Source organism: Tyto alba, unplaced genomic scaffold (genome assembly GCF_018691265.1).
Source record: "Tyto alba isolate M040663 unplaced genomic scaffold, T.alba_DEE_v4.0 Super-Scaffold_28, whole genome shotgun sequence".
NCBI lineage: Eukaryota > Metazoa > Chordata > Aves > Strigiformes > Tytonidae > Tyto > Tyto alba.
This window is the reverse complement of record NW_024881302.1, coordinates 7,544,768-7,688,946: the sequence shown is the minus strand read 5'-3', so window position 1 is coordinate 7,688,946 and position 144,179 is coordinate 7,544,768. Positions and strand designations below refer to the sequence as shown.

The window sequence follows — 144,179 nt, the reverse complement described above, 5'->3', positions numbered from 1 at the left end:
TTAATTGTTATAAAGACTTCTATGTATTTTCTTAAAAATAAATGATAAAAATATAGAATGCTCTACTTCACAGTGCCCTTGTAAAATATAACGTATTTGAGTGGAAAACCTGCCCTTAGTTTTCCATAACACACCAAATTAAATATGAGCTCTGTTTGGAAAAAACTTACAGTGTGCCTAAGGCTGTTTTTAGTACTGCTCATATGGAAACATCACACCATGCAAGTCTCCATTGTAACCCATGCAAAACTGATATTGTTCCCCAGGAATGCAGTTTCATGGCCTGTTCTGGTGTAGCAATGGATGTCAGTCTGCACAGATAATTGGGAGATTCCTGGGTTTTTAGCCCTCTGGAGTAATGTTAGCCTCAAGTTGAGTATAGAAGAGACTCTAGTAATTCACTGTCTCTTTGACTATGGCAGAACTACAGAAGTCTATACACAAGAGATGACTTTTGGAGACTAGTGTTGCTAATGCATATATATCACACATATCTGTCTTGAAGTTTTAGGTGAAAAGCTTCTCCCACCTGATTTTATCCCTATGATAAGAAGTAGAGCTAAAGTAATTGTTCAATCATGACAGAAAATCCCAAAGGTGATAATATCTGCCAATTTAAATTTACCATGACTTAGAGAAATTCCTGGGTGACATAGTGCTGTGATGGCAGTTCCCCCTCACAACACTTAATAGGTAAGCTATTGACACTGAAGAGGAAGGATACAGAGAATACTAGTCATACTAAGTGTCTGGGCCATGAAGATTGAACCTATTGAAATTAGTTTTTAATAAATATGCTAACACAAAGGAAATATCTGAACACTGGATGATAGCCAGTGTGGTGCCAAGAGTCAAAAGTGGAGCTGAAGTGTGGCCAGCATCAATTCTAGGCAAGGCAATGGAAAGTTGATAAAAACTTCAATTAATAAAGATAATTGAAATAATAAAGCATAGAAATATAATTAACATCAATAATCATGGTTTTATGGAAAACAAGCCTCATCATATAAATCTGATGTCATTCCTTGATGAGATTACAAGTTTGGTTGATAAAGATAACTGCACAGATGCAACACAAAGTTTGGTGAGTCATAAAACTCAGAAGAACACAACATGCTGATTAGAAAAACGTTATCAAACATCTGTAGAAGAGAGGTTGTTTGCAGCATGATATAGGTGCAAGACAGCCACAGTCAATGGTTGCAAAGCTTCTGCAATCTGACATGCAGGAATCAACATCAGGAAACAAGAGGTTAATCATGTAAAGCACTTAAAACAATATGCATTTTAATCCAGCCAAATGCAAAGTTTCACATGTATCAATGAGGTATAGGCCATACTTGCAGTGAGGAGGACTACATGGAAAGTAGTAAGTTGGGGAAGAGTTAAGCAACTGAATATGAACCCTCATTATAAGAAAAGAAAACAAAAAAGGCAAATAAGTAAATTTGACCTCTGGATACACCAAAAGAAGAGAATTAGGAGGTGGATTTTTACCTCTGAACACAACACCAGCAAAACTATCCTGGTTTAGCACTTACATTTGTTAAGGCTGCTGAAAATTGGAGTAAAGAAAGAGTCTAAAATAATTTAGCAAAATTTTTTACATATTTTTCTATGTATTTCAATCAGTTTCATTAACCAACAAGACAATGGAAAGGTGACTTCATTGCAGTGTGTTTCTACACACACAGGACGACACTGGGTACCAAAGGACCCTTTAATCCAAAGGAGCAAAGCTTAACCAGAAGCGAGGTTTAAAATGTGAAGACATACAATTTTAAGTGAGCAATGAAGAACACATTTTAATAGAGAAAGTTATATATCACTTGTAGAAAATACTGAGGAAATGGTGGCTTCTGCAGTTCTCAGCATATACACATCAAAACTAGATGCTAGCTGCTTTTCTGGAAAAAAAAAATAACCAAATATAAGTTTTCAGGCTAAATATAGGCTAATTGGCCTTCATTAAACAAAATGTCAAAGTAAATGATCTAATGGTCCTTTCTGGCCTTAAACCAAATTAATCTCTGAAGAAACAGAGACTGCTTTTTCTTTAAAAATTCTCATGATGATTTCTGGTTTTCAGCCAGTTACAAACATGCTTTAAATTTTTCAGACTTTTGAATGGTTTTCCCATTCTGCTTTGAGTGTTTCAAGCAGATCAGTATAAATATTGATAAAACATAATTCCCACCAAAAAGGAGATTTTTTCAGTCAATAATTTCCATTGGCATTCATATATTTTTATATGTTTATGATGGGCTTTACAAAGTGCTGGATTCCTCTCAGCATTTACTGGCGAAAATCAGAACACTTTGTCATTGAAACATCCATACAATTTTGTTTTGTATTTTTTCTTATCTGTATTTAATATTTTGTGAGTAATCAATGAAGTGAATGAAGTTGACACAAGAAGTTGTTGTTTATTCCCATCTTTGCAGCCAGAAAGAGTTACATTGATGCCATCTGCTAAAGTTTTCAATTTCTGTAGCACATGATGGGATCATATTAATGTTGAGCATTTTCTGACTGCAGAACCATATGTGGTGCCACTTTTTTGCATACCTTTATTGCTATATTATACATCATCTTAACAGACAACTATGTGGATTTGTGCAAACTTTGGACTCAAAGCTCATGAAAGAAAATGGAGAAAATTCAATTGATCTAATGGGATGGGACCTCCAGCACCATTTTTTCCCAGCATTTTTTATGGCACATCTTAGACCTTTCCATCATTTTCATACCATGATGGGGTGGTACAGTGATGCTGGACCACGTGGCGCTACTTCACATGGTGTAACCACTTGACATAGCTCACACGCACGTAACAAAAACTAAAGAAACAACATCTTTTCGTTTCACCAGGAAGGTTAAGGCTGGAGTTTTTTGGTGATACGACCAAATACGAGTTGTTTTATCTCACTGGGGAATTCCACTTTGGGAAAACAAAGGATGAAGTAGTATTTCCTAATGAAAAGCATACACTCTGCTGCGACCTACAGGCCACAGCCGGTATGCGTCTGCCAAGAAATTAGTTTTCTTAAGTAAGATTTTTCACTCGGTTTTCCACAGTGCTCTACTGATAGTAACAGAATTATCTCTGATTTGTTCAGTATCAGTGAAAGGAGAATTAGGTGCACTCTTTTCTAACAAGTTTCAATATGTTATCCTCCATCCATCTCCCATCCATACTGGGCATTTACAGCTACTATCTATCTTCCTAGCACTATATTCAAAAATTAAAACAAAACAAAACAAAAAAACAAACAAAAAAAAAAACACCAAAACCCAACACATTTGCTTAAGGTATATTTGAAACAAATACACAGCAGAGCTACATGCTTCATACTAACTTTCCTCCAAATTAAGTGAAGGACTCAGGGGGCCAAATTACATCCGAGGTGTGAGTTTGGAGTAATGTTGGCCACTTTCACTAGATTTTCCCCATCTACCAACTTTGAGAAGACAATTTGTCAAATAGAAAAGTCTGTATTTCAACTCCTTTACTACAGACATGTGAAGAAGTCCTTATAATGCTTGGAAACATCTCCTCTTCCACCCTTGAGGAGCTCACAGCCCCTTGGTTTTGCTGATGACAGTCAAAACTCATTCCACAATCCGGGCCTGAGCATCAATTGTAATTATGGGGAAAATCTATCTGGGACCTCAAGGAGCAAGCCACAGGCTTTGCCCAGCTGGTAATGGTCTGATTCACCATATGTTCTTCCGTTCATATCATTTTCAAGTTGGGGGCTGGCTGCAACCATCAAATTACAAAGTAAAAGACATCATGGATGATTACACTCCACAAATAATAAATAATCAAATCACCTAGAAGATAGTAAGCATAGGACATGGAAGCTGTGCTGTTCCGGTCTTTCTAGGTTTGTTTGTCACTCACATATCCTTTGTGGTTTTGAATATCTCCCTTTGTACATGAACACTTCATATGCTGTCAGTGAATTGCTTGAATCATACACCTTTACAAATAACTACATGGCCCAGCACCTAACGGTAAATTCAGAATCCAAAAGCAGTTTGTAAATCATTCACAGATCAACCAGAGAACAGATCCTTGGAAAATACTATTTGAACTGCTATAATATACTTAATAATATTGCAATAAAACGTTGATACTTGGAAATCAATAGGGTCTGACAGACTAAGTATAACTCTGTGTTCACAAACATGAGTTTAACTACAGAAATATTAGCTAGGCTGTATGAAGATTAAAATTGGCCTTTTCCTTTATTAAAAGAAGAAAATAATTTCCTGCACTGTGGTCATGTAGAGATTTCACCTCCCTGCTGCCACGCTGCTGTCCTGATAAAAACATGTTTAATGTCCCTGACCCAGGGAACACTGATTCTCTGAAGGAAGTCAAGACATGCAACATGCCTTCATCTCAGATGTGTCCAGAGCCCTGAAAGCAGCAGCATGATAGGACATGCACTAGAGCTGCAGCGAGGCATGAGTCAACCTTCTCTGGCCATCAATCTAAGTCATTGCAAAACTCCCTTCCATTTATTCCATCAGATCCTCTCCCCTGATTAATTTTGCAATAGTGTAATTTTAAAAGAACAGTTACGCTCTCTGAAGGAGGTACAGGATCTCTTGGGGAGTCTTGGAACAGTGTTGCCAACTCACATGATTTTTATCTCAAGTCTTATGATTTCTGAGCGTTCTTTAGCTTTGGCTGCCAGAAGCGTGCAGTGACATGAGAAACTCAGCTAGCTTCTCTCTTGATTTTTATTAATAGCAATTTTCTAGACTTTATGATTGTACCCTAAAGACCCAGAAATCAGAACATAAAGGAAAAAGGGGCCAATTTAGTAATTTTAACTGTGATTTTTAAGATTACTGTGTAATTCATGAAAACCTGACTCAAGATATTTGTCTATTAAAGTTGGCAGCACTGTTTGCTTTTCATCCTCACTAAACTGCCCCTTAATATTATTCTAATTTAACTAAGTTATTAAAGAAACAGGGAATACAAACTCTCTGTATCTGGAGGCAGAACAGCAAGCTGAGTCATCTTTTTCAGGTGTTTTGCAAAGGGCTTGTTGGTACTGGATGAGGAATGGGGCCACTGGGATGCTGGGGAGGGGAAGGGAATGAGATCAGTCCTAACTGGAAAGGCAAAGATTAAAAATGAGAAAATTAATTTGCCCTCACTTAAGGCAATGCCCTTCTGTGGAGACTCCTGGAGGCAGGACAGCCTCTTTGGCTACTTCCTCCAGGATAAGATGAAATGGACTGGTGAGAAGCAAAGGCACCTTCTGCAAAGGAGATCCCCATACACATGGCTGACTGCTTTTCCTCTGGTTTCCACAAGACTGAAAACAGACCTAGCTCACAGCCAAGGAAATAATCTTCTTTGGGCAAAGAAGCGTCCATATTTAAACAGCTTTGAACCCAGAGGGTCAAATTATACATATTCTTGCAGTTACCCAGCTTCCAAGCTGGGTTTCTCCTTAGCCTTTCCAGATGCAAGGGACTGTACACACAGTGGGTGCCTCCACAGTGTCACTGCTCTTCAAAACAAAGTCTTGCAAATAAATATATGTATGTGTGTGTGTGTGTGTGTGTGTGTTAATTCTCTTCTTGGGCATTCAGAAAGGGTTTTGCTGAAGTCTGTTGTGGCCAAACCATGTTGCTGACAGGGTCAAAATCTTTATGTTGTTAATATAGCAGCCAAGCTCCCATAAAGAAGAGCCTTGTTAGACACAACCAGTTTTGACGCTGAAGAGGCATATGACTATCAGAGACACTGTGTTTTTCAGGGGTAAACAGGAGGTTGTGCACAAGTTGCCTTTTCCTCTCTAAGAGCTGCTTTGACACCAGAGTTAGGCAATGGAGACCGTTGCTCATAAAGGAAGTGCCTCTGCCCAAAAACATCGTGGGAGAATATTCTGTGGGTTTATGTTCCCTTGCTGAGCTGTAACATGGTCACTAGCTAGTGGCCACAACATGAGTCCTGTTATAGTTGGCATCTTTCTGAAAGTGTTACCTACTGAAAGTATTTAATTAACTGATAATTTTAACCTTCAGAACAAATAAAACAAAAGGCAACTGTTTATCTCTGATGACTTTGGAGAAAACCTCAAAAACATAACCCAGGTATCCCCTGTAGGCACTAAAGGCAAGTGGAAAGGTTTCCAGATTTCATATTTGTTTTTAGATACTGTGGTTGTAAAGTCAACCACCTACTTTTAGAGCATCTGACATCATTTTTGCATGGGAGGAGGCATTAATGGCTTATCTGGGCATTATCCTTGAGAGAAAAATCATTTAGCAGATATTAGATATCTCTATATAGTAATGGGCCAGTGAAGAAAAACGTGTTTTGCTTAAGTGTTCATTACCATTGCAAGTCTCACTTGCTTTAAAACAACTTGCATATTAAGTAGCAATAATGTAAGCCTCATTAGGGGCTGCCCATATGTCTGGCAGTGAAAGGATACATAGCTCTGGTACTGTGAGAAAAATACAGACTTGCAATGGTAAACTATTCCCAACCTTTTCCTCTGGCAATTCTACCGCGCCAAGCTACTCATCCAGGTGGAGGCTCCCACTTCTGCTACTGGGTTGACCTGCAGTCACTCCTTTTCTCCTTTATGAATAACTACTCACAATTCTTTCCCTCTGTCAAGTGGCATATTACTCTGTAAGTGCAAAATAGATTACTGGCATGCCCAATACTAGATTGGACTACTAGTGAAATAAAGTGATACTCAAGGAAGATGAGTAAATGTATCAAAATGCAGCACTAAGAAAGCATTCATCCTAGTACAATATTCAGCTGTACTGAGCTTTGCCCCAGAGGAGAGAGACCTGGAGAGCTAAGCCTTATAGCTTGATAATATATGTCATATTACTGGGAGAAGAGTTTTGACAAGCTGTACATGTAAATTTGTACACAAAGATGTAGATTTCTAAATGTTGTGAATAATCTGAGAATCTGGAGGTTTGTCTCTGAGTGGAAAAAAAATGAAGGTTTGCTGTATTAATAGCCAGATCCAAACCAATAATGGAAGAATTTCACCCAAAACTGTAAGATGTATTCAATTTTTCATGCCTCTAAGCAGTGAATATTGATTGGTATTTCCTGCAATCTATAATACAAAATAACTGTAATTTATTCCAAGCATGCATTTTTATGAAGTTAGAGGAATAAAAATTCTGACCTTGAAACAGTCATACTAATAGTAATAAACTACAAAATATGTACAATCTGATTTATCATTATGCCTCAGTTAGATGAGATTAGCTAATCATGCAGCTTATTTTCCAAATATCTATATGCTGCCATTGTTTGGTTGTAGTTCTGGCAGACAAGCCTCAAAAGGATGAAAAACATGATTAAGGATTTATTTACATTTTCTTTAAATATCAGCAGCATTTTATTATGGACAACACTTTTAATTACCTACCCAGTTCTGTGTGTATGTTGCCCATAAATTCTGAGCACTGATTTCTTTTCTGACAAAGCATTGCTGGTTTTATGTGCAAACCTACAGAGCCTGATCTAACCCTCATTAGAGACAAGAATCAGTGGTTCTTATGGACATCTGGGCATTCAACTAGGTCCCGTTGGTGTCTTTTCAATCACTAGCAATCACACAAGAGCAACAAACAACTTGCAGCTTCATCTCAAAATCTAAAGTCATGTTAAATCTAGTTTTAAAGCCAGTCCTTGGAGAGGCAGAGGTATATGCGCTTGTTTTTACAAAGAGCAGACCTACTCTTGTGGGTGGCTTTTCAGCAGTAGCTCTGAAATCAGTGTACAGAGGAAGCATCTTTATCCCTAAATTTCAGATAGACAAACTAAGCATGAAGTTATACGGCACACCTGAGCAGATCCATCAGTTCACCATTGCTAAAGGTGGGAATCCTGCTCCCTTTGCCATCACTGCTTCTCCCTCCCCCCACCCCCTGCTCCTGCCTGTTCAGCTCCAGCCTCCTCCTTGCGCAGCCTGTCTCATGATACACTCCACTGGGCCAATTCAACCCACTAATTCAGCAGAAATCTGTCCACTTTTTCCACTCAGTTAGCAAGTTTGCAGCAGTTGCCTTAAACCCACACTTTTGCACCTCCAAGGCCAACTTATTGCAGAGGACTGCCATGATATTATCACAACATTATATAAAATTATCAGCATCAAAATCTTTAAGCCTGATTTTACTCCCACTCATACAAATCAAGAGGAACCACACTAGCACATAAAAGAGCCGTAAGTGAGGGGAGATTCAGGACTTTGAGATCCTTGGATACCTCAAATTGCTCCTGCCTTTGTGGGCTGGACACAGGCTGCCTGCTTAGCACCTTGGATGCTGCCTCTCAGAGGGAAGGGGAAAAAAAAAAAAGGAAAAAAAAAATCAAAGGCAGAGAACAAAGAAGGTCATTCAGCAGTTGTTTCAATCCTATCTTTAACTATAGCCCCCAGGAAGTAAGAGCTGGAAAGATTTATTGGGTCATCCTAGTCAACTGCCTGACAAAGCAGGAATATACACTCTGTAGTATTTTCTTGAGGGCTTTTATTCAGCTTATATTTGAGTCAAGTAATGGAGATTCCATAGTTGACCAGACTTTGCCATTTGGAAAAACACATTGAAAGCCAGCTTACATTTCCTTCTGCTCATTTTCATGCCATTCCTATTTACTGTGTCTCCTTCTACCAACCAACACAACTTTTCCTGTGCTTTTGGAGCAGCTTCCCTAACCCTTCTGTGCTGCACTTGGGATGGGATGGATTGAGGGGAAAAGTTGACTCGTGAAATGCAGCTTTAAGCATAAATTTATCTCCAAGACCTATGGAATATTTTCTCCTTGGCTGTTGGCATAAAACACAGCAGTTTTGGGAAAATCCTGAGAGATTTACAGCACAAACTAGTGATCTTAAACTAGATACCCTGCCCTGCTGGGTGTCTTCAATGTCGCTATTGACAGTTGAATTATACCCCTCCCTTGAGTTTTTATTTAAGCCATTCAGGCTTCTTTTAAGCATCCCTCCATTTACAGCCCCCTGCCCTAACTGACATCCTTCCAATCTGTCCAAGGGAGCCTTTGTTCCCCCAGCCCACTCCGGAGAAACAAAGCCCTTTGCAAATTGCAGACCATCCTTTCAATTATATTTCTATAGTAATGCTGGCACATTAGTTCCACTTATCCTTGGTTAATAGTTCAGCTTATATTCAAACAGCCATTAACATAAAATCAACACAGCAATTTTGTATGAATTCTCATATCATTAATCCATTTAAAGTGGATACACAGTTCACACTCCAAATTCACTTAATTATTGACTTAATAACATTTAAAGAGGCCATGGTCTTTGGCTCCATTGAAATGCATTTTATTTTTTTTTTCCTCTCCCTACTTTTATAGGTTTTCTGCAGAAGTTAATTTTGCAAGGTTTGGGTAATGCTTGGAGGTGTGTCAACTCTGTGAGAAACCTCCAATTAATTATAGGTTCAATCTCACGAGGAATAACTTTACAGAACCCCTTGGCTGGTTGGTTGTCTCAGTTGTGGGAAAGGGGGCAATGTCCATGATGGGCAGCATAAAATAGACCCCATTTGCCAAAATCCCTCTGTGAGAGGCAGCCCCAAGCATTCCCAGCTAAAGGGGGGTGGGGCATAGGGCATACGACCCTTTCAGCCTCCTCCATTGCCATGGGCTGCAGGAAGCCCTCATGTTGGCCTGCTCTGGTGACAGCCATAAGCCCTGCTGAGGAAGGAGAGATAATTATATCTTCCTCTGTATCTGATATAATTAGCTCTCTAGCTCTAGCACGGACAGTGGATCTATCATGATAATTTCTAAGCACTACACACAAAATTAATAGTTTAATCAAAACTGTCTATGGAGAAGCTTGTTTTCCTCCATAATTTAATTCAATATTGCTTTTTTCTCACTCCTACCCCATCCCTCTCTCTTCATTCCTTGGTGTCATCCCTGGCGAATGATGTTGTTTGCGCTTCGGCTGCTGTTACAGCGCAAAAGCAATCAGCAAGCAGCAGGTCTTGTATTTCACTTTGAAAAATGTCAGGTTAGGACTTGTCTAAATCCTTGCACAATTTGTGCTGCTGTTGGAGGCCTTTCCCAGAGACTCATCTTCCTCCAGTGGCTCCAGTAGGATTTGTGAGCACAAAGATCTGGGGAGGATCAGAAAATCTGAGAGCCATGGGGAAACATGTGCATGGTTACCAGACCACTGTCCCTTCCAACCTTCCGTGTGGTCTGGGTGCTTCCCTGAGGGCCCCTGGGGACAGCAGAGGAGGGTGCCCAACACCAAACAGTGCCCCAGGCTGGATTCCACCTCACTGTTGTGCAAGGCAGGGCTATCAGACTCAAGCAATAGGTAAATCCATGCTGGACATGCTGTTTGCCAAAAGTCCTTGAAAACTACTTTGAGCCATCCCTGTGATTATGGTAGCTCATTCCATTACCTTAAAGCCACTTCTGTTTGCCTTGGCTATCTGGCAAGCCACATCTCAGAGCACAGACATATCCTAAACACCCTTTCTCCTCTCCAAGATATCAGGGCAAGCCAGGCATCCCCCCTGCCCCCCCCCCCAATACATTCATAGTACTATACTGGCAATAAAACTTCACTATAATGGACACAACTGGAGACTAACTGCATTAAGCTTTCTGCTGGAGAAGGGTCATTGAAGCCTATGAGATTACTCTGCTTTTCCTGCCTTTCACAAAGAAGTGAATGCTTGGAGGATTATATCAATGGAGAGGAGCCAAATTTTATTAATGCATTCTTGCCACAGACATCAGCAAAAGCAGAATCAGATGTACAGTGCTTCAGGTTGTAAGCAAAGGTTTTAATTTGGATACTGTAGTAAAGAAAACATCCCAGAACAGACAATAACCAGTGTGGTGGTTTCTTCTCAGTTGGGCCTTAGGGCATTTCCCACATCATCACCACACAACACCATTCCGTCTTAATTCAGGCACATGAGAATTCCCAGGTAGTGCTTCCTTGGGACTGCCTTTAGAAAAAGAGGTAGGTACTTGATCAAATTAAGTGCAACTTTGCACCTGATTTATTGCTTGCTTGGTTACTGCTCTGAGAATAAATGTTGTTTCCTATCTGAGATTCAGGACTTATCTGCATCAGTAAAAGCAGTCCTTTTTTGTTTAAAGTCTACTGATGCATCTACTTATTGTATAAGGTAACACTGTAATGGTGCTTTTACTACAAAAAAAAATAAAAACATTGAAAGGAATCATTAAAACTGCCCCTGAAACTGTGACATTTCACAAATACTGGCAAACATCTCCATGTTCTTCCTAAGTTTGCCACAGATTTTCCTGAATGTTATATTTAGAAAACAGTACTCAAAGAACACAGTATCTAGAGTCTGGTTTCAGGCATCAAGCAGATCAGTGCCATCATTGCAGGCATTTACCTGTTCTTTGGGACTATGGGCCCTCTTGCAATTGCGGGGGAGATGTAGGAATAGAGCTCTTGCCTGTCTCTACCTGTGCATGCAGCAGCAATCATGACTCTTCACAATTTGAAGGATACAACAGGAGAAGGTCTACTGAAAAACATAGACAGCTCCTAACCAGCCAGATTCACTCCAGGATATTCATCACATTGCCTAGGTAGTGCAGTGTGCAGCACCCAGGGCAGTGTGACTACAGCAAGGGCTGGACCTTGCAATGCCCTTACACCTCAGCCCTGCAGCTAAGCTTGCTACTGTATGGCACAGGCATCATACAGAAAACCTGAGTGCAACAGGCTTTTTAACCAAAACAGCTGTATTTCTACAGAACATTTTTAAGAAGAAAAAAAAAAAAAAAATCAAACTGTTTGAGTACAGCACATGAACAGATCAGGGTGCAGCACACACCCACAGTCTGCCCAGCAAATCTGCATCATACAAATCCCTTGTGCTCAGACAGCATGTCCCCTGGGCTGTGGGTCAGTGCCTGTGCTGCTGGCACAGACAAGCTTTCCAGGCAGGCAGCCCTGCCAGTGCTAATGGTCTCACTGTGCTGCTGCTCATCCTCAAACACCCAACCTGGGATGTGTCTGGGCAAACAGAGCTGCTGAGCTCTAGCCTCGAGCCAGAATGGACTCAGCAGCAGGAGTGGAAAAATACTTCTTTCCCATGCATATCCATTCACTCCTGCCAGATGTTCCTCCTTCCTCCACGTTTCTCTTCATACTATACATGAGTTAATATAAACTAACTTGGAGGGCTGCCCTGCTTTGGAGATTCACGTCATGCTTCCTGTTGGGCCCCTCGCCATCCTCATAAATATGTACTAAATTATGGTTGCTATTCCCAGAATAGATCACATAATATGGTTAAATATTTTCTCCATCTTACTGGGTCCAGCTATTTGCTGTGGAAAAACACCATTGGAAGGGACAATTTAAGGTTAAGAGATCCCAAATTTAACACACACCCCCCTTTTTATGAAGACACTTAAAGGAATTGAGTCACAGCCTGGCTCCTCTGGGGCATCTGCCAGTGATACTCAGCCAGAGGGATGTACCTGTGGACACCCCAACTATAACCAAGTCCTGCATACAGCCTTCCCCTTCCAAGGTGCTGCCCAAGAAGAACACTGAGATGCTCAGAAATAAAAGTAATTTCCAGCAAGCCAGCTGTCTATATTCCCATTGACTTTGGTGAGATGAAGATTCACTGTAGTTGTAGGCCTGGAGACTACAAGAAGGTCCAGTGATGCACAGTTGTAAATCAGAGAACAAACATCAAGACTTGTCTTCATCTGTGGAAGGTGGAAGTCATGCAGACACATTCATACACACCCCAATGGCATTTGCACATATCGGGTATTACAAGGAGGACACTACACCACAACCTGCTTTGTCTTTCTTGCAGAAACAGAACAAAGAGCAGCAATACTTTAATTTCCATATTTATATGAAAACAACATAATCCTGATTACTGTATACACTTCTGGAAAGGTAGAAAGACACATCTATGTTTACATCTTTTTTTAATACAGATGAAAAAAAATGAGAAAATTAATTCATACCAATCAACAAAACAGTTTAGGATTTTATCCAGTGTATGTTTTAGACAGACTGGCCTTTCTTAATGCTTTGAATTTTCTTTGCCCTCAATTTTGCAGTTAAAATAAAGATGCCCAGCCAACTATTGAGTCTTTTTCTGTCTGTGTTGAACCAGGCCCACTCCCCAGAAAAAAAAAAAAAAAACAAAAACACCCAGAACTTTATGTCCACCCTTGCCTCCAAGAACTGAGAATTCACTCTACTTTTTCTAGAATTGTGTCTCTTTGGTAATTCAGCTCTACCTGAAATCTTTAGATCCTTTCATAATTTTTGTCTACAGCTCTATGACCTACCTAGTCCTGATCATTTCCTCACAGATAAATGAAATGCAAAAAGACTGAACTACTTGAATATAGGAAAGTGTGTTAATGAAAGGGCTTAAAGCCATAGCCACTAAATCTTTGATGGTGCTCACACCACTGGAATTTTATCTGTAAGAACATTTTATTGCAGCCCTGGGTCACAACTGGACATCTTGTTTCATAGAGGTTATGTCCAGATTAATTTCTTTTCTGCATCAGACCAAAACACAACATTTCAAATTTCCTTGGAATAGAAATTTTGGAGGAAAGCATTACTTTGGATTTATCAAAACAGTTGGTTTCTGCATGAATTGCTTATTTTTATTTTTGACAGTTTCTATAACAGTAGGAAAAATATAATTTTAAATTCTCCAAAGGGGAATTGAAGTTTCTTGTTTTACTACTGCAGACCATCGCAATGCTGCTGTAATTTTCTTATCCTTTTTCCCCTCTCCCTCTACAACAACAATTACTGAACAACATGATTTCAAAGCATTTTGATTCTAGTAGAAGTCTGTCCATGATAGAAAGATAATCAGTGAACATCCCCATGAACAGTTCTGTCTTGTCATCAGAAGTACCAAGCCATCAAACAAGCAGATTTTGCTCTGCCTTTTTTGCTTGCATAGCTGCATGTACTGCCCAAGCACAAAATTGGTGTAGTACTGCTGCCACTCCCCCACATTTCCCACCCCCCCTTTCCTCTGCTCCATCAACACATTTTTTCTGCAGCAGAGTGGGATGTAGGGTTTGAGTCAAGGTGCAGTTCACAGCAGGATCCTAAAAGTGCTGGGTTTCTCAGATTGTGAACAAGGATTTCAAATGAGGTATTTGCTGTAACACGAAGCTGATAGTTTAAATTGACTTTTCGGAGATTAGCAGGAATCTCAGCTGCTCTTTACAGAGAAAGAGCCATCTAAATTGTTACATCAGTTCTGCAATGGGGTTTCACAATACTCATGAACTACCTTGGGGATTTGGGTGGATTTTTTTTCCTTCTTTTTATTGTGCATCAAGTATGAAGTGCTGTCCATGTAGAGTTTTGCTGCCACATATTTTGCTATTGTTTCTTCCTTCCCCCAAAGCAACTGAAAATTCCTTCACCTCACTTTATTTACAAGTTTGTGTGGTTTTGTGTTTTATCACTGAGTGAGCAGGGTAAACACAGTTTTACAGATTTTCTTGCAGAGAACAGCTCTCAAAAATCTCACGACAATGGTTTACAATTTGTCAAGAACTACCCTGCTTTATGGAAGGCAGAATACACGTTCCTCTGGTTTGGGTCCTGCACTGAAACAAACTTCCCTCTGGGCAGGCTGCAATAGCAAGTGCTCAAGTCTGAACACCAGATGAAAAAAAAAAGCCAGCACTGCACTTCTGGTCATGCAGTAATCTGTGGCTGACAGCTAGTTTTCACTGTAATTACTGGATCAGGGTAAAGCTCCTCCTTTGTTACGCAGGAGTCAAAGATGGGAGGCAGATTTATATCCTCAGATTATCAGAGTCCAATGAAACAGCAAATGGAAAAAGACAACACCTACATAAAAAAAAAAATCTGTATGAAGACCTTAGAAAATATGGTGGTGTGCAGCACTGTTTTCTTGTGTAAAGGTTATACAATGATTATTTCCTTTTCTGGTCCAATCTGTTTTAGCAGAGACCACAGCTCCACCTCAGAATGTGGCACATCAGGTGGCGGGTTGGACCGACCCACCTCTGAGTGATTCTTCCAAGATCAGTGCATTGAACAATCCTCCTCAGCCAACACACAAGAAAAACCAGCTGTCACACAAGAAAAACCAGAAACATTTGCCTCTTGGAGTTAGCAAGGGGAAGAGGTCTGCAAGAAATATTCTGTTTGTGCAGGTGAGAAAATGCCTTGCTCTAGCTGAGAAGCCACCCATATTTTTTCAGCTGTGTTCAGTATAATTTTATATTTGCATTTAAATCAGCACCCTTGGAACAGGGTGGAGTCCAGGTTTGAAAGCCAAGAGTCTTTTGGAAACATCTTTCTCTGTGAGCCAAACTTTTTTTTTTTGATGCAGACAGAAATATAGGAAGTGCTTTAAGGGGGCTTTTGCAAGATGCTCACCATGAAGCATCCTCTGAGCCTGTGTTCACACAACAGCTATACACTGCTCACAACACCGACTGCCTGGTGTGTGTGCCCTTACACCAGCAGAAGAGTGCATGTCCCAGTGAAGTTTATTCCTCCAAGCCTAGGACTGGCTTGCATTAGGAAAGATGTGCTGGTAAAACTTGACCACACACACCCCTAAGGGAAATACAGCTCACACCCATAAAAATTCATTTATCAGGATAGCTTCAGCTGGTTCTCTGAGCAAACAAGATATTGCAGCAAAAGGATATTGTCGCTCTGTGTGTCTGCTAATGCTTTTTTCCAAAAGTAAAAAAAAAGTAGAAAAAAAAAAATACAGTACTGTGAAGTAGTAAAGTAAAGGTCAGTCTTTGAGAAAATTTTTTTTTTTAAGGAAATATAATCCTGATCATTTTTCACTTAATTGAAAGAAATAGCGGGTAGATACTGTTATGAAACAGTTTTGAACAGAGGTCACAAAAAGGTGGTGAAAATTGTCTATTTAGAATTAGAAAGTCAAGTACAGTGCAATTTTACTCAAGCAACTATGAAAGATAGGTGATAAATCTTAAATAACTCATAATACTATTATTTTATTATTTATAATGCTTACTACAAACACAGGACATTTTAAATAGGAAATCAAGCCTTTTTTTTTAATTACTAGTGATAAAATACTTTAAACTCTGCATTAGCTGCAACCAATACAGTGCCTGATTTCACTAATTGATGTTAATTGATTAAATGAATGCACTTCATCTTTGGATTTTATTGCTAGCATATTCTGCCACTTCATTACAATCCATTTTGGAAAATACCTGAAGATCATACCTGAATACCCTTTTATTTAATTCTCACTTCTATCCTCTTATTAAGTATCTGGTTTCAGCAAACCCACAGCGTGCGTGTCCCATTTCTCAAGAAAAGATGGCCCCATTGGTTGCCAGCCAACTGCTGACAAACCAGATTTCTTGAAGTGAAGGACTCCAGCACACAGACACATCTAAAACATGGCACATCCAACCTGACCAAGAGCAAATACCTTTTCTACTCAGATCTCTGCCTCAGTCAAGTGTTGCACTGCATAGAAGACCCCTTCAGTTCATGTATTCCTTTCCATTAAAGGATCTTTGGGTATTTTTAAATGAGGTCTCAATATACAGCTGTTTAACAGTTTTGTGTGTGTTTCAAAATTCTGCTTAAGTCTAGTTAATATTAAAGATGCTTTTCCTCTGAAATTTACTCTAGTTTTAGGGTGAAATTCTCATTCTCTAGGGAATCTGCAGAGTGTCTATATGAAGGCAAGGGTGGTGGAGAAAAGCCCAAGAATTTGGATAATGTGAAAACTGTAACTGCATTATTCAAGTTAAAGAGATTTTATTCACCTAGAAGGGAAATATTCCCCGAGACAGCAGACAGTGGAACACCTAAATTATATTTTACATAACATTAATCATGAAAACATATGTACTCAAGCACTCACATAATGAGCACTGTATTACAACCAAGTTACTAGAGGAATACAGACCTGTATTTGGGTTATTTGTCCCTAAGGACTTCAGTCATAGCTCATCATGCAAACTCGGAATACTATCTGACCCATATATGCTATTAGAATATTGCACATAGCACCAGCTAGATTTCTGAATGCAAGGGAAAATGTGTTACCACAATCCCTAGGATCTATATTCATGAGGGCAAGTGAGGCAGATAATATGCAGAGACCAGCGGTGCAGATAACTAAGAGGGAAACGAAAATAAGTTCTGCAAGGGAGAAAAATGGACGCTCTCTCTTGCTTTGTCACTGTTTTGAAGAGGGAGTGTTCCAAGAAAACACTCCTGGTTTGGTTTTGAGTTATCCTAATAACCGGAGATGCTGTCATTATAGTGATTAGGTAAGGTTGAAAATAATAAACCTGCAAAAGGTCTTTTTGTCCTCACAACAAAACAGAAATTCAATAAATACTCATCCACTTAAGATAAGCCTTTCAGCCTGCCAGGGTCAGCAATTTTTGCAAATGATTTCCTTGCATGTTAACATGGCATGAAGGCTATCTCAGAGCAAACAACTAAACTTCCCCAGCCTCCAAAAGCTCTGGAGGGGAGAATTCAACCTGCAGATGATGCCTTTATTACAATCCAGTCTCCAACAGAAAGTACATCTGAAGCCAGCAACTGGGATTTGCTTTTACTACCAGAAACATAATTCATCTATAACCCAGAATAAATCAATGTCTGTTTTCCTTTTCCAAACTGATGCCTACTAAGGTTTGTCTCCTAGAAAATGGCTCTTCCAAGTTCCTGCTGCATTTACGTTTTATACATATAGATCTTTATCTTATCTACTGCATGAGTCAAGTAGGGGAGGAGGCTTTCTTATCTTTCTTAGCCAACAGGGAAGCACTTAATGAAAAAAATCCCATTGTTCTTCTGCAACAATCTGCTTGCAGCTCCTGTCAAGGCTCTGATACCTGATGGAGATACACCAATACCCACCACACTACTATGAACATTTCTTTAGATCCAAATCACACACCTGAATTATTCTACAAGAGCCTTGATAACATTTCACTATGTTTTTCCTCTACCTTCTGGACTTCTGAGCATGCAGATATTACTATATTGTAGTCCTTAGCCAGAAAGTTTCTTCATTAAAGATTAAGTGTGATAAAGTTAACCATGTTTACACATGAAAAGTGATTCAGATTAAGACAGTCTTCATACTGTCAGTGCTGTTTCTCACCCTCTCCAGAGCAGAACTTCACTTGGGACATTTGTTGAGTTCAGTAGTTAATATCTCTGCTACCACAGTTTCAGAACTTGAAGACAATTTAATCTTTCTAAAGCAATGCATTAATAAGTTTAACACCTAAAGGAGAACCACCAAAAGACTATTCCTGCTGAAGTGCTAGGAAGCATTTTGACTTTGCTAATTTATTCCTGCAAGGGAAGGCAAATAAAAGCTAACATATGCTGGGATAGCTTATGTTTTTAAAAGTTTCACACAGGGATTCATGCAGATCAGTTTTTCTTACTCTTTCTGAATTAGGAACACCAGAGAATCGATTCATCAGGTGTACTGAGGGCCACAGCCCTGACTGGCATTGTTTTCCTTTATCAAAATGCAATTAAAATACTAATTCCATCTTCTTGAATCGAATTTGTGAGAAGCCATTTTCTTGCAATGAATTCCAGAAGATTTCATGACACGAGCAGCAGAGCATAGTAGAAGTGCATAATAAATCAGTCCAAATTCTAGCTGTGTCTAAAGGGTTTATAGAAAGCTCTCTATCCATTTTTCACACTCCAAAATCTGAATTATAATTAATTTTAGGAATCAACCAACCTACCCTTACTTTAAAAATGTCAAGCTGAGGAGTGCATTATGCGAGATTACAATTAATCAGAAGTGCAGGCGCGCACACACACATCTTCCCACTTAAATTCTTTGGCCAAAAAAAATATTACAGCAGCCTTGACAGATACTAAATGATCTTTTCAAATAATACTCACTGGCAATAAATGTTACAGTTTTGCAGCCTCATGCTAATACAGAGCTTTTCAGCAGCAAGTGGGCACCATTTGACAACTCCTGTATTAACTCTAATGAGATGTTGATGGCCATGACAGCTTTCTTTCTCTTGTGTTCACTATCCCATCTGGAAAGAACTCCAGGGATGGAAGAGCCCAGCATGCTAAATTATGTAAGAAGAATTATCAATGTTCACAAAACATTAATGAAACATTAAACATAACTATTTCTTAAGACAATATTATTTACTCATTTTCTTGCACGATTAAAGAAGTTATGAATAACTGCTGCTGTCTTTGGCCCCAGTCGTGCTTTCTAGTCTTACATTGTCCTGATGAGAGGCAATAGGGCTTTCTCTTCCTGGATCAAATACTCCTTAAAATGAGACTGCAGCCAAGGCTACCCAAACGTCCTCACAAAAAGCAGCTTCAGGTTTAGGGCAGAGCACTGACATTTTTACATATATGACAGGAGTGAATGCAAAGGACAAGGCTGTGTTGGCACCAGCAGGCTTTCTCCCCTCTGGGCAGGGTCTTTTCCATGCCCTACCTGCTCCCCATCTCTGCCCTTCCATGGCTAACAATCCCTACTTGCTGGAAGGGAGAAGATCCAGGTCCAGAACACCACCCATAGTAAAGCAGGCCAAAAATATATGTTCATGAGCTTTCCCTCCCCTTCTCTGCAGCAATGCCTGACCTTCCCCCACCTTCCGCTTAGGCATTGCCCCAAATCTTCCTGACTGGCAATCACACCAAGGAAAGGCATCTCCTTTCCCCTGCCTCAGCTCCCAAGAAGCTAATGAAAGGGCTAGACATTGTCTGTACAAGGCAATAGTTCCAGAAATATCATTTTGGTTCACTGTCACCTGCAAGGGATGAGGAACAAAAATAACTGCTCCCTAATTTAATTCTGACTTCAAAAAAAAAAAAAGCATCTCTTCCATTTATCTACCCATGGACCTGGTTTTGTCCAGTTCACTAGGAGAATTATTACATTCTGTTATGCCTAAAATATTTTGCTGCTTTAATCACTGCACAAGAATCCTACCTGCAGTAAATGAACTGAGCCTACAAGATAAACTTATTACAGTCACTAGCCAGAGATCAAATTCTTCTCTCATCAATTATTTGGGCCACTATTGTTTCTAGCAGTTTCTCCTCTTAATAAAACTGATCACAGCTGAATGTTTGGCTGCTTCTGTAGGAAATGTCAAGACTCGTTATTTCATTATACATGTATTCTCCTTACTTGTATATTCTCTGGAAGGGTTTTATATATAAGTGATGAGCATTGTCTGGTTGACAAAGTATGACTAAAGTACAAGTCGAAGAGCTGGAAGATAAATTTGTCCTCACAGTGCTGCCACTGATTTTCTATGCAACAATTAATAAAAAGCACTTTTCTTTTGCTCTCTTTCAGAGACAGAGCTGGCAGTTTGGGTTTTTTCAGGAGAGGAAAAAAGAATAAAGGAGAAAGTCTGGGTAAATCCCATCCCCCCAGTCCAGCACTGAAAAGAGTATGACCGCTGTACAACCCTCCAGGGAAGGGCTGATATAGCACAGGACAATCTTGTCTCTAAAATAGCTCTTCCATATACTGGGAACCAAATGCAGGGATCAAGTAATAGTCTACATTGCTTTTTCCTTCTCTCGTAGGGCAGTTAGGATGCCTTCTTCCAAGAAATCCCTTTGCAATTCCCACCCCACCTCTAGAGCAGCTCCAGTGGCCTGTGGATGGGAAAGCAGAGTCAGCCATTGCAGAAGCTAGGAGCAAAACAGGAGAGCCGAGTGTGATATTGGTCTGGCAGGGAAGATGCAGCAGCACTAACCTGGGAAGGACAGAGAGGAAACACAGGGGGAACTTCTCTCAACTCAGGAGGGGTAGAAAACCAGATCAGGAGTCACAGCTCTGTAGTGACGTGATCATGAGGTGAGAACAGGAAGCTGGAGACAAATGCATCCCCAGCCCCTCTGTTGGGAGCTCTGGCACAGGTCATTACGCAGAGAGGGTCTTTGTCAGCTCAAGGACCAGCCAGCTTGCTTCCAAGACCCAGCAGTTGCCAGGAAGTGAAGCTAGATTGTAGATTTTATCACTGGAAACAGGTGATTAATTGGAGGACTCATCCTGACAGCTTCACAGAAACAGGAGATCAGTGGCATGTGGGGCAATGAGCAAGGTCTCCTTACCACTGTGGACTTGGCACCAGTGAAAGTGCTGCTGGGAACAGTCCTGTTTCCATATGTATTTGAGCATGGCATCACCTCAGGAGGAATTAGTGTGAGAAGTTGTGGCTCTTCCCCAGGCCAACAGGAGTTCAGCATTTCATAAGAGATGCTGGCAGCTCTGGGGATCCTCAGCACAGAGGTCCAAAGCAGAATGCCACAGTAAAGACACTTGCTTGTCCTTGAATAAAGGGCTTTAGTATATTGTGTGCTGTGCACACATACAGTATACTCCTGTTGGAGGACTAAACCATGCTCTCACCTCCCCAGAATGAGGAGAGAAACTAATGAGAAGGAACTGAGAGCCCATAAAAGCACTGAAATACAGAGCATGTTCTTAAGCGTGGAACATGTCTTTGTTTTGGTGGAAGTGCCATGACAAATCCTTGTCAGGGATAGGCACAGAGCAAGTTAAAGCAGCACAGAAGTAGGGGGGCCTGGTTGTATCTCAAGGACTTTCTTCATTCAGCTTAAAAGCAGCTTTTACAGCAGTTTTCCTAATGGCATTAAGGCAAACATCTCACAGCTACACTAGCTCAAACTTGCTTCATATATTTGCCCTGAAGTCTAATTCAGCAGCCTTAACAAAAGATCACTCCAGCGATCTCTAAAAGAACAAGTTTCCATAATTCATATTTTTCCAGCCCTTTCCAATGTCTCTACAACATATACTCCAAGGCAATTGAGAAACCAATTGAGAAACATCAGTCAAAAAAGCAGGTGCTATAAAACTTCTTTTGCCCTGTGCTTGCAAGCCTCATCACCCAAGCAGCCAGGAGGAAAGACAAAGCAGAGAAGGTGCTGAGGGCAATTACTCTGACAGCAGTAGGAAGATTCCAGGCTAACCCATTAGGACCCTTGGTGCTACATTGCTGTGTAAGGGCATGTGAGCTCTCAGAAAAACAGGATTCAAAAAGCCAGGAGATTTAACATCTCTACCACTTAGTGAACTGAAATTTTATTCCCATAAAATGATTTTCAGGTCCCATTCATGTTTCTGAAGACAATTCAGAAGTATAGCTCCCCTAACAGCATAGATGCAACTAACTGTGATAGTAAATGCCATGATGTGACAATATGCTAGCAGTCATCCATGTCACTAGTGCTGTAGCACAAGATATTCTTAATACTGGTTTCATGGACTGTAGGGCTCCACAACAATGAAAACATCTTATTTTAGACTTCTTGTTTGTAGAACCAGATTTCACAGTTGCCTTGTGACACGAAGTGGAGAGAGAGGTTAGAGTCACATACATGCCTGACACCTGACAAATCATTTTTACATCTTTTTGAAAAAATGTAATTCTGTAGCCCCAATCCAGGATTTCACTGAAGTCAGTTAAAAGTCCAATTTCAAGAAACTGTCATGCACTTGATCACCTGAATTTTCCTCCTGTGTTTCTTAAAATCATAACTCTTATTCCCTCATTTTCAGCTATGGTTCATTAAATCAGTTGTTTCAAAGGTCAAAACCCAGAACACCTCAAAGCTCCAGGTTTCTTTTAATCCTGTTTCTATTCAACCAGAAAAGTAGTAAAAGGCAAGACCCAGATCTCATTAACCCAGAATATAGAAGGTTGGTCTCGCCTTTGAGAAAGCCCACCTGGCCTGACTGAGTACATGCATGCACGTAAGCAGTGCTAAAAGCAGTCAAATTAAACTAGAGAAAAGTGTTTGTACACATTGTTCACTGGCTCTGAAGATATATCCACTGAGTCTCATTTGCCCTGATTTGAAAGACTAGCTTCAAAACCACAGAAATGAATGGGGTCTTGCCATTCATGGTGAGGACTTATAAATTACCTTTGTTATCTAGCACAAGCCATTTCACCTCCCTTTTGTTCACTTTATCACTTTGGAAAGTGAGAATAAACGTGTTCCTCTACCTGACTGAATTACCTGTAAGATCCCTCAGCTTACCCTTGGGGCTTCCAGTGGAAATTGCCAGTCTGTCTTATTACAGTTAGATCAGTCTAAGACCAGCGTTGTCAAAGTACATCAGAAGACCTCAATATTGGAGGTCTATTTATAAGTCAAGGTGCTGGAGAGACTAAAATGCTTAATCTAGAATATGAAGAAATTGTCTTGAATCTACTGTATAAATTGATTTAAGAGAAATGAAAAATTAAATGGTATAATTACGAAGGTTAGCAAACTCGAGGGAGTCAGACAAACTGAAAAGATCATCAGTTTTTAAAAAGAACAGAATCAAAGACAATGGAATTCAACTATTTCAACTCAGTTTTCCTCAGCTAAGAAAACATTATAAGCCCATGTCAAACAAAAGTGTTAAACGGTAATTTCTACAACATTTATTGTTGAGTATTAGGTTTAAATGATGCTTTATAAGGTAAAGGCTGGTGACTATTTAACCTGCTGTAGTGGAAAAGTATTTAAGGTACTAAACATGATTTCAAACTATTGTTATAACCCGTCATTCTTTAATCCCTTAACTCTTAGGGGAGATTTAAAATAAATTATATAACCTTTAGTAAACAGATAAATATACCCTATAGGAAATTAAAAATTAGGCAGTCTACCCAAGAAGGAAACATACATATTGCAAGTGAGGTTTAAGGGAGAGTTTTCCCAAGTACCTTGATGAATTAAAAACCTAATTCTCATTTATGGTAACACTTAGGAGCCATGATAAAAGGAAAGATTTTCTCCAGGAAAATTTTTAACTGAAGTTACATGACAAAAGTACTTATTTTGTGATTTTTATGACAACAAAAATACACAGTGCAAAAATGCTCCTGGAGGTCCTGATTGTTTCCATTTCACTTCTCACCACAAAAGTGAAACAGGAAAATGAAAGGAAGGTTATATTTCCAGGTTTCTCCTTATTAATGTCAAAGGAAAGAGTTGCCTTAATGCATATGATTACATCTTAATCACAGTCACCCAGTTCCTTTTTAAATATGCCAAATTCTTTAACAGAAAAATATCTTTACACTGACCACGAACTGTTCAGTCCTGACCACTGACAAGTTGTGACAACTGCACTGAGCCTTCTGGGAGAGTGTAAATATAACCGGCTTTGCAGCCCCGTGAGTATCATCTGTCAACACGAGCACATTATCAAAGCTGCAAGGAAGGTAGGGACATGCACTGCAGAAGTTTCCTGAGGTGCTTTGGGAATAATAAAAAGAGCAGTGTGCACGCATATGTAAGAAATGGTTGCTCAGTAAAAGCGTGCAATGCAAGAGCTGCCCTCTGAATTCCTGATGTTCCCAGGCTGTCCTCAGGGATATTCCTGGAAAAAAGTTTTTTAATAGTGGTAGAGCTGGTTGAGAACTCTGCACCTAAAGTGTGACCAAATGCTGAGATAGGGCTATCAAGTGTGCCAAGCTGTTATAAAACTGATCTTTAAAAGAAAAATAAAGATCAGTCACTGGAATGTAACTGAAACATCCCAAGCCTGAAATGGTTTTTCTTGGATTTGAGCTAAAGCAGCGCAAAGGACTTTCAGGAGCTGCTTCCCTTCTCCTCTTTATCTTATACCTCTTCTCAAGCTTTCAGCTCTCTCCTGGAGGGCTGACCAGGCAAGGCTTGCAGAAATTTCAGCATGGCTTGGAAGCTGCAACAGGCTTAGCCTTTTGTCTGCTGCCCAACAGAACCAAAATTCAGCATCAAAACTGAGACTCCTGTGTGAGGAGAGAGTCAGCAGTAACACAGAAAGAGCAAGAATGCAAATCCAATCCACCCCACCCAGCTTCCCAGGGAAAACACAGACCTTTCAGCAAGAGCTGAGTCTGACCACAGCTTTGTCTCCTCTATCATTTACTATTAAGTAAAAGAAATTAGCAGTTTGAGAATTAAATGTTTCTTTAGTAAAAAATCCATCTTAAAGCCACATGCACAGGATTGTATACTGGGACTTGACACTGATACCCTTTGATGAGATATGGCAAGGCAAACACAGAATTTCTTCTACCCACCAGACCTTCTTGTTGCCTAAACCCTAAGAGCGTAGTCTCATCTCCCTTCTTAATGCCTCACAGGTGGCTGTCCAGAGCAAGATCCTAGAGAGATGGAAATGAGGGAAGTGTGACCATCCGCAGAAAATATGCAGTAAGGTAGATGCACGTGGAAGAACAGTAGCTCAGCACTACCCTGAGACTGCTGTAAAAGAATGCTGCAGATGGGAAGGGAATAATCTGTTCTTTATGTGCTTGGTAGGTTAGACAATAAATAATGAGATAAAATTACAGCTAGGGAAATTCAATTTGGACATCAGGAAATACTTTCTAATGGTAAAGACTTATGCCCTGGAACAGACAGCTTAGGGAGACTGGGGAATGTATAGTGCTGGTGGTTTAAAGAGACAGATGAACTAAATGACCTCCTGAGGTTCCTTACAAGCCCATTTCATTTAGGGTAAATAATTTCAAATTTCTCCATAGATTCTTGCACCTACATGATGTCTAACTTTGCAGACTTAGTGGATGTGCTTAGTTCTGAATTAGCAGTGCCTTTCAGTTTAAGAATAGTATATAAACCAAGTAATAATAATTATAGTATTTTATTAGTTTTACCACAATTATAGACAGTCTATAGCTCCATTTAATCCAAGAACGTCATCAGGCATCTGGCTATGTGGCCTTTATTCAGTCAAGAACATCAGCCATTTCAAATAATATTCTTCAACTGCTCCCAAATAACATTCATGGGTTACAAGGCATCAGTCTGTGTTTAACAGCCTCAAACACTTTAGTGTTGTTAACGGGAATGGCTCAGTTTGGCATTACTCTAGCTGAACAGTTTCTGATAGTGTACACTGTAAAAATTCTGTGAGAGAAGCACTTTTTGGGGGTGATTTAGTGTCACCACTTATTTTTGATAAAAATCACAACTTGAAGAGCAGGCCTAAACAGGCAATAAATGAAACCATACAGACCTCCTGCATGTAAAAACCAAAGTAAGACTCTGGTGATCACTACCAATCTGATCTTGCTACCCTTTGCACACACTGGCATCAACCCAGAAAAGCACTTAAGTGCATGCTTAATTTTAAGCATACAGGTAGTGCCATTTAAGCTAATGGAATCACGTAAGTGCTTTGTTGGATCAGGGCCAATCTCCTCAGCATCTTGCAGTGTCAAGTACACAGAGCAAGGGCTTCATCTAATTGCATCAGACTTTAATTGACAAAAATCAAAGTAATGCAGCATTCAGACTGAACTCATCCCTCTAAGGCAGCTATTACAACTACAGTAAGTAGGACAGGGCTTGTTCATGTTGTCCCAGTGCCTGAAGTGTCCTGATGGATTTGATCCACCATGACTCATCTCTGGTATAAGACCTCTCTCAGCAACTCTTGTCCAAGTTTTCCATCCAACACACTCTCATTGAAACAATTGATTTGTTCACCTGCCCCAAATGATTATACTACCTTCTCACATTATTACGTGGTCTTTCATACCTAGTATGTTCTATCATTTGCTGTTACCTCCTCTTGATATCCACTCATGCTCAGGCTGTGGACTATTTCAGAAAGCGTTTTCACTTGTGCTTTGAAACTCTTCATACATCCGTGGAACTATAGAATAGTTAATCAGGAAAAACACTATTGATGCTGTGGCAACTGAGGAGAACAGATTACGTAATGGACAAGCCTAATGTCTCCATAACCTGAAAAATACTCCTTAGATATGTAACTTATTATTCAACTTCCAAGCAAAGAAATAGTGTGTCCATAACCCATTACCTTAGGTAGTCTCACCTCTAAGTTTCTACAACATCACATTGCAGTTCTGAAACAATCCATTTCAGCAAAAAAAACACTAAGACATCTAATTCAGTATGTATATAGCATTAACTCCTGATCACAAAGTATTCCTATAAACAGTTATGAAAGGGAAAGAAATGATACTTCTAGGAATTTGTCAGACTGTTAAGTTTAGTTAATGCAATTACTGAAAAATGGTAGCTGAGAGCTTTGTTAGTAGTCTGGGTAGAGCAGGGTGACAGTGAAGTGCAAGTGTTCCTGCATGTGTACGAAACCACTCACATGAGCAAGCCCTCTGCTTTAATTGCCTTTATCCAAGCATGAAATAAGTGCAGGGCTGAGCCACAATCCAGAATATCAAGATATAGCAACCAAAACAGTAATTGGGAAAGAGGGGAAGAAGTTTCCAGAAATGCAAGGAGAGTTTGTAACTTCTTTTGTCATTGTATTTTTCTGTGGTCACAGTTAGAAAATAATCATCTTTCACCTATAGCTGCTAAATAGACTTATGTCCAAAAGCCACATTTCTCTATCAAATAGGGAAATAGTAAGTTTGGGATGGTAATATAATTGGACATTGCAATGGCAGTATTTCTGTAGTTGTTCTCTGAAGTGTTAACTGTGGTTTCAGAAATGCAATCACATTTTCCTGTGCCTTCTGCAGGAAGTAAATTCATGCATTTAAGAGCTCAGGAAGCAGTTTTTCGTAACAAATAGCAACGATATGCCATTGAACATTGACCATCCTTGCAGCAGCTGAAGGAAGTGAAATCCTGCAGATCTGTAGCACCTCAACTCTTTATGCTCTGGTAGTACCTGTGCTGCAATCATCCCATAACAGACAGGGAGGCAAGAATAATTCAAATACAGAGGTAATAGTTAAACATTTAAGTTAGCATGTTTGCAAACAATTCATATTCTTGCACAGTCTGAAGAAACAGGTCTCCCCTGTATCAGGGAAGTGTTGAATTTTTAATGTCTTACCCACACCAGACTCCTGTTGAACGTAAGTCATATGCAGCAAACTGGAAGATATGAAATCTCAAACACAACTTGATACAGATCCTTCTAAAGAAAGACTTCACTTGTTAGCAACTTTATAACGATTTTTTTTCTTTTGTAATGACCTTTTAGACTTTGATCTCTTGAACACACTTATAAAACAGGTAAAAACTAGTGATTCTCGATGAATGCACTTAAATGCACGTGAATTTGGATACAGTAGCAATTTTGAAACTCCAGATTGCAGGTGCCCCTTCACATCTCACTGATAATACACAGTCATTGGGACCCTTCTGCAGTTGAGTTATTTATGGGGTCAGACCCTGAATGAATGCATGAGCTTTCCAATTGCCCTTCACAACTATCTCATATATAAGGATCACTTAAATGCACGGGCAAGACACACATGAGGATATAAAATTGTTTTTTTCCCTTGAACTGATTTTTAAGATGTCAACAAGACTACCACTCAGCATTCAGATCTCATAACAAATCCTATAATTCTACAGTGACTGTCTCTACCAGGGTTTTTCCCCTAAAAAACACATTCTAGCTGCAAAAACAATCCAAATGTTTTTTTCTTTTGTGTCTGTCCCACAGAAAAGGACTTCTAGTTATTTTAACTCAAAAACTTATATTTTATTAACTAAAAACTTAGCTTTTAATCATATCTACTCAGAACAGAGTTGAAGCTGTGATGCAATGCGCAGCTTTCCTGCAAAGCATATGGTATTTGAAAAGCGAGTAAAAGGGAAAAACGACAGACAGGAAAAGGTTCAGACTTCTGTAGCCTCGGTTTTGCACTGCGTGGTAATTATACTGAAGAATTCATGACTCACTTTGGTACACTACTGTGCACTGCTAAATTAGAAGTTTGGCAAGGACACCAGACAAATGATGAAAGATATAATATTGGTTTCTCCAGCATAACTCATCCCTATAGTCTCATGGTGTTTCAAAGGTCTTTTTTTTAGCACTCCAAGAAAACAAGTTTTTTTTTTAAACAAGAGCAACATATTGAATCAAAAATGTACTGTATGGAAGTTGGCAGAAATAGGTAAAATTCCTCTTAAAAAAAAAAAATCAGCCTTTCAGGTAGTCTGGTTAACTGCTCTCAAACTTATTTCTGAGTCTACATGGAGACTAGTTAAAACTGCCACACATTAAAGTGTGATGTGGAAATGAAACTCTACCATTATATAATATTCATAAAGGAAGAAAAAGTTTTCTTTACACCAGCTTACAAATGTTTATTGTCAAAATAATTTACATAAAGCCTCCCTAGTCATTTGACAGCTACAATGAGGCCAGGCACACTGGAAGATGTACGCATTGGGATAGCACTTTAACTCTTAAAGACAAATCTTCCTCACAAGGATCACAGTCAGTCTGGAGTTATGCAGCACACTGGAATTAATCCAGTTTTGCCAGATGCAGCCAATCCTCTATGTAATGCTGAACTAGTTATTCTGATTTGTAATGAGAAAGAATTGGTACCACTCATAAGAGGCACCAGCATTAAGAAACATTTGCTGCATGACCCAGAAATGACTTCCCAATTTACCAAGATACAAACCAAATAAAAATACCCAGGTCCCCAACAGGGCAGGGGTGGGAACTAACTTCCATCAGGCATTTGCACATCTTTTCACAAAGGTTACTGTAACATGCAAGTGGTCATAAAGATTTTCACAGCTCATAGCAGTCTGAGGGTTTGAATGTGGAGAGAGTGCTTAAAACATTAGCAGAAATCCTGTCTATGAAACTTGTCATTAACTTCAATGCCCCCTTGCATAAGCCTGGAAAACTCTCATAAAGAGTGGAGGCAATTATTAATGTTAAAGTCTCCATATGCTGAACAACCACTGCTCTGTATATTATGTATTTTGTTTAAAGGCAAGCATAGAGATGGCAAACAGTTATTTTTAACTCTTTTCAGTACATAGTACATCTGCTGTGGTTTTGATTCCCATTAAAAAATCAGTCATTCACTGATCTGGCTGTCATCCAGATTTCTACATGAAACACATGGACTAAGCACAAAATAATGCTGTTTTATGTGCATGGGTGCATGTACTGTATTTATTATCTGCTACAATAATTAGAAACGCAGTTAAAAATGCCAGGGGGGCTTTGAAGGAACAGACTATCATACTTATTTTCTCATTTCCTCTAAGTTCCTGGGCTTAAAACATTAAGAACAAGGCCATGAAACCTTTCTTCATGTTTACATGCTGCTGTTATGACATGAAATCCCATTGACTTCACTTACTTGAGAAGAAGATGCTGAAGCTGGCTGTAAAAAGGACACAGATCAGGGTGTACCAGATACCTTGAACATAGCTTTGAAGAACACACATTGATAAAAGCCTCCAACAATAATGAGCTACCATAATATCTGCCAACATGGATCTCAGCCAGTAAGTCAAGCAAATTAAAAGCTGCAATCACTTCTCTGACAATTCTCCAGCAAAACTTGTCCTGAGTTTTGCTTCCCTGCTGAAAAACAGAAGATGATCAGCATGCACTAAAGGTCATTAGGTTCAGACTATCTGAGACCAGCAAAGAGAGGAAATTAAAACGCTGCAAGGACACTGCAGAGTGCCTTGCCAGCAGCCTTTTACAATCTCGCTCCAAAGCCTGCTGAAGTTGACTGGATTCTTTTTGTAGATGCCACCAGCTTCAGGTCACATCCTTGTTCATTGCAGGACCCCAATGCCATCCTCTCTGCTGATTTCAAAGGTGGCAATGCATCATTAGATAAGAGGGTCCCTTTCAAATAAGCGCTGAATTAGGTCTAGAGGGGTCAACACATCACAACACTGCTCTTACTGAAACTTTGAACTGACCAGAGGAAAAGATAGTCACTTGAATTTGAAAATTAATTCCAAGGCCATTGTCTTGGCAAAGTTTCAGCATTTGTTTTCCATGCCTGCATGTGCAGAGACCTATTTCTAACCAGGACTCAATATCAGCAGAGCTAAAACACAAACAGCCAGATGTTCAGAAAAAGGTAAAGTCCAAATTGTATATTTGATTTCTGATGCGATTATATAACCTGTCCAGGAAAAGACGATCTGTTACCCTGTGGCTTATGCAAGCAACCCAGATGGAGCTTTGCTCATAAAGCAATTCCTGTTATTATTAGCAAAGACACATCTGGCTGGCCAGGCCATTGCAGCTGCAGCCAGCCCCTAGCACATGTAGGTCCCAGCCCATTGCTATTAGGGGACAGTTCCCAACAGGGTGAGTTACAAGGCTCATCTACCTTCTGTGGCAGATCAGGACACAGAGATACTATTGTGTTCCCTCACCCCAAGCAGGGAAAGCACTCACCATGTGCCCACTCACCCACAAGGAAGATGAGAAAGGATAGTTGTTTCAGATGTGATCAGTCTCAAATTTTTCCACTTTTAGGACAATGTGATCTTCTCTCACTATGATTTATTCCCCTGGCCTTTATATGCTGGCTGCATATGGTACTAATTTCACACCCATTTTCAGATGATGCAATGAAATTAAATGACATGGCCATAGTCACATAGGGATAGCAGCATTAATGCAGACTCTGGGAAGAGCTCCTTGGTTTTTGCTCTAAATATGGGTGTACCATTTCTTTCATATTGTGTTACTACTCCATGGCTGTCAGACTTACCAGACTGACAATACCATCTTATGTTACAAAACCTACAGTTCAATTTAACTTTAGTGTTCTCCAGAGGTTAAACTTCCATGGGAAATTATTGTTGGAGAAATATGGCTTGCATATGTTTGTGCCAGAAAGCAGTTTCTGTTGCTTTTCTCCACAAATGTGATTCCTGCCTTTTTTTTTTTTTTTTTTTTGAATCATGACTCAGAAAGACTAAAAAGTTCATCCTGGGTTTCAAGAATGCAAATGTGCATATTCAGCACCCAGGGTAAGTTTTCCCACTACTGGCATTAGCCTGCCCAAGTCAAAAGAATAGCACTTCTGGAGGATCCAGCTGACAGCAATCGGAGTTGCTGCCTGCCCTTTGAAAGCTGGGGTCTGGGGAGCAAAGAAAAGGAGAAAATAATTTTCCACAGACCTTTCTATTAAAAGACTTCAGAAGCAATTGCCACTGCTGTGTCTCACCTCTAAGCCTCAGTCTTTTTCTCTCCTTGCTCTTTTTCTGCTGTTTCTCAGCCCTTCTGGCCATCAGGTGCCAGTAAGCAAAGAACTAAATTACTTTAGATGGCACTTACTGTGGGGTACAAACCAGAGCACATTCTTGCTGCCACTGCAATGAAGGAGCAGATGAGAAAGTGCTGCTGCATTGGAACACAGCCTCTATAAATTTAATGGCAGAAAAGAGGCTACAGGGGCATACAAACCGCCAATATTTCCCTCTGGGGTAATGTTACTTGTATTTCAGTGCTTTCCAGCATCCTTACCCCTCCTGAACTGTTTTTCAGCAATGCTGATGTCTGCCTTCTGAGAATAAACCAAAATGCCAGACTGAGTATGGAGCAGGAGGTTTAGCTGGTTTCCTCTTATGTCCTTTACGAGGAAAACAGTTCAGCTCTGGCTGGACTCACAAGATCCATTGGCCATTTCGTTACCATTTTGCCACAGGTTTATAACACCAAAACAGGTGGAAAATAGAGTGATTAAGCTCTGTGACTTTTGTGCTGCCTTTGTAATGGGTTCACCCTGGAGTGTGCTTGGGCATCTGTTGCACACAATACACCCACAGCACGCCTTGTCCCTTACCCCAGCTCTGCTGTCCCCATGTCCTGAGCATTGGTGCAGGGGGAACACATTTGGAACAGCAGCAGAGCAGGACCTTTTAGCCCTAATTTAAATGCTGATCTCTGCATCAAGCTTTCAGGTAACAGCTACATGCCAAGAGTCTGGGAAACAGCATGTTCCTTAGTGCATACAGTAGCCTTACAGGCTTTATTGGCAGTGGTACTTCACATGTTCTTCTGCACATCTCTGTAGGTGGCAGACAGGACAAGTCACACATTCTCAGACCTTTACTGAAGACTGCCTAAGGAAAGCAGCCTCTTCTCCACCCTCACACAGCCTTCACCCTACCATTATGCACACCCCCAAGTCCTACTCAAACTCAACCATAGTTGTGCTCTCTGCTTTGCTATCTGCAACCCCACTGCCCACTTCTGCCACTGCTGCCGGTACAAAGCATCCAGGCAGTTCTTGACTTCCCACAGTGCTATTACTGTGTTATTCCTAGAGACTAGAGGTACAAGTCACAGCCTACCTGTAGTTATTATTAGAAGGAACCTATAATTATATTCTCTGGATTTAAAGAATAATAAAGTGAAATAAAACAGGAAGTATAAAGCAAATGTTCATATTGGACTGTGAGCACCAACGTAAATAATACTCAAAGCTGTATCATACTCTTTGCTATTCCCCCATTTCATTATTTCATGCCCTTCATTTTCAGTCCTTCTATAGAAGACATTTTGTTCTTTTGCTGCATAATTTCATTATTTTATTTGTCCCTATTTTCTTTTGTTCTTCCTTTGATGTTTATCCTTTTAATGTTTCCTTCCAAAAGCTTTTTTTTTTTTTTTTAAACCCTACCAGTTTCAATGTGTTGTCTTTGAAGCATTTTTGGATTTGCTGCTACTTTGCTTTTCATGCAATTTTTATTTTTCTTAATGGCTTACTTGTTATATGTGGCACAGAAGCAGTCAGAAACTAGAAACCTTATTGCATCACTCCACATCTTAACTAAATACAAACATGACGTTCGATTTTCATTGTATTACCCCTAGCACTTACCTACCTCATTTCCATTTGTAGACTGAAATTCTAAAGCAGACTTTATAGATAAAAAGTAAAAAAAAAAATCTTTGTGCCATTAAACTATATGAAGGTCTCCAGTATTATGAACTTTAGTCTTGAATAACTTAATACATTGTGTTGACCATTAGCGAGTTGAACAGGACCTCTACTCACATTGATGATGTTACATACAAGGTCTCTTCCATGAGCTGAGCAGGACCTCTAGTCCTGGTGATGGCATTATGTGCCAGGGCTTCACCAGCCTTTCAATTCATTCTGTTCAGTCCTTGAATATCAAACTGCCAAGCTGAAGACCCATGATCAGAGCTTCTGTTGACTTCAGTGAGCAATAAAGGAGGCCAGCCAGGTTTTGCTGCCACCTCAAGATGAAGGGAACTGATCCAACTGCAACAGCCTCTTCTCCATGACATCAAGGCAAGGAGCCCCAGAGCATGGCATTACCCCTTTGGGGATCTCATGCATTAACCCTTTTTCAGAGTCTTCTGGCTACATTAGTACTAAAAGGACTAACACTTATGCAAAAGGCAGAGAAGTCCAGTCCCTATGCCCTGACTAACCTGCCAGAAGGGCACAACCTATATTTGAAGACAACTGGAAAGTAGAGAGGGAGATTCATACCTTCACACAGCAAAATGTGAGCATAGCAGATCTTTCCAGCCACTGTTACTACAAACCTCTTGTGCTCTTGAAACTATTAGCTCCAGCAGAAGTAGCAGATATGCCATTTGAAGAAGAATTCATATTTATGAGTCACCATACTAGCATTTGTATGTATGATAGTCATGTCTAAAGGGACTCCGGCTGAGATCTGGGCCACACTAGCCCTGCTGTACTTTGCTTTACTCAAGTTTCTGAAATATTTTACAAGACAACAGCCATTGCACTGGCTTGTACTTATTCTACATTTTTTCCTACAAGAAAAGACAGAAATCAGAGTAGACAACCATGTAAAGAACACTAATCTAAAAGATAACAGGAAAAGATCTGCAAGGAGAGAATTCAATTCTTTTTAACAAGAAAATGTTCATTTCCACAGTGAGACCCAAAACGGTCAATGCTTGGTTCCTGCAGGCTCAGCATACAAAGGTCATGATATTTTGTCAGCAAAGAAAAAGGTGCTGAGATGGACTAGTCAATAATTGACTGAGCCTTGCTACTCACTGCAATCTCTATCTTGTCACCATGTCCCTGTATCAAGGTTTCACTTAAAACTAACAAATCACTTCACTGAAAGAGACTTTAGCCTGAAGAAAAAAAAAAAAAAAGAAATCACCATCACTGACAACAACAAAGACTATCTGGTTTTGTCAAAGGTCACTCAGCAGTTAGGTCCACTTACACCGTGACTTCTATCAGCTGTGAAGAACACAGAACAAAGCACACACTAATATTCACACCTTTGGTTTCAAAAATTTCCATGGAAACCTTTTTTTCTTTTTAAATTACTTCAATCTTCAAAGAGCCAGAGAAGGAAAAAGCCTGCACTTGAAACCACTTTCACTTTGCATGTCTGACATTCATGTTTGCAGCCCACCAGAGAGTTATAACCTTGACACATTTCTTGGCAACTGCCCAAAGTTTTTATCTTCCAGCAGAGAAGGTAAGTGAGCAACTGCTTTCACCATTGGCTTACAGGCACTGTGCATATATATTTTATCCCCATCCTTCTTTTAACCTGTATACCACCCAAGAACCCTGCTCTCTTGCTGTAGGTACTGTACAAACACAGAATAAAGGATAGGCCCTGCCTCAAAGCATATCCCTTCCAAAAAGACAGAGCAGATAAATCTTATTACTCCATCCTATATATGGAAATCTGTGTTGGTGTCTCTCAACCAAATGACAACCCCAAAGGCAATTAGGTCTGACTTACACAGGAGTTTGTGGAAATTATGCTTCCCGTTTGGGCATCTAAGCTGTCTCAAGTGTTTGAAACCATCCCTTGGAAAAGCCCAAGGCCTGACAAGAAATAAGAGAGCCAGAAAACAAACCTGCCTTCAAGCACTGTGACACACTCCTGTACTCATAGATCATCCCTCCCTCATAACAGCACAGCTGCTTTACCACGAGGGCTACACACATCCTCCCACCTTCAACAGCAAATGCAAAATAACCATATTTAATCACTAGAATTTACTATTGCAACATATCAATAAAACAACCCAAGAAAGTGAGACAGTGTGAAAAAACCCTTAGGGAAACAAAGACAAATTTAGGATCAAAAAAAAGTAGAAATCACTGACAACAAAATTGTTGCAGGAAACCCTGTCCTGCTGATGGGAAGGGAGGGAGACAGACGCCAGAGACCCTAACCACCTCCCCTGGCAAGCCAACAGCAGACTCCCCACATTATATCATCAAGGGAAAGGCCAGGCCTGCTCTGGGCCCATTTTAACTCAGGCTAGAATGGTTTAATTCAGATCTCAAGGGTGTGTAGTAGGACCTGTCCAGGCTGGGATTAGAGCTGCTGCCTTAGCAGGATTACAGCAGCACCAGGATGCCCTGGCAGAATTGGGCAAGGAGAAGCTGGAACCACAGGGCAAGTGGCAATTCATTAGAAAGGAATCTCACACCAAGCTAATAAACTTCTTAAAAATACATATTTGTTAGGGACTAGGAACAGAGGATACATTTTTAAATCTATTTTTTTTACTAAATTATGCCTTCACTATGACCTACTAAGCAACAATTCATGAAGTGGGAAAGAAAAAAGGGCTGCTGGAAACTCAAGCACCCGCTTTTGCACGTCTGTAAGCTCACTGAGTTTTATGTCAAGGCTTGATTACACAACAAAAAATATCAACTGTTGGAAAAAAAAACCTAATATTTTTAAAGTGACAACTATTACACAAATCCTCCATGGTCAAAGTTTTCAGTGTCTTTAATATCAGATCACTAGAAGTGTATCTGTGATTGTGTCTGAACAGCGTTCAGGAGATCACATTAAGGACAAGATGCAGAAAAAAAAAACCCCAAACATGGGGGAGCAGAAAAACAGAGGGGACAGGGAAAAGTCATGTGAGAACACCCTTGCACCTCCTTCTTGGAGAGACTCACTGTGCATTGCACTTCCAGTCACACCATGCTGTTCTCGGGGATACATGGTTGCTTAGATACATAAGGACACTAAGTTTAAGGGGTTTTATGACTCAAGGACTCACCCAAAGTCCCAGTATTTCAGACCTTCATGTATAGAATATTCTTAGTAGTTTTAGTTTCTTGTGGGGTTAAAGTCAGAAATATGACTTATTCTCCAAAGTAGTGAGACTTAACATATAATCATTGTCTCTCCTGTAGTGGCTTTTATTAATAGATCTCAAATGCTCTGGGGTATCAGATGAGGAAATGGAACTGAAGCAACTTTCCAGCATCACATAGCCAGGGAGCATCCAGGTTGGAGAGAGTCCTGGTGTCTCCTGGGGAAAGTAATTCACAGCCTGTTAGGTTACACTGCATAGTTGTAACACTCACCCAAGAGGGTTTTTTATTAGTATTTTAATTTCTATTTCAGGCTGTGGCATGCTTAAAGTGTCTTTGTGGTTTGCTCTTGCTTCCTCAGGTTTTTTAAAATTATCTCATTGAAAATATAGCCAGCCAAGAGGAAAAATGCTCAAGTTAAGAAGTCAAAACATCCATACAAAACAAAATTAGACAGCAACAAAAAAAGAATTCCCAGAAGAGTTTCCAGTATACAATTAAACTGCTCATGTGTGCATGCATTCATGTCTTTGTATGTACTCAGATGGGTCTATGTGAGACTACACACTGCAGCAACTTCCTGTGTGCGTGTGTAACTACATCTTGTTTTAGCATCAGGAAACATTTTCTCCAGGCATAAATCAGGTGCTCCATCAATTTCAATGAATCTGCAAAATTATATTATGTGTAATCTAGCAAGCCATGTTTTATACACTTTAAAAAGATTCATGCACTTTTACCTGAATTCAGGGAGTCCGCAAGGAATACAGGTTATTTGATCACAATTCTTTTTAAAGGAACCAGTTGTTATAGGAAGATGAAATTATGTTAACTCAAGTAGTGCATGCTCTTATGTCATGCACATCAAGATAATTTGTTTTGACTTAGTTTAAATAATCATTGTTAGATAAGAACACAACCTCCTAACAGCTAATTTTCTTTATGACATACTACCACTTCAGAAGGTAATTTTTCAGCTCCTCTGTAATGTAGCTACATGCAAGATTACTACTCCCCTTGAATGACCAGAGCAAATGTGATCCCTCCACAAGCCAATCGCATTGCTCTAGCAACAATAACAGGTTTTGTTCTTGCATTGCCAGGCAGCTCTTTGTTCCAGCCAGTGGAAGAATTAAGCATTGTGGACCAGATCCTCAGCTGATATAATCAGATGGCATTTAATTGAAATCAAGGCCAGCTGACACCAGCTGAGGAGCTAACCCTTGATCTGCAGCAGCAACAGCTGAGGAGTAACAAACAGGCAGGGAAAAAGCCTTGTTTCATTGCCTTAATACAAGTTCTCTACATTCAACAGGTTTATCAAACTAACCCTGGGTTTTCAGTTCATCCAGAATATTGTATCCTAAATTAAAGAATGGGACCACAAAGCAAACAGCTGAAACTGGAAGCTCTGGTTTTCTGAAATCAGTTGAGTCTGGTCATGCGTTTTCAGGATGCACTACCCTTCACCCAGCCCTGATGACTTGACAGTACCAGCCAGTTCTGTTGGTAACAGGGGAAGCCAATCACATGTCCCTCCTTTCATCTCTATTTAGTTCCAGCTTACAGTGAAATGCCCCTCCAGTCAACCTTAGCAAAACCATTACAGGAAGGAATGGCTTGCCACACTGCCTGTTTGATTTGGGGAAGATATGGTCAAGATTTGTTAAAAAAAATATCACATAGCTAACAATAACATGGGCTGCAAGGCAACCAAGACATCATTAGTTTGCTCTATTTTAAAAAAATACTAGCACACCACTTCAAACAAGTAGCACTGATTCTTCATACACCAACAAGCTGGCTATGAAACCAAGCTGATGGAATTGTCTTCTTTTCAGTATCAAGAATATTCCTCAGCAGTAAAGGCTATTTTCACAGTGTGGGAGGTTAATATGCAATACCCATTAGGTTGTCAGTGCTATCTGTGTTTATAAGGCAAAGCACCAATAAATTGGGTCAGCACATGGATCTTCAGAGGGAGAGTCGAAAAAGCACCCTAGACAGCATCACTACAGGGGCCAGGCAGGGCATGTGATGCCCTCAGGACTTCCAGCCATCACAGGTAGAGGTTTTCAGAAAGGAAAATCCATTTTTCCATTAGAAGTAACAATAAAAATATTACTTTGATTGAAAATGTGCAATCAGGCCTGACTTAGTTTGCCCTGCTGCATTCAGGCTTTACATCAGAAGGCTGTAAACTGTTATAATGGAAAATAATAGCTGGATATGTTTACTCACCCAAGACCATGCTTCATTTATTTACCTGAATACATTATCACATACACTGACCATTGTCACTGCTCAGCAAGGCAAGACGACAAAAATGGGGAAAACAAACATCTACACAGATTTTACCAGCAGATAAGCTATTAATTCATGCACAAAACAATGAAGAAATACCAGTATATATGACAATAACCACTCCTGAATTCTTGATCATATTATTATATAAAAGCAATGGTAGACCATGCAAAAAACCCTGCCTACTGTTAATTTGTAATATCCAATCAAAAAGCCTGTTAGATCCAAAGCAATCTTGGCTTGTGATTGTAGTAATTCAATATAAAATTTGCAATAACATTCAAATACTTCCAAGAAAACAGAGGAAAGATATTTTAATTCAGTAGCCAAAAAAAGAAAATAAAGAGTTGATGCAAGGGACTTGTTTTCATTGAAATTATTGAAATGAGCTGTATGCAATAACTTATTAGTGTCATAATATTCCATTAAGAACTTATTATTTCCTTGTTTACATAATACTAACAATTATAGGGGTAATGCCGGTCCAACACACAGCACAGCAGAAATGAAAAGCTATTTGCCACATACTGGAATTCCATGTGAAGGGATATAGTTTAGATAGGGAACAACATTTATGTTTTTCTTATTGAGCCCAAGACCTTGGAAACTACAATAACTTCTGAAAGTACCCAAATCAGGCATTATTACAAAGACCTCAAGGCTCTATGCAGAAGAGTTCTGCAGTTCAGAGCATATTTGAGGAAAAATTTGAACAGCAGTTAGCAGTTACAGAAAATTTTTGCTTTCCCATCAACCCCAATCTTTGAAGGCAAATGTTTGAAACCAGGGGGAAGTAACTTGCATGCAAGCACTGCATTTGCACTGAAAGCAAAGGGGCCAGGGCATCAGGGTACATCAGCTGGCCAGACACAAATCCATTTCTTCCCTTTCAGCAAGGAAATTGAACCATTCCTTACTAGTGGTGGGTCACACACATTCCAGATCCCAGCACAAGCACAAAAGCTCTTTTGTACCAAGCTCACACTTGCCCAGAGTCAGCAATGAGGTTATCCTAGGAAGCTGCATCAGCCTTGGTAGCCCTTAAACCTGGTCCCAGGGCCTGCTTGCCCTGCCTGCTCCTTATCTTGTACCTGCTGCCCAATTTCCAGGCTATCCTGACCTGCAGCCCAGCTCCTGACTTATCTCAGTGGCTTCACACATCTACAATCTGTGGCTTCCTAGCCACAAGCCACCGCAGCCCTCCCACCCTAGCAGATATTCAGGTTCCCATCTCCAGCCTAGCCCAAACACCAGGCTGCCTGCCAGCTCCACGAGGCCACCAACAGGAATGCAAATGTGAGATTGTTACTTACTCTGTATTCCCAAATAGATTATTAGAGAGGCAGGAGGAACCCCTTCACTCATACCCAAGGCACAGTAGCTCCATAACAGGAGCAAGGTTGTATTCTTGCACCTATTCATTGGAAAGCAGGGAGGCTGGTATCCCCCTTGTGTTGATATGTGCTAGAGATGGAGCCCATACAGGAGAGGGAAGAGCTAGACATGTCTTGGCTTCATTCCCTTGCTTTACCAATCAGCACACCCTAGACACACAGAGGGGCTGTAATATGCCACAGGTGCTGATTGTTAACAGTCTCCAGGATGGAGAAAGAAAGGCTCAGGAAACAGAATTACACATTGCCCCTTAGTCCAAAGTCAATCCACAAGGTCACTCTCTGCTAGTGTTTGCCAACTAGTCAGTGCATTTTATTTCACAGATGACCACCTCAATGGGTAAAGGCATTTGTAGATACTGAAGTTGAGAAACAAAGAATTATCTAATGTTATTTTAATTTAAAGCTTGATTTATTGCATTGACTAAGGTGACAAAAGAAAAATCTGATCAGGTAACAGCATCTGCTCATCCCTGCTGGGAAAGACATCAGGCAATTTAAGGAAAAACATACCTGCAGACTGTCAACAGGAACCAAGAACTTCATACCGAAGGCAGCCTAAGTTAACCAGTCTGTAAGATACTTCCCAAGACTTTGAGGAGGCTGGGAAGGCTGTGACCAGAGACAAAAGACATCCTCTTGTCCATGTAAGAATGGCACCAGCCCAAGGGACCCACAGGAGGTACAAGAGAGGATCACAGCAGGAGTTGCCCTCCTTTGCCACCCATATTTGGTTTACCAGCACTCTTCAGCCTAAGTCACTGGAGAATGAGGAGCACTTCAGAATAGTATACTGAAAGATCCCATGTGTCTTTTTTAAATCAGTCTTGTTAAAAGCAGGTGTTACTGATTATTTAGCAAACTGGGGTGAGGTGGCCCTTGCTGGGCACCTGAAACCAGTTAGCTGCAGGCCAATAGAGCCATTGCAGATCATCAGAGGAGAGAGTCTCCAGCTGGTGACACTTGCTGTTTCAACAGTTTGACTTCACTACCATATGAGTGCTATTTACACTATAGAAAAACTCCCCTCAAAAGTAGCAAGTATAATCTCACAAAAGCAAGACACAGTTGTTCTGAATCCCATAAAAAAAAAAAAAAGGAGGATGAGGGACAAAATGCAGAGATAAGATGCTCTCCTTTATTCAGATCTCTAGGGAACTTTGGTCCTGGCAAAAGTTGCCCACAACGGTCAGTTACAGAGGGGAATAGGGTACATCCACCAGTCCCCCATCTTCAGATAAAACTCAGATGTTTAAATGGCAAAAGGAATAAAAAGCTCATGGGGAAGAGTTAGGGAGAATCAGTTCACAGGCAGACACTATTTGAATAAAACCATTTTTAACTAGATAACCAACATGCACCAAAGGTCATACTGATGAGAACAAAAGAAAATATAGTTTCAAGGAATCAGTTACTTGTTCACAATACTGCTATTTCACTTTTTGAAAACCATGTAATTAATTACATTTAGTTGTTTATGTTATATTTCAAAGCTAATCTCACTTTCATTATACAACTCTTGCATGTGGAGTTACAACATATTTGACATAATGTTATGTTACTACAAAGTAATGGATGTATTCAAACTTTAAGAACTCATTTAAGTAATTTGCAACTTTCTCTTTGTCATACCTGTTAAGGCTCACCCCCCATCTAACACCAAAGCCTTCAGCTTTAGTAGGTCAAACAATAAGAAAAAAAAAATCACATAGCTAGAACCCATAACCTACAAGCCCCATTGCACCACACTAAAGTAGATAGTGTGTCATATCATCTGTCCTTACATGAAGTGCTACAAGCAGCACACCTACAATCCTTGAAAAAAAGTTACAAGCAATATGTATAAAACCACATACCCCACACTCACCCCTCCTGGAGCACTAGCTTTGGCTGCTCTCCTCCATCTCTCCACTCCCTGATGCCCAGATTTAGGTGTCCACCTGCCTCCTTTTGTCTGCTTGGCCTTGATTGATAATCCAGCTCAGCTGACTTCCCTAAGAGACAGCACCAGAAGCTTGGCAGGTGAAAGGCTGCAGCCACAAGCAGGCCAATTAAAACAACCCTCCCCGCCCCCCCCCCCCCCCCCAAAAAAAACACACCCCCCCCCAAAAAAAAAAAAAAAAAAAAAAAAACAAAGAAACAAACAAAACAAACAAAACAAACACCCAAACCCCAAACAGGTAGTGTTCTACATGCCATTCATGCTGCACCCCCATCACATATCACATCCCCTTACAGCAGTGGTGGGTTCCCCAGCTGAACCAAACCTGCAAGGCTCTTTCTGATGAAACTAAAATTCCAACTTGCTAAATGAGGTTGAAATAAACTGAACTTTAGCTCACTGCATAGAGAGGTAGTTAACTTGTGAACCAAGATCAATTTCCCAAGCAGCACTGTACAGACTGGCTATTGAGCAGTAGTGGGTGGCAATGGCACACAAGGAACCAGTGTCACTGTTCTGTCAACCAACCAGACGCCCTTTGACTGAGCTGCTCTTGGTGAAAAAGCAGAAAAAGATGGAAAGCTTTGCTTCTGGCTCCATAGCAAAATGTTTTGTAATGATTAAGTATACCTTATGTCAAGGATCCAGGGTGATGTAATGGCTTCCATGGGAATCAAAGTGCTGCATCTACAGGGAGCTGTACCTCTGAACCCTGGTATTAAGAGGTGCCCCTAGGGCAGCAAGTCTTGCACCTCCATAAAGGTACAGAGTAGTCCATAGGATTATGGCCCTGTCAGCTTTTTCTTTTTACCAATCCTTTTTTTCCTGTTGGAAAAGCAGTGACTTCTCTTGTGCAAGACATGGTGCCACTGTAACAGTGCACGGATGTGCTTCAGGGGATTGAAGAGCATAATGCTCTGCAGAAGTGCCCACTGAGGGAACAGTGCTGGATGGAGCCTGGGAAGGGGGGAAATACTTTTTTAGGGAAAGAAATACTTAAGTGTTGCTTAATCCAGGAAAAAATGGGTCAGCACAATCAGCATCGAGATGATTCTGTGGAAAGGTGGTGGTGGGTAGGCAGAAGCACATGACCTTTCTCATTCCTGCCTGCAGCCCCACTCAATGACTGTTTGAGCCCTGCTTGAGGACCATAGAATCCAGAGGACTCCCCCTTCCAACGAGAAAATCAGAGCACCCCTGCCTGATCACCTGAAGACTACTGGAGTGGCTTCTCCCTTCCTCCAGCCTGCCCTCAACCTTAGACAACCATCAACAGCACTCGCTGGGCTCCAGAGGCTGCCCTGGACCTGGGACCACCAGCTCCATTAGCCATTAGTCCACCCAGCCGACTGCGCAGCTAACGGTAGCAGGAGAGAGGGCAGATTACCCTGCAGCATGCTCACGGATTATCACAGTCCAGAGGCTCTTGGATTAAAAATAAAGACTGTTCCTCCGGAAGAAGTGGAGCAGACAGCTTTCTGTGTTGACCTTGCTCTGGCGAGGGGCTGGGCGTGAGGGGGAGCAGGCGGCCGGCCGCTCTTCAGCCCAGACAATGACAGAGCAGAATCACTGCTGCCAGCTCTCCGCTACCACTTTTATTTTTTTTTTTTTTATTTTTTTTATTTTGCAAACCTTTGTGGAACAGACGCCCTCTCCTTGCCCCAGTTGGAGCTGCAGTAGAATGAAAAGGGGGGGTGGGAAGGAGGGAGGAGAGGAAGGAAAAAAAAAAAAAAAAAAACAAAAAAAAAACCAAACCCGCTTTTGGTTGAGGTTTTCCTGTTACTATCACTGTAGCGTTTATTTAGCCAATCTCCTAACTATGACGTGAGGAAGGCAGGAATCATGGCTCACTCATAATATTTAACACACCCACTGAAAGCTGGAGCTGCAGAGCTACTAGTCCAACCAGTCTCCAGAATTCAGTGTAGCTGAAAGAGGTTTTCACTCTGCACCTGCCAAAGATCTCTCCCCCCTCTTCCCTTCTCTCCCCCCCTTCTCTCTTCCTTTCTCTCTCTAAAAGGCAGATCTGTAAGACCCAGCAGAGATCAAAGACGGGACCTCTTTACTAAAAAGAACCTCTACTGATTTATATTAGTTTCTTTCCTCTAATCCTTCCATCCCACCCCACCCCCCCCTTTTTTTTTTCTGTGCCATATTTAACCTTTATGTTGCAGTTGTGCCATCAGACAGTTTTGCAGCCAAAAAAAACCAACCCAAGCCAAAGCAAAAGCCCAGCTCGGATACAGCAGCCACCCAGACTTGATCTCAGTTGAACATATTAATCTCTCCCAAGCACTGGACGCAATGGATGAAGAAACTGGAACCGCTCTAAGAAAATTATTTTTCAGCCAATGTTCTTAAACAGTCTCAGAGAAGAGAGGGAGCGAGAGCGGGCGGGAGAGCACTTCTGCTGCATCACTGGCCAAATTCAAAGGAAGGGAGTCAGCGTTTCCAGCACAGCCAAATATTATGGATGATTTTTTTTCTTCTGTCGGCTTTCCGTACAGGTTTTCTTAATATTATTCTTTCCCCCTCCTCCTCCCCGTCTGTTTTTTGTTTTGTTTTGTTCTGTTAATTTTATTTAATCAGAGCTAGTGTCTGATGCCGGTTTCTCTTCCAGAACCAGTTTTCCCTATTTGCTGTGATCCCTGTAATAAAAAGAGAGAGAAATCGTGAACAGATGACTTTATATATTGCAGTGCCGTTGGCATTGTTTTCCTATTGATTTTAAAGACTCGGTCCGGTGCTCCTTTTTTAATTTTTTTCCTTTTTTTTTTTTTTTTTTTTTTTTTTCTTTTCCCTCCCCCTCCAAAGTTCTTGATGCTACTGAGAAATGAGGACCTATTGTTTTTAGCCTGTTTATTTCTCGGCGCCTATGGAGATAACTTTATTGACTTGATCGCTCGCTTCCCGATCCGAAAGGAGAAAGCCAAAGCCCCGGGGGGGGGCTGGAAGACCCACGCCCGCCCGGGCTTTTTCCGCGAAAGCGCTCCCGACCGACCCCGCCGCCACCCCTCCCTCCCCCTCCCCCGGTAATTTATTAGCCGCCCCGGCCATGAAAATGCTCCTGGTCCGCAAGTTCCGGGTGCTGATCCTCATGGTGTTCCTCGTCGCCTGCACCATGCACATCATGATCGACCTGCTGCCGCGGCTGGAGCGGCGGGGGCCCGAGGGCCGCCCCGGCTGCTCCTGCCCGCCGCCCGCCGCCGCGCCGCCCCGCGCCGCTCCGCGCTGGCCCAGCAAGCACACGCTGCGGATCCTGCAGGACTTCAGCGCGGAGCCGGGCTCCAACCTCTCCTCGCAGTCGCGGGAAGCGGCGGAGCGGGCGGCGGGCGGCGGCGGAGCTGCGGGGGGCGGCGGCGGCGGCGGCGGCGGCGGCGGCGGGGGGGGCGCGGCGGTGCGGGCGCGGCGGTTGATCGCCCCCGGGGCGCCGCGCCCGCCGCCCCCCGCCGCCGCCGCCCCGCTGGCCGCCCTCTTCCAGCACCCGCTCTACCGCGCCGCCCTGCCCCCGCTCGCCGACGGCGACCTCCTCTTCAATGTCAACAGCGACATCAGGTTCAACCCCCGGGCGGCCGAGCAGCCCGAGTGGTGAGTACCGGGGGGGGGGTGGGGGGGGGGATGTGCCCGGTTTGGCTCGGTTTGGCCCGGGCAGGGGTGCCCCCGGGGTGTGGGGGGGACACACCGGTGGTCGGTGTGGGAACGTGGCGCGCCGCTTCCCCGGGTAGCTGCCTTCGGCTTTAGCGTGTGGGTTTTAACCCGGGCGTTCACGAGAACCGATGTAATGGCTGGTTTGCAGCAGGCAAGGGGTTAAACAGAGTGATTCTGTATCACCAGGAAAAAGAAAACGTACACAGGCTTGACCGGTTATGTTCCTTCAAAAAAAAAAAAAAAAAAAAAAAAAAAAGTCATGAATTACCGAATAAACACAGGAGCTGGAGAAGGCTGGAGCACTGAAGCCAAAGGGTCCGTATGCCCCAAGATCCCAGCTCCAGCTGTAGCCAGAGGCAGATGCTACCAGAAAAGCAGTGCAAGAAAGGGGGCGAGCACACAGTGAGCCTCCCACTCCAGTCGCTTCCTGGTCTCCCACTCAGAGGTGTAGAGGCTAAGCAGCAAGACCAGGCTGTAATGCATTAACTTTTCTCAAAAGCCAGGTCTAGCATGACAAAGGCGTTAATCCTAGCAGGTATTTCTGCCTTCAGAATCTGATCTGTGCTACATTTTTCATCCTCTATTAATTCCAAGTGTCCTAGCACCTCTGCTGCTCTCCAGCCTTCAAAGCAGTTAGCTGCCTCTGTGAATTGTATGCCTTCTTGGCTTGTAAGAAATGCTGAGAAATTTCAATGACTGAAAAATCAAAAGGCTTGTCTAATACAACAGCACCCTCTTCCAAACACACTGACATTGTAATGTTTAAACAGCTGCATTGTACCATGCAAAAGCTCTGTCAAGCCACAGAGCAGCTAGCATGATCTAAACCTTTAGAAAGAGAGGAAAAATATTTCTAATTTCCACCCCATGAGCATGTGAATTGTCCAGGCCCCTTCCATCTAATAAACAAAACTGACTGTGAAGTGAAATATCCTGAAAAAGTTCTGGTTTCTCTGAGAGGAAGGAAAAAAAAAAAAAAAAAAAAAAGCAGCCACCAATGTATGAACATCTGGAGGTGACTAAAAACAGAGAGGACTTCTGGGCTGAAGATACATGATAATGTGTTCAGATGCAGAGTGAAATTATCATTGATGTCCACAATGCAGCTGCCTGTTGTACATATTTTCCTCACTGGCTGCAACAAAGTTCACAGAACTAACATGAAATTTAGGAGTTAAAAGCAATTTCAACAATTCTTTTCTGTAACAGTATCCTACTGCTAGGGAAGAGGCAAAACCATCCAGACTAACTTTCTAGCAACCAGTTCAGAGTGATCCAGTTTCTTCTCATTCTCTCTGTTTAAAAAAGAGCAGAAGAGAGAGTGGGAGCATTTGGTACAGCAGGTCAGGTCACTGCTGCACTCTCAGTTTCCAGACCGAGGTCCCTGTTAAATAAAGGTTCAGGGTGATGCTGTCATTTGGGTCAAACTTGTAAAAGATGTGTGCAACATAATACAACCTAAACACAGTATAAAACTTGCAGCTCCGTGCTTCTGCTATATAAGGGCCTCTGCTAACGCTCAGTGATGTCACCCTGAGTTTTGCTCCCGACTTTCATGGGCTTTAAATCAGGCATGATGAGTGGAGGTGAGAATCCATCTCCCCCTTGGCCCCAGGTGGGAGCAGGCTCCTGGCGTGTAGCTGCTGCAGGGACAAACTGTGGACTTCTCCCACCTCTGTAGTGCTTTCCCTTTCCAAGTTGTCACATTTTGAAGCCCTGTTTCTTGATGCCTGTTACAAACTGTAACATTATTTCTTTCTCCTCATTTCTGGGTTTTTGTTGTGTTTTTCTTTTTTTTTCTTTTTTGGTGGTAGGCAAAACGAAGATAATGAAGAATTTTTACCAACTGGAGAAACCTCCATAGATTCCTACCCAAACTGGTTAAAATTCCACATTGGCATTAATCGGTACGAGTTGTATTCCAGACATAATCCTGCAATTGAGGCTTTACTACAAGACCTGGTCTCCCAAAAGATAACCAGTGTTGGTATGTTCAGATATATATATATTTTTATCATTATTTGCGCGTTGTTCAGGATCTCATTGATGTTTGAATATTAATATTTTGCATGGCTTCTCTCTGGCATGTCTACAACATTGCTTCCTGACTTCTGTGCTTGTTTCCCCTGTTAAACATGAAGAGGTATTGCCAGCTCTGTATTACCTGAATAATTGCAAAGTCTGCCAGCAAAGCAAACGTGATTCATTTTGGAGATCTTTTAGTCCCAGTCAGGCTGAAAATGCCCTATTCTGTTATTTAGAATAAATATAATAAAAATAATAATGATGATAATAAAAAGGATGCCAAAAAGCACATAGCATCTTGCACGAGCTGGATTTGTGTTAGCTGGTTATTCTTTAAAAGGCTGTGCCTGGCAGTGCTTGTCTTCCCAAGGAAGGAGAGAAGCTGCTGACCTGCAGCCCTGCAGCGATGGCTGCAGGAGCATCCGGTGCCGCGGGGCTCTGCAGAGCTGCAGCTTCCCGGGGCATTGTGCAGGGAGCTCCGGGCAAGCCAGCTTCCCACTGAGCAGAGTTCAACTCTGTTTATTCTGCTTGTAAATCCACGATGGGGATGTACCCATGTCAACCTTCGGCTCTGGTTAAACAAGGTGACGCAGTTTGGGGCTTTTCTCCAGGGCTGTTTAATGACAACGTGTGTCTCCTTGAATTTAGCTGCGGTGCTGTGCAGGGAAAAAGAAAAACAAAAAAACAAAAACCAAACCCACAACCCCAAGTGAAAGCCCTGGGATACTAAACAAATGCACACCCCATGGTTTCCAGAGGTAGAGAGCTGCAGCACAGGCAGTGGTTTCTGTTGGCCACGCAGAAAATTAAGTTGCTTGTGCTGACCGCAAAGCTACTAAGTCTGTTACAGAGGGATGAAATAGCAGGAGCTCTGTAAAAGTGCTGATGGTGTGTTGGCGCCAAGGGATGAGGTCAGCAGGTCTTTAACCCTGCAAGGCAAGAATTCCCCTAGCTTCAGCAGGAAATGGTCTGGGGAAGAATAGCATGAGCAGTCCTAAGCTGTACATTTTCCACTGTGTGAATCACAGCGGCTGCTGAGCAGGAGTAAGGGAGATCCTTGGTCATCACGAGTGGGCTGATTTAGCTGATCTGGGTGGCGTAGGTGTAAAAGGCAGGATGCCACAGGAGAGCTTTGCCTCCATGAGTCGAGCTGCCCGCAGGCTGTACCCAGCACACAGCTCTGCTCTGCGCTCTGCTGGGGCACGGCTTTGAATAAAGCAGTTTGTGGTACCCAGGTGCCATCCCACATGTTGGATTCAGGGGTCCAGTGGACACCTAGCTCATGAAAGATGACAAACACAGGCTTCTTTATTAGCCTGTTGTCTGTCCCCCAAACTCTGAATCGGAGAGATTCATTAAGGAGCTCAGGTTTGACAATTAAGCCATGTATTTTGCCTTCTCTAGCTCAGGGGTGACACTGCAGACTCTGCCCATGCTTCTCCGGTCTGTGCTGGAGGGTGACGAGGGCACTGTACAGACATGGCCTGGGTGATTTTCTCCTTGACACAGCCCTCACCTTTCCTGATCTCTCCCCTCAATACCAACTGATTTCTGGAATAGTAGTGTCTTGTGCGAATGGGGATTGAGCCAGCACTACATAACACGTGTTAATGTTGCTCTTTGAGTACATCCATCAAGAAGGAGAAGATGCAGGCTGTGCCCTTCCCTGTGCCCTGCAGAGAGCATCAGTACCCCAGGCAGTGGCCAGGCTGTCCTCAGCTCTGTGCAGAGGTGATGCTCAACTAAACCATCTCCTGGCTCATCTGCTGAGGTTTACACAGAATGCATTGGCCGTAGCGGTGTTCTGAACTGCATGGCTGCAAAGTGTATCGATCTCTATTTACCTCTTCAGTGCTTTAGAGCTCAGCCGTGTTGCCTGTGCGGGAGAGCAGTGTTTGCGGCAAATTTGGCAGCGTTCAAGCCATGAAGTTTGTCACTTCTGCAGAGCAATGGGATGGTTAAGGTTCATGTAGGACCATAGAAGCTAGTGGGAGAAAAAGGGAGGTGGGAATGAGAAATAATAATTTAGTACCCACTCTTCACTTGGTCTTCTGGGCTTGATCTTCACTTGTGCTTCTGGGCATGTTACTTAACCTCTGTGCTTTAGTTAAACTAGCAGCAAAATGGTTATCATAAAAAATAGGAGTGAAATCCTGACCTTGGTGACGTAAGTGGAAGTTTTGCCTTATAATTCCCTGGGGCCATGATTTCACCTAATGTATCATACAGATGTGTCATGAGGTTTCCATTAATTATGATTCTGATAGAGCTTTCAGATCAATGGGGGAAAGGCCCACAGGACCACAGAAGATTTATGATTGTTATTAGCAATTTCCTATGGGACTGTCTTTCTGTTAAAGTTTGAACAAGTTTGACTGTCTTTCTGTTAAAGTTTGATTCCTATATGTAAATCCCAGTCTAAAATCAGGCGAATGGAAATGGAAGGGGACTTTTGCCAATGTGGAGATGCCAGGATCTGGATTTTGTTGGTAGCATCCACTGCCTGCCTCTGTGGGGATTCAGGAGCTTTGTCAGGTTGCAAAGCAAGAAAGAGCATATTGTTAATATTTTTTTTTTTTAATTACACAGTGCATCATCTATTATTTTACGTTGTAAATTCTTTGGGTGTTTCAAATAATACCTGCCAGTTTTCAGCTTTACTGCAGAGCAGCAGCAGAGATTAGAAAACATGTAAGGTGATTAATAAAGAGTAATATATTTGACCAAAGGACATTTATAGGGCTGTTTCAATCTTTTGAATATTCCTGCATATCTTCTAATTCATCTGGTTTTTTTCCTTATAGTCAATTTTTGTTGTTTTGCTTTTTGTTTTCTTTTTGTTAAGGCAGCTGCAAAGATACCAGGTTAGAAGAATAAAATAAATGGAAACCTTCATAATGCCAAATATTCAGGTTTTTTTTTTTTTGCAAGCAGGACAATTAAATATACAATCTTGCACACATTGGATGAAATGGGATATTGCTTTATTTGTTTTCTTCCGAGTGTTCTGATCTGCTTTGGTTCTCATAGATTTAGGTGATTTGCTGTGGGAGTTCTTGATACCTACAGTAATTAGATCCAAACTGCAGCTAAACAGCTTTCTTAGCCACACTGTAATTTCTCTGCTCCACTTGCATTATTTATGGAGGAGAGTGGTGACCAGATTGATCCCCTGCCATCTATCAGAACTGCTCACACGACTCTGTAACGTGCAGTGTTATTTTAAAATGAAAATGGTGACAGAAGCAATTCCCAAGAGCAGGGAGCACCAAGGTGACATTTTCTTGATGTTAAAGTTTAAATGGAACAAATCCATGGATGGGAAGGAGCATCTCATTCAGCTCCCACAGTGACACCTAGAGTTGGCCTTGAAAAGGACAGGGTTACCCAGAGCTTTCAAGCTGAGGATGTATTCTGTGCCCTGCATCAATATATTTATTTACTATTCGTTTTGTTCAGCATAAAGGGATAGCTCTTAATTTGATTTAATTCACTGAAAATTTCCTCTTGCCATAAATAGGAGCCTAGAGAGAATTGTTTTTTTCACTGAGCACCGAAACCCAGTTTTCAGAAGCAGCACATGCACAGGCAATTACACATTTCCTTCGCCTTTCATAACTGTTTTTTGCATGCATAAATAACCATAGTTAGCTATTTTTTTTGCATATTTACAATATATCTGTGCATAATTGTGGCAGCACTGTCAGCAGTTTAACAACAAATACGGCCTGGTGCATTGTAGAGGCAGTGTGGGCTTGATCTTGCTTGCCCTGCTGTCCAGTGGAGCTGTGCTGTGGGATCGCCTATGAGCAGAATAGGCTTTTGTAATTCCTGTGTCTAGCTGGGTTTTATTTTTCAATTCTTTAAATTCTCTGGTTGGAAAGGTTTGGAAACATTACCTGACTGAGTTCATTTCTGAATCTGCAATGCCTTCAGTTTGTACAGCCAGTAATTAGAAAGCAAGCACGCAAGATTACTCACGCAGTGAATAAATGCTGCAATTAACAAAGGTGGACTCTACTTCAAGTCAGGAAAAAAAAAAAAAAAAGAAAAAGGCAAGACGCTGAATATTGAACATAAATTCTGGTGCTAAAAGAAATTATACAAGTCTCATCCAAAGGAAAGGAAAAAGTGCTGTTGAGAACGCATGAAAAACATAATGAAATGTAGAACCATTGATTCACTGTATAAGAAAACAATGAATCTGCCAAGAGTCAACAGATTGATTTAATGTAGAGTTCCAGATGAAAGGAGGGGACTTAAAATGTACAACAAAGCCTCTGAATGATTTCACAGATCTCTCCCCCTCCAGAAGTCTTTTACTCTCTTGACTAAACCAAGAAAGGCCTTTAAAAACAAGTTAGCAGAATTGGCTGAACAAGAACAAATTAAGAGCTGATGAGGGCTTGAATTTGTTTTGAAATATGTTCTTTACTGCTTGTACAGGGCCATGTCTCTAGCCCGGGGCAGAGTATTACTTGTTAAAGCCAATCAACACTTTCATGTTAGATTTAAGCTCGATCTATAAATAGGCATCCAAAATGGGTCTGAACATCCTCTGTTTCAGATGTTTATTGCATCTTATTTGACTGGATCTCATTTCTCAGGCATTAGCATTGCATAATTAAATATATTTTTAAATGTTTGTTGGATTCTGACCAAAAGCCGGGTTCAGAGGTCCTGTTGGGACTCTCACTCTCCATCAGAAGACCATCCGGTCTAGACAGGCCGGTAGGATGAGGGCGATATATCATGCAGCAAAACAGAGGAGTTGGAAAGCCAGACCAATTCAGATTCCAAATCCTTTTTGGTCAGATCCCTTTGGGCAACACTCTGTCTCTCCTAGGAGTTAGTACCAGATGCTTGCCAGAAACCCTGTGGCATACAGTTGTAAAAAGGTGATTGAGAGATGATAGGTAGTACATCTTTTATATTGGATGGTGTCTGTGGATCGGGTCTTCTGTTGGTGAGGGGACAAAGTGGGGAAGTAGCAGACATGGCATGTGGCTGTGACATTTACATCATAGATGTAAATGGAGTGGGGATTGTTGGAGGCTTGATCCAAAGTCTATCAGAGAAAACAGAAGGAATCCCACCAATTTCACTAGTCTTTGGACAAGATTCTAATCCCACAGATACTCAAGCAAAGAGATATTTTAGGGAATTTTTTACAAAGCCTCCTAAAGTTAGGAAGATTTCTGATCACAGCTGAAAGCCCTTGCACTAGGTTAACAGGAAAGGTTAATGTTGCTTTCCATTTCCTTTTAGTTTTGGGGGAAAAGAGAGGCTCTAGGCTTCTGTAAGATAAAAGGTAATGTTGGTATTGGGATTTGTTTTTAACACTGTACCAGTATGTCCAAGAGCTGTATGAGACTTGATTTGAAGGTACCTGCTGGGAGGTTCATAAAGTCTTTTACAGATCTGTTCATGACCTGTGATGTTACAGTATATTCAGAAACCTTAAAAAAAAATGAATTTGAACTGTGACTAGTGGTTCCCTTGGAGTCAGTACAGCCTTATGTTGCAAGGCCTTCTTAAAAATACCTAAGGCTGCTGATCACAAACATGACAGATTGCAATGGTGTAGCATCCTCCAGTTTTCTGGAAAATTGTATATACTGCTTCTGGGTATTATAAATTCTTCAGAAATGCTCCTATGGGCAGTAGGTAAAGGCACAAGGACATCTTCAGATAAGCAAAGAATGTTTGTTTGGGATAAGCTCCTGGAAGCTGACAGGGCTTCCCCCGTTTGGCCATAATGGCCGGAGGGACATGTTTAACTGAGGTCTGATTAGGAAAGGGAGTTCCTGAAGGAATGCAGCTCAGAAAATGGGAGGGAAGCCAGTACACAGATGTAATGCTAAGTTAGGACAGGGAAAGTAATCTGACCTAGAGGTCTGAGTGAATGATCTTCAGTGAGATCTGCTCTTTTCTGGCATTTCCACCCCTGGGATTTGGGCACCCTGGACTGCTCCCAAGTCTACTTAGTTTAGACGTGCATGAAGGGCCTTGCTGAGTTCAAAAGGACAGTCTAAGCTTAGGTACTTCCCTCTCTCCAAGGGTTACAATATTAGACTCTAGCTAGCCTGGACTTGAAGGGTGGCTTTGAATCACCTCCAGCCTGGCCAGCACGTCTGTGGCACTGAATGAGCAGCCAAAGTGTGAATATCTGCACGCGAGTCTGGATGATATGGGGGGAAGCCATAACATGGTTTGTTATCCAGGATGCATGTGTCTTCCAGCATGCCTTGCTGTAAGGCACAGTGGGACACTGTTCCCACCAATGTCACCCTCTGTTTTGGGGAGGTCCAATGTTTACTCCTAGCAGCAGTGGAGGGACAACATGCCAGCAAAACTTGTGCTCAGCCGAGGCTACTATTGCATCCAATTAAAGCAATACAATAAGATGGATCTGAAAAGACCAGGGAGATGCTTTTGTCTTACTTCAGCTCAATTCCTTATGACAGGAAACTAGGCCTTTGTGTCTCATGGAAGAATTATTCTGAATTGTTAATCTTCTTCATACATTTGCCTACTTGGTGATGACACACTCGTTGAGTTCGGCTGCTAACAAAATCATTATCTGTCAAGTGGCTTCAATTTGCTGAGAAAACCAGTCTTCTTAGTGTATCTGAAACTTTGTGCTTAGAAAAGGACATGCTGGATTTGATCTTCAGTTGGTGTGAGCAGTCTGCAGGCAGCTGTGTTGAGGTCTGTGGGCTGGGGAGTTACGTCTGACAGACAGGAGGCAATTCAGCTCTTCAGTGCTGAGGCTGATATTGCTGACCTACATGGAGATAGCCCACGCAAACAGGGGTGCAAATATGGGCTGTGCCTTAATGAGCCGGGCAAATCCCGCTGGTCCTGGGGATGGCTGCGCGTTCCTGTGGGCTTGAGGCAGGGGCAGCTCCAGCCTGAATGCTCCAGGCTAGATATGAAAAGGCCTAATGCTCCTTCTTCCCTCAGGTGCAGATAAACTGACCTGTTCTGAACAAGAGATGGAAAAAAATGCCACATGTTTCTGCTTTACCTGTTCAGTGCAAATTATTTAATGCCCTTTAGTTTCTAATTATTTATTTGTTCCTTTGGGATAAACTGGAAATGTAAGAGAAGTCTGGGGTCAGCAAAACAGCAAGGCAGGAGGGATGTTATTCTAGGAGAATTATAATTACACTGACCAGATTTGCATAGCATTTTGTTGCAAAAATGTAGATTACAAGTGCTGAAAGAGAGCTGGTGACCTATCAGTAATAAGGCATAGAGATGAGTAATTAAAAGGATATTCAACTAATGTCATTGGTTAGAGAGAAAAAAATGTACAAGCTATATAGGTGGAACAAGGGCAGCTCTAAGCCAAAATTTACAGAGCAAGGTAACATGACATTTATGTAGTTCTCCAGATGACACGGGTTTTGTCAGAACTGTAAAGAAGGGCTTGGTTATCTGATCATTTGTAGGAAGCATTTTTAAAGGACTGACTCATCCACATAGACACTACTGCCATGGCCTGCCTCCAAACACAGAAGTGAGTTAAGGAGTCAGGGTATAGGTCATTTAATTTATTCAAAGCAGTTTTGATTGAGATGGTAAAAAAGCAGATGGTTTGCCAAAGTATGTATTTATCTTTTTTAGGTAGCCTTATCAACGAGTAAGATGCATTTTTCTGAATTCTTATATACATTAAAAAAAATATCTCTGACTTTAGAAACACTATAATCTGGCTGTTAACATGATATTGTCCAAACTGTTCAGACTGGTATGAATAAATGCCAGTGTTAAATTTCCATTAGCTCTCAGCTGGGAAGTGAGAGCATTTAATGTCTGAGTGAAGATGGCCCTTGGTGTGCAGTGTAGACCACAGTCCTTGGTGCCTCCACGTGCCCTCTCCTACCCTCCCAGCAGAGCCAGCGACCTGCTCTGCACAGCTCTGCTCTCCTATACAAACCACCTTGGGATCCCTTGAAGTTAGGGTCCAGTTAGGGTCAACCTGTTTGGTGCTCAGATACTGCAGTGCTGAATCTAATACAGAGCAAAACATACATGATTTTGTTTCAAGGAAGCTGAATGTAAGTAGATTCACATGTAGGTTTTTAAAGTGGTTTTGTTTTTTTCCCCACAGCGATGAAATCAGGAGGCACCCAGCTGAAGCTGATCATGACGTTCCAGAACTATGGACAAGCATTGTTCAAACCAATGAAGTAAGTAAAAAAATTCCGTGTTCTAAAGTGAAATTGTGGTGGAATAACCTGCTGCTATTTTCTAAGCCATTATAAGTTTGCTGTAGTATCTCTCAAGGATAACGTGTCTGTTTCCCTAGGCTTGCTGCTGATTGTAGAGTTTCAGGGTCTGTTGAAACCTTGGCCTGCTAGACTGGTCTTTGGAAAAGATACTGAGAAGCCTTCAGATACTTTACAGTCTTCTCAGGAATGTTACTGACTGATCTCTGTGAAATCTCCCATCATAAATACAAAATGTTTTCATAATTTCTTTATGTAAACTTACTCTGCAGGTCTGAGCTTTATCTAGAGTCAGTGCTCCTCTGGAATATGGCCAGACAAGAGAGATGGTTCAGAACGGCTTTGGGAATAGCTAAATAGTATTTTTCTGATAAATTATAATTTAATCTGTTGATTTATTATTGTTTGTATTAAAGGGTTATGTTAGTCATTTGGCTGTGGCTATGCTGACTCTGAAAATAAGTTTATCTGAGAGTGGTATTGCAAGGTAATGAATCTAGAGAGAAAGGGAAGGACTAGGATGATGCAGCCTTGATTTGTGCCTGCCCAGATCCCACTGAGATGAGGGAAGTTATTCAGATATAAAGCAGATGTAAATGAGTTCTGAATCCTGACTTGTATGTTTGTGTTGTAATAAGGAAAATGACTCTGTGCTTACTGTAGAGGGTTTAGCAAAGACACTTGGGGCTGTGAAATGTTTAATGAAGCTACTCAGTATCTGTGTCAAGGGTACTACTGGAATAATAAATTCATTTCCATCTTTTGTTCCCACTGTAAGGAAGTTCAGTTAATTTCCTCTAAGGTGGTTCATAAAAGACTAAAGTAGATGAGAATGAGTGGTTTGGAATATGTTTTGGCATTGTGTTACAGCTGTAGCAGGGAGCACAGCTCAGGGGGTAAGCTGCTGGCTGGAGACTGAGAAATTCCATGTCCCACTATAGATTTTGCTGTAGGCTGACCTCGGACAAGTACAGATTTGACTTGATCTTATTTGACTGTGAGAAGGCCCAAATAATCGGTCCCCCTTTCTTTCAACCCAAGTTGAAGCAGGAACCCTCCTTATGTGCATTCGTCCTAGCAATCACAAGGAAATCTTGTGAACTTCAAGGCAGCACAAGGCATTTGTGCAAAGGCTAAATGCCTCTGTTATTTCCCAGATTGCACACAAATGTTGCCATGTTTCTAGTGGATCACTGATTGCCTGGGATAGGTCAGAGGACACACAGGTAACACTGACAAGTCAGAGGGAAGGTGCTATCAGAGAGCATCTACTCCAGCAACTTCCCTACCACTCTCTGCCCTGTACCCGAATGCTCAGATCATCGTTGCATGGGTCCATCCTCTATATCTGCAAGTTTGATGTATACAGGCACAATTCTTAATTGTGTCTTGTCCCACATATGAAATCAAGAACCAGGCGAGTTCAAACAGCCTTTAAGTATTTGGCATAATTGTGGTTGCGCTGGTGGCTTTTTACATAGTGTGTGATTTGTTTCTTCTCCATTTGCTCAGAGGCAGATAATCTCAATCTTTATCACTGGTACGACATTGTAATTCTGGAAATGCTAATGAGGTCAAATCAAAAGTTAACCATTTCTATTGTACTATACACAGCCTCAGCAAGATGATGGATGACAATAGAGGTATAGCCACATTCCTGTGTAGAAGCAATTACTGCCATCCACTAGAACAATAACAGAAAATTATGTTATCTTAATCATTCCCTTTGCTTGATTTGAAAGGCAGAAACACCCTACTTTCTCACTGCTTTTTGCATTATATACACCACCGGAAAAAGCAGCTTTAGAGCATTCAGCAGCTGTGTTCCCAGGCACCACACCTTACAGTAGCAACACTGCTGCGTTTGTGCTGAGCATCGCTGAACACATTAGTGATTTTGAATAAGGATGTTTGCAAGCATTCGTCTTCATTCTGGTAACAGTGAGCAGGGAGCCAGATGCTCGGTTAGTGTAAATCTTTCTAGCTCCTTTGGCATCTGGTCCCACTGGCCTCTTTCACCAGCTTATGGACTGCTGTTGATGAAGTTCTTGGGGAGGTTTGAAGCATCATTTCTTTATACAGAAATAAGCAGCCTAGAGCTACCAAAAAAAAAAAAAAAATCAGGCTTTAAAGCTATGAGACTTCTTGTAGGACCTTCTTCAGGCCCTAAACACCTTCTAGGCTGTTCCTGGTGCTTCCTCTTTTCTGCAGGGTACCCTTCTGATCCAGGCTTCGCAAAGCTGGCTATGCCTTCCCAGTATAGGAGGCTATAAGGACCTCACAGATCAGGGCCAGATAACTCTGGTCATCAGGACTCAGGGGGGTAAAGGACATTTTTTTCTAAATAGTTAAATTTGAGGACCATAAAATATGATCTTGATGGCTACTTCTGAGATCAGCTCATTGAAGAAATCCTCTGGTGGATAGTCAAGATGTCTTCATGTGGTGCATCCTACATGCTTCAGATGTTACTCAGTTCTCAGCTCCATTGCTTTTCAAAGCAGCAGAAATTATGCTTTTCTTTCTCCTGAGTTGATAAGCCTCTTCATACAAGCAACCTTATTCATGAACCTCACGTAGCACAATAATTAAATAGTACTGAGTGTCCAGCCGCAAATGAAAACTGGGGCCTCAGTTTATTTCTTAGTGCTGGAGGTGGCAATATGAGTTGCATCTGTATGTTAAAATGAACTGAGCCATTGTTTTTTAGAGAATAGAGTTGACATCAGTAGGATTTCAGGCTTGATCCCAAGGAAAATGGATAATTCAGAGTTTCCCACCATGTCTACGATCCAACGTACTGAAAGCTGAATGATGTGAGGTACATATAGGGTAATATGTAGACATGAGGCCAGCCTCTACCTGGATTTGATTAATTCGAACTACCTGGAAAACTGTTTTTGCTATACGTAGCTGTAGTCAGTGTCTTCCAAACTGAATTAATACCTGTCCGAGATGGACCCTTCCCTGACACAGCTGGCCATCTGCTAGCAGAAGGAGGGGTCTCCAGACCTTTGGCAGTGACTTCTGCAGGGGAGTCACAGCAAAATGTATCTGCTGGCAAATTGCTTGAAACTCTACAGACCTCATCCGACTTGCTGTGCCCTTTCTCAGCCTCTCAATTCCATGTTGAATTTATCCAGGGAGCAAGCCAGCTCCAGAAAGGCCCAGGCAGGATTTGGAAATGGAGAAATCAGAATCTGCCTTTGGCACCTTTTGAGCTCAGTGTTTGACATTAACTGACAGCTCTTCGTCTGGTCATTGATTCAAGCTAGTGGAGCAAATACGAGGACAGAAGCTTAACAGTCAGGGAAATGTGATAGTGATAAATAAAGGCTGATCAGCTGCAATTATTTTATTTATTTGTGATTCTGTATCTTCATTTTTGAAATAGTTGCCCATAAAGTATTGCAGAGGAAGCCAAATCTTTTTATAAATCCTATGGCCTGGTGTAGATTCCTCTGCTAATTCCAAATACATCATAGAAAAAGCAAGTATTTGCTAAAATCCAGGGAAGATTTAATGTATTTGCAATGTATCTTACAGTTAATGTGTAGTTTTATTTAGCTCATAACAGTTCAATCATACAGAATTATTACCATATGGGAAAGAAAAAAAATAGCAACCTCCCCTTCTCCCATGATTAGTGTGTCTAACTGTACTAGAATTGTACAGCATAATAAAATTTATTTACGTGATCGCTGATATCTGCAGCTGCAGCTTTCTATATGACTTATCAGGTAGGGATGGTGTAGAGCCATAAATTTCAAAGGTTTTTGTCTTATTTGTCCAAAAGGAACATACACTTTATAGTTTTATTTGGTTTCCCTTTGTTTCTGCCAGCTGGTGGAGTTAAATAGCTGGCTCAGCAACAAAACCAACACACTATTTTTTTTTCTTCTGAAGGCTTTATTCTTGAAGGGGGGAGATTCTGCTCCAGCAGAGTCAATGTTAGGATTCCTATTGCATATGCTGGTGCCAGGATTTTGAGAGAGATTTTCACAGTTCCTTATGGAAAAGCCAAATAGGATCTAATAGAAAATGATAGCTGGTTATTGTAGTTGTGAGAAAAGTAGTGTCCTGTGGTATGTGTTTAAGAATGACATCTCTCATTCCCAGTTTTATAGACTGCTTTGTAGAAATGTGTAGAAAGGGTATTCATTATAAAATCTTTGAGGTTTCTTTGTTCCATTCAAAGAAATACTACTGTATCTAGTGAACTCTTGACTGAAACAGATAAAAGCCATTTCTGTTCCAACTTTAGATTTTGCTTGATATTTTTAACATCTTTTTTCTTCTGTTTTTACAAGTCACAGTACAGGATTGCTGAAGTTAGCAGTTAAAGTCTTTAATAAAGTAGAACCAACTAGCATCAGGGTGATATCAGGTCAGAAGAGACTTTTGGGGTCACAAAATCCAGTCTCCTTGAGTTGCAGGTGATCATCTCAGGAAATCCCATTATTTAACTGATCAAACACTGCTGACCACGTTGTTTGTAACTTTTGCCCCTGCTATACCTCCTGAAACTCACTGCTGTAGAAATAATGCTAGCCCCCGGGAGCATCTCCTGGTTCCTACAACCTTCAGAGACATTATCCATCCCAGTGCCAGCCACAGAATAAACTGGTAGTCATGGTCTAGTGCAAAGCTAGTGCTCTACAGAAATAAAACAAGAACACTCACCTTTCAGCTTCTGTAATGTTCCTAAAGCATATCTTTTGGCTCAGACATAGGAGCTGCTAGCTGGGCTGAAATCTAGCAGCCAAGGTCATGGGGAAGATAGTATTTTTGTTTTGATTGGCAAAGCACAGCTTTTTACTGGCTTTTAAATGTCATACTTATAGCAACAAAAGATTAGCAACATTCTTTAAGCTCCTCTTTGATTTCCTTTTAGGATTGCTCAACAAATATTGCATCTTTTGATAGGGATATCAAATAGGCCAAACAATCCCTGTAATACAAACAACTGTTAATCACCTTCATTTCCTACAGTAATATGCCCTTTCTGAAGCTGTGGTGTGGCTGTTGTACCTGCAAAATGCAGCCTCCAGGCCTGATTATCATATCAATTAAGCTGGTGTAATTCCTCTGAATTGGTAGCATTCCTTCCAAGTCAGAGGAGTTGAAACGATCTTCAGAATCGGGGCCACTGGAAGATTGCTTTCCTTATTACATTGCATATCATGCTGTTTTGAGGAAATATATTTTGCAAACCTGTTGCATTCTAGCTGGCAGGCATCCAGTATAAACATACTGTTATAAGTCAACATAGCAATTAAATCAAATTGCAATGTTTTCTCTGAGCAGCTAGAGAAGTGAGATATGCATACAGTAGCTGCTATGCTAGAAGCCTTCCAGGATTAACACTTCCACACACTGGAATGCTGGAATGTGCTGCACGAAACCCAACTGAGCAGTTGCTGGTCAAAGTACGAACCCAGCCACTCTGTTTTGTCACTCGGCTTAAGCTGTGTTACTGTACTGGTCACTGGAGAACACTGGTTCTGCGCCAGGTGTGTTACTGGAGACCTAAGGTTGAATAAACTGCTTGGAAAGATTGAAGCTAGTAATCCTAGTATTCAGTTTATATAGGTGTATTTTAAAATTGCAAGGAGTGCCATGTTGTTGCATCATGAAGAAGAAATGCTTTCTTTGCTGCTGGACATAACAATCAATAATCAGATATTCTGTAGACCTCATCCATGAGATTTTGGGCTTTTTAAGGGCATTCAAATCCTTACCTACTAAATCCCTGCTGAAATGTTTACCAGGGTGAGACTGGCAGGAAATTTTGATTGTGCTTACATCAGGAATAATCTAGAGTAAACTGCATTAATTGTATCAGTAAAGTACATGAGATCTGAATGTGGTCCTAAATAAGGACAGTAAAGGTTGCTGTGTATTATTTTAGCTCTTTAGCTTTCAGTATATTGTGCATTAACTAGTTTTCCCTTTTATAACTAACCCTGTTCATCAGATCAGGTTTCAGTATTTCAATGCAAATTGTGTTTTAGGACTCAGCAGTGCTTCTGGTCCAGATCTCATTTATGCAGATTGGAAAATTTGCAGTAACTTCAAGGGGAGCTGGTTCAGGATTGAGGCTGACTGATGGCCCTGGACAGCAATGAAATCCAGTCTTCTGCCTGTCATGTTCACTGCATTTCCCCTTGCCACAGCTCAGCAACTGCTGGCTGAAATATTGATCAATCCCATCCAACCCAGGAGAAAATTGTTCTCAAATCTTCAAGCATGTTTATGAAATGACCCCAGAGTCAAAGTCTGCAAAGTCCAGGTAGCTCAAAGGTTGTCCATTTAGACTAGGATCTGTAGGGATCTGTGACAGCAGTGTTTCACGATGCTGCCAGCCAGGAAGAGGAAAACAAAGCTCCTTCTCTCTCTTTTGGCACCAGCTCTGTTGTGCTGTCCCAAGCCGAGCTGCCCTGTGTTATCCCCTGGAGCCGGGCAGGAGCTGCTCTGAGCTGGGACTGGACAACGTGGGTCCCAGTGGTGGAAGGGAGCAGAGATTTCTGCAGCAAACAAGGGCTATTTTGCCAGCCATCACCATGTCCATGGAGCTCAGCCCCATCCCACTTCCCAGCACTGGGAAGCTACCATCCACCGCTGCTGGTGAATTCTCCCCAAAGTCCCTCATGGCATCTTCAGCTCCTGGCAGAAGACTTCACTCTGCAACTCACAGAAACATCAGCCCTATGGTCTTTGTGACTGGAGTTTTTTGGACAAATAATTCAAGCCTTGCATTTTTCTTCAACTCATTTGTTGGGGTTTCTCCAGCAGATGATAACACAATGCTCAATATATATTTTTGTTCTTGTCTTACACAGACACAAATGGCCACAGGTACAGACTGTACCTGCCCCTTATAGCTGTTTTAAGGGAGAGCTGAGTGGGCTGTCATATTTTACAGTAGTGAAGTTTCTCTGCTTGATTAGCCACCTTCTATCTAAGTGCTTATAGAATCTTGCTAATTAGTCTTTGGGAACAAAGACATGCTGGTGTTTATTTTTTTCTTTAAAAGCCAGTTATTACAGCAGATAACTTTTTTTTTTAACCTGTTACCACAGTGTATTAGGAAAAAAGCATTTTCAATGTCTGTTTTTAATCAAGCTACTTCTTCATTTTAATTTTCTACATACCAAGAAATGCAGTCCTGTTTATTTGTCTTTTAATCAGAGACCCACTTTCAGTTCCTCAGTTTCTTATTTCACACATTTTGCCCTGTATTAGCAGGGCAGAAAAGCAGCAAACATTATCGAGTGAAGAGCTGGCTTGAAATGCATAACCTATAATTTACTGCTAAGTAACAGGGCTTGGCACATGAGGGACTCATTGGTGTAGCAGTGAGGTAAGATGTCCTTAGTAAATCTAAGCAAAAAAATGTGTCCAAAATGTTTTCAGTGGGATATGGAGATATCGCTACCGTGGAATATATCATGGGAATTTGTCTGTTTCTCTACAATTTATAATCCTTGAACTAGGCTCAAGAGACTGAAATTCAGGGAGGTAGAATGATTTGTGCAAGACTTGTGGTGTAAACCAGAGGCTGAAGCTGGTTGCTCTCTGAAGCAGCATGCATAGCTTTATCCTGGAGACGAGTTGCACCATGCTCATCTCCCCCCAGACAGCACCCCCCCACACACCTCGGGAGGAGTTATTTTTGGATATTTTATGAAACTAAATGGCTCCCCTTCTGCCCCTGGTCCTTATCTCACACAGGGATAGCTCTGGGAATCCCCACTGCTTTGGAGGCTGCAGGTGGAGATTTGACCACTTGCACTGAGATTTGTTTGAAGTTTGTTTGCTCTTATAACATATCCAGCTCCTTAGGGGGCTCAACATTTCTACAGGTTTCTTGAGTTAGGGCTGCTGGCTATGGGAAGGGGCAAGAGATAAGCAACAGTGAAATGGATCTGATGAAACAGTGTGTCTAGTGGCTGAGGACCCAGGTCCAACTTTGCTGGAGGTCACTGGTTTAGGTGACACAGTCTGGTGGTCAGCAATGATGAGAAAGCTGGATGGCATTTGGGAGAGACCCACAGCTGAAGTAACAGTGCCTTGCAAGTCAAGACAGGAAGGTTTTGGCAAAGCTTAGGAGAAAGCGCACAGCACATGTCCAAATTATGTCCTTGGTGTGGTACTATTGGTGACTCACTCCTGTAAACAAACAAAAAAAGTGTGTTTAAAATAGCTGTTAATAACAAAGCTTTAGGACACACTGAACATTTCTGACTTTTTATTTTTTCATTGTCAGTGTCTGCTTCAATAACGTTAGTACTTTTGTTGTTAACTTACAATTTACCACCCTGCTGTAACGTTTTGCATGTGGGTAAATAAAAGCGAGAAAGCCTGAAAAAGTCATTTGCATGTGAAGAAGTAGCAGAAACCCAGACTATATAGCGTCTGCAAATGTGTGGGGGCTGGAGAGTAGAGGGGGACAGCAAAACTGTTGTAAATAGAAGCAGTTTAAAGTGCTGGATTATGTGCTGTGGATAATAAAATACCCCAAGCCAGCATGTAAACCAGATACTGTTCTCAGCATCAGCAGCCAACCGATCCTGTTAGCACTTCAAGCCCCTTTTGTAAACCTTGCTAATCGGCGGTCTAAATTCTTCATGCAGGGGTGGTGACCTGGCCAGAGGACAAACAAGGCCATGGCTGTGCTTGGAGAGCTATAAGAGCAGAGATACTGCACACCGACTTCAGATACATGCAATCTGTATATGGATTTTAAACTGCTTTGATTAGCTGGCATGAAACAGTAAAAGAAATTAAGGTGTTAAATTAATCTGTAGATTTAAGGGGAAATCTAGCAATGAATGGTATTATCTTCCTTTAGTTTTCAGTATGACTGACTTGTATTTTGTTTGATTCTATCTCATGATACACAAGAAGAGAATGTTGACCCAGCGTATTTGTGTTTCCCTGTGTTTTGTGCCTATGTGAATCACCATGATACAATAATCCAGCCAAAATTTTCAAACAGACTTCTTTTGCATCTGATTCCTTAGGGGTTTATTAAGCAGAAAATCTGATTCCCAGGGCATAAAACCCAGAGGTTTTCCAGCCTTTCATGTTGCAAGCCCAGGTTTTGTGTCAGGGCCCTGAGTGAGCCTCAGTCGGGAGGAGGGGAGAGCGAAGCTGTGGTTCAAATGCCGGCTCTGCCTCCTGGGACTGACAATGCCAGGGACAGCTTAAAGCAAAATCTTTTTTTTCTCCATAGGACTGAGATGTGGGACCAGGGCTTGTTGCTGGCAGAAGGATGGGGTGCAGCAAGGAGGGTTTGTGCCAGCCCTGGGCAAGGTGGGGACAGCAGTTGACCCATTTGGCATGCACCTAGTGGCACCACAAGCCTCCATGTCACCCCCCACTCACAGCAGCAGCCGATCTGACATCTCAGGGCTCTGACACCAGCAAAATAGTGTGCCCAAGGAGGGCAGAGCCTGCTTTCCCCATTGCCTGCCTAGTTTTCCTATTCCTGGAGCCAGCTCCAAGTTGAAACCATCTTTTTTTTTTGCAGCATCCTGACCCCAGATACAAGAGCTGGGTAACTGGGAATTTAGCCCAAAACATGCCCTTTTTTGCTCTGCCTGACCTACTTGTCGCTGCCTGTGGGGAGCCGGAGGGGTTTCTGCTCCTTTTGTGCCTTTGCTTCAGAGAGTCAAGCTTTTGTGCTGCTGATTGTATCACAGTGCCTTGAAGTTATCTTGGCGTGCACTGGATATTTTGGTACAGAAGCTGCTTTTTATGTGCTTCTGTAGCACTCAGGGCACTAATGCTTCGCCCGAAGCCATGGCGAAGCCTCTGCTTTTGTGCTGCGGTACCACGAGGCAGTGCCAATCCGGAGCAAGTCCACGGCTCCGGGCAGTGTGAGCACAGCTGGGGTCCTGCTCCGTTAGCTGTTGGCGAGGCCATGCAGAAGAGACGGGTTTTGCAGCATATCCAGGCCACCTATTCAAATCCAGGCTCTTTTGGCACCCGTGAAATTGTCTGACAACTTGTGAGTGGGCACCATGCCATGCAAGCAGATGGGCATGAATGTCCCAGCAGCCAAGAGCCTGGGATGTTCAGCTGGCAGAGGGGAGTGGGAGCAGAGCTCCTCGATGCTCATGTCCAAATGCCCGTCCCTCCTGAAGTTACCATGGGAAGAGAGGGCATGGCTATGCGGTGCCTGATTTGGGCACGGTGTGTTTTACAGCAGTTGATACCCCCTACATTCTCCCCCTGGTTCCTTCTGCTCCATCACTGAGGACAGGGTAGTTGCTGAGATGCTTTCAGCCACAGCTCCCCGTTTTGTTGGGGCCAGCCAGCACCCAGCACTGTCCTCTGTCCTCCAGAGTCTCACCTTGAAGGCAACAGCAACAGCACAGCAATTCTTTTTTAAACTACCTCTGCTAGGTGGTTTCCTATGGGAAGCCGGGTCTTGACAGAAGTGAATCCTGAGATAAAAGGATTAAAACATCCTCTTTGAGGCTTCACAGAAATTGCCACAAGGGTTTACTTTAAAATGTAACTCCAGGGAAGGCCTTAATGCTTATTGCCCCAAGGGGCAGATTTTCTCACACAGGCATGCATTTCATAATGATTGACACATCATTAATTAGCTGTTATTAATTAACCCCATAATCTGAAGGGATGGGGGGAGGAATTCCTTGCAGGCCTGGATCCTGTAATTTCTTTGAACACACGAGTCCCCTGTTCTGCTGAACTCCCAAACTCATCTGTCTTTGGGACCAAAGAAGCTCATAAAGAAGGCAGGACTAATGAACAACATTTTATAGCCCCCCCCTTCAACCACCTTCATTTCCTGACAGCCGTAGTTAAAACATGATTTTCAGGAGCAAGACTACTTGTATCTATTACTCTGAGTTTAGCAAAAGAGAAACATGAAAAAAAATAAAAAATCAGTTGTTGCCTTTCAGCTTTCCCTTGTTCCCTGCTGCGTAGGATATGATGCTGTGAAGGATACGGGATCCATCTGTAATATAACACTGGCTCTGAATGTGCATGGTCACATATCTCCTTTTAGGCTGGCCATGCTACAAAAGCCCATTGGGCAGAAAACCATTCTTGCCTCTTCATTTTACCTCCAGCATGATGACCTCCCCACTGCACTCCACAGCCCAAGCTGTGCTAAAGTACCAAGCTGTGCCCAGAACAGCAGCAAAAGGGACAAATTCTTCCTGTGCTGACTTCAGCTGGGCTTTGCTCATGTCCTTGAAGACTTTAATTTGCTCTAATCATTTTGAGCCAGCCCATATCTTCTGCCAGTTCTGCCTGGTGGCCTCTAACAATCTCATATGTCAGGCAGCAGCATGATTATAGCTTTATTTAACTTAGTCTGCATTTGCCTTTCAAGGAGCAACAATGCAGCAATTCTGTAGACTAAATGTGGCTTAAGAAAAGAAATTGTCCTGTTTATCCACAAACACCAGATTCTTGGGGTGATGCCAATCTCAATAAGACATCGGTGGTGCTGAGAAGCCAATAGTCATAATCACTAATCAGTGTTTTGCTGATGTTTTGGCAAGGTTTTGTGTCCAATATTGTTGACCCTATGCTTTTCCTATTATGTACTGCATCCTTTGGCAGGAGAAAGACCTTCTCAGGGATCAGAATGGTACCTGTATTGCAGGAGGTGCCTAAAACCCGTTGTGTTTGGCATGGCTTGTTCCTTTTATTCAGGGTTGTATATCAGGGTTCATCCCTCCTATGCAATTTCAGGCACAGCAGTATTAATCCTGCCATCTTGCATCTCTGCAATTGGGAACAGCCTCTCATTGCTGACATCTGAATTACATTTTTAACAACTATTTCCTTTGTTATATAAAACAAAGCCAAAACAAACACTGGTATTGGAGGCTCACTTTCTGGTTTAAATAGCACAGACCTTTAAATGGATGAGGGCTATGAATCATTTTTGTGTAGATACTGGTTTTGGGTTGTTTACTTGCTTGTTTGTGAAGGATTTTGTTCTTTTTTTTTTTTTTTTTTCCCTGGCAATGTAAGTCTATCACTATTGATGCAGTAGGACAGTTTGGAAAAGCTCCCTGGTCCCTCTTATCTAACTGTACTGTTATTAGATTATTGGATTCTTTCTCCTCTCTCTTCCCCTAAAAATTCACTCACTAAAAGGGTGAAATTGCAGTGTATTGAATTGCCCGATATTGCACCAATTCTGTAGTGCAATATCATCTAGATTTTAATAGCTACAGGCCTTGAAACTATTTTGGTGTTACCAAAGACATTTAATATCTGTGAATTTATGGAAGGTATTTTCTGGCACTCAGCAATGACTCCAAAGCCCCAAAGAATTACACTCAACAGCCCTGAATTTCAAAGCTTGACATCACTGCAAGCAAGGAATACAAATCCATCAACAGGAGCAGGATTTTAATTGCTTTTGAATGATTCTATAGAAATCTAAAATTGCTTTGTGGGACGAAAAAAAAATCCCTACTTTTATCAGTGAAGAGGTTTTAATTCTGGTGAATAAAATAAGTGGCTGCTGTAATAATACAAGATTTTTTCTCTCTGACTGTGTAGCTGTTCCTTCAGCCCCTGCCTGCTGGGATTTTATCCTTGAGCAGTGAGACATCGGAGTTCATCAGATATTATACGTGGCAATTGCCAAACCAGGAGAGGCTTTTTGGTGGCTGGAAGATTTGTGCTTCTATTATGTTAGCTGTTAAAAAATGAGACCACCTGCATACTTTTGCAATGTGACCTTCTCTAGCTGGTCATATTCTGTGTTTTCTCTGTGATCTGATCTGATTTTAAGAGTAATCAAAAGTCCAATTTAAAGTCCAACAGTGCTTTAAAACCCAGTAATACCTTAACTCTTGCTTTACAGTTTTCTTTCCTTTTTTTTTTTTTTTTTTTTTCATCTTTTTTTTTAATGAAAGGAACAAAAACCTCTGCAGACGTTTCTACATCTGGCTTAGCTTCTGGTTAAATTCATCCTAAGGGAGTGCTGGAAAATATTACTTCTGTTGTTTAGAAGAGGAGTAAATGAGTCATATTTTCCAAAATAGTTTTCAAGAAAAGGGATATCAGAAGTTGTTTATATTTTCCTGTTTAATAGGTCTGGTGAATACTTTAAAATGGTCTGCATCGCAAGAGAAACACCGCCAGAGTGTGAATATTTCCTTTGCCTTGGCAAACGGCAAATGACTTTATGGCTGGCACGTATGGAAGGAGCACGCATCACGGTGCCGGCTGTGATGGTCCCTGCCCTGTCCCACCCCGCTGTCCTGTGTGGGGTCAAACACTGTGGCTGCCCCTTGGTCTGCTGTGGGGACAGAGCCAGGCATCCTCCTTGTGTGAAAGGTGGAGGAGAGCAGCCTGTCTCCTACCCTGGGCAGGTTTGCAGGCAGAGCCGGGGGTTTTTCCCCCTCCTCCACCCCCTGGGTGGGCTGTAAGAGGGGTCACGTTGTTCTCTGGGGGTTTGGGGCTGTCGGGTCTTTGGGGGCGCAGTGGAAGGACTCTCCTGGCTTTCAGAGGGAACCAGATCTGGCCTCTTGTCTTATCTCAGTATTTCTGTTTGTGAATCAGCTGGAGGAATCCACTTCCCTTGATTTAAAATATTCAGGATGTCTGAGGGAGGAATCACAGAAAAGGAGATATTCAGGGCCCTTGAACTGGATACCACAGTGAAGATGGGAGCCTGTCCTATCTCCTGCCTCTCCACATGGCTCCTCACCAGACAAACCCCTTCTTAAACCCTGAACAAGCCTCAGCCCAGGCCAGGGCACTAAAAAGGTACTGTATCCCCCCATCTCCACCCAAACCAACATCACCAATGTAGCTAAACCTTTCCAAAGGCTCTCAAGGACACTAGCAGGCATCTCTCAAGTGGAACCATAATAGCATCTAATACTGGTCTGCAATAACATTTCCTTAACCAGGTATTTAAATTATTATTGAGCTTGTTTTAGGAAAAAAAAAAAAAAAAAAGACAGTCTAATATTTTATATTTCAACTAGCATTAAACTTACAAAAAGGAGATTGGTTTCAACATCTGAAATTCTGCATTGGTATTTTTCCTGTCATTTGAAGCATGTTGATACTAACATGTATTAAAGTACAGAAAACTTTCCTATTGAGGGCTTTAAAATATTTTTAATCCTTTTCAGAAATAAACCTAGCCATTACTATATTTTTGAAGGACAATTATTTTGTCCTTTCTTGCATAACTACGCATTTAAAAATACATTTTTAAATAATTATTTTAAAATCATTTTTCTCCAAATCAACCATAACAAACCAGACAAATCTCTTCAGAATTAATTTTCCACCTAGGTGAAGAAATTAGCTATTGCTTTCTCCCTCCCACCTCGAAGCCGTGCTAGAATGGTTACCTGGATACCCTGCCTGTAAAGGATGTATGTGCTGAAGCAATTTAAATAGCCTGATTTGTCATCTAACTGCAGACATCATTAACAAAGCATTATTTGGCTGGAACTTGTAGGCTGAACATGGATAACTCCTCTGTGTTGAGGGGAGATTTAATTTAACCACCTTGTGACCAAATATTACCTGTCATGAATGTGGAGCTGCAGCAAGTCTAGTGTGAGGAATACGAGTTGTATCTGGGTGGGAGGTTATTTTCCTGTGGTGTATAGCTATTGAAATATTTTCTGCATCAGGATGAAAATAGGCTCCTTCAAATATGTTATTTCAGAATCTACTGATTTGTTTATTTTGGAAAAAGGAGATAATTTTTGTATGATGGTGAAGAGGGGAGGAAATATAAGCCTGGCTTTTGCTTTTTTCCCTGTAATTTCTCTCCTTGTCACAGTCCCCGTCTCAATTTATTCCTCTGGTTATCGTCTCTATTTTTAAAAAGGCAATTCCATCAGGATGGAAGGACCCTTATAAGAAGGTTTTTAAAAAGAAGCTGGTGAAATTACAATGATAACTTGAAATGAATTTTACTGCATATGATAGCGTGTAAAGCAGAAAATAGTGGCGTCCTCTAATAAATACTGCATGTCAGAAGGCAGAAATAGTAATTTCCCTGGAATGTGACTAGTGAGCAGAGTCAGGGAGGTAGTCTGTGCTTAACAATAAGGAACACATAAAAACAAATCTAAGCTTTAAAAAGAGGATTTTGTTAGTTCTCAGACTACTTTTTTGGTCTGGAACAAACCTAACATACCATTTAAAAAGTTTAACCAAAATCAGGTTATTTATTATTGATTACAGTATGATTTGGAAAACAGCTAGAACCTGGAGATTTGTCAGGTAGGTTCAATAGATCTGCATCCTCCCATTTAAGCTAATTCTGCAGCTACATCTGAATTGCAGGAACACCACAATTACATAGCTGCCAATTACATATTCTTGAACATCCTTCTTGGCAAATCAACTCCCAGATCATGTTCAGGAATCATAGTCTTAAATGAAGCATGGTTGCAAAATATTCTCCTGATCTGTGGTGCAAGTCCTTTTCCTTTAGTTGTAATTGATGTTACAAAATATTTTATGGCTTCTGTCATTAGTACTCCCAATGGGCTCAATCTACAATTTATTTCATGCTATAAAAATGCTAGGAATTTTCTGCTGATTAGCAGCAACAGTAGGTCATGTTTCTAGATTTATCAACATGGGATATATTCAGGTGGGTAAGGAGTCTTTTGTATTTGAATTAAAGTGTGTCTAGACACTCTTTTTTTTTGTTACAAATCTAGCAAAATGAAGATACTTTTGAGGTAGTAATTAAATTCTTTCAGTGACATAGAGTCTAGTATGCACAAGGCTTCACTTTAATTAATATATTTATTTCCAGGAAATCTACAGTATTTTCCTTGCCATTTGTAGGACTCAGCATATAAATAATGCAGACCACACTGTGCTTTTTTTCAGTTCATCCCAGGAAATTATGCCATTAAAAATGCCACAGTTCTTTCAGGCACACACAGGCACAGCAGGTAAAGAGAATATTCATGTGATGAACAGTGACAGAAGCAGCATCAGCTAATACATAACCCTGCAAAGAACACCTCAGGTGATGAAATTGTTTGCAGTAATTATAGCATGGAATGAGACTGCTGTTTAACTTAACATCATGGCAGTCAAACTATGATCCATTGAAGTGGGCTCTGAATTTGTAATCCAGGGTTAGGACTCGGAGGTACAAAATAAGGTGGAGTGAAATGACAAGCTCTGGAGCCTCCCTTGCCACTCCAAACACACACAGTCGATAATGTAATGAAAATTAAAGTTAATCTGAGCAGGTTTGGAAATAAAAGGACCCCATAAATTCCTCACAAATGAGGTTTTTTGTGAGTACATGTTTCTGTTTGAAATCTGCAATTCAGATGTTAAAATATCTCCTCTGCAGAAACAGCAGTTGCTCTTGCAGTGTTCAGACAGCAAAGATCGTCCAGTGTATAAAAGTACAGTTCTGTCCCTTTGGTTAGTAATGTAAGAGTGTTTTGTCTGTTTAAGAAGGAAAATTTGCCATATACCATTCATAGGCATTAATTATGTATAAGCAGAGCATTGGTACGTGTTGCAAATGGAAATAAAGTACATGATGTGCCTGGGAGGAGTTTATCTAACTATTTATGGGCTGATCACATTTTAAACTAGAACTGAGTTGGTTAATTTTAGTTAAATAACATTACAGTAGTAGTTGCATTTGTAAAAAAGCAAGAAAATTCTCCTGCAATCCACAGACCTTTCTTGCTGGGTCTCATTTCAAACCTTAATGTCCCCATGCTCAGTGTCCCTGGAGGAGATGCTGAATCCCTAATGCCATGAGGCTGCTCGTCTAGTTGTGGATTAATGAGTTGCAGCTCAGAGAGACTTTTAAACTCCTACAAAGCAGCTTTGTGTGTCTGTGTGCCTTTCCTTCTTCCCTCCCAGCTGTGTGCAGAGCACTTGAATGGGTTTTGCCAACTTGGAGCCACCTGCTCTGGTTTGGAAGTGGACCGTGTCTGCTCTCTAACAATCCAGGTTAAGTTTTCCCATCCCTCAAAGGTGTTACCTACATGGAGTGCATGTGTTTGCCCAGTGGCTTTGGAAGAGATTAGTTTTCAGAGTTGGAGTTAGGTGTAGCTGGTACAAAAAGACTTTGTAGAGGAGTTAATTCAGCTGAGCATGAGGCTCATATGTGAAAAGTTTTTGCTGGATCTCTCAGAATAGTTCAGAAAGCTAAAAAATCTCACTGTCTTTGAAAAAAAAAAAAAGCCTCAATCTGCTTTCTCGTCTTTATTTTAATGATAAAAATCAACAATTTCAGACAGTTTCTCTTTGATATGCCTTTAGAAGGAAGTTCCAATAACTTTAGAGATGCAGATGTAAAACATAGCTACAGCACATCATTAGCATGAGTGACTATCCCTTCTTTCTAATAAAAAAGGAATGGAAAACCATTAAAACTCATGAGATAATAAGGCAGAAGCATGTAATTTAATATGGTCATCTATTTGGAAATGCACATTGTGTATAAATAATCAGATGTATCAGCAGGGAATCCACAGCCATCTAACAAGTAAGTTGTTTTGCAATTGCCATCTGACCTGTAGCTAAGTGGAAACAATGTTTTCATTAAAATTACAAAACTGAATATTAATCATTAGCAAAACCAGCACTGCAAGATGCAAGGGAAGTCTTGCCATGTCCCGGTGAGCTGTGTGCATGTACCTAATGGCAGGATTTAACTATCAAGGTCATATCAAAATTAGATCTGCTATTTGGCCACAGTGCTTACTGGCCTGTTACAGAGTCAGTCGGATTTAGGATGTAGTGTAAAGACATATTGTATGTTGGGGGAGGAAAAGGTGTATTTGGAAATATGTCCTAAGAGACTTGACTTCATAAGCAGTATCCAATAAAGAGTCTTTAGCAGGGTTGAACTGGGTTTTCAGTGGGGTTGAACATTGTACTGAATGCACTTTCTTAGAGGCTGACTTGCTCCATCGCTCCCCCATCCTTTCCAGCAAGCTATGAAGCAACATGGACTAGTGCAGAGATTTTGGAAAGTGTGTTTTCCAACCCTGCCTAAGACTGCTTTAGCCTGGTCTGGTCTGTACAGGTTTCCCCAGTGCCTTCCTATAGCACTGAGCCAGGAGACTAATATCTGCCAGGTGTGGTTTATTCTCTTTTCCTCTTATTTTCTCCTCTGGGTGTAAAATACTAAGAACAATTGACTGTTTAATTTTTATAGGACTTTACAGAAGGTGGTTTTTTTGATTTTCAGTGTTCACACCCTCTGTCCTCTGCTCCCTGTTAGAGGAGGTAGACAAGAACTGGGTGGTGGGAGTGGGAGGAAGCGATGCCCTGAGGTTCCCAGGGCAGTCCATCTCACACTCTCCGACTGCACAGTAGTTATGTAGGTGAAATCCACAATTTAAAGAATGTGATTGATGTGATGGTGTGACAACGGCGTATACGATGCTGGAAGTCAAAGGGTGAAGCTAATATTTTAAAAGATGTGACTAAAAAGATCTATATATGGGTAGAAAATGGAGTGGCAAATATGATCCATTATATGGTGGATATGCTTTGCACCTTTGTGTCTTGTTTCAGGTATTCCTGTAGGCAGGCAATGAACCCCCTTTATTTTGTTTCCTTTGTTTTCCTCTTCTACCTGTTTCTACCAGTAAGCTGATGCAGTCAGAAAGTCTGTCTGGCTGTAACTAATCCTGTAATACTTTCTTGACATTTATATAGCTGTTGAGCATTTCTGTCAATACAATCATTGCCTGTGAACTGCGTGGAAAACAGCGCCCGGGAGAAAAAAAAACAAACCAGGTTTCATTCTTACCAATATTTGTGATAAAATGAAGATCTTCACTCAACTTCATTGGAATTTACTCAGGCATTTGGTAATAGCAGCCTACTGGAGATTGCTAAGGAGGGAGCTTGAGAGACCTGTAATAAAACACAAGAAGATGACTTGTGTATTCATTTTTATCCAAGATCTAAGTCCTGACAGTGTCAGACAGACAGTGTGCTTTGGACAGAGTTGAAATTCCAGTATTAGTTTAAGACTGTTTTCCTCCAGTTCTTGCTTAATCCTGCAATATCCACCTTGATATTAGCAAGAGCCGTGGAAGATGTCATGGACGTATTTTAATTAAGCACAAAAAACAGAGGTTATGTCTTCTATCCCCCACATCCAGGCATGGACCAGAATGGGGTGTTTGCTCTCACAGATGGCTCATTTAATTATTCACTTTAATCTACATCTGCTCCACACTATACTGAAGTCAACGGGAGGCTTTTCCCATGACTTTGCTGCCTTTTAAATTTAAGTATGGGCAGGTAGGGTCCAGTTTATGAACTGGCTCTGTCCTTTCTGATCCAGTTCACCTTGAACCCAGTGAGAGACCTTTCACTGAGTAGAAGGAAAGTTGGATCAGACCCAGAAAAAACAGTACGAGATGATGAAATCAAATGATTAAATCATGTGATTACTTTGCTCCCCCATATACTTACCCTCACAGTTCATATTAAAAGGTAGGAAAACTGAAATACAAGTGACCTTGGCTTTAGGAACAACATAGTCCTCTCTGAAACTAGACTCCCACAAAACTCCTGTGGGCTATGCACACACATACCTATCTCACTGTACAGTAGATAAGCTTCATATTTTGTAGACATTTAAATGCAGTTAAAAATTAAAGAAGAGGTAACCAGGCATGCACGATTAGAGAAAAGCAGCTGCATGTCATAAATCAGCTCCATAAAAAAAAAATTTGGCAACAATGTCATTTCACTAAAGATTTTACTGCACATCCTTTTCCTCCCTTCTCTTGTCCTCTAATCTTGTCTCTTTTTTCTTGTGCTGTTTTACCTAAGTTCTGCTTTTGTTATCAACCCTTGCATACTTTATCGTAATCTCCCCTTATTTTACCACGCAACCTCAACATAGGTAGGCTTTTAAGCTTAAATTAGCCAAAACTAATTTCTAAGTCTTCTGAAGGGGAGGACACCTGTTTCACTTTGAACATGAACTCAGCTGAGCCTTGTCAGTGGAGAGTGTTCCCCTCTGTATGCCTGTACACACACACACACACATGAACACCCTCCTTTATCTTCACTCCAGGTTTGAGTGGATGCATTTTTGCAATCCACCAAGTGTAAGTATTTCTCTGCACCTTGAGCACAGGAGTTCACCAAACACATTGCACTTGATGGGAGATGTTTATATAAAACAATCGCCCAGAGCAGCCAAGCCAGCAAGAGTCTTTTTTTCCCTTCTAGTGCCACAGAGCAGTTCCCCTAACATCCTTCTGCTCTGTATATTTTCATATGGGATATTTTTTGGAGATTTCAATGTCTTTTCCTACTTAAGAGGAGAAGTTTAGGCCAATACTGAGCCCTTTTGAAATCCTGCATCTACGGTCCTGTGAAGTGATGCTCCTCAAAACCTCCACATCTATTTTTTTTCCTAAAATGTTGTGTCTATAACTAAGATTAAAGGAGGAGAAGGGTAATGCTCTGTGAAGAGTGGAGACTGCTCTTGCTGCCCCCAGCAGCACAGCCTGTGTGGAGCCTGGGAGGTTAAAATCCTTTTTCTCAGTGGAGATGCAGAATGTGGGGGAAAAGATGTTAATATGGCTTGATTTTCCCCTGGGAGTAATGCAGTGACTTCCCCGTGGGCTGTGGAGCGTTAACACACCCTTCATCCAGACAGTCGCAAGCTAAAATGACCCTGATGTGTAATTTCTAATGTAGTTTGTGACTCATGTGGTACCCTTAATATAAAACGTGGATTAGCAGTGGGGGTTTCCAGCCTGGAAGAAGAGAAGTTTAGAGAGAAAGTAAAGGTTTTTTTTAGTTTTGTAAAGCAGCACAATTAATCTGTGAAATGGCTACAAAAAAGGGCTACCAACCAAGTACTCTTACTCATGCAATAAATGAACAACCAAGGATGAGAAAGATAGTTAATTCAAATTTAGCTAGGGAGTGAAACATTTCAGTTAATACAAAGATGGCCCATGGATTACTTCTTCTTGAAAAGTTAGGGCATCCTCTGACCAAGGCTGAGAAACGCTGTTCCCAAGTACTCAAGAGGTTTATGGAGCACCCTGGAGTAGTTGTACCTGTAAATCATCTTGGCAGCCGCTGGTCAGAAAGTAGCTACCTGAGAAATGCTCAAAACAGCAAAGTGATAATGTCAGCACATTCCCAAACATGTAAAACTTTGCAGACAGGAATAACCCAGGTGAGACGTGTCTATTAGGGGAAATCAGCCTCAGAGATGTCTTGATCAGCCACTGTTTTTTGCGGCTGGATGGGGCCAGTGCCCATGCACAGCTGGGGAACGGTGAGCAACAAAGTGCTGTTCTGTATTCCTTGTTTAGGCAAAATTCTGGTTGGGAAGAAAACACACTAAAAACTGGAATTTTACCCACAAACTGCAGAATGAATTTAGGGCAAAGAATAAGTTAGGCACCCTTCATAGAGGTTGTGTTAGCTGACAGGAGGAGTAGTAATAAGACAGGAGTAAAAATAAATTAAAAAAGGGAGAGGTTGCATAGTTTGTTTTATTAGAGCAATGAAATACCACACCATATCAAAGCAATTCCCATTTCTTTTGTAACCACAAAGTAGTCTGAAACAGGCAATTACACCTTCTTTCCAGCTCAGAGAGGCACATCACCCTTTGCCACAGGTTAAGGAATGTTATTAGCAGCGGTAAGGCGAGTTCAAGGGTGTGTGTGCTTTATTGGGAAATCACACCTCTGAGGAATTAGATACACTCAGCCCTGGGGAGCCATTAGCTTGAAGTAACCACATGCTGCTGTCCTCATTGGCATAATTACTGAAGATTCTCAGGATTTGGGACTGAAACAAGCTTGAAAAGCAAAACTTGGAGTTCTCCTGGCAAATGTGCCCCTCTGACCAGCAGAAGGATAGAGCACCAGTACATCCCCTGGACCCTTATGCCGTGCAGTCCGGGAGGCAACTGATGTGCAGTGGTTTAAGATGAGCCCTCCTCTGGCACTCAGAAGATCTGGAGTTTGCAGGAGGAAATTGCACAAGATACTTTGCTGTTCTGATCCCCTGTTTCTCATTTTGTACTGGATGTAAGAACAGTGTCCAGACTTGGAGATCCATAGCTGGCAAAAGCAGCTCACTGTACAAATGAGGATTTCATGCTCTTCTTTTATGTATTGGTCTACACATACACACCATGTAGGGTCTGTCCTATGAATGATTTCGACAGTAATTAATTATCTGTAAAATCTTGGGCACTTAACTCAGTACAGTTCAATATCCAGTAGCTCTTGAATGGTAAACTGTAAATAAAAAGCCAAAAGTGTTTGACTTCTGCATAGGTAGATGGGAAGGGAGGAGGGAGCATACCATAAGTTAGCATGGTTACTCCTCTGGGGTCCTTGGGAAAGTGAAGCTCCCCTATACAAATGCAGATATATAGGTCACCGATGACACAAAACTGAAATTTCCAATCATTTTTCACTTCCATAGGCTGGAGCCTGAGCATCCTTTTATTTATTCTGCCAAGCCACAATAAAATGACAGCCTCATTGTATGGCTAATAGAGAGGAGTGCGTGTATTATGTTTTATCCCTATTATACAATCTTAAGAACTGCAAACATTTCATTTGAGAGAGAGAGAGGAGAAATTCAAACTCTGAACTACAAGCTGAAACAGTGGCCTGTACCAAATGGTCTGAATATAGCAGGCAAACAGTGTGGTGCTTCTAGTTGTGTCAATATTCGGTCCAAACAGCTTCTCCATGTGCTGGAGAGGAAAATGATGAGTCTGTATTGCTCATACCTACTGCCTGTGGCCCTTCAGCCCATTCCTGTACCTGACACACTTCAAACGGTGTTTCTGGAATATGAGAGCTCTTAAAAGTTGTCTGAGCTTTTCTAGATGTCTTTGCATTTCCCAGTGCGGGGCAGGAGACACATAGAAAGCCAGGATTTGAATCTTATTTCTGGTTAGTCTAGCAATATAAGTAAGAAAAGTTTTGTTTGTTTGTTTGTTTGGTTTTTTTGTTTTGTTTTGTTTTGTTTTTTTGTTGTTGTTGTTTAGAGAAGTTGCAGTGCCTTGCGTGGTGCAGTTATTCAGGTACAAGGAGTCTTGAGCCCATCTAGGACCTGAAGGCCTCAGTGTAAACCTGAAAGGTGACATCTGAGATCTACCAAAGCCCATGGCCAAAATGACATGTACTTTTAGCAGAATGACACATTTTTTCCCAAAGTGGTTGTTGTCATAGGTGGAAGAAGAAGGAAGAAGAAAAAAACAACTGTGAGTCTGGAAGTGGATGGGGTGAGTGGCCAGAGCTGCTGCGGGGATCTGGTGCTTATCACTGGTTTGTTCTTGTGAAGTGCTGAGTACAAAAGAGCTCAAAGGAGGTATTAAGTCTATGCTTGACTGTCAAGGACACACATAGTTCACTGGCTATATGTGTGCCCAAAGTTAAGCATGTGCTTAATGAGGCTAGAGTGCTTCGCTTAGGGCAGAGCTGAATCCTTAATAGCTCCATGTTTTGCAGCTTTTGCTGAAAAACAGGGCTAATATTTTCCTGCTTCCTGGGAGATTTTGAGGACAAGCTTACTAGCATTCATGGTTCTCATAATGATGGTAAGGAAACTCATGAATAAAAAGGAAGAAGTTATGTATCAGTACATCAGATTCACAGTAATTACTTTTTCCAACCTATTTTGAACTGGAACCTATTGTGAACCCTGGAATTTCAATGGCACATACATCATGTACAGCAAAAAGAAAAAACCTAACAAGCGGAAAGAAATTTGAGCTCTGCTATGCTTCTAACATGTTTAATGTTATTGTTCCGTTAAATCCCTACCCTTAATGACCCCAGACATATTAAATAGCATTCTCAGGGCTGAAGAAATGCTTCAGACTTAATTTTACACATATTTTTCCTCCTGCATTTGCAGAGCTCTACAAATGTTATATATTGAAAAACCTCTCTAGCAAATATTCTTCAGTCTTTTTCTTGAAGAAAGGGTGAAGGTACCAGGACTCACACTGAGCTCTGTTTGCACTGCCTGTTTTTCAAAAATAGTTTTTGCAGCTGTATCATTTTTCATGTTTGCAATTTATGGCTAGCAGACAATGTACAACAGAGCCTCAAAGGGATAAATGAAGGGAGAAGATGACAGATATCATGGTCTTGGCATGGCAAAAATGCTCACAACACTTGTTTAAGAGCACAAAGTAATCCAAGCCATACAGGGGCAGAAAATATCAATAGTGATATAGTTTATTAATGAAGACACCTTAAAGAAAGGCACAAAATATCATTGTAACATGTCATTAGTGTTGTCTTCTGCTTATTTGTTGTGAGGCTTTTTCCTCCCTGCTGTGGCAACAGAATTGACCCTATTAATGTTGGCACTGAGAACTCTTTTGTTGTGCTGTCAAGTACCTCTTAATCTTTCAACTTCTGTCAGCCAAGTCAGGTTTCTATCTCACAGATGAATCAAACCTTATTTCTGGGTTAAGAATTTTTGTTATCTGCAAAGTAAATTAGTGACAAGAGCTTCCCAGAGCTTGCCTTTCTCATCATACCATGACTCATCTGTTTTTCTGTACAAGCCCTGCTTTATCAGGGTGTAGAAGAAAATTTCTAGCCAACAGACACTGCCATCTAGCCACCATGGCATCAGCGTTCATCTATTCTCCATCCCAAATTCCCTTTTCCCACCAGCACCCCAAAAGAGGGAGAGGAAGATGAATTTGCAGCAAGTCCCACACACTTGCACGTTTGCAATTCCGCATGCATGTGCTGCCTCCTGAGCAATCAGCTTATCAGTATGGACTACATACCTCCCGCTGAGCTCCCTGTGCAGAAGGTAGGCTTCTTTAAATGGAGGTATGAAGACCTGAGCTTCTAATTTTGAAAATACACACTTCAATCCCCACTACTGGCCAAAAAGCAGCTGTGTGTGTCATTACTTACAACAGAAGCAGCCCTGTACACAGCTTGCAAAAGCGGTCATGAAAAGCATCTTTATTTCACTTACCGCAGCATTCAGTGATGCTGCAGTTTGGTAATAAGTGAGATCAGCCTCTATCCCATAATGCTGGAAAAACTCACCTCACTCAAGTATTTTAAACTTGCTTGCTCTCTAACACTGTGCCTGCCTCTTAAATTTGAGATGATTGTGGGATGCAGGGGAAATGCAGGCAAATATTATAAAGAATGATCCTACTTGTCACATCATGTTCAGTACCACAGCAAGCAGTATTAGAGATTGATGTATGTGTTGGATTATGCATTAAGTGCACCTATGTACATCTATCTAGAGCTTGGTAGCACTGGAGCTTATCTCTCTGGTTTTGTATGGGTTACCTGCTTTATAGCAGCATTTCATTTTGCTTTCTTTTCAGTTATCTTCTAAATAATAACAATAAAAATAACAATATAATAATAACAAAATAATAATAATAATAATAATAATAACAACAACAACAACAACAAGAACAACAACAACAACAACAACAATTAAAAATACTAAATAATTATTAATAAACATCAACAACCTGTGAATCTGAGATCTGACCAGGCTGAGAGTGCCGCCCCAGCACAGGGACCCCCTCTCTTTAGCCACATTCCCTTGCAGCAGGAAGGAGACTGCTGGCTGTCGCGCCGAAAAATGCGGGTGGGGAAGATGTCCTGTCAAATGTGCTTACGCTAATATTTTTTTGCCATTTGCTTTTCACATGGTGACAGGCAGCTACATACTAGGCAGAGCTGGAAGTAATATTCTGAATTGCTGAAGGAAATTTTCCCATTTGATCAAACTCTTACGTGTTTTGTGCTGATCAAAGATTCTCTTCATGTCTTATGTATCTGAAAGCACAAAAGAATGAATGAAAAAAAGAGATATTCTTCTGTGCTGGTAGACAATGAAATGATGATTGGTGAGATTATGCCTTGACTTTACTGTCAGCACAATGTCAGTGAAGGCAACAGTATAGAGAGGGTACGTGTAGATCACTAGAAGGAACAGAAAAGCCCCCAAAAAGAGGAAAATGTCAGGGTTTGTTATTATTTTTATATTTCATTGGAGAATAAAATGAATCTTTCATATTCTTAGATCATATTAGTTACCCTGATTATTCATCCCTTCGTATCATACCTGCTTGTGTAGTCAGGAGTGGTAGCTCTTATTTTGCTCAGGTGAAAATCTGCTTTTATTTTTTTTTTATATATATATGTATAAATACATCTCGTGCATGGGACAGCAGGAACCTTTCACTGGTGCTGCTCTGAGCAAGGGACTGGTTTTGTACAACCTTTCCGCAAATACTCTCTGATCTATGTAGAGGAACAGTGGTTGCTTCATTGTCTTTTGGATACTGCGCTGATTTTAAGGGGAAAGCCTAAAGCAGGATTTCAAGGCTTTGGGTTGTTTGGATTTTTAATGAATTAAAAATAAGTGAATTGTGCTTAGTCAAGAAGGGGCCTCTGAGCTGAGGAATCTGCAGTCTAAGGGCATTAAGGCTTAATTCCTAGCTCTTGGCTCAGGGATGTGAGACAGTTGTTCTGGCATGTCTATCACTTGTATTCCTTCCTCGGAAAGGCAATCAGATCAGCTGCAGAAAGTCTTAATGTGGTGGTTTTGTCTTGATCATGGTGTGAGGAGGGAAAGTGGGACTGGAAATTAGCAGAAGAGTAAGGCCAGCACATGGGGACAAGGAGGAGAGGGCTGTAGCCATGGGACTGTGCAAGGGCATTTTGAAGATCACGTTATTGCGACATTTGTCAAGAATGCTTTAGGTCTAGCTGATCTTGCCTTGGGGCCAGGGGATGGGTTAGGTGACCTCCTGAGCCTTTTTTTCTTTGACTCTGCAACTGGAAATGAAAAGAAAACCCACCCTAATATACTGTTTCCCTGTGGATTTTCATTCCTGCTTTTCCCCACTATCCTCCTATGCCAGGTAGCAAGATAGTTCTATATACAAATGCTCCTTTGGGAGTTTATTGTCATTCTCTGCATAAGAAGTTTATGATTTATATTAATCTAACTGGTCCTTGAGCATGTGTTGTTGTCAAGCTCTCTTCATCTGCTCTGGAGAAAAGCACTCCAGGGCTGGCATGCAATAGCATGGTCTCAGTATTTATTCTTTTGGCAGTTTGCTAATTATTCCTATTGCTATCACATCCCTGTGTGAATTTCTGTCTTTTTGCCACAGTAAATATTCTCTCATTTTTTCTAGCTGCAGAACTGCTAGTTAAATGGGAGAAGCCTGAATATCCTGCAGAGGCCCATATTGTCATTTGGATGATAGCGATGAAACAGGCCAAACATCCTTTCTGTACCATTAAATTGCATGTCTTTGCATTCCTGGTTTGGCCGCTCATTTTCTGGACTGTATTCTACTCTTGTAAACAGCTCGTATCATTCCTGAGAGTGCTCTTTGTAGCAGAACGCTTTGATAAAGCCAAAGCCATCAGCTGCCAAGACTCCATAAGGAGTCAGAAATACCACCAAATATCTTTGCTACTGTAGATGTTGCTGCATTAGCAATATCATTTATCTTCCTAAGGACTTACTAAGCTACTAAAATGTATTATAAAATTAAGTGTCATTTTTTCCACCTGTTGTAACTTGTGCCAAATGCGTAGAAAACCCTCCCGGATGATAGGACTCGGCATGCAAAATCTAAGTACCCTCCTAAGGACTGCAGCTGCCTCAAAGACATAATTTTTTTTTCCACAGGCTGCCTCTTTCACTTAGAATAATAAGCTTTAGATTATCTCAGGGCACTCTAGATCCCCTTGCTGCACAATCCAATTTGACATAAGGGTTGCGGGGGGCAGGGAGAAAATCTTGCAAGCAGACACCGGACATTCAGTCTGAGTTTTCCACTAGTACAAAGAAGAAGTTCCTAGGCAAGGGCTGAGGAGATTTCATGCCTGTCTGTGTTGGAAGAAATGGTCTCTGCCCTTGATGGAGCATCTGTGCTTTTGTTGCTCGCCGGAGCAAGGGACTGCATACAAAGCCCTGCTGTGGTGCTTCCAAATATACAAAGTCCCCAAGTCCCTCCCAGGCCACAAAATAATTGAAGCAGCAGAAAAACTGCTGAGTGGCAGCCTTGTATTAACTACATTTTATCATTTAGGTAAAGCTGTATATTGACTGTTGAGCCTGCAACTTGGCTCCAGGACAGGTATTTAAACACCCTAAATAATCCATGGGAAGAGAGGAAAGCTGCTTTCCAAGGAGAAGAATAGCAACCTATAGCTGTGGGTAGACCCTGATAATGTCCAGTTATCTGTTCTGATAGCCAAAATATGCTCTTCTCAATGTTAGTCATGTCCCTGCCAATGCAATTACCATGCCACATTGGCCTGTTACGTCTCCTAGTGATTTTGCTGCTAAAGAATTTCCCTGGCCAGAGAGGGTCAGGGTCTCCATCTGCAAACTGGTCTAACCCAAGCAAACCCACTCCCTGCTGTGGCACGGCTCGTTGTTGTGATCCATAATCATCCCTAATCCCTGTGGTTGATTCCCCTGATTACATGTCAGAACAGGAGTGTGATGTATTTAAAAGGAGCTGTTTTCAAATCAGTGGCACATCCTTTAATTAGTTAAGGTACATGAGTTTGACACAAAGGTGTCTCTGAAATGTCTGGCCTGTGGCATAGGAAGATAGCATGTGTCTGTCAGGATAACACTTGACTCAGATTGGGCTGTTTGCCCTATTTTCTAGCTTTTTGGCTGCTGTACAGATAATCGGACCCCTCCAGAGAGGAGGAAGTCTGGCATCAAGTCAGGATTCTTTCGAGTAATACATGGCTCTGGTGGGTATTAATCCTGGTAATTTAGGCAGGTGCATGTGAATGATCCTGGAAACTAAATATTGACTTCCATGTTAAAGGTTTAGTTTCTATAACAGCATTTTCTGAAATGCCAGGGAGACTGCAGAGCCTGCAGTCTCACGGTGGTGATAAGGTTCATGAATGGCATAAAAAAATACCCAAGAAATTATTAATATTGGGTTTGGGGGATCAAGTAATTGGCAAAAAAATGCTTACAGAAATGTTTAAGAAAAGTTTGAGGCTTTGCAATTACTTCTGCACACAAATCACTCTGTTGGTTTATCCAAATACTCCTGAACATCAAAACAGGCCCCAACCATGGCTAGGATGGAGCTGACTCATCAGATTTATTCCTGACTCTGCTCATTTATCAAAGTAGCTTTATTTCTTATATTTGTAAGCATGACTGGCTTTTCTAGCCACAAGATCAGATCACAGTTGCATCTCATCTTTTGTCAATGCAAATGTGTCCCTCTTCTGTATAAAACCATTCTTTACTTCTGTGTTTTCTCCAAGTTGTACCATGTCAGGGAAATTTTCATGGGCTTTGATTTCCCTTTAGTTCTTATTTCTCCTCTACTAGTGTTACCGGGCTGATTTGTCTTTCCCTTATGCTGTAATTGGTCTGGTGCCACAGTGTAATTTTTAACTGTGTGCAATATCAACAGACCTCCATCTGTCTCTCTGCCAGAGCTTCCCAGCCTGCCGTTATAAATATCTGCCAAATCTTTCTCCAAAGAGAGGATCACCAGATTCCAACTGTTTGCAAAATAAGAGCCCCCGCCAGAAATCCTCTCCCACCATCTGCAACCTGTGTGGAACCTGTGTCCTGCATGTTGTGAGATGTTACTGCTGGCACTGAGGAGCTCTGACCATTGCTTTAATTCATTGTCCCTCAGAAGCATACCCTTCTGAGGAGGGTTCAGCTTATTGGTCTGTTTGCTTAAATATCTCATTATTTTTGTCATTTCATTAGAAAATAACCTTCAATAGCACATGAGGTAATAAAACCAAAGTAACTTGAGGGTTGGGGTTTTTATTCCCCCTTAAAATGCAATTCTGATTTAAAACATGCTGTGGGATGGATTGGTTCCAGTGTTGTTTTATAAGATACTTTATTTGACCTGGAAGGGACTTGGAATACTTGCCCCTTTCCCAGCCTGTCACTTAGAGACTGAGGGCCAGTTACCACAATCTAAAGCCTCAGTAACTGATAGCACTTGCTTACCGTACATCCACATTGCTGAGAGCAGAGTTTAATCCTCTACCTCTCTCTATATATACATCAAAATAGAATGTTAGAAGAATTAGCACCAAATCAGGATGCATTGATTAGATTGTGCACGTCGAAGAGCAACTTTTTAAACATGGATAAAATAAAATCATGTATAAACACATTTAGATAAAGTAAGAAGTACAGATTGTGATGTAGGTACCTTTTTAACACTGTTAAAGCCATTCTCATAACAGTATATTGATTCTATTGATTCAAAGCTGTATTAGGCTCATGTGGCTTTTTTAAATTCAGTTGTGTACCTTAGGCTATGATCATCACACGTGCTAGCATTTGCTGCTGGTTCGGCAGCTTACCGTGGCTAAGGAACTACCCATGAATCTCTTTAGGTGCTGCTGCAGGCAACAAATTAACAATAAACATATGTTTGAATAAAACTCTTTTCAGCTAAAGTCAGATCCAAGGAACAGTGTTCCTGTTCTATCTATGAGATATTGGAATAAGTCAGCAGAAAGGATTTTTCAAGGTTATTTTAGGAGAGCGTTTCACGTTTCAATCCGCTACATCTTAGTTCTACAGAGCTTTGCAATGGAACATAAGGAATGTAAAGAAGCTTGAGGGTTTACTAAATCCTCCTTCCAGTCTACATTCAGAATAACTCAATATTTCCAGGAGACAGAAAAGTGGGCACCATACTTCTTTGACATGGGCATGGACCATGGATACTGTGTCTGGGGAGTGTTTTTCTGTAGATAAGTAGAGGGAGAGGGCACCAAAAAAACTTGGGAGTTTTTTTCATGATGTATAGTCAGGTTCAAATAATACTGTTTTTTCCATTGTCTAGATTGCACTGAGGATTTGGTGTCCATTTTTGAAGGTTTTAGGACAATCAAGTTCATGATTTTCTATGAGGGTGCACTACCACTTAATAATACATTATGACAGGAAAGAAATATGTACAAACAAGTCTAAGCCTGCAGGACAGCTATACTTAACTCCCAAATGAATAATATACACAGTTATTGCCAGGGGTGGCAGGGAGCGAATAGAAAAGTGAAATTAGAGAGACTATCCCGGCGGCGATGTCGAACAGGCAGCACAATGGAGCTGGGCTGGGGGGTATAGCTATGCTTGCAGGATTGAGATCTGCCCCTTATTTATGTCTGATTTTCTGGAGCAAGATTTTCTTGTAAAGGAACAGCCATGATTTGTTTAAAGTCTTTGAGAGATAAAAAGCAGATGGCATTGATTAGCTAATTAGTAATATTTTCTGGAACTTATCAGCTGTGCTGATATGTGTAAAGTTTGCAAAAGCTTGGGATGAATCTTCCTCTCTTTGATTTGTTGAAGAAATCGACTATTTTAAAATCCGGAGGGGAGGGAAAGTTACATACAAATGTGTAATTTTCTGCCCAACAGAAATATGTTAATCATTTCCTTTGAATTTATATTCAGGGCTCATTTCTTCATTTTTGAGAGAAATATGCACAATGAGGTTGCAGCTCTCCTAGCTCTTGTCTTGATTGCATGGTGTATTGTGTGACGTGCCATAGGTTTCTGGCTCTTCTCTATTCTTCTTTGTGAGAGTGCTTCTTTCCCTTCTGCATTTATTATGGAGACAAAGCAAAATATGATTTTTTATTTTATGCCAGGCTCACTTTTAGCTTGTCTGCTTGTGAACCCTTTGCAGCCACAGAAGCGCCCTAGCAGGACTTCTGCCAAGTGTTGGCCACCTCCATGGCCATTACTACGACAGTGGTCAGTGCTGTTCTGGCCAGAGAATCACTGGGGTGTTGGAGGCCCCTCTGACCTTGGGTTATATTGGATGCAAGCCAGATATCTTGATGTTGTCTCTATGATGGTAACTGTTCATCATTTAGGGCAAGATAGAGTAACTCGCCAAGATGTTAATATAAAGAAGAATGCTTGAGAAAGGATATCAGCCTTTCAGACCCTGCTGGTTGCATAGCAAAATCTTCATGTAGCTAAAAAATCATGAGACCCATCCACTTTCTTCAGCAAGGTGGATACAGGAGGGCTCACAGGCAGATACCAGTCCCAGTAGTGATGGTGGTCTTTGTGGGAATGAGTGTGGATGGACACAGCTTTGGATTCTCAACAAACCCCATAATAAGGGCTTGCTGCAAATTCTCTGGAGGTTTGAGCTCTGCACCGTCACCACCCCAAAGCCTTTCATGCAACAAGGTCCTGATGCAGAAGCTGTATTTTAATTGCCAGTGTGCAGCATGGGTGATGCACGAGCTGTCAGCTGGGCACCTGTGACAGCGGGGAATGAGAAAGAGCTTTGTTTTCCTCTTATGGGGAGCTGTCCTCCCTTGCAGATGTGCTGCAGAACAGCTTTGCAGTGCTTATCTCCCATTTAAGACTTCAAAACAGGGCATGATGCAGGTTGAGGTGGGGCTTAGATATTGAGCTGGTCAACTGACTGAGCTGTGCTCCATTCAAAAGCCATCAGGACTGAAAATTGCTTAAAGTGAGACAGAGATTTGCTCCTCTTATATAAAGCTTTCTATTTTCCATGGGGTTCGGCGTTGAAGCTTTAGCCAAAAGAATGACATTTTTTTATTAGTTCTTAAATTGAAGAAACAACAAATTCTGCATCCTCTCTGGAGTACGGTCTTGTTAATGTTCTTTGAAACATGACATGTGTCATGGCCATCAAACTGCAATGATCCCATTTGTTCTGAAATGAGAAAAATATGTCACTTTTGGCTCCAAGTAATATAAAGAGAGAGCTTTATTTTAGATAGAAGCTGCATGGCTGCCAAAGATGAAAGAAAAATTTGGAAATTTCATAATTACAGTTAATGATAATTTAATGAAATGACATTGTCTTCACCGCTATCACTAATAAAATATTTAAGAGTGATAAAACAGATCTTGTTAAAGAGAGCGAGAGTCTTGAGTGGAATAGCTTTGTGACAGCAGCCTGCATGCACAAGTCTTAGTCCTATTTTTTGTTACAGTAATTTAAAGAAGATAAAAGGAAGACTACGTGGCAAATAATGCACACATGAAGTATTTAAAGGCCTTCCATTAAGCAAACAATATTGAACTCCTGAATAACATGCTGATGACTGAGTACTGCTCCTTAGAAATGCTAACACTTCATTAAAACACTTTCCTTGGTTTTCTTTACAGACAAACCAGAGAACAAGAAACCCCACCTGACTTTTTTTATTTCTCAGACTATGAAAGACATAATGCAGAAATAGCAGCATTTCATTTGGACAGGTAAGTAAAACAGATTTGCATTAAAAGAGAAATAGAAATATTGTGATAAGTTTTTGCACTTGGCCAGCCCTGTAACTGAATTACTTTTAAAAAAGGGGAAAATGGAACAAAGGTGAGCAAACGCCATGAATAAATGAAATGGCACATGATGAAAGGGTAGATTAATAATTAGGAAATGCACCTTGCTCTGGGAATGAGAAACCCGGCAATAAGTAATTCTCAAAAAGAAAGAGAAATTATATTGAGGTGAAGGCGAGAAATTAATTTCCCCTGAGATCTTGAAGTGCATATGGAGAGGATCCATCTCCCAGGGAATATGTTGCATAAGCATGATGGGAGTCTGGCTCACTCCAATTAGCTCCAGGGCATGCAAATCTGAGCAAGACATGAGGAATGGTGTGAGTATTCAGAGAAGAGTAATTGAGATGGGTAGGGAGTTCTGATTTCACAACGAAAAGCTGGGACTGTCCCATTGTGGGAACATATTTAGGCCACAAGTTAGTGGGAAGGAAAGGGCAATGGTAGTCATCCCATGCTCCTGTTAGCTGAAAATGTCCCCCAGGCAGAGTTAGTGCAGGGTATGGTGGATACCCCAAGACTGGGGAAGGGACTGCAGCCCTCTCTCTCTACCCAGATTAGGAGTGGGAATTAATAATTACTGATGAATTATTAACAGTATGGCTAGAAACTATGGCATTTCACAGGCTGTTAGAACTGAAGCATCTTTCACACCCTGAAGCGCCAAGAAACATCCTTTCAAAAGATTGAAGCTTTGGGACCATAAATTATTTGGGGGTGTGTGTAGTATTGCTGATTTCTGTGTTGATGGCTAGGATGAAGGAACCTGTCAGTGGGTGGGACAAGGTAGAATTGCCATTAAGAGCCATCCTGGTCAGATCCTTTAATGATCTTCTGTATTTTATTGATGTTGACGTTGGTGTTGATCCCTTCTGCTTTACATGTTATATTGCCATTTTAAGCAGATGGTGCTGTAGGAAAAAACATTAATGGAGTTCCTACAGGGAGGTGTGTTCAATATCCACACACTAAGCAGAAAAAGCAGTTGTTACTCAACGTAGAAAATCTTATCAGGAAACAGGGGACATAAAATTCCCACCTGTGGGGATGCTTTGTGTGGGGACTTTGCTCTTTTACTGTATCTAATAGCAATGCTTCGTAGGGAGTTTTTAATGATCTACTAAGGTGGGGGAGGATGGGGTAGAGAAAGGCCCTTCACCTAGCCTTTGCCCGTGGGAAGATTTTTTTAGTCTCAGAGAGATTGTTTAATTTAGTATAAGGGTATTAAAACAAAGAGGAGCAGAAACAAATAAATCAAACAAATAAATCAAACAAATACTAAGACTGTCAAAAGAAAAATTACTATTAGATGGTGTTTATGGAAGAGACTGAAATCCCATTCCTCAAGTCACTTAAAAAATTGGTGAGGAAGATGCATGTTATAACAATCCTGAAGTAGCACAAAGTCAAAAATAAGTTTCTACTCTTTCTTATTTCTGGAACTCTATGTATCTTAATTTTTTTCTTATAACAATGTGTCCCCATACTCTTCAGAATTTTGCATCTGCTACATACCATGTAGGCAAGTCAGAGGTGATCATATTCAGGACATATTTTGTAATATATTATAGGAAGGATTATCCAGTTTAAAGTTGATGGGCTGTTTAGTCCTTAAAGACCACAGATAAATGTGCCTTCAGAGTGTAATGAACCTTCCTAAAACCTATCACTATCATTATGTTTTAATCCTTTACATAAACTCTCTCTTCTCTTTCTCTTCCAGGATCCTGGATTTCCGTCGCGTGCCACCAGTTGCAGGTAGACTGGTTAACATGACAAGAGAAATACGAGATGTTACTCGTGACAAGAAACTGTGGAGAACGTTTTTCATCTCACCAGGTAGTCTTGCAAATAACACTATATCCTTTATATCCTGCCGAACATGTACTTAATGGAATGATGTGTAGATTGCTTAATTGCTCAGATATTTCTAATAGAACTGTCTTCTAGACCTTTGAATAAAAATAAATGTGGAGACATAGCCTACAAAAAAGACTTTATTGTTTTGAATTGAGTGCCTTTTCCTCTTGACAAATTATCCGCAGAGACAGGCTTTTATGTTCACAAAAGCAATGTATTCAACAAATGTTTTATGTAGAGCAATTTGTAAAGCAGTTTCTTCTGTTGCTCTCAGTTTACCCAAAACCTTACTACTTAGCCCATTAGTTATTTAGACTTTTTTTCTACTTCAGTGTGATTTGTCACTTCTGTTGGTCAGATGCATTTATTCCTTGGTTTTGACTGGAGGACCAAAACCTAATTTTCTCAGAGTCATGTACTTCAGTTTTTATTACATCAGGAGTTTGAAAAAAGTCAAGCAAATAGATGTGTAACATATCCTGCTTCCAGCTCAAATTCTCCACGGGGCACAGGCCAGAGTAGAAGTGACCTGAATTGTTCCTGGTCCTCATTTGTGCTTTGAGGACTGATCCCAGGAACTGACACCATTGTCTATTACTCCACTCTTTCACAACGTCCAGTGGCCCCAGCCAAGGATGGAGATCCTCAGGGTGGGAATTTTACAAACACAGGGTAAAATCATGCCCTGCTCACCGGAATAGGTAAAGATGGGCAAAGAGTGGGACAAAGTGGTATTATCTCTGTTTAGCATCTGGGATGCTGAGGTAGAGAATTAAGGCAAAAATATATGCTTAAGTATATTCTTAGAGAAATAATATATAGGGAAACATTCAATTTAAAGCATGTATCTATGCTCTGGTTATCTTAACTCATATTATTTCAGCTGCATGCAAATATACTTCACTGAACTCAGGCTGTGACTTGTGTAACAGGCAATCTGGAGCAGAAATCCCCAGAGATCTCTCCCTTGCTCTGTGTGCGATTGGCCAGAAGCTCTTTATCCCAGATCCCTAAAGTCAAGATGCAAAGACTTAATTACAGTTTCTCCTAACGTAGCTGTAATTTATTCCTGTTAGCTAGAAACCAGAGCCCTGTCATTACAGACCTTTCTCTCTTAAAATGTTTATCACACTTTTGTGATCACCAATAAAGTCATTATTATGGCTGCTATTTTTAGCTTCATATTTATGTTCAGCTCTGCAGGACACGGTTGATCAGACAGTTATTTATTCCAGTATCTTTGCTTGTATAATACATTAAATAATTACAAAAGGTTCCATCTTATCCCATGTTATGAGTGCTTCAATTTTACATGTACAGTCGTGGTGACAGTGATGGCAGTACGTGGTGACAGTACGTGGCAACTGTTCACCAGACTTGATGTGCAGACATTTCTGCGTGCACTTGTGCTGGGCACTTGTGCTTCAGTTACTTTCGCTCCTTCTCCCTCTCTGTCTCTCTCTGTAGGCCCTTTTATATTTCTTGATTTTTTTGTAGACAGTTACACACAAAAGATGGCAAAGACATCTTGTGGCTGTTTATCTGCACAAGGTACTTTGGCTCATTTGAAATATAAGCCATTTTATTCCCATTTTAGCAAGTAAGGCATGGATTAGTATGTTTGCTTCCTTTTTAGTCATCTCAGGTTATGTATCAAGGCTTAGGGGTGAACTTGACTGATTTCTGAGAATTACAAAACTGTACTCAAGTACTGAGCAGCTTACAGCAGCCAGAGCAGGGCAATGCAGAGTTAAGGCTGCCAGTTTAGATGAAGATCTTTATCTTGTCATTATGAAATTCCAGACATCCAAGGGATGATCCAAGCGTAATACTTTATTCAAATTTATTTAGAAGCCTCAGATAAATTCAATTAAAATATTTGATTAATTATGAATCAGGCTTTTCTGGAGAATAAAATGATTATGCAATTAATTTTTTTTTTCAATTTTACATTTCCTAAATCAATATACTTTGCTTAAATCATATTGGTTACTTGTCGGAATTATTCCCTACAAGTCCCCAGTTTAATTAGTCAGATTCTCATTAACATATGCCCAACCTCCATCGTGTATTTCATACGGACCTTAAAAGGCAGGCATTAATTAATGCTTAATGAAAAAGTAATAAAGTTCCTAAACTAAGCATTTAGAAACAAATTCACAAACCTAGCAGACAGCTTAAGCAGCTGATTGAGGGCAGAAGAGGGAAAAGAGGAGGGTGCTGGGATGAGCCCTATGGCCTGGGAAGATGAGGATGGAGAGGGAATGGGGAGCCTGGGGAAGACTGGAAGAGTCTGGCTTGTCCCCTCTGGCAGATGAGGGGCAGCAAATTCAGTTGGTTTTGAGGGAGAATTGGTTACTTAGCTGAGAAATTGAGGTGTGATGTATAGATACTTGCAAGAACCAATCTGTGCACCTGCATTAAACTGTCAAGGCGCTTCTGGGACTCCCTTTCAGGTGGCTGTATCTCTGCATCTCCATCCCCAGCAGTGCTCAGTGACAGTGGTCATGGCGACACGTGGTGTCTGCTGGCAGTGTATCCCCTCTCCATGCACCCATATACATCTCTTAAAATTAAACAGGCACTAAGTATAATTGATTTTATAGTCAGCTCTTCCCCTCGGGCTAGGAGACCACTCTTTGCAGTAGAAACCTTCGGAGGGTAAATATTGTGTTATTCCCTGGACCAGCGCAGGGATATGTTGGAAGAAACCTCACTTCATTTCCATGTCCGAGCAACCTCACTTTTCCCATCGGACATGGAAGTTGGGGCCAGGAAGCTGCAGCCAGTTGTAGCTTCAGAGCATGCTGCAGAGCAGCATCCCTTCCTCCATTAGAAATGGCTGCGAGCAGATAGGTCAGTCGATGCATTAGGCTGCATTCAGAGAGAAAGCAGATTGCAGAAAAGTGCACTTCCAGGCAGTTTGGACTAAACATGAGAAATGGAATTAGGTCAGTAATTATTTAAATTAATTTTACATCCTTTGCAGTAGGGCAGACTGCAGTAGTCCTGCTACTCTTACAAATGAATGGTAATTTGCTAGGAAAAAAGAGATATATTAATGATGTCAGCCTTCGTTTTGGAAGTAATTGAGGCAGCAGCTTAAAGAAATCAATGTTCCACAGCTAGTAAGCACTATGTTTTTGTTCATATTAATCAATTCCAAGGGATTATGGATTTTTTTTCCCCCTCTCAGCAAACAATAGCAATTCTGAATTATCTATTATTTTGAGCAGGTAAAAGAAATATCTTTTCATGCATTGCTTTAGTAAATATTCAGGATTCTTTCTAATACTCCAATTACACAGCCTTGCTACATGTCCTCTATTAACAGTCATGCAAATCTCACTAAAAGAATTGCTCTGTCAAGCAATTTGCTTTAAGGTATCTCCACTTGTTCTTTTTCTTCCTGAGAAGAACTATCATTCAGCTATCAGGATGATGCACAGAAAATATGCAGATGAGTACACAGACACTTTGGTTCTTAATTGGTGTAATTAGTTGGAGTTTCGATCACCGGACCATGATTTTTGCGTGGTTTTCATTACAAATTGTAACCATTTGTCCTCAAATAATGAAAATCAGACATTTGCAACACCACCGGGATTCTCTTGCCTCTCTAGTGCTTTGGGGAAACAGTTTTGTTTTTAATGAAGAAGGAGTTTGTATGTTGCAAATTCCCAGCATTTGAACATTTCAGCATGCATAAACTTCACTCCCTTTCTGGTTTGCCAGCACTGCTGCTGTTTCCATTTCTACCCACTCTTCAGAAGCACAAATTCCTGGCAGTCACTTCTTTTGCAGGTGTTAGGGACAGGGGCCTGTATAGCAATACCTGTATCGAATGGAAGAGGAACATACGGGCTGGTAAATTTTAATGGGAGGAGAAGGACCTCACTCCAATAGAGCTCATCTCCCCTTTCTCTCTTATTTTTGCCTTTGAAAGGTCAAACCCTGCTCTTAGTGTGGTATTGCTGGTGAAGCACTGGGTTTGTGTCTCCAGCTGGAATTTCACCCTCAGCCTGCTGTGAGGAATGTGGGTCACCTACTTAGGTTTCAAAGAAAGAGGCTTGCTACTGCACCTTGAAGTCTTAAATGAGAACTGTGTTTTTCTCTATTTGGTACATTCTTCTTTCCTGTGTTTTTAAGAAACTTTAAAAATGAATGTTTCCCCACATATTCAGGCTGCTTCATCTCACTGCCTGTATATAAGAACTAGGGTAGACATATCAGGATATATATTCTGTATCGATCAAAGCAGTTAATTTCTTTAACAGTAACTTGAGATACAGCATCCTTTCACCTCCACTACTCCCAGAAATCGGAAAGGAGCCGTGGAGGGTAAGTGCCACAGGTCTGAACCCACAGGGAGAATAACAGCTGGCAGAAAAAGCTTTGCCATTGAAAGTAACTTCTCACTGAGAAATACACTTATGGTTTTGCTGCAAGTTTGCTGTCTTAATGACAGGACGCATCCTGCCATCGCTCAGAGGACTGGACTCCAGTGTCAGGCAATGGGGGCTCTGTGAGAAAATCAATATCTGGAGGAGCCCTGCAGAGCAGGGATGAATGGCCCAGCATGGTGCGGGCAGCACACGTGCTAGCTGTGTCACAGTGGCACCAAATGCCATTGCTGCCATAGCTCCCAAGCTTTCCTGAAGATTTATCTGGATATTAATGTGTGATTACTGTCAAATGATTAGTCCCTGTTGCTTCTGTTGACAATACAGAGCAGGGTTTCATTGTTCTCAAAGTTAAATTCAGAAGCAAACTATTAAACACAGTATTTATCTTCCCACTGTGCAAAATGCTGTGTTTAATATAATTCCTTTTTTGAAAGGTCAGATTTACATAGCAAGCAGCAGAGGCTGCGGTAACACAGGAGTGGCATTGGAGGGCCTTTTGCTCTTTACAAAACTGTTACAGTGGCAGATAACCAAGCATCAGATTCCTGCTGCCAGGTGGAAGTCAGGTCATAGAAACCTGGAAGATAAATTGTCTCAGGTGATCAAGATAAATCTGCATGGGTCCCCTCCCTCCACAGACGAGCAGGTGATGCTGACAGAGCTGAATTGAACCACAAGCCCCACTGCAGCTTCAAATCCGTGAAAACACAAACCCTCTCTGCAGCGCAGGGGAGAGCCCTGCCTTCCCACTGTAGCAGCAGGTGCCCATGAAATAAGGGATGTCTTTGTATCTCCTAACTCTTCTGTTCTATCCTGCAGCAAGCATCATCTGTATATGATTTCTTGTAAATCATCCCTTGTGGCAGCCTGGAACCCCTTGAAATATTTTGTCTGCAATAATTTCTTTCAAGGGTATAAATCACAGATGTTTTTACCCTATTTTTAGCCAGTTTTTACTGGCCAAAAATATCCCAACTTTCCTAATGGCCCAGTATGATCCTCCTGTTTGCAGGCGGTCTGCAGCTGGCAGTGCTGCCCACAGGTACTTGGACAACACTTTCATCCTGCGTTATGGAAGAGGTTCACAGTGAGGCATGAAGCCCTCCTGGTTTAGCCAGGATGATCAAAGGCGAAGTTGAGGCACCTGTGTTAGCCCTGCAAAAGCTATGCCAAGTCCATGCTGTGATAGCATTTTGAAAAGGAAAGCTGTGAGTGGTTATGGACTGCAGGGCAGCGCACCCAGGGGTTGCTTTAGGTTGCATTTGTCTAGATGTTGACTTCACACTTAATTTTAGACTAATGAAATGAGTGATTCTAAATGAGGGCCACAGAGATGGTCCTGAAGCTGGTACATCTGGTGTACAAGGAGAAGCTGAAGGTTTCAGATTTTTTTAACCTGAAGAAGCTGGCCTGAACCTGTAGCTTGGACTAGAAGCTTCCAGAGTCCCTTCCAACCTGAGTTTCCTTAACTGTGATTGCTCTTTTCCCATACAATTTGTAAAAAGGTTTTCAAAACTTCACTCTCAGCACTATGAGTTCTATTACTGAGTTGCTTAAAAAGAAAAATGAGTGAGGTTTCTGTTTAGAAGTTAATAGGCGTATCATGTGATGAGCAGCACCAAGATGTGTGCTGGGGTTCGTAGGAAATAGCCAAGCTGAGTGACTTATTGGCCAAGGACATGGTCACTTCCTAGCTCATGGGAAGTCTCAAACTACTGTTCCTTTAATTAAAATGTTAATGGACTAAGTCTGCCTTCTACATAAGGAAAAGCTTTTAAAATAATTTTAAAGAATGGATATTCTGCTGGTAAAACGCTTTAAATTACAAAACTGAAAGTATAGACATTCTGAGTGCTCCCTTCCTTCCTCTTAATTCCTGTTCTTCACTTTCTCTTACCTGAAGAACTTTCCTTTCAGTAATTGTTAACGAGGTGTTTGACCACAGGGTAAATATTTCTGGACTGAGTCAGGACATATTTAACTGGTATGAGCCAACCCTGTGAATGTAAATATACAGTTTGGGTTGGAGTTGTTCCTGAGCACAGATAGATGGGTGGCCCTTATGAGCCAGTCACTGCAGAGGGATTAAAAAATGCTCCAGAGTAAAGTAATCACAACTTAATGGACAAATCTGATGGCCATTAATAGAGGCTTGTAAACAAAGAGCTGAGACAAACTGTCATATAGTAACACATCAGTCTTATAGTCCAATTATTTGGTGTAATTCCATGGTTAGCAGTTAATCCCAGGTAACACAGCTATTTGATCCAACCTAAAACATCACGAGACCTTATTGCTTTTCCATGTTCTCCTACTCCTTCTTCCCCAATTGCAGCTCCTTGCTCCGTTTCTCCCTCCCTCCTGTTATGTCCATAGCACTGGGGGCCAGGATTGCTCCCTGTCCTCTTAACTCATCATCTCCCTTGCACTGCCCACTGGCGGTGCGCCATCCTGGGTCTGGACCAGGAGGACATCACAGCCATGTGCAGGGTGGCATCATGCTACAGGGCATCACTACAATGCAAACCCACCAGTTTACCTTTCCGAGCCACAGGGTCTTCTATGTCAGGCAGAAAATCACCTCCCTCTATTCACCAGCCCTTCCTGCCTCGTTTGTACTGAGCTTGCCCAAAGGGAGAGTAGCTCACAAGCAATATTTTAATTTAGAGGCCTTGTGGGGAGTTAGGAAGCAATGTGACTTCTCGGCTTCATGCATTACCGTAAGGAAAGGGCGCAGTCTTCCTCTAATGACATTTTATGTGCATAAAGCAATGTCAAAAGAGTTGCAGCACACCAAGAAAATCAGCAGTGTGTTCCTATTCTTGTTCATAGTCCAGCGTTGGTGGGGTTTGGGGATGAGCTACTCTCTTCCACCTCCAGTGAATTCATGTGGGAGGGGGGTTTCTTGTAAAGAAGTGGTTCCTGTTGGTACAGAAAAATGTATAGTGGCAGCTTTGAGGAAGTTTTAAGGTAACACATGCAACAAAACCTGCTGCAGGTTTTTTTTCTGTGGTGGTTGGAGCAACGTGATGTGTGGAAGAAGAAATTTTTGTTTGGGATGTGTGCTGACAGAGTTACATCTGTGCTATTTGAACCTTCCACACACCCTCCTTCATGAATCTTCATGATAAATAGTTCTCCTTAGTAAAACTGCCAGTTCTTCTCATACCAACAAGTAAATGAATGAAATGTTGTTGTCTGTTCGTAAAGAAACAAGCCAAGATTTTGAAAGGTGACTTAATTTGGGGCACGTGCCACTTTTTCAGCTGTGGGATTTAGAGTTCCAGCCTGGGGTAACAAATACATCCCAAAGGACGTATCAGTCTAGGCAAATGAAAGGAGAAGGGAAAGTATTTTAAAAAAATAATGAAATTTTGGGGTTTTGAATATAAATAGACTGGAAATAGTCACTCAAAAGAACTCAGCATAGGGCATGATCCCAGCCACTGAAATGAATGTCTTTCTAGTGGTTTCAGTGGAAGAAAACTATGTGTGGTAATGGGGTTTTGGGTCTGAGATTTATTTCTGCTCGTACATACATCAATGCTTTCCTGAATTTTTGAACACTAATTTAAGGGTAGGTTTTAAAACTATTTTCCTTTATTTGCCAGCCAACAACATCTGCTTCTATGGGGAATGTTCCTACTACTGCTCAACAGAGCATGCCCTGTGTGGAAAACCAGATCAGATCGAAGGGTCTCTGGCTGCTTTCCTACCTGATTTGTCTTTAGCTAAAAGGAAAACCTGGAGAAACCCTTGGAGACGTTCCTACCACAAGCGCAAGAAAGCAGAGTGAGTAGTGGTGAGCAAAGGGCGATAGGAAAATAAAATAGAGCTGCTGTTACTGCCCTTGCGTACTGAGGCTTAGGAGAGCATCTGCATTTCTTCAGCGGGTCCAGCTCCTGGGAAGGGCAGAGTACTTACACTTGCAAGGAGCTCCAGTTTATGGTCCTGAACCTGAAAGGACCTTCAGTGGCGTAATTGCCTCATGGGACAGATACTTCCAGTGGCTTTGACAGGGTGCAACCGGACCTGTGTAAGTCCTATCAGAGGGAGAAAGATTCATTGCTCTCAGCAGCCGTAAACAAGTCTTGGATGCTCTCATCATATGACTGATGGTGCAGCTGGTCTCCTAAATCTTGAAGCTTATTAGCCAGATAGTTTTCAATCTTGTGATTTTCTTCCTTTTTCATCAGTCACAATCTTTATCGGTTGCCTGCATTACTGGAAACAGCCTGAAGAATTTGCTGCCTCTACTTGGCCCTGCCCTCTGTCGAACATGATACAACTAGATCTTTACAAAATAATGTGGGTTTTTTTAATACTCAGTAAGCTTTGTATGTCACATAAAATATCAAAATACTGTTTTTTCCAGATGGGAAGTTGATCCAGATTATTGTGAAGAGGTTAAACAAACACCCCCATATGACAGTGGGACCAGAATTCTGGATATAATGGATATGACAGTTTTTGATTTCCTAATGGGTATGTTTCATCTTTTTCAGTTATTAAATGCAACATTTAATTAGAATAGGAACCATTTCTTTCTACACCATTCTGCATAGCTCAGCAGTTTGCTAAAGCATGGTTGAAGCTGCGTTTACTGTATGTGCCATTCTAGATGATTATGAGAAAATGCAGATTTACATGGTTATGTATTCCCATCAGTGCAGATTAAAAGAACGAGAATGTTCAGAAATGCAGAGTAATGATGAACACAGGTCAGGCTAGTCTCATTCACAACAGGTAAGGGCTTCACAGTTTGCTTTAGTGAGTGCTTTGCCGTTGTAATGTATAGCTTTTTTTTTTTCTCTTTATTCCATAGGTAACATGGATCGACATCACTATGAAACCTTTGAGAAGTTTGGAAATGAAACATTTATTATCCACTTAGATAATGGAAGAGGGTAAATACCTTTATTAATATTTCTGGGGAAAAAACCCAAAAAAAGTTAGTCTTTAAAACAGCCTTTGTCATGTTCTTGCTTTTATCTTTAAACAGGTTTGGAAAATATTCCCATGATGAACTTTCCATTTTGGTGCCTTTAAACCAGTGCTGCAGGTACGTTTCACCTTGGAGTTGTTTCCCACTTTATATAGTTGTTTCTACTAACAGGACTGAAATGTTAACGTGAATCTTTTATTGCATACGATGGAGAGGAGGAGATGTTATTGGTCCTGTCCAGGGAGCCTGACCTGAGTTCACCCCAAGCATTGTCACCAGCATGTTAAGTGCTTTGTTGAGATCAGGACTTGGGAGGAGCCTGGCTGTGAGCTCTTGTGAGAGAAGCTTTATTGAGGCAAAACACACGTCCCATGGGAATCAAGTGGCAAAACTTAGCTCAGCTTGTTCAAGTGCTTCACAATAGCCTTCCGGGGTGCCCATGGCCAGGATTTTCAGAGGGGGCAGGTGCCATTTAGAGTTTCAGTTTTTCATGACTGGGACACAGGGCGAGCTCTGGGCATCCCTGCAGGCTGAGCTGGCAGGAGCCTCCACTGCCATCGCCTGTGCCCCAGCTCAATGCCTTGTGTGTCATGTGTGCCATCGCCAAGATGGACATGACCCCGTGAATGCAGCACCAGATCCAGCCGGTGCCTCACCCTGTTGAGGAACGTGAAGGCTGTTTGCACTTGACTGTAGAGCTGTGCTCCAAAACCTCTCCACCTCTAAGGGTTCCCAAAGATCACTGGCCAGGTGACAATGCCAGCTGCTCATTGGGACTGTGACAGTGCCTGGTTCTCATAATTTCAGATCATATAATAAGGTTTCTACACTATTACTGCTATACTGACCATAAGCCTTTTAGCCTTGTCAAGATCAATAATGATGAAAATACTGACTGGCATTTTTTTTTCTCCTTTTTCTCTTAGAATAAGGAAGTCTACCTATCTGCGATTACAGTTGTTAGCCAAGGAGGAATACAAACTCAGTCACTTGATGAAGGAATCTTTACTAAAAGATAAAATAGCTCCCATTCTCTACCAGCCTCACTTGGAGGCGATGGACAGGCGGCTGCGGATTGTCCTCAAGGCTGTTAGTGACTGTATAGAAAAGGATGGTTATGACAATGTGGTTGAAAATGACTTTAACACTGATGTTAACACTGTTACGACCGAGAGGTAGTGAAATCGCAAGACTACGTTTTTACCAGCCAAGTAAAGAAGATTCAAAGAGGAAAAAAAAAAAAAAAAAAGTCTTGCAAAAGACTGTGTATGCCACTTTGTGAATTCAGTGAATTCAGAAATGAGATATAATTGTTCCCAAAGTAGGTAAAATGTAGACTCTGCAAAGGATTAGTTCATTAAGAAAAATAAGTCTAATGTGATGCTTTCCATTAGTTCCTAAAGAGAGATGATGAAAAGATTCAGAAAATACTCAGATTACTGACAGACAACAGTCTGATAGCAAAACACCTCCTGTCCTTTTTGTATAGAAAGGAGGCCTTTACTTAATATTTTGTATTTATATATGATATATCTATGAAACCCCAGACCTACCTACCAAATTTAACTAAGACGAACAGCATAGTTTTGTGACTCACACTTTATTTGTGGTGACAGTCCACTTAGTATTTTGTGTTAACCCTTTAAGTGCTCTAATCCACTGTATCTTATTTAAATTGAATGCTTTTTTTTCCCCAGCTACTCAGCATTTAAAGGGTTAAGGCATTATGAACTTTTAAAGGCAAAAAATAATAATTATAATAATAAATACAGTGGTTACCAGAAGGGAATTTCACTACTTGTGCATTGACAGGAATACTTGAATGTTGGTTTTACAAAGTGACGTAAAATGACAAGTTGTACTATTTGTCCATAAGGAGGTGGCAGCTCTTATCTTTCTAGACTATCATAGCTGGGCTGCTACTTTTCAACTTTGCTTTTGATAGTTTTGTGTAAATATATACATATATGGGTAAAAAGCTGCTTTCAGCAGCTCTAGGCTTTTGCAGCATTTTTGTGGAATTGTTTGCAACGTGGTAAAAGTGCAATAAAGATATGGCAAAATGTGTAGCCATCGTGTTTAAATGGATTCAGTTTTCATTGGAAATCTTGTTCAGAGCAAAGCTGTGCACACCAGCCAAGTATTCCAGAAGTCGTTATTTAAATTGTCTTCCCCTTTTGTAGCAACAGCAAATTAAGCTAAAGTAGGAAATTGGTGATTAATATACATTACAACTACGATAAGGACCATGCTGTTGAAAACATCTAATCTTTCATATGTTTCAACTCATTTCAGCATTCCTTCCTTTTTCAATTACGTCTATAGAAATGAGCTGTAGAGCAACACCTCTAAAAGATTATGGCTTGACACACTGCCCAGAGGATTTAGATACAACAGTGCCTCTGACTTGGCTAGCAAAAGCCTTTACACAACACAGAAAATCTCAGTCTAGATTATCTAGAAACATGGTATTCTTAACCAAATAGTTTTGAACCATGTTCAGCTGAGTGCATGTAATATGTGTGGAGAATTTCAGCCCAAAAGCAAGCTATAAATTGAACAAGTGGCTGTATTTGACTTGTGAAAACACGGTGTGGTACAGAAGGAATCCCTCATCGCTCTTTTGAGTGAGGAGAAAATTTATTATGACAACATTCATCACAACTATAATTCAGTGCTGTCATTTGTTTCATTTTATGTCTTTTTTCTCAGGGATTTATAAACATATACTTTAAAAGCTTGTAGCCAGATAGACTAAAACTTAGGCATTTCAGCATATTAAAATTATGAATGAGAGAAAGAGCTGCTATATAGTCTCATTCACTTCTTAGGTTGATATATTATCACTAAAAAAATGTGTCTTTTACTATTTTACTGCCCATTTCAAATTCCCATGACTCTTGCATACATGGCATGCAAAGACAACAGAACATCTCAGATTATACAACTGCCCATGAACTTGGAAAATTTCTGTTACCCTATGTTTTTTTTTTCACTTTCCAAAACCCACCTGTGATAGCAAGGATGTCCTCTGTAAGGTAGCACTTACAATACAGCTTTCTCTCCCCGTTAGCCAAAAAATCCAAACCACAGGATTGTAAAAAGGTGAAATGCATGATGCTATCTTTGCTTTGCCCTCAATGCCTTGCTGTGGTTTTCCTGCAGATGCAGCCTTTTCTTACCAAGAGATTGTGCCAGGACTGCAGATGGGCTATAAAATCACCCCAGTACAGCTCTGCTTTCTGCTTCTGAGGTCAGGTCAGCCAGGGGCTCTGGGTCTGCAAACCTGATTTTCTTTTGGAAAGCAGCACTTGGCAGACCTCTTAGCTCAGAGAGGAGCAGATACAGTGAAGGTCTTTGTTCTTTAGAAGCTGGGGTGTAGGTCAGGAGCTCCTGGCAGGGTGGTTCAAGCTGAAGGTCTCTGAAGAAGGATGCCTCGTGATGTCAAGGATATAAACTTACTGTTATGAACCCGATTCTGAATTTCTATAAGCAGAATTAGTAGTGTTTCACTAGAATAATTAACAAAAGGTCACTCATCCTTGCCATATTGTGACCAGCTCTGTAGGGTCTCAAGTTTCATTCCTTTCCTGAACTTTGATCCTTCTTGCAAGCTCTGTGCTACAGCTTTCTAGACCTGTAAAAGTTCTTCTTGTTTCCAGTCCTAAATTAAACATACAGAAAAGCTGAAGGGGAGGCTTTTCTTTGGCATTAAATTTGCAAGCATCTTGGAAGAATGGAGATACTAGCTAAGATGCTGGGAAAGGTTTCCTTTCCTCTGTGCCTCTGATGAGAAACTGGGCTCAATTAACCATACCTGAGCAGTGTAAGGCTAAGTACTCTGCAGGTTTCTAAGATAATGAACAGCCAGAGCTGAGTTCAGACACTTTGTGTGGCCAGGGGAGCTGAGGACATGGGACTTATCGGGAGGGTATTGGAAGGTCTGATTAATTAAACAAGCCATGGCATTGCTTCTTGGTATCTACCAGGAAGATCCAATGCATATGCACTCACACTGCCAGGTAGCTAGAGCTCTGACTCATTAATTTTCTGGGTGTTTGGGAAGGGAAAGGAATTGTTGCCTTGTTCCTCTATTTCTTTTCTGTGTGGGCAGGGATGAGTGAGCATGACCGATGGGAAACTGGAGCCAGGGATTGAACTTTTGTCTCTGCCTTCCAGTTCTTGAGGCTAACACAGCCTTGAGAATAGCCCAGGGAGGGGCAAACCTCTGCTTTTGGGTTGCATCACCCCAAGACAGAGCTAGAAACTGGCCTGAATTTCTTCTGAAAATCTCATGGGGTTTTGAGAGTCTTTGGGCAAAGAGTGTTGTTCTTCTGGGGTGAAATGCAGCCTTCTACAGGCAGTGAGGGCTTTCTGAGCTACCACAGCAGTGGGTACAATTTGAGGGTGCCTTTGCACAGGGACAGCTCATTTTGGGGGGTTCCTGTAAGGAGGGCACAGCGGCTTTGGAGTGCAGAGGCCGTGCGTTTCAGCATGCATGCATGACAGCAGATTACAGCAGTGTGAGACGATGGCTCTGAAAGGGCTGTCACTGTGCATTAGGTCAGTAATCCAGGAACTAAGGAGGATTAGCATGACGCAGTGTAACATCTCTTTAAGAGTCCTACATATCTACCAGACAAAAAGATTCACTCTAAGAAGATAAAAATGTCAGAATCCAATCGGTTTGTCTCCAAATCTCAAACATGGGTGTAGCAACAGCACCTAGACAATAACATACCAAGAAATCTGCAGTAGTCTATCAGGGGCTTAATGTGTTCAGCACAATAAATACAGTATGCATGATAAATAACAGATAAAAATAGATAATATACTTCTAAAAGCACTTAATTACAGCTGTATCTGACAGCCTAGAATAGCTTACTGTTTTCTCCTGCGTAATTCAGATGAGAGCCTCATTTTGTTTTGCTGTTTTTCTGTTATTTAAGCATCAAAGAAAATTCACACATAATAAAGGAAAAAAGCTCTCATTGTTTGAATTAGATAGCATTGTTTTGATCAGCAGTACTGGGCAAAGCCCATGATGTATATACAAACTGGAAGCCTGAAGCAGATTGCAATGTAAGCAATAGCAAGAAGCGTTGTGTAGGAGGAGGGAACCTGGGATTTCAGCCTGGCTGCTGCCTTTGGGCGCTGAACTGAAAATTAACTTCTTATGTGGGCGTTAAAGGGAAAAGTGTCCAAAGGGTATTCTGGTTCCTGCTGGTAGGTCTGTACATGGTACCTAAAGGTCCAAGGGGGATATCCTGCTCTTTTTCATTGCAGCAACAGCATCATCCCCTTAGCACCTCCAAACTCCATCTGACGACGGTCTCTGCATCAAGGCTTTTGTGGCCCCAGGCTGAGTGCTGAGTTTCTAGCTTGGAGCTAGACATATATTAGAGCCTTGATAATTGACATCCCGCTGGAGCAAACTTTCTTCTAGTACTGAATGTATGACTGCAAAAATCATTTTCCAGAAATCATTCCAGATACCAGTGTTTTCTATGGACTTTCCTGCCAGTGGTTGTTTACTACAATATTTGGGGATCAATAAGCAGAAATGAACATTGTCCTGATCCACAACAAACATGCACAAGGAAGACTGAGTGTTTGAGGGAAATGTTGAGTGGATTTTCAAGTTATTACCAGTTAGAAGCTGCTGGATTTCTTGAGAATGTTTTTTAATGCTAAAAGTGATTCATAGGTAGCCTCCAGCCATAACTCAGTCTGTGACCAAATAAAACTGAATTATCTGCTTGCTTCTACATTTGCATCAGTAAAATAACAATCCAGTGCTTTTGAGTGCTGTCTAGAAGAAAAAAAAAAAATAAAATCAGGTCAGTTCAGTAAGTCAAAAGACCTCAGAACTGAGGTCAAACCAGCTCTGGTCATGGGTAAAAATGAAGCATAAGCAAAAAGGAGGCTATTGATTTGGCAGTACCAGTGCCTCTTCCTCTAATGCAAAGTCAGAGCAAAATTTTGTGTTTAGAGAGTGTCTTCAAGAGCTGCTGGAATATGTACTATCTGCTGCTCCATTTTTTTAACGATATTAAACACTTTCCAAGGTTTTCCATTTCTGCATCTTCAATGTAGTTAACATGAATAAGTGATGGGATTTTGAGCAGAATGGAGGGAATGCCTGCATTTCTATCCCATCCACTGTATGAAGATATGTGCTGGGAGATCAGTTCCTCTCTTTCAGATGACCTTCCTACACAATCAGCCCTTGTCCCCTGTCAAAAGTAGCATGTGTTATGCCTTGAATCTTGATCAAATATAGGCCCAAGCCCAGCAGCTTGCAGATGGAATTGGCAGCTTGAGCTAAAGCAGAATATCTCAAAATTAGAGGTGTCAGATCAAAGCACTCTCCACTTCCATGAATGTGGGAATCTGGGTCACGTTGTGCCTTGGCCAGAGCAGTGAATGACATTAGGATCCCTACATAAATTCCTCTGCCACTTCTAGAAAGGTGCTCACTGATTGATAGACATATGTACAAAACCACTGGCATGCTTTAGTTGACTCTGATAAAATATCAAAATACATTCCAGGGTGACCTAATATAGATCCTACCTGAAAGACAGGCAATTTAAAATCTCACCCCTCCAACTGCTGGTGCTGTAGTCACACCAGCCATGTGTCACTCCAGAAGTGGTTGCTGGAGTCTGCTGAAATACAGTGATCTCTGTACATCTGTGTTGTAGCTGAAGCACCTGTATATCTGCAGAAGGTGCCATAAATCAAGCGAGGACTACAATCTGTGTGCATCTTCTGAATCCTCATGCACAGCTAAATGGCAAATGAAAGTTAAAGCTGTCAGCAAAATATAAGTAATCAAGCCGAGGAAGCCCAAGTGGGGGGTGGGGGTGGGGGGGAGGGCTGAAATTTGAAATGACAAAGGCAAGTTAATGGTCAAATCCTTTCTTGCAGACACCGATACATAAGCCAGGAGCAGCACTTAGTGCTCTGATCTCAGGCTGAGATTTGAAAATAGAGGACAAATCCTCTGATCTGTAAACTAAGCAAATAAGACTATCCAAAATTGCAAGCAGCTTTCCTTCTAGCATATCCTCCTTAGTCCTTCACCATAACAATTTGTGCAACCTCTTAGAGTAGCACCAGGAATCTCTGCCACAGGCAGCACTTTATAAACAGTGAAGATAAAAGGCTTTTCTGGTTAGTCCATTGACTGAAATTCACACTGTTTTCTAGACCAAATCAGAACTCTTTCTGATGACTTTTAAACAACTCTTTCCTAATCAGTGAAGTCAGTGAGAATTTTACAGAAGCAGAATTTAGGCCCATTGTCTTCTTTCACTGCCCCATTTACAGATGAATAGTCCCTCCAACTTTCTCATGGCTTTCTTAGCTATAAGCTTAAATAATTTATTATTATTGTTTATCTTTTCTCTATATTTCTTGCTGTTTCCTTTACTGATTTGCACTCAATTTCCATTTTTAATGGATACTCTTTTAGTCTGAATAAACTCAAAAATGCATTATTTATAAATTGAGGCATCTGTAGTGATGTCTTTGCATTATAATTGGAGCTTTGTTTGAATGCTGGCAGTGGCCTTCAGACTCAATTGTTTGTAGCAAGTTTCTTTATGTTGGTCATGCATACAGAGCCCTCACCTTGTGATACATCTTCTAGACTTCTATAGGAGCTTGTGTGATAATTACTGTGAAATCATTTATTCCTCCAGAGCCCATTCATAAAAGCCTGACCACGTGCTTTATGCTCATTGTCCATCTGAGGGCTGTATTTGAGGACATCTTCTGCACTATCTGTACCCAAAGACCCTGCCTCTGTATGTGTAGAAAAGCCTTGCTGAACTTTGCTCCTTAAATTCAATATAGCAAACCCCTTCTTTTCTTCAACGGGAGAGACTGCAAGTGTTGTTGGCACAAAATCCCCACTTCTCTGGTGCAAGAAAAAAACAATTCTTATTGATTCAGTACCTACAGATCCTCCTGGATCTAGTTGTCACCCTGAAAGCCGGTGTTTTGGTCCTTCAGCACTACTCTAACACCAAAGTTTTTGGACACCATAGTTCTGCCATTGTAGCCATTGTGCCTTTTTTCAGCCATGTGTTGGCAACAGATGAAGTAAAAAAAGTAACTAGAAGTTCAGATGTCTGAGTCCCGCCTGATTCCTCACTGCCCTAAAGGCTCTTAACAGCTGTTAAGTGCAGGGTAAGCAAGAGGAGTCTGTTGGCTGTCCTCAGGCTTGATGCAGGAGGAGGCAGGAAGCTCTTCTAGCTGAAGAAGCCAAGATAAGGTTAGAAAACCTGTGTTATGACTCACGTTTGAATGACTCCAGTGACAAAATAATTTTTTTAGTGCTCAGGATGTGTGGTCCCCACAGTGGATTTTTTCACCTCTCAAATAGGCAATGGCAGAGCCATCCCACGAAGCCTGAAGCGATGAGTATTTTCCTGTTAGAGGACCTAATGTAGTGAAGTTAATGGAAACCTTCCCAGTGGTTTCAAGTTTCTTTGGATCCAGCCCAGAACAGCTGCAGAGGGCCAGTGGTACAGAGTTGCTCGCCTGAGCTTCTGAGAAACATCCTGGAAAAAAGGATGTTAAAAATTAAACGAGCTTAATGGTTGTACCAGTGTTTTATTTGACCTTGTAGTGGTATATGTGGGTCTTGGTTGAAAAGTAACCCCTTAGCTATTTACATGGGGCCCAGCTTTGCAACAGGTGAAAATAAATGTTGCCTACCAAGGAGGGAGGCTAAGAAATCAGAAGAAAAATATATGGACTGTGTTGTCCTGTGTAGTCTTCAAAGAGGATACAAACCAGCTGGCAGACTGCTGCATATTTACGAGAGCATCTCACACATCCTCGCTCTTATTAGAGCATCCTACCTCAATCTTGTCATGCTTGATTAACATTTTAACTGGTTCAGACACTTATTTACCAGGTCTCCACGCTTTTCACCCCAGACTGGATGATTCACATGCTAAGTGCTGGAGACTTACAGGTATGTTGCCTGTCTAACAGCATCCCACGGCAGCGTTACACATTCCTTACACATTCCCCTGTGTTGCTAGAAATTGTGGTGAACGGACTCATTAGGCACCACTTCAGCCAGGCAACAAGCTGCTTGTGCACTCATCAGCCTTCAAACCCATTAGTAGCAATTAAGCTGAACCAGCACAACACAGAGTTGTGGGATGTCTGTGCTATTTGGGCATCTGAGGCCCACCACTCAGTTTTCAGCCTCCAGTGAAAAGTTGCAGAGATACCAGGAAGTGGTCTCTCACTGCAACAGACCATTGCAATTGTTCAGATTAAGTCAGAACCCAAATAAGTTTAAAAAGTTATATAAAGCAAGGAAACATGATTAAATAAGACGACTATTTAAATAAAGCAAAGGCATTAAGAGGTCAGCAATGTACCAATATCAGTTAAAGAACAGCTCCTAGTTCCACAGCTTTTGTGCTGCACTGGCACAATCTGCACACCCTGTTCCCCTCTTACCAGGCACAAGTGGGTGTCTAGCTTTTACTGTAAATTAAGTCATTAAAAGGACTCAAACAATCACCCTGGTTACGAATCATATCTTCTTACGAACATCACTACTAACATAAGCTATATCAATCTGTTAGCAAGTGGGGAGTTTGGTGCTACCAAAACATTTCAAAACCTGGTGTTATTTTCCTAGAAAACTGGGCTCACTGCAGCATTCAGATGTGTTGGTGCACATTGTGCAGTTGTGGAGCAGGTTTTGGCAAACTGTGAAAGATGTATGTGTCACTTAGATGTAATTCATGCTTGCAGGGATACACTCTATATATAGAGGATATATATCACGTATATATCCTATATATATATAGGACACACCCTATATATATATATATATAAAATATATTTTTAGAACTATCATGTAAGTCACTGAAGGGGAAATAAAAGCTCATGATTTGGTTCACTCGAGCAAGAAAAGTTGCTTTCTTTTCAGGGAAGGATCATGTCTGAGTTCCAGATAATTGCGTCAAGGCTGATGTACATTGTCTGTGTTTGTTGCTGCTGCTTTGGACTTTGTTCAGTTCATGAAACCATGATGTGGGAAAACGTATTCGGAAGTACAGCTAGCGGCCCATCGTCTTCCTGCATCATGGATCTAGAGGAGGCTGGATAATCTCTCTCCCCTGCATTTCTTAAGGCAACTGCCCAAAAGCGTTTTTTTTTCTCTCTCTCTTTAGGAGAATGTATTATGGGGAGCGGCATTTTCTTCTTTCTTTGCAACATGTTCTAATTTATAGGATAAGATTTGTGATAATTGAGTTCAGAGCTGAATGCTGAGCCTTCTGCATCTCCCCTGGGGTTTTTCTGGGAACAAGATGGATTGCCCAGTATGCTTCAGGCAAAAAATAATGAATGAATAAATAAATACATGAATAACAGCATGCCTCATTTTGCCTATCTCTTAGAGAGAGAGGATGCTAATTCTTTAAGTATCAGGAATGTGCTCATTATGCAAAAATGGCAGAGCAGATGTACATATTCATAATAAGTATATTAAAAATCTCATTTTAGCTCCTAGAGGACAAGTGTAAGTGCAAAATTGGGTGCAATTATATTTATCTTCCCACCTATGGTGCGCTCTCATTTGAATATGTATTTGTTTGAGCTGGTTGTATCTAGGAGCATGGATTTTCCTGTGATTGAAGAAGGAAATTATGATGACTACCAGCCTATGATACTTCATATCAGAGGCTGGATCCAAGGTCCCCTGAAGTCACTAAAAAGGCACTTTTTGAGTCCAGCTGGCTTTGCACTCAGGCAAGGGCTGGTCTCTTGTGCAGCCAGTGCTAAGTGCACGTTAATAGCAACACAAAAGAGCAGAGGACACAATACAAGTGGGTCTGTTCATCATAACTATCATTTAATCAAACTAAAATGATGAACTGATAATTGGATGTCCTTGCAATGACTGCAAAGAGCCAGAGCCATGGGTAGGGTCCCATTCATATACAGAAATAAATCAGACAAGTAGACTGCTGTGGTCAAAGAGATTAATCTTTTTCATAAGCATGAACAGTAGTGGAAACAAGTGTTGCTCATGAGACCATCAGTCTGTGCCTGACTGCTATAATATGCTTGGTGCTTGTGAATGAAAAAACCTGCTCTTTCCTACCCTTAAAGTAGCAGTAAAGGCTGTTGAAGTTCTACATGTCTAGGTTTATTAAAAGGCTTTGATGGTGAAAACCTGACTGGGTCTAAGGCAACTGTTTCAATGGAGAATTTATATCCTTTCACTTCAGCAACATAAAATACAGGCAGAGATATAAGACTAAACCCAAACAAGGACAGGGACACTGGGAAGAGATCTTGAGAAAGGTCCTGCCCAGGCAAGGAAGAGGGACAAAGTCTTCCACCAGAAATTCAGCAGCAGGAGTACCCTACAATATATATTCAAAATTCTTTTTAATTAACAGTAAAAGTGATATTTGTGTTCTCCCAAAATCCCAATCACTGCACCATCTGGGAAAGCATAACCATTTTTTGAAAAATTAAAATTGTTATGAAAAACAGCAGTCCAAAGACCAAAAGTCAAATGAATAGTAAGAAAAGAGGTTTTCTTTCACAGGGGAAAAAGTAACAAGAACAAGAAATGATGAAAATGTTCATAAACACAACTATTTCCTAAAAAAGTGGCCTTACAACATTTTGACTGAAGATTTTATTCTTCTGTTCTTGCTTATTCCTGCCCAGCCTGTTCGCTGTAGTAACAACACTGCTGCCCCTGTGAGAGCATTTGGGCACTTTCCAGTACTGCCCGGCGCGACTGACATCTCACGGGTGGGTTTACTCAGCCAATGCAACATGCACATAGCAAAGTATGCATTTCATCTGGGGATTATTTTTTTTTCCCCTTTTGACTGATCCTGTTACTCTGATTCTACTGGAAAAGGCAAAGCCTAAGAAGTAGCACTTCTATGTCAGGATCAAAGCGGAAAGCAGCGGGGTTTCCCACAGTCCCCTTCTTCTGCAGGAGCATAGTGCATAACCTCAGAGAAAGCTCTGTCTCCTGCACGGATTAATTCTTCTTCTACAGACAACTATTTTGCCAGAGGAATAGAGCCACTGCCTGCCTATTCCAGGGTGCTATGTAATAGATATCAGCTGAAAATCTGCTTTTCAAGCTTTGGTGAACCAGGATTAATTGCAAACAGTTTGGCACTGCAGGTTCCCACTTGGCTCTATTTTTTCAGTCACATATTATATACAATCTGAAGACAGCACTTCTTCCATATCTCTTTTGCAGTACCAACAATAATTCTCTTACTTTTTTCCTCTCTTTCTCAAGTAAACAAGTTAATAATTACAATGCTGTTCCATTATACCTAACATAAGTGCAACTCCATAATTTGAGAGTTGAGATGTCTTTAATTTTATAAGAATTGTAGAGTTAAAAGATAAAAGCAGACAAAACAGAATTCAGTATTGTGAATAGTGCAAAATTCAGCATCTGTGTCTCTAATTTTATTTCTGAAGTGAATGTTGAAACCAGTCATGGGTACCAGTAAGACAATACATTTAAAAAGCTAGTTAATGATATGAGGAATCTCTGTTAAACTGTTCAGAGGTTATCATAAATATATCTAGAAATAGCGTAAGATATTATAAGTTGCAATTATTAGGAGAGCAACCTGTGTGGAATAGGAAGAAAAAAAATGCTGTGCTTCTGGGACTATTTTTATTTCTGTAAAGACTTTTGCAACCGGTTTCATCTTCTCCAACATAAAAGAGAAAATGTTGTCTGCTTTCCAAGATTTAATGAGCAACACTTTTGAATACTGCTATGGACATAGAGGCAGTTTAATGAATATGTTTCCAGTGGAAAGTTGCAGTCATCCAAACTGAAAGAAAATATGGCTTAAATAACAGAAAATCTAATGTTTAAGATTGTGACTGAGGAATACAGATGTCGGGTCTTGTACAGGACTACGAGGCTGATACATAATGTTACCTTCGAGGTATTTAATTGGGTCTAGTTCTGCCCCATAAGGTGCCTAATGATTTGGGTCAAGTCCCGTGTACTGTTCCTGTTGGGTCTGCTGAGCCAAATCCTGATCTCTCCTGATTTGCACACTGGCATAAAACCAGATAGGATTTGTCAGAAGGGAGAGGTTGCTGTGGCAGACATCTGAAACAATCTGCTGTCCTTTACAAAAGGTGAAAGGAGAAGAGTGCAGCTGAAAGCAGTCTTCTAAAAGAAAATGAAACAAGATATATTTCTTTTTGGAATCTACTCTTGATTTCCTTACTTGGACAGAAAAAAAGGCAACAACACAAATAGAGTGTGTGACATTTATCTGAACAAAAAGCAAGATGAACTAAGCTGCTAATTATACCTCCTATATGAAGACAAAAGATATTTTCCAAAATAAGTAAATATTGTGTGTTTATCCATAATTAGGACAGAATATTGCCAGAGAGGAAAGTGAAGGTAACAAGACAAAGACAGGGAGAGAGGGTTTTTTATAGCTGTTTTTTTTAAAGGTCATTAAAATTGCCACCAGAAATATGCTGAAAAAGACAAGTTTGTGGGCAGAAGCACCACAGAATGAGGAAGAAATACCACAGGAAGGAAGAAGAGTAATTCTAGGAGTAAACATCTATTTTTAGAAAATGCCATCTGTCCTGAGTGTGAGTTTGCCATATATTGTGACTCAAAAGGCTATTTCCACTGAAGTCCCAGCCTGGGCTTTGTTAAAAGTTGAAAACCTTACCCTGACTCAGGTAAGGTCATATCCTGTGATTAATGTGTACCTTCATCTGGATCCAAAAGTTACCACATAGAAGAATCTCTGGTTCCAGAATTCATCTCAGTTCCTCCTGTGATCTCATTACATCACTGCAATTTTTTTGACTCAATTCATCTATCTATGGAAACCTGCAGGACTTGTCTGCCTTTGGAAGTGCATGGGTTAATCTGTTCTCACTTGCTAATGCATGTGGAAGATAAAGCAGTACATAAACACCCGGATTCATCATTGCAGTAGATGTTAAAAATTTGTTATTGCTTAAAATCACAGTTGGCAGAACATGGACAAGAAGCATAGAGGGGGTCACCTCTGTCTTTTGCATGGAAAATAGACTGAGATGTCTAAAATGCACAGATAAATTAACTACTTTAGGTAATGGAAGGAAAAATACATTCATAAGCAGCTTTGCAAGCCATTTATATTCTATCTTCTCATTATCCACAAGCATTGGAGGTGGGAAGTTGTCTTCTGAAATATGTTGTTCTCCATCAAAGATTGTTTTCTTCAGGGCTTTCTGTGATATCAGTAGGAAATCAGAAAATGAGAGAGAAAACAATTAATAGATATAAACATCAATCAGGCTGGAAAACAGGCCAAATGGATTTGATCCTTTGAGGGAACAAGGCAGGCTTTCATCACTAAGTCCTAGTTAACTCCTAAAGGATGAAGAACTGAGCAGGGAAGATAAAAAAAGCCAGATCTGGTTGAGGATTACATGGGAACAAGGTTAGGCCAAGATTGTCCCCAAATGGCCTTGTTAAGGAGTGAGGCTTTTTTTTCTTACATTTTCCCCAGAAAGACTTCCCTTTTGATAATAAAACTGTGCCAGAGACAAAACCAAGCAAGAACACCCCACATAAAGATTTGTCTTGGGTCCAACCAGTGACAGTTCTCCACCTCCTTCCAGATGCAACATGGGGGACTGTCATTGTCCCATCTGCCCTTGTACAAAGGAGCTCAAACTGTGAATGCCTCTGTTCACTCACCTGAGCTAGCAACAAAGAGAAAGGATAGGAGTGCCTAAGAGGGGTATGCCACGTCAAGTGTCTCTCATAGTTAATTCTGATGTAGTGCAGTTTTTAATAGCACCCTTTTTGCATGATCATGATGGGGCAAAAAATGCATCCATTGGCAGAAAATGAAAAGGAGGATGAAAATGCTGATTTTGGCTAGAAAATAAAGCAGCAGGTGCTGGTCTGTAGTGCTCAAGGTAGTCTCGACCTTGTTTGGAGGTTGCTGAGTGTGCTGTAGCACATCTGGGACACAAGGCTTGACTCTTACTCTGGTTTCACTGTGCTGCATCTCCAGTGCTTTCTATGAATTTTCCACCTGATTTATCCAGCCATACATGGGATTACATTTTTTTCTTCATATATCTATGTAGTCTCAGCTAGTCCTGCTCTTGAACTCTGCTAGTGAGCAGGACTTTCACACACAAGTGGCTCTTTGACTTTAAGAGGATTACTAGCAAAAGGAAAGTCTTCCTTACATTGAAGTACTGGTTATTGCAACAGGATCCTTCATTAAGTGAATGAGTTGAGCATGCTGAGTTTGCTGACACCAGCAGAAAACATTGTTTATACTGGTGCTTCTTTGGTGAGCTGGTGGCCACTGATTTGGACATTCAAAGTCAGATGTCCATGGAAATTCTCCAATTGCTTCCTATCAGCCACCCACTCTTACCTCTTACTGCAGAACTGGAATATGAACACACAGCATCCACACTATTGCATAGATGTGGACAGGGGCATGTAGCACACACACGCTTTATTATTTTATAAACATATCCCCTCTTCCAATTCCCTGCACAGTAGAAGTGTAAAACCACAACCTGCTCTCAAACACCAGTTTACAGAACAAATTATGTATTTCAGCATGGATAGAAAGAAGGAGGGAAACTTCAGGGACTCAGACTGCTCTCAATTAGCAGTTATCTCCAGCAGCTTGTCTGATTAATGGCTGCACCTCACACTGTGCCTATATAATAGGTGCAGGAAAAGTGCTTTAAAAGTGCTTTGCTTCTAATTACTGTGGAGACTGAAACAGTGGGTATCTCTTGTTAGAGTAAACAACTTCTCCATCCTTCCCCCAGCTCAGATCTGTGCAAGAGCCAGTGCTGGGCATGGGCGAGCAGACCACATACAGGTGGGAGCGTAGCAGGTACCCGCTGGTTGGTGCCAACAGGAACCTGGGCATGATGGACTTAAATTATGTGCTTCCATCAGCACTAAGCATCCTCACTTCAGAGGACCTCATGGCCTCCACCAGAGTCTTTCTGCCTTCATGGACCAGAGTCCAGCTCTTTTGGAGCTGATCCTCAAAGTACACCACCACCAATCTACCACACCAAGCACAAGCCTCCCCAGAGCCAGAGAGCTGCTACGTGTTGGTGCTTAAGCACTAGTGCTTACAACACAACACATTGGACCTATCTTGTGGCTGAACTGTAGTCCCATTCCCTTTTCTGCCACAGACAGTGACTTTGGACAAATTAGTTTATTGTGTCTTTGCAACAGAGCTAAATCCAATATGCACATACTTGTGCATTGGGGTAGCTTAGATGAAGTGTGAGCAGACCTATTGCACAACTGGACCTAAACTGCTGTGACTTGATGTCTGCCTCAATGTCTCAAGAGGTTATGTCCTCAGTTTCCTGCTTACAGTGACCTGTGATGTGCTATAACTCTTTCCCAGTGAGTTATAGGAAAACCTTGTCTCTGATTCCAAGGAAATACATTGGAGGATCATTGATAACTTGGACGACTTCAGCTGGCATCCTTGCTCCATGGGGGGTAAACAAGCAGCACAAATGAATCTCTCTCAGCCTGCAGGAATCAGCAAGCCCAGACTCAGCACACCACCAAAGTTGAGCAAAGTGAGACCTTGTGGTTGTGGACAGGAGGCAAGGACTTGAAGTCATCTTTTTGTTTGGTCTGGTGACAAAATGGTCTTATACTCAATGGACAATTTGCTCTGTGCAAAGTCTAGTTTAGCATTGACAGAGCTCTCTCTCATACCTACATTTCAACAGGTCTTTGGGGCGGGTTTAGGTATTAGGACAAGCTGGTGTAAATTTCAGGTCAGACCAGTCTGCTGAACTGGTTTCAGCAATGTGGGGCTTTGGCACATCAGGGAGACATGAGAATGATGTCCTGTCCACCAAGCAGCTTATTTGCTTTGAGTATAAAGGTGCAGATAATAATAGTCACCAGTCAAGAATTTGGAGATCTTTTCTGAAAAGTCGCTCTTCCTGCACCAAACCCATGGCTGTACTATGAACAGGAATGCAACATTTCCCAATCACAGCTAAATTACAAGAAAATTACAATCAGTTCATGGCTATCTGGGCAACCCTATTCTAAACCTCACTTCCCTCTCCTCTTTTTCAGTAAGTTCACTTAAATGCACATTCACTGCAAAGTAAAGAAAGGTTTTAAAGTACATTTACCTTGTAAAAATATCAAATCTTCTTAAGAAACGAGCACTGGTGAATTATGAATGAAGGCATGCAGTGCTGAAAGTCCCTACTTATACATTTTTAAATGTAGCCTTTCACTTCTGATAATACTTTTAAAAACCCACTGGACTGGAGCTTATAGTCTATTGCAAAAAACAGCCATAATCTTTGCCACCATGTTCCCTGATCTGAAGAAGTCCCAGCTGCTCCAGTAATGCCATCTACCTTGCAGCCTGGAGAAGAGGCCAGCAAGTCTGAGCAAAGGTCACTTCAAAGGGCAAGAGAGGAAGAATTAATTGTAAATAGAAAATACACACTGATAAGAAAATGTAAGGATTAAAAATATAAATAAATAAAACCCCACAAAAATTAATGCAGACACATCTCCAGCACCAGAGCTCTTATTTTGGTGTTTTGCTGGGCAGGATGGCTGCTGGTGTGGATGTGCCCCACCCCAGTAAGACACAACCACAGGCAAGCGGTTTGTCCAGCTCCCCAAACCTGGCACAGACTCGGATTTGATGGCTCCATCTGCAGTAGTGGCACGCCGACCAGGTGTCGGAGGGGACGTGTTACCTTGGAGGACACAGTGACCTGCTGAAATGTGTGGAAATGAACCTTTCAGTGCGGCTTCTGAGCTCAGGTGTAACGTTGTGCCAACACAGCTGTATCGCACCAGGATGGCAGCTGGGTCAGAGCTGGTGCTGAATGTCCTTAGAAACTTGCAAGGCTCTCCTTTGCAAATATTGTTATTTTCTTCTGCAGAGTAAGACACCTACCAAGCTTGAGTAAGAAGCAACTAAATTCAAGTTACATGAACAAGGGGGAAGAAGACAATCCCCAGCTTTTCCTTTCCTCTCACACGCTGTTACTATCAATCTTCTTCAGAGACAATTTTCATTACTTCGGAGTTAAAAGCCAGGAGTGGACCTTAGACCTTATGTCAGCATTTTACCAGGTATCCCCAGACTGATCCCAGTAATTATCTGACCAAAGCAGTTACCTGGAAGGCAATTACAGTTGATTTGAAGCCATGAAGAAATGGCAGTGACCTGCCTTCCTTGGCAGCTTCTGATGCCCTTTGTTTAACATGGGTGCCTTCTGTCCAGTCTGAATGGTCACTTTTTTGCTATGTCCTTTTTCTCCACATTATATATATATCCTGCAGTCACTTTCCCTTGCAACCTTCCCTTCAGCTAAGCTCTTCCAATTTGGCAGTGCCAGGATCTTCTGCGCTCCCATCAGCACTCCCAAACCTTTCAACATGGGAACAGTCCTGGTGTCACACAGGTGCTTGGATCAGAAACAAAACTACCTTCTATCTACCTACTCTCCAGTCCAGCAATCAGACCACATCTAAGCAATTACCAACTTTGTAAACTTAGGCCTTGTCTAAAAAAAAAATCTGTTTTCTATTTGTTTAACATTAGTTATAGTCCTGTCCATGCATTTTATCTTCATAGGATTCACTATTCACCTCTTGGATGACAAGATGTCCTGCCAGCAGGAATGGCTGGCCCCATTCAAGTACTGACGTAGCACTAGCACCCTTCTAGTCCTGGACTTTATTGCATTCAAGCTACATGAAAATTAATTCTCCTGGGCCAGAGATTTCCTTGGCCAATTCTTCTGAGATGCTTAATGGCAAGAATAAGTAAGTCTGATTTTTTCACTAGCAGATGATGTCTAAAATTTTCCTACCTTAATGGACTAAGAGGTACCAGCCAAGCTCATGTGAGAAGAGAGCTGCTTTCCAAATACAGAAGGTATCTATTGGATACATCTCCCTTTCCTATGGCTGTGCCAACTTCAGTATCTCCACCTAATATTAGGCCTGTGATGTTGCTAGGATATGTTTTTGCTTAAAAACAAATCTCTTTTTTATTTTCCTTAACCCTTCGTGCTTGGAATTTCTGGATATATATCTCCCCTTCACATTCATTTTCTGGACCAAATGATTTCCAATTTGTATTGGCTGCTGCCCATTCATATACACACTCTTTTTCATGTAGTGTATGTTGCTTTTTTCACTCTAGCTGGTGCATTTATTTCACCAGTGAATCAAAAGGGGGCTTTCATCTCAAATTGCTGTCTTCTGTCTCAAGTGGAGTTTCTGCATGATTTTTTTGCATTTTAAGAGCTGATATGTTTTTATTCCCATTTTCTTTCAGTTTTTTTTTCAATCAGTTCCACTTGACAATGGTCAGCTTTGTGAAATATCTCCTTTCCAGCATGATATATACACTACTGGTTTTGTTCACTAAAAATCTGTAGTCAGCAACCTGTGGTTCTGAGCTATAAATACCCAAACCCATTAAACTAGGTCTCTTACTCAGCTCTGTGATATTTCCCAGTCTGACCTCCAAAACACTGTGCATATCCTGACACAGACTCCTGGATTTAAAAAAATAATAAGAAAAACCCCACAAATAGAACGGTTTAGGTAGAAACTTAATGTGCAAAATATCTCAAGGTACAATACAGTACAGTGCACCAGGTTTTACAAAATATGTGTACACCATATGAATCTGGCTCTTATTCCAACACTTAAGGGAATTACCAGCAGTGCAATGTTCCAGTTCTCAGTCACTGGCAATATGCCCTCCTGTAAATGCAATTAAAAAATCTCTGCCCAGAAAAAGAGGGAGAGACCCCAATCAAAGAAAATGACAGTCTTTTCTCAAATTTTTTATCAGACTGCACCATCTAGAGGGCAGCAGCAGCAGCAACCAGCTCCAGCTCTGAACCACTCCTGGAGGGGTACCAGCACTACAAAGATATTTCTGTATCTCACTGTATAGAAAACACTTCTATTTCCTCACTGCCTCCTTGCTATTGCTGTCAAGATGCACAAAGGCAAAGGGCTGTGTGTACCACAGCAGGATGAAATACTTCCAGGGGCATGACCCTGACCACAGTAACTCTTCCCTGTCCTCATTAACATCAGAGTCTTCCTTTGACCCTTTGTTATTATGGTTAAACTGTAACCAGTAAGAAGCCTTTATATAGTATAATGTATACAGATCTCTTTCACTTATGCTTACATGTTTTTTGAAATACATATCCTCACCATCTCTACACGAAAATTTACCGTGGTCAAGTATGTACTGTAATCGATCAGACCACCATCTGGAGCCAGCAATTGCATGTATGATCTTATTAAATTCACATTAAGCATGATAGTGACTTTTTATTTGGCAAGGAAAGTATTTCCTGGTTTGCTGTGTGACAACTGATTTATCAAACCATTAATTGATTTATTATTCGGTTGTTAGTACATATTACTGTATTAATCAATGCACCATTCAAAGGAGGGTGAATGTTTTTTGCCAGGTTACATAGTGATCCATAAAATCTTAGCTAGAACTGAGGTCATCTGTGAAGCAAAAAGCCACTCTTAAACACTGTGACAGCTAGATAATAATTCAAAGAGGAAAAGCTTGTTTCCAGTCCCTGGACCTCTTAGCTAGAAAGTTGGGCATCTAGTGGTGCAGAGGAAAACTGTTTTTTTTCTTGACTTGTTGCAATATTGGTCAATGGCTGTTAGGTGCTATACAGCTGGGGAAGGGCTGGGATGCTGTTACAAGTGGCAGGGGATGATTCAGGGAGCAGGGAAGCTTGGCAAAGCCACCAATTTCTGCCTCAGAAGTGCAGGTCCACGTGATGTCTCAGACATCCAGAAAGAGATGTGTTCAGGCTCAGCTTTTAATCAGATAATAAATAAATAATAAAATTGTTTAAATAAAATTTTGAAGTACTACAAAAACTGTTTCAAATAGGCCTACAGATTGAGGCAAGAAACTGCCTGATGCACAAATACCTCTACATAGACAATGTCTTCCCGTAATTCTCATTTCTAATGCAGCCAACCTAACAGTGAGAAGTTGGGGGAATAGGAAGAAAATGCACAAACTAAATGGCCAAAACAGTGATGGTCACCCTCATTTTGCAATTTAATAACTCTTAACATCATCCTTATCTTTGCAGGAGCTTGACTCCTCTCCTCAGGGAACACAGCACAGAAACTGAGTTAAATCTTTGAATGTTTTTTGCACAAAAAGTCCTTGCTGCTTGGCCATGTGTGTGTGGGGGGGGGGGGAGTGGGGGTGTGGAATGGCGAAAGGCATTAATATGCACCATAAAGTTTTTTAGGCAGCTGTGCTTGGAAATGGCCTCTCTAGTGGTTTCAGCTCTGCTCCTGCATAATGAACCAAGCAAACAGCACCTGGGGTCTTTCCCTCCCAGGGATTAAGGGGGATTTCATCCCAAGCAGTGAACACCAGCTGACCCTGAAGGAATATATAATGAGGGAGCCTCCACTCTTGCTCAGCCTGTGCTTTCCCCTTAGTCAAACCCATGCAAGCCTGTTTGGGCCACCCAGATAAGCACAGGGGACAAAGCTGGCAGGGAGCCCTGCCCCACACAGGGCAGAGGGGAGCAGTGGGCTATGAGAACCTTCGCCAGGTCCCCACATCCAGCCAGATCCCAGTGCTCCGCTGGGAGCATCCTGATGCCGTGGCCCAGGACACAGCCAAACCCTTTCGGGGGACATTTTTATGATGGCAGCCTGCTCCAGCATCACAATACTGCCAGTTTCTGAATGCACTTTGACATCACAACTTGAAGCCAAACTGCTGTTGACAACCTCATGTAATGCAGGTCTTATGATGATTTCATTAGTTCCACTGGATTAGTTTCCTCAGAATGTACAAGTCAGTTATTTCTTCTGAATATCGAGCATTTTAAGCAGTTCAGACACTTTGAATCATGTTGAATTACCCCTGAATGGATGATCACTCATATATGTCATGTTTTGCCTTCTGCAGGATCTGCGGACTGCCTTTCCCATTACAGATGCAGGAGACCAGGAGCTTCTTGATGCAAAACTGCAGGATCTGTCCCTGTGATCTCTGGTTCCCATTGCAACATGTCACCATTTCCCCCCCAACACTTCCCCCATCAGAGCACTGCTTATGCTACTGAGCACCATTGCATGGGGGAGCTGATGCCAGAGTGGGGTAACAGGGTGAGAAAACTTTTCAGCTGGGTGCTCTTACACAAAGGTGTCATCCTTTCCTTAAACACCCCAAGGAAATTAATAGGTTTCCCAATATACCTCTCATCTGGTAACAAAAGACCTTGACAAGCTGCAAGATGGATGCGACTGCTCAGATGATTCAAACAGGTTTATGCTGTCCTAAGGAAAACTGGGGATGTCCCTTGAAATCTATGAACAGTTGCCTGTCTTTACTTCCAAATAAAATTAAATTCTAAGTTGCCTAAATCAGATATGAATGCATTGAGGTTGGAGCCAGACAACAAGCTTCAGATCCAGACTCCAGCAACCAAAAATAACCTTGGGAAACAATCTTCTAAACTCCAAGTTTTAATCAAGAACATGTCCATCCCTACCCGTATTCCAGGGGAATGAATCTAAATACATCTCTGGCTCTTTGCTTGGTGCTGTTCAACCCCATAACAAACAAACAAACATAAATAGTTGCAATGGGTTTTTTTAGAAGAAATTTTCCCCACAAAAGCTAGCAAGACATGTATAGGCCCTTAACCACAAGAAGACCAAGATGAATTCTGCATGCGCCAAATTTAGAGTTATTGGGATCCAAGATCCAAGATTTCTATTGAGTTCTATTTCAAGATGCAAATAAGAGTTTATGATTCAGACAGCTATTCCATAATCTTCTCATCCTGGTGTCTGATTTTTACTTATTAAATAAAATGAACAAAAAGATGTGTTCTCTGCCCACATTTAGTTCTTGCAGAATAGCTCAAAAGTACATTGTATGACCCGTAAAGCTCCCATGCTCCAGTTTTCTCAACTGCCAACGCAGTGATGCACTGCCAGCAGATATCTCTGCCGTACGTGCCAGAATATGATTCTCTGCTTACTTTAAGTGATAATTTGGCTGCTCTGCATCCTGCTTCCTAGAAGTCCTAATTCTACCCCAACGTTTTTTGTCAATACCAATTAATCTCTCCACTTCTGAGCAATTTTTGAGATTGCTTTTGTTTATAGGCTGCTTCTGCAGTATAAATTGCTTTTAGTAGCCCAGAGCCTGATGTCAGGCAAGAGACTGCTTCAGGTCTTCCCAAATATGCTGAATAAATAACATGAAGCACCACTGAGCCCAGCTAAGTCAGCACACTTATTCACCTGCTGTCGGACACTGCATTGGACCAGGCAGCTCGCTTAGCAGGGTTACTTCTACTGCAGATTGCTGCTTCTCATTTTAGCATGGGCATGGTGTTGTTTGGTTGCGATAAAACTAGAGACATGAAGCAAAATACCATGGACTGCCTTGTATCATTGTTTCCTTTCAGATAAATACCACATGTTGGGCAGTGGCAGTACACATTATGGAGGGTCAGCCCATTCCTTAATTATCTCTGAGCATTTAAAATTCCTTTTTGTAGTTGTGCCTATCTTTTTTTCCTAAATGACAGGTATTGAAGGAAAAAAAAAAAGGGGGGGGGAGGGAAATAGTCAATTTGTCAAGACTCCTAGGCACCTACACAGAAAGAATGTTTGAAATCACCCCTGTGTTTCACCTCCACCCACAGATCACCCCTTTATGGACCAGTCTACAAATTTACTTGAGGCTATCATTAACAACAGTATCTGTAATGAAATATAGATACATTCCTTGCTGTTTCCTGGGTCATGTCACTACCTTTGTCCCCACCCACATAACACCTTCTTCTCTGCTCTGGTTCACCCCAAGCAGCTGCTGCAGCGTTAATTGATACAAGTCCTTTGCTCGTGGCTCTATTTTACAAGTTCATTGTTGGGCTATTTGTCAGTCTTGGAGTTGTGGCTGCAGACTGTTGTGTGGGCAACAAACGGGGCACAAACCTAGCTCTGTTGCTTGTGAAGCATCATGCTGCAAAACACCTCATATAATACCCTTTTCACTATACGAGCGGGTTTCAGCTCTAAGGAGAGATGTGTTTTGTTCACTTTGAGGACCATTCACTAGTATTAGAGCAGATCAGCACATAAGCACTTGGATTTAGGAATACCTTTTCCATGGTAAAAGTGCTGACTTTGCTCCCCCGTGGTTTCTGAAACCCTATTTGTTAGCTTTTGAGCATACAACCAAATACAGAATCCCTGAATCTGGGAAGTTTCATAAATTGATGTTTGTCTAGAAATTCACACCAGCAGTTAAATACGTATAAATCAACCTCTATTATTTCCCCAAAAGCATTCTATCCAGAGCTCAAGAATTGGGACCAATATTTCTAAAAATCTGAAGTCCTGAGAATTATTGATAAGAATTGATGAATAACTTATAAAATAAGGAACATATTAAAGAAAACTAAACTACTCTCACAAATACTTGTTAACTGAGAAACATGCTTGTAAATAACCACCCCTTTGCTTACACACCTAGTCTAACATGCTGCTGCAAAAATAGGTTAGTCAGAAAATACACAGGATTTGACTCAAATAAGGAACTCTTCAACGCTCAATCAAGATATGTGGTTTACTGAGAACTTACCTATATATACCTGAAAGCACTACACACCAGATGAACAGGAAGAAGCTAGGCTTCCATTAAAATATTCAGCTTCTTAAAAGTTTCATTTTGTTAAATTCAGCTGTCTAAAGGAAGGCAGCTACATGCTGAGCATAAAGAAACTAAGAAACTTTTAGCACAAGTTGGTTTCAGACACTTTTAAATCCTGAAGATATTTAAAACTGAAATGCTGATGAAGTAATCTAAGGCCAAAACTTAATGAGAAGAAGCAAAAAACAAACCTAGTTTATATTTATATATATATATTCTCTTTATCACACTTACCCAGTTCAAACACAAAATATGATTTCACAAATACACAAACAGCAAAGCTCACTACCTTCTTAAAGACATCAGAACTGAGGACTAACATTACACTACATATATTTTTCACCTGAAACTACTAATAGTGAGAATGCACTTCAGGTGGCAGAGATCAAAGCTTATTTCTCTTTAGACTCTGCAGTGTGCATCAGAAAGCCTCTCATAAGATGAAAAGAATGGAAAAGCAAGAAGAAAGCTTACACCTTTTTTAAGGAGCTATCAGCAGAAACCTCAAAATACACTGTTAGCTGATGGTTCTCTGCTGAGAGTTGCTTTTATGTGATAGATAGCCAAATACCTGAAGGACGATAAATGATGAACTGTGAATGATTATTCTAATTCAGAGGAAGAGAAGACAGCTTATGTCTGGCATTGAAGAGAATGTAATCAGACGTCCCTGCCACATTAACCATCAAGTGTTTATTCTGGAATGAAGTTGAATAATTGAGCTGGTATTATCAAAACATGAAATTTTTTACAGAATAAAGAAAAACCTTGACAATTGAACTTACAGGGAGAAACTCAACAGATCAGATCTATGAGTTAGGAGGGGAGGGTTACGCAAAAAAGAAATTGTACAGGTAATGGGGAAATATTATCACTTGGAAACTAAGAGGTGGGAAACGCCTTACAAAGTGTGATCCTGCTTTAATGATGGGTATTGTTGAAAACTGGAATATCCTAGGAGGTTTATGCAGCCACAAACTGCACCTTATTGAGATATTAGAAGGGATTATGCCTGAAGGTGAACTGATAGATGGAGAACCTGGAGAGAGGTAATCCTGCAGCCCAATTACAAATGAAAATGGAGTCCCTGCCTACCATCATCTTCTTCAGTAATAGCACTCATTTAGGGGCCAGATTCCAGTTAGTTTTGTCCTGCCAGTTTGATCTGCGTTGTTTTGGAATTGTTCATGCAGCTCCCAGAAAACTTCTACGTGGGTGAGAGTTATGAGTAAGTGAAATGGAATGAATTACTACTTTGAAACAAAAATAAAGTCAACAAAACACAACAGTGCTGCCTCTCCCTACCCCTTCTGTTCCCCAAGGTAGGATTTGTAATACTAAAGGTGCCAATTGGGTGCAGAAAGAGGCAGTAAACGGCCATCAGCTGCTCAGTCTGCCTGTGCCCTACAGCAGTGGGTCCCAGCTCAATATACACCCCTAAACCTCACAGGCTTGTCCAAGGGAGGAATCAAGAGTCAGAGGATACTTGATTCAAATGGCCCCTTGATTCAGACAGTCCCTGGGGGTGACGACTTTTCACAGTGACTGTCTCTGGTGATTAGAGACACAGACAACATAAACAAGCATGTCATCTGGCAGTTCAGAGCCCACCTCCTCGTCCATCAAGAAGCTGGTGACTTGTATCACCATGGGTGGTTACCTTTGAACTTACAGGACAATGTGTGTTCAGACAGCTTGGGAAAAGCTTGCTTGCACTTGTATTTGATTGCCTTGTATTTGTCCATCTTGCAATATCAGATAATAAGAAGTCCTTGATTTGCTGACTCTAAGATATGTGCAAGGCAGATGGAAGAGACAGGTTTGAGCTTGTTCGAATTTGCTGGGTTGTGGATCTGTCAAGTGCTTGTATGATCCCCCCAAAAAATCCTTTAAACCAAGGAACGTGCAGTAGAGAGCAAACAAAGCACCATAGGCACTGGCAAGGTCCTCCAGCCCCCAAGTAGCTACCAAACTCCTAAATACTGCAATTTGTGACTGGGTAAAATGAGGCTTCTCTGTCATTTAGCTTTATGGCAGTAGGAGAGCCACATTGCCTATGGGATACTTGATAGGCATCTCTGAGGCTTGTTGATGCCACAACAGTAGACCTTAGCTTGGCTGGGAATTAGCTCCTTTGCTTCAACGTCTCTTCTCCACGCCTGGCTGACTGTTGTCTTTTCTCCTCTGGAATAATTATGATGGCTGAAAATAAATGTGTGGGACAACTTGTGCCAATTTCCACAATTTAATAGCACATGGACATTTGTGTGAAAGTGGGAGCCAGGATGTTTGTGTTCATTCTCCTAATTCTCTCGGCAAAATGGTTTTATAAATAATCAGGCCTTAATTGTGTGATTCCAGTTAATGCAGAGGGAGTTAATTAACATCTGGAACAAGTTTCCTGGCCTGAGCTATTAGCTGTGTCTGGTACAGAATTCAAACAATGTATGAAGTGAGGCCTATAGCCAAATGATTTTGTGCATAGCTGAACTGAGAAATGACCAAAGATGGATGAGGCATGGCAGCTGTGCCAAGATAATGTCCATTTTTGGTAAACAAGTGTGGACTGAGTCAAGGCATGATTACTGTGCCAGTCCAAGGGGTGCACTATGTGGTAAAGAATTGGCATCACCTCTCAATTTATCCCTTCTTCAAACTCTTCAGCTCTTCCTACTTGCCTCCAAAAGCCTCATGGATCAGTGATTCCAGAGACATTCACGGCTGGGGGAGGAACAATCCCACCAACATAAAGGCCAGGTCTCCTGTACAACCTTGCACATCCCTGCTGTGTTTTATCCCATCTATCTGCTAATTCAAAGAGGAGGATTTAATTTGGTGCCACTGAGAAGGAGAAGAATACCAGATCACAAGCAAGCAAACTCTGAACTGGTCCTTCATGTATCCGTATCAAATAGAAAAACTGGGATGTGGCCTTTTAACTGCCAGCATCCCTCCTGAAGAAAGGTGCTTGGCAAACCAAGGACAGAATGTAAAATTTTGAAAATCATTTTAGATGAACCAAAACCATTTTGTCCAATCTAAACTGATTTTTTAAAAAATTCTTTGCAAAGCTTTTTACTTCTCTTTCCATCATTTTTGGTTTTAAGTAGAAAATAGGTTAAAAAAAAAATAATTTTGCTTCATAAATATCTAAAAACTAGTGACCTGCCCATGTTCTCCCTCCACTGTCTTTGAAGCCATGACCCCATGGAAGCAAAGGAGAAATAATATATTCTAGTGTTAATTCATGTGATATTACTCCCAGTCAACTCTCAAATGTCAGAGTGAACAGCTGTACCAGGAAACCCAGTGCTCCCAGGAGCTGGTCTCACAAACCTGCAAATTTTCTCCACAGCTCCTGGCTTCTAGCCCACTAGGTGGTTGCCACTTCACTTGTTTGAGAGCTTCTCACCAGAAAAGAATTTTCTATGCACTGGGAAAGGGAGATAATGTTAGAAAAAAGAACAATAGGTTGTGTTGGAGAGTGATGGAGTGGGGTACCAGGTCTCCACACCAAGCAGATAACAAAGTATCATCTAAATTCTTTCCTGGTCCAAAGGGAAATACAGTCCATCCTGGTGAAAATGTGGTCATAGGGTTTCACAAGACTGTGAAAATCCCTCAACTTGACCAGCCGTAATTTCTGACAAAAAGCATTTTTTTGACCAATAGTCACAACCCAGGAGTAGGTAGGAGAAATGGATTTTCACCCTGAAACCCCTCCTTTTCTTGTTTTTCAGTACCAAAACACTGAGCATCTCCAGAAATGGATTTTCATGTATGCTTTGTGAATCTCCACATTTAGCTAGGGCAGAGATAATATATCTAAGATAGTTTATATAGTTCTTTGTTATTACCACCTCTAATGTGATGAATTGTTGCTGAAGGTTTCCTATCCCCATTCCTGTTTCAGCAGAAACCCATTCTGTGTTTCATGCATGAGTTCTACACTGCTGCAGCTAGAAGCCACACAGATGAGGAATGCCTCTCCAAATAATCCCCTTGTTGGGAAATATAAACAATTCTCACTGAGCTCCAGCAGAAAACCACAAATTGTGGTGCAAGTTGTACTTCCATGAAATTGTACCTATGAACACAAAACAAAATGCAGAAGATAAAGCAATTTAACTGATGGCTATGGGTGAAACAGAGATCAATTTAGGATGAAATGCAGGTGGGCAGTGTAGCAAGACTCACTGCTTTCCTAGAAATGAGCATCACTGGGTTGAATGCCAGAAGATCCCTTATACGGGGTATCGGATGGCATTGCATTCAAGTACCCAGACAAGTCGGGGGAACCCTCCTACTCCTTATCTTATATCAGAGCAACTGGGAGAGTAATTACCACCACCTTCCTTTCCCCACCTTCTTTGCCAGAGCTACAGAACTTGTGCTGAAAAGAAATCAGTTACTGGCAGTATAGACTACCTTTGAGGATCCAAAGTCTGCTATATGCCACCACTTATCTCCACTGATTTAAACCGAGAGAGGGCAGATTTGGATTGAATATAAGGAAGAAATTATTTACTGTGAAGGAGGTGAGACACTGGAACAGGTTGCCCTGAAGCTGTGGATGTCCCTTCCCTGGAAGTGTTCAAGGTCAAGTTGGATGGGGTTTTGAGCAATGTTATCTAGTAAAAGGTGTCCCTGCCCATGGCGGGGGCAGGAAGTTGGACTAGATGATCTTCAAGAGGTCTCCTCCAACCCAAACCATTTTACAATTCTGTGATAAATTCGAAAGCTTTGGGATAAAGTCCTAAACTGCAACCAACTCTGGCTTCCAAATCAATGAGAAAGCATGATAAGCCATGCTGCTGGGAAACACCATTCTACACCAGTAAGAGAACTGGGATGTCAGAGTACAGTCTTACACACTGAGGTACCCACTGTTATCCTGAGGAGTTATAATGATTAGTAATTCAGCCTTGTTTGGATTTATGACCGGTCTGAATTTCATGCAAAATTTTCATAATCTGGGTCATAATTACAAAAATCCCAAATAACTTTTTAATATCAATGTTTAAAAAAATAGGAAAATCTTTCACAGTATTTTTATTGCCTATTTACAATCTCAAATCAAATGGTTTACAACTTTGTGTTCTGAAAATATACAACGTAAGAAAACACTAGCCTGGCAAAATTATGCTTTTATGATAATGACAGGGATGAGTTATAGTTACTCTAGTTAAACTATAATGGCTGCACAGATGCTAGGAAAAAGCTATTGCACAACATGTTTTCCCACCATAAGCATGGCACCTGCTAGCTCCACCATGGTACATCTAAGAGCATGTTAGCATTTCTTTATGAATACTATTTTCAAGGATTATAATTGGACCATAAACATTCACTTGGGGATAAAATATTAGTATGCAGGTTTTAAAAAATATCTTGAGAAATACTCAGCCAGTTTTGCATATCTGGATTTCAAAAGCAAGTTTATGAGAGATAATATATAATTTGTTTCTGGTTTTGTAGAACCCAAAAATGGTCTGCCTTCTTCTTATGGTCTATATGAATTTGTAGCAGGTGAATTTAGTGATATTTACAGAGCAGAAACTAAATACTCCAGCCTACTGCTGTATATCAGGAAATAATAATATTTATCCACAGATTATGTGTTACATAAATGGCAATGTCAAGAGTTTCCTATGCATCTTGCCAAGCTGCCTCTGCACCCACGCATGGTCACTCGCTCCTGAGATGCTGCTCAAGGACACTAGCACTGGTTGTTATGACCCACCTCCATGTGATGAATTTAGTCTCACAAACCAGCTGCTGAGACAGAAATGTAATCTCTGTGTTATTTTCCACTGAAATAGCTGAGGCATACAGTGGCCGTGAGCTCCTACACAGAGAGTAGAGATAACCACTAGCTGTAATGCACATTGTATGTGCTACATATGGACAAGCTGATTACACTCACTACAGTGAGAAAATACAGGAATTTAGGTAAATAACATTACTAAATGTATGACACTACAATCATTTGCTCTAATTCCTATTACAGTAAACTTTACCTATTATATACTGTCAGTAAATATGTGAGGCTTTGGTCAAAGTATATTGTCTGACTTTCTTAGCAAGGCAGTTTTCATAAATGGACTACAAAGAACTGAAAAGAGGGTGTTAACAGGCTGTGTAAAATCAGTCAACTAACCAACCCAATTCTGCTTTTTAAAAATTGTTATAAATCAGAAGCAAGGCTGTTTGAATTACTGGAATTTCAGTGAGTTAAAACACCTCCAAAGAGAAGAACCACTGGTAAAAATCAAAGTGGACCTTTACTTGTGTCTCAAGGATCATGGTTTTTAGTGAGGTAAAATCTTCCCAAGTCTGCAGCCCAACTTCTTTACTTTAAACCTCCTCAGTCAAGCTGGACAGAGTATGAATTAAGATCAGACATTATATATTTCATTCTCCAACACTGAATCTGCTCTATCTTACTCAATAATAAAGCCCTGCTAAAGCCTTAGGCAGTAGTAGCTGACCCTTTGTATTAAGACCTTGTCTGCAGTAGGTTCCTCATGCATATGCCTATTGATGTATTTTAGAGTGGAGATAATTCTTTATGTTGGGTATCTGCTGTGGCTTCATACTTCCAAGAAAACACCTCTTGTATCTATTTTTTCATGCCATGTATTACCCTCTACTGCCTGCTATAATGTATTGTTACATTCCACAGAAAAAGCTTTCTTATGTCAATCTTTGTCAAAACTCTTAGGAGCCACTTAAGCATCACTTTAAAGGACTCTTTATCACTCAGATGAATTTTCCCCTAATTGTATCCTTTAACTCCAAAAGGGGCTTGGGGATGTACTTTGTATGGAAGATGCTATAGGAAACAAAAGTTGCATTGCTAGTGGTTTTACTTTTATATTTCCATCCAGGTAACTCTCTGCACACCAATTTGCTTTCTCTTTCCAATACCCATTTCCTCCTGGGGCTAGTTCCTGGGACAGAGCTGTCTTCAAATAATTTAATTATCATACACCTTTTTAGTCCCCCCCTGAAATGGTGTGTGATGCCTTTGGTTTACATCACTTGTTGGAAAACACTCCAAAGCATTGAAAAACTATTAAATTGTTACAGAATTGGGTGCCAACACACAGGGCTATTAGTCTAATTCATCCTTCAGATCAAAGCCCACACAGGCAGCTCTCCTGCCTACAGCTATTTTCCTTTTACTTTCCTGCTTGACAGTAGTCCCTCATATCCCTCTGTTCTACTTTCTTTGAACATACACATTTTCCTTTAGTCATGGAAATATAATTTATGTCTATTATACTGTATTATAGATTGCAGATCAGGACAAGCGTGCATTACTGCCTGGAATGTCTGTTTACTGTACGTCGGGTTTCTAAAAATAAATAAATAAGAAAGCCACCCTGCTTCACTGGGGAGAGAAAAATACAAAGGGGGAGGACTCGGGCTGGGGGGAGCTGCACTCTGTTCTCAAAGTTTAATTTCCAAGTAGAGACCTTGAAGCATGATTTATTAACATCATGCTGTTTGCTTTTGTCACTTTGTGGATGTGGCGGGGGGAGCACTGGCCCCTTTCCAGCCCGGACCACCCAGCGAGCTGAGCAGAGCTACCGGTGGTGCACACCCTGGTTCAAAGGTTCACCCCCAATTCACCAGCTCCATCAGTCACCAGCCGCCTGGCTCCGCCACCCCATTGGAGGCAACGGCAATAACAACAATAACCACCCCCCCACCTCCCGAAAAATAATATCCTAACAGACGGTCTGTCTGGATGCGAGAATTGCAAAAACAATCCCCACCCCACCACAGAGAGTATGTGTGCACGGAGGAGAGGGAGCGTGAGGAGGGGGGAGAGAGAGAATGAGACAGACAGAGGGGAGGGAAGAAGGGAGGAGGGAGTCCAAGCTCTGAGAAACATCACTCCATCTCTCTCACTCCACAGGAGCTGAGCAAGGAGCAGGACGATGTTTGACAACACGCAGTACCCCTATAACTGCTTTAATTATGATGGGGATGATTATCCTACCTGTAGTTCTGATGAAGAGAAAAAATTCACCAGACCAGCATACAGGTAAGATGAAGTTTTTCCAAGTCCCCCCACCTCTGGGGAGGTTTCTGAGCTTTGGGATGGTGGGATCAGGGTTCTTGGGGGAGCGTGGGTCCTCTCCCCAGGTGTGTGCAGTGCATCTGGCCCCAGTGCAGTTACCACAGTGGGCAGATGCCCCCCCTTTCCATGTTTGAAGTGTTCATGATTTGTTTCCTCCTGTGCGGGGTCACAGCAACTCTGGCATGCCGGTGAGCCACCAGATCCCAGATGGGCTCCTCTGACCTCTAGGAGCCCTGCGAGAAGGGGAATTAAATGTGCAGCGTGCCAATGAGTGAATTGGATGCAGATAATCCTCAGTGCGGTGGGGAGATGCACGGTGTAGATGTTCACAGGGGCACCTAAGGTCCTTTCCACAAGCAGGCAAGGTCTCCAGTGACAGTGTCTCTGAGTCTGGTCTGTCTCACTGCAGCCTTCTAGCTCAGGGAAACTTTTCTGATGGGGTTTGAGAGGTGGGTGATCCTTCTGTAATCCTCCTGTATCTAAGCGCTCTGTGCTGAGTGCCAGGGCAAACAGCTCGGCTGGGACTCAATTGCCTAGAAGTAATGTCTGTGGATCACCCCGGGGTCTTGGGGCAGAGAGGCAGCAACCATGCTCGGGGATTATCCCTGGGACATCTCGGGTCAGGGAGCAGACCCACCGCAAGAACTTTTGGAAGCAAGATATAGGCACATATGTGTCATGTACGAGTATGTGAGTAAGGTTATGGTGTAACAGCAAGTTTTCCTTTTTTCAGCTACATTGCCTTAATTGCAATGGCCATCCAGCAAAGTCCTTCAAATAAAGTCACCCTCTCTGGCATTTATGACTTTATAATGAAGAAATTTCCTTACTACAGATCAAATCAAAGAGCCTGGCAGAACTCCATCCGACATAACTTATCGCTTAACAGTTGTTTTGTAAAGGTAAGATCAGTAACTGTATATTTACATACACATTGTGCATGGATTAAAATAATATATGCAGGAATAATCTCATCACTAGGAAAGAAGGGAAACAAACAGCTGAGCTGCGAATCACTTAAAATCTCTCTGAGTTGTCAATTACAGAGATAGAGAGTATATCCTAGTCTGATGTGTGCTAATAGATAACAAATTGAAGAGGATAGAGTTTGCATCCTATTCATATAATGAAAGAGAATAGGCTTAAAAGTCTTGTCATATGTGTTTACACTATTCTTGAATGTAAATGAATGCAGATGTTAAGCAGCAGCATCTGTGACACATACAAATACTGACCTGCCTTTAAATAAATACAGGTTCCCAGAACAGAAGGGAATGAGAAGGGGAAAGGAAACTATTGGAGCTTTGCAACGGGTTGCGAATCCATGCTGGATCTCTTTGAAAATGGGAATTACAGGCGAAGACGGAGGAGGAGGAATGTGAAAAGGGAACATAAGGAGCAGAGACCAAGCAGAGGGAAAAGTCCTTCATCCCCCGATATGTCTTCTATGGACTCTGCACTAAACATTTCCTCTCCTGAAAGTAAAAACGAAAGAATTGAATTGGGCCCAAGACTACTGGAGCCTCGTGGGTTTGCTCCAAACAGCATGACCAACAGGCAGAGCCTAAGCAATTCCTCCTTAGCAAAATCGGATTCTGAAATTAAATTCAGCATTGATTACATCCTTTCAGCCCCTGACCCTTTGCCTGTCCTGAGATCTCAATATAATATGCAAGAAAATAAATATCATCTACTGGAGGCCCAGCAAATTAATCTCCAGTTCTGGACAATGTGATGTTATTTGTTCATGGTAACGGGGTCTGAGTTGCAGTGTATTAAGCAGCCTCACATCATTGAAAATCAGCCGCTTGTCTCCTCGTTTTTCTTCCCAAGCAGTACTCAGAAATGGTTACTGATTCACCAGCTGACACTTTGTCTGTACCCAAAGAACTTTGTTAAGATTAAAGCGTAAATAACAGTTACCAATATCGGTTTTCACTATGCTGAAATTCATGAAATTCTAGCTTTGTTTTCTGAACTGTCTTGGACATCATTTAACACCACAAAGAATTTCCTTTCTCAAGCAGAATCCAACAGAAAAGAGACTTGCTTATCACCCATTGCTTTATTAAAGACAAAGTGAATTTGATCCCACTTTCTCGGGTGGAAATTAGGATTAATTCCACTGAAGTATATAGGTCAGAATTTAAGCTGATCTAAAATGGTGTAATTCTGTTGACTTACACTAGCTGAGAATGTAAGGGGGGGGGCTTTATTTTCTTAAAAGAAATCACAGAAAATCACTCTGTCTTCCCTTATTTTTTATTTTAACATCATGTTTCAAACTGTTGTGCAGCTTTAATCCACCATTAATTAGAAAATGTAGTTATTAATAAGTGTTTAAATTATATTTTTGTTGATATTCAGGACAGAGTTGTTTAAACTGTTGAAGTGAAGTTGCATCCAAAATAATTCCAAGAAATCTAATTACAAGGCTGCTGAACTCTGGTTGACTTTGATGGGTAATGTGACAGAGGCATAGATCCTTTTAATGCCTTGGTTTTAAAAAAATAACCCTCTCCCCTTGCACTACCAAAAAGCCTCCTGAGATGCTACAGTAAAGTCTTTGAATTTATTTCATTTAGCAAGTGTGAAGGGAGACTCAACTTTGCAAGAAGCTGTATCCAGTGTTGACCAAAGCCAGAATTCCACCTACCTGCTTGAGACCACTTGTACATTCTTATTAAATAGATTTTTATTGATCCTTCTTGGAAGCAATTACCAAAGTGGTACTTGATACGATTTCAGCAAAGCTGGTGAGTTATATAATTTACAGATAGCAATGTTAGATCATGAGCTCTATTTCTAAAGAAAGCCATTTCATTACTATTTACATGCAGTAGGGTATTTCAGAACAGAACCTGATGGACAATGATGAACTATAACGAGTGTTTAAAAACTTGCTTTTATACAACTTGTTGACGATGAATTGTTTCCCAGTACCTAACAGCAGCATTAGTAAAGACTCCACAAAATCTTGGGTTTGGCTTGACTACTACAGTCTTCACTTACTGCAGATAACAGAAAAAAAGACAAGGATTCTGGTGGTTTTAAACAATTATATACTGAGAGATAAAATTATCTTTGCAACATGAACTAAAGGTAAATGAAGGTATATGAGATAAGATTAAGCAAAATTGTGCTAGAGGTATGCTCAGGCATGACTTGAATTTTTATGCAGAAGCTTTGACATTTCACTAAGTTATTTTACATTGTGTCTAATATATACTGTACATTAATACTATATATTCTTATATATTGTTATTGAGAAAGGGAGCAATATCACTGCACTTATATGTTGTAAAAATGCATGATGTATGTTGTCATGATGCTGAAACTCCTGCTATATATTTAAAATTTACCATTAGTGGTATTTCACACTGATTGGTAATAAATGCTCATTTTTTGGAAAACTATAAAACTTGCTGTCTTCAGACATTTCCATAGCATGCAAAAGTCTTTGCTTCTTCTTTGGAAAAGATAAAATGGAAAATCATGTCAGTTACATCACTGTGTGTCTTCCAAACTTTGAAGGGATGATTTCTTGTGACCAAATTCTGCCTTCAGATGGGAGCTTTCAATTCTCTGTGAATCAATGGTTATGTGGGTGATTATCAGGAAGCAAAATTTGACTCATTAGACCTGATTGATCGGCTGTTTACACTGACGTCAGAAAAAGAAGAAAACCTCTGGGGTCACTGGGCAGATGGATTCTCAATTGAAGAGGGACAAGAATTTGCTCCTTCAGTAGTTATGTTCAGTAGTAAACAGATGTGGGAAGAGCATGAGCTCATTTAGTACTTCAATGTATGCATGCATTCACGTGTGAGTTGGTATGTGTGCACCTCTAGGATCCTACTTACATTTATATATTCATGCTTTATATGCAGATTTTTTTGATTGTTTTAAACATGGCAATGCTGCTGTTAGGCTGATAGTTATAGTACACATTTGCAGTATATCTGAAATATATATTTTTTTGCTGTGAAATGTGCAAATATGATTTTTACTATGTGTTCTTTGTTAATGGTGTTGGAAAAAAGTAACTCAATGACAGCAGAAGTTCCTATTAAGCATACACCTTACCCAGGTGAACACAGAAGGTTGCTGAGACCAATGGAGATATAGTTATATCTACTAAGCCATATAGGATAAATGTATTAGGAAAGGCAGAAATACACCGAGGTGGATTTACAGCAGAGATCCAAAACCATTTTCAGTAAGAAGAATTAATATTCACAAATAGCCATGTCATTTGCTCAAAGTAAAGTGCCTGCTAGGAGAGACTGTCATACCTGAGTTTCCCTAACATATAATCAAAGAAATTTGTGTACAAATAGGTGTTAACATTTGTTTTGCAAAGGATATCAATCATATTTCAAAAAACTAAGGGACATATTTCAATTTACCCAGTATATTATATTCTGACGACTCCAGAAAGGTTTCCAGCACTTAAAGTGAATGGCATTTAATATAGAACAACATAACAGGGGTGAGGGCTAGACGTGACCTTATTCAAATGTCGTAGCCATTACAAAGCCATTCTCAATGTAATTATAATTAAATACTTTATGCCTTTCTTGCAAATCCTCTGATCGATCATTGATATTAACATTAATATTGTATTACCCCCGAGCAAATGTCTCCCACACAAGTGTTATGGATCACCAGGTTTCCATTAACAAAGTTGTGAGCTATTGCCGTATGCTGGTCGTGGATAAATTTACGTAAATTACCTTTTCTCATGAAAGGGGGGGGAAAAGTCCATTTTTTTTCTTTTTATCCCTGCACTTTGAGTCTAGAGCTGTTTCTTCAGCTCCATCACAACCTGCCAGACACTTACATAAGGACACTGTGAAAGAAAAAATAAAATCTCACAGGAACATCCCTCTTTGCCCTGTGTTGAAGCAGGTGAATATTCTCCAGATGTAGTTGGTTTGATACACGGGTTAAAAGCTGAGCTGAAGCCAGGGCTGAGCAGGGCAGGGCAGGGGGCTGCACCCCACCAAGTTCATCACCAGGCTGGTTAGGCTGTGCATGGCAGCCAAAGTGAGAAAATGTATTTGGCTCAATTCCTCATCTTGAGGAGTCTTCCTGATTGCAGAGACTCAGAATGAGCCATGGATTTCCTAACCCTAAAAGCAGTGCTTCTCTTGGGGGCTGGCACTGCCTGTCCCAAGCCTGAGATGAGACAGGAGAGGGAGAGCAGCGCCCAGCAGGGAGAGAACAAGCCTTTTGTCCTCCCCTTTTAGGATCATAAATACCTTTGCAAAGGAAAGATGAAAGGTTTCTTTCTGGGGGGAAGCTAGTCTCTACCTCACTGTGGGACCCTGGGGTGTTTTGTTTATTTATCTTTTTAAAGGAAGGCCTCTCATGATAAAACAAAGATTTTGATGGAGCTATGCCAGGTTATTCTGCAGTCATTTGACTTCTAATGATTTAATTTCTTAGGCTTTTGTCACTGGTGCCACAGAAGTGTTTTTTGCACAGCAAGATGATGCTCTGCCTCAATTGAAATTCAAAACACCTGGGCAAGGATGAGACACTTTATTTTTCCCACTACCAGTGAAAAGAGGCCAGATAACACCCAATAAAGGCCAGTGGTTGACCTCACCTATGGGAACCTCTGCCTCAGCAGAACCTCCTCCTTATTATGGGAGCATTAATGCAAATTAGAATAGCTGAAAAAAAAACCTTTTATTTGTCTGTAAAGCTAAGTTCCCCTAAATTTTTGCCAATCAGATAGATCTTATTAGTTGAGACCCATTAAATCCCTGTATAAACAGAAGCTGTGTTCAAGGAGCGTTTGAAGGTCAAAGCATGCTGGAGAGCTGTCTCTCCCCATGTCTTTGCTTTGTTGTGCTCAGTCTTGTTGCTTGGGCTGCCACAACCTTCCTCAGACACACAGCAGGTTGGTCCTCAGCTACTTTACAGAGCAATCTTGCATGCTCCCTCAAAGCTAAATCAAGATTTTTGAACCATTGTCTGGCCACAGAGGGCTTTCCTTTTGAGTAGCAATTGTCTGTTCATGTTCAAATCTTGTGTGTTCTTTCCACTCTGCTACACATCTTCCAGTAGAACAGAGGAGGTTGGGAATCTGTGAATGGTACAGTGCAAAGGTGCTTGGGGTTGTGTATCAAGTTTCTGTACTGTAAACCAAGAGCAGCATCTCCCCAGTGTTCCACCACACACAAGCTGAGGCCAAAGAGGGAACCTAGCCCACATACCTGTAAGCAAACAGGGCTTTAATCTTCACTTCTGGCTTTGTAGCACGAATCCCTGTCCATAAGCAGCACTTCAGATCCCAATCCCAAGATATGGAAACCCTGTGCTGCTAATTCCTGTTGGCCCCTCCCCTCTCTATCTCCTCTGGGGAACATTCTCCTCCCTGCTGTGTGGGTATAAATACTTGTAAATCCATTAACTTTGGTACAATTACCTTTGGAGTTGAAATAGCACATGTAAAAATAAACTTTTCATATTATACCAAACATCTCTACTCACACAGTCTGCCAAACTGGGCCAGCAACTCAACTCCTAGATAACAGTTCAGAGCAAAAAATGGTCCTGCCCCTCTATATTTTGCCTTGGCATCCAGCTTCTAATTCCTTTCTCCGGAACATGGGTACCATATGCACTGCGATGCTCAAAGAACCTAGTACCTACCCTCTGTCTCTCTTTTACTGGGAATGTTTTTCTTATTGAAAGTAGGGTCATTAAATTAAAGAACAGGGTAGGTCCAAGTCCTATGGAACTTGCACTGGAATTTTTTTACCCAGAGAGCTAACATAAAATTACAAAGTAAATTGTGCTCCCTCCCACCCTAGCTACAACAGTTGGAGACAAATCCAACTGTGAGAATTTTGCCTGAGAAAGAACTGCTGGATTTCTCCCACTGTGAAATCCAGCTGTTAATTCAAACAGAAGGGATGGACCTGACTAGATAGGCCAACTGGCTTGTTTCCATCCTGAAGTCCATTGTGTTCCACAAGTTCCTAAATTTATGGTCATGAAGGTCTTCCAAGCCCTGTAACAAAGTATGGCATGCAATGTTTTTGTTATGGAATGTGTGCTGCAAAGGAAAAACAAGGTTTGAATTTATCTTTCAAATTAAGATCCTGGAATCTCTCAGGATAAACAGGCTAAATTAGGAATCAAAACACACCATGTTTCTCACCATAACTATGAAACTGAAAATAGCACTTGCAGAGTACTGTCAGAGAAGAAAACTAGAAGTTGCAGTAAGATCAACCAACTTTCTTTTTGTCATGAGTGTTTCTCTGTGTGTTCATTGTCACTTCATAGCAGGGGTTGGCAGTGTGCAACAACAGGAACAACCTTTCATCTTTTGGGCGTCGTTGTTCTGCTGGAGTATTTCAGAAAATAGCTTTGCACTTCAAAATTGAGCTGCCAGCCTCCATCATCAGCATTTACATTAGGCACATACTATCTTGTCTTGCTTGGAGTGGGTTGGAAATAAGATACCGAAATGCTCTTTAACTTGTCAGCCTGTATGGTGCAGCTCAGTGCAGCTTTCTCTTTGCTATGGCTCCACAAACTAACCGTTCTGCACAAAAGCCGCTCGCTCTTACGCCTTTGATGAAGACATGATGAAGACTTAATAGTCTTGTAGGTCTATTCAATTTTCATAGTAATATCAGTGGTTCTAATTTTAAAAATTAGGCTTCCTGAAATTTGCACAGCTACAAGAATGCTACTCTTTCCCTCAGTCATTAAAACCTTTTGTTAGTACTAACACTTGGCCTTAAAGCCCCATGTATGTGGATCTAACTGTCCCCCTGAAGCTGCATTTTCTATAGCTGCTAATGCTGAAACACTGTCATGTTTTCCTTTGTCTGGGAAAAAAATTAGGATAGAATCAATTTTTCTCTTGAGCCCAAAGGCTCCGCTGACCATTAGCCATCTGTCCCAAGCAAGATCTGCTCTAGCTGAAAATCCTTTTTGAGGTTTCATGCCACAGATATTTATTCCTACAACAAAACTGTTCCCCATCTTCCCCTCTTTGCCTTGAGGCATTATGCTGTGCTAGTATTGACTGAAACCAGTATTCTCTGCCATCATCCTCCCTTTCCATCATGGCCTCTCTGAGACTGGGAAAAAGAAGCAGTACTTTCTATAAAAGTGAATGTGGAAAATAACAGGTGCAATGGGCTGTGTTTTGTGATTTGTCTCAAGCTTTTCTGAGACTAAGGGGGCTATATGAGCAATTATCAAACCCTGGGAGGTATTTCAGTATTAATCTGCCCATAACATTTTTCTGCATAGGAGCATCTGGGACTGGCTCCATGGGTTGAATCCTCACTCTCATGAAATGAATGTGAGTTTTGCGGTTGGGTTCAAGGGACCAAAACTTCATCTTCTGTTGCCAAGACCAGAGATTAATCAGATTAAAAGACATGTGGACTGCAGAGAAAATTAAATACCTCCTGGCAGTTATTTGGTGTATTCTGAAGACAAAATAGCAGCTTGTTTCCACAGGTTTCTTTGGCTCCGTCTTTCAGCCAGACAAAATACTTCCTGAATTCAATGGGAAATGTGTCCAAATAGGGAAGAAGTTCCCCAAAGCCTAAGGGCTGAACACAGCAGAACCAGATGTTGGCATCTGGGGTGATATTCCTGGTGCAGAGATGTTTGTATGCTCTTTAAGAGCACCTCTGTTCTGGAGCTGGTATAAACACTCAAATAAACAAGTTACACTAAGCTAATACCCAGACTTGGCATCTCAAAATTTCTTAAAACAGGAAACTGTCCCAAGGTCTGCTACAGTTTGGCAAAGAGATGACACTGTATTACTTTCTATTTTGTTTTGCTGTTGTTGAAATTACAGAAAAATAAATATTTTCAATATGATACATTGTGTATCCCTAATAAATACCAAGGGCATTTAATATAAACTATGGACACATGGTTTGCTTTGTTGTTCTAAGTAACCATTTCCTTTCAACCAAATGAAAATCTAGTTGTGTTGTGATGATGCAGATTATAAATTAGCAGCTCTCGTATGGCTTTGTGTGATTGTTTCTTGAAGAGCTTTAGGCTACTTCAGACAAAAAATTCAAATAAAATGTGAATTCATTGAACTGTAACTTGTGGTATTAGATTTATAATAAACAAAAGCAGGTCACATAATTATGTCACAGAAAACAACACTTTAAAATTCCAGCAGCAACATTTTAATCCAGTTCAGGTTCTGATCCTGAACTCAAGAGGAAGCTTGGCTCTTTCTGCTTTCCACTACATGAAACCAAGACAAGCCTAGGCCAGGTGGAAAGCACACAGCCCAATGTGCACTTCCAAACAGGTTTGCTGAGATAGGAGAAGAGAAAAGAGATTTCTTGTCCACCAGAGAAGAAATGACCCAAAGGCAGTATCAGCCTGCTCTCATGCCAGATGGGAGGGTGAGGCAAAGAGACAACGGGGGCCCAATTCAGTCCTTCTTCCAGGGATTCCTCACTGATGGTCCTCACCTGTGCTTGGGGGAGCATCTGGGGAAGAACAGAAATCAGGGCTGGCCTCAGCAGAAAGTCAAACAGTCCCCAGGGTAACAGGTTGCTCTGGGAACCTGCCTGATTTCCAACCTCAGCTACACGAAGGATGGATTGATGTCAAAGTATCTCTATCCTCTGCTGATGCACACTTACCTTGACATGGCAGAGGTGGAGCTATTTTCTAGAAAATATCTCACTTGCCCTTAAGGAATTCTCATAAATGAGATGGTAAACATATATTTTCCACAGGCATGGTCTCCTGTGTTGCTTTATAAAGACACCTGGGACGATCTTTTCCACCCAACACATGTATGTATACCTCAAAGAGGTATCTCTTAGTACGGTCTCACCTGACTTCTCTCCTGGGAGTGGATGGAGGGGACAAGCCACACAAACTGCTCCTAGGCAATCCCCCCCTCACAGGAGCCTGCTCTCTCCATGCCCCTTCATATCAGGTGACAGCAGAAGGGACATGGGGCCGCTGGGGAAGACATGCGAGGATCAGACCACCTCATCTCTGGAGACCACTGCCTAATTTGTGCCTGGGTCTGAGTTCCTCAGGGAAAAATGGTAGCACATTTTGCATGGTTGAAAACAGTGTAGAATCTTCTCCTCATGAGACATTTGCTGCCCAAGCGCTGTTCAGTCCACGCACCA

The 144,179-nt window shown here is 41.2% G+C and overlaps 2 protein-coding genes across 4 annotated transcripts; both read left to right on the top strand.

The window, feature by feature from the left end:
• Positions 1 to 44,218: 44,218 nt before the first annotated feature.
• FAM20C (FAM20C golgi associated secretory pathway kinase) lies at positions 44,219 to 103,160 on the top strand. Of its 2 annotated transcripts, XM_042798635.1 has the most exons (11): positions 44,219 to 45,105; positions 45,413 to 46,186; positions 48,061 to 48,233; positions 56,391 to 56,469; positions 89,710 to 89,802; positions 91,604 to 91,719; positions 99,758 to 99,938; positions 100,522 to 100,631; positions 100,972 to 101,053; positions 101,149 to 101,208; positions 102,018 to 103,160. In XM_042798635.1, exons 2-11 carry the CDS (start codon positions 45,654 to 45,656, stop codon positions 102,268 to 102,270), a joined length of 1,680 nt encoding a protein of 559 aa, XP_042654569.1. In that variant the 5' UTR covers positions 44,219 to 45,105; positions 45,413 to 45,653; the 3' UTR covers positions 102,271 to 103,160. The 2 variants fall into 2 exon arrangements, with proteins under 2 accessions (XP_042654569.1, XP_032839501.2); XM_032983610.2 differs by having other exon boundaries at positions 44,219 to 46,186.
• A 30,699-nt stretch (positions 103,161 to 133,859) lies between these two features.
• Positions 133,860 to 137,947, top strand: FOXL3 (forkhead box L3). 2 transcript variants are annotated; one of them, XM_032983717.2, is made up of 3 exons: positions 133,860 to 133,977; positions 134,849 to 134,915; positions 135,269 to 137,947. In XM_032983717.2, the coding sequence occupies exons 1-3, from the start codon at positions 133,871 to 133,873 to the stop codon at positions 135,746 to 135,748; spliced, it is 654 nt and encodes a 217-aa protein (XP_032839608.1). In that variant the 5' UTR covers positions 133,860 to 133,870; the 3' UTR covers positions 135,749 to 137,947. The 2 variants fall into 2 exon arrangements, with proteins under 2 accessions (XP_032839608.1, XP_009967587.2); XM_009969285.3 differs by having other exon boundaries at positions 134,747 to 134,915.
• Positions 137,948 to 144,179: the final 6,232 nt, after the last annotated feature.

What these genes read in the sequence shown, in the direction of transcription:
- FAM20C (XM_042798635.1), top strand. Translation starts at nt 45,654, where the DNA reads ATGAAAATGCTCCTGGTCCGCAAGTTCCGGGTGCTGATCCTCATGGTG. An exon ending in CCAAAAGATAACCAGTGTTG is followed by an intron (nt 48,234 to 56,390) that starts GTATGTTCAGAT and finishes TTTTCCCCACAG; the next exon opens with CGATGAAATCAGGAGGCACC. An exon ending in GCAGCATTTCATTTGGACAG is followed by an intron (nt 89,803 to 91,603) that starts GTAAGTAAAACA and finishes TTTCTCTTCCAG; the next exon opens with GATCCTGGATTTCCGTCGCG.
- FOXL3 (XM_009969285.3), top strand. Translation starts at nt 133,871, where the DNA reads ATGTTTGACAACACGCAGTACCCCTATAACTGCTTTAATTATGATGGG. An exon ending in TTCACCAGACCAGCATACAG is followed by an intron (nt 133,978 to 134,746) that starts GTAAGATGAAGT and finishes TCCTTTTTTCAG; the next exon opens with CTACATTGCCTTAATTGCAA. An exon ending in TTAACAGTTGTTTTGTAAAG is followed by an intron (nt 134,916 to 135,268) that starts GTAAGATCAGTA and finishes AAATAAATACAG; the next exon opens with GTTCCCAGAACAGAAGGGAA.